General features: G+C 39.5%; 4 protein-coding genes and 1 non-coding gene across 5 annotated transcripts; 1 reads left to right on the forward strand and 4 right to left on the reverse strand.

Annotated features, from left to right (window-relative positions):
- Positions 1–24,096: 24,096 nt before the first annotated feature.
- On the forward strand, positions 24,097–34,711 carry LOC149830404 (enoyl-[acyl-carrier-protein] reductase [NADH] 1, chloroplastic-like). Its single transcript, XM_090016497.1, has 13 exons — positions 24,097–24,252; positions 25,500–25,814; positions 27,671–27,780; positions 27,871–27,926; positions 28,020–28,104; positions 28,238–28,285; positions 32,813–32,887; positions 32,968–33,079; positions 33,574–33,625; positions 33,716–33,767; positions 33,864–33,921; positions 34,093–34,191; positions 34,268–34,711. Exons 2-13 carry the CDS (start codon positions 25,541–25,543, stop codon positions 34,423–34,425), a joined length of 1,179 nt encoding a protein of 392 aa, XP_089872623.1. The 5' UTR covers positions 24,097–24,252; positions 25,500–25,540; the 3' UTR covers positions 34,426–34,711.
- A 3,153-nt stretch (positions 34,712–37,864) lies between these two features.
- LOC149830405 (Nse4, component of Smc5/6 DNA repair complex) lies at positions 37,865–88,893 on the reverse strand. The gene is made up of 8 exons (XM_090015806.1): positions 88,768–88,893; positions 46,921–47,077; positions 46,738–46,818; positions 45,385–45,631; positions 42,207–42,297; positions 41,205–41,421; positions 41,031–41,122; positions 37,865–38,412 (listed from the first exon to the last, which is right to left on the reverse strand). The coding sequence occupies exons 2-8, from the start codon at positions 47,063–47,065 to the stop codon at positions 38,224–38,226; spliced, it is 1,062 nt and encodes a 353-aa protein (XP_089871932.1). The 5' UTR covers positions 47,066–47,077; positions 88,768–88,893; the 3' UTR covers positions 37,865–38,223.
- Positions 55,541–57,442, reverse strand: LOC149830406 (uncharacterized). The gene has a single exon (XM_090015805.1). The coding sequence runs from the start codon at positions 56,864–56,866 to the stop codon at positions 55,541–55,543; it is 1,326 nt and encodes a 441-aa protein (XP_089871931.1). The 5' UTR covers positions 56,867–57,442.
- Positions 88,894–98,068: 9,175 nt separating the features above from the next.
- On the reverse strand, positions 98,069–98,190 carry LOC149830407 (small nucleolar RNA SNORD14). The gene has a single exon (XR_016433968.1). It is a non-coding gene; the product is annotated as a small nucleolar RNA SNORD14 (small nucleolar RNA).
- Positions 98,191–129,303: 31,113 nt separating this feature from the next.
- Positions 129,304–136,195, reverse strand: LOC149830408 (delta(12)-fatty-acid desaturase FAD2-like). The gene is made up of 2 exons (XM_090016498.1): positions 136,066–136,195; positions 129,304–130,670 (listed from the first exon to the last, which is right to left on the reverse strand). The coding sequence occupies exon 2, from the start codon at positions 130,625–130,627 to the stop codon at positions 129,494–129,496; it is 1,134 nt and encodes a 377-aa protein (XP_089872624.1). The 5' UTR covers positions 130,628–130,670; positions 136,066–136,195; the 3' UTR covers positions 129,304–129,493.
- Positions 136,196–144,179: the final 7,984 nt, after the last annotated feature.

Genomic DNA, 144,179 nt, shown 5'->3' on the forward strand with positions numbered 1-144,179 from the left:
TGGTTATCGATTCCATACAAAAGATTACGGTATAAACAAATCAACGTTGAATAGTGGCGTGTGTGTCAAGGGTAGCAGCTATGGTGAAAATGAACATGATTACTACGATGTTATAGAGGAAATAATAGAGTTGACTTACTTAGGCATAAATAACAGGGTAACTTTATTCAAGTGTCATTGGTTTGATCCAACTGTAACCAGACTCGACAAAGCTTCAGGCATTGTGGAGGTGAATCATAAATCCAGGTTTGGAACATATGAACTATTCATATTAGCCTCGCAAGCTCAACAAGTTTATTATACTTCATATCTGAGTATAAAAAAGTCAGATAGAAATGAATGGTGGGCAGTTTGCAAGGTGAAGTCCAAACTATACCATGAGTATGATCAGCTACAAGAAGATGAGTTAGCTGAAGACAGCGATTACTATCAATCAGATGATGTCTATGACTTCGCTTATGGTCACGATGTTGCGCATGATATGCTTGTCATATCTTTATTGGCCGATGAAACATTTATAGAGGAATGTGATCCAAATGATGTACCGAGTGGATGGGTAAACAATAAAGAAGAAGAAAAAGAAGAAGAAGAAGAAGAAGAAAAAGAAGAAGAAGAAAGTCAAACAAGTGACGAGGAAGAATTCTCAAGCTAGTGAGCAAAATCTTGTAATACAAACATCTATTTAAATGCATTGTAATACTTGATGTGAATGATTTGAATTATTTGAATGTATTGTAATACTTGATGCGAATGAATGAGTTGTATTGCAATACTTGATATGAATGATTAAAAATTTTATTTGAATGTATTGTAATACTTGATACGAATTATTTGAATGCATTGTAATACTTGATGTGAATGATTTGAATTATTTGAATGTATTGTAATACTTGATACGAATGATTTGAATGCATTGCAATACTTGATGTGAATGATTTGAATTATTTGAATGTATTGTAATTTATGCAACGAATGATTTGAATTATTGCAATACTTGATGTGAATGATTTGAATTATTTGAATGCATTGTAATACTTGATGCGAATGATTTGAATGCATTGCAATGCTTGATGTGAATGACTTGAATGCATTGCAGTACCTGATATGAATGATTTGAATGTATTGTAATACTTGTTGCGAATCATTTGAATGCATTGCAATACTTGATGTGAATGATTTGAATTATTGTAATACTTGATGCGAATGACTTGAATGTATTGTAATACTTGATGTGAATTATTTGAATGTATTGTATGACATATGTTATTTGTTAGAATATGGTTCATGGAGGTTACAGTGGTCGCTCATCCAGTAGTAGTCAGGCTCAACCTTCATCTTCACAGGCTCCTGTGATAGGTATATCATTTAACTAATTGGATGCTTGATTAGTTCAAATGCATATTATGAGAAAGTCTAACGTATTTTTTTACAAATGATGTTTCGCCTGTACACGACCCACCTACACCAGTTGATCACACAAGTCATGAGCCAACACAGGAAGCAGGGTCTTCTCAGTCTGGCACAAGAAGACTCATTCAAATAGTGTATATCGATAATCGACCGTAAGTATTTCGTTTTCAATTATCACTACAAGAAAATTGTGGATTAGCGATGAGCTCTATCCATCGCTAATCCGTCGCTAAACTGTTTAGCGACGGATTAGCGATGAATTAGCGATGGATAGAGGCCATCGCGAATTTTTGATCGCTAATTGGCGAAAAACTTATCTGTCGTTAATTCCGTCACAAATTTGCGACAGACATTATCCATCGCTAATCTGTCGCTAAATTTAAAAAAAAAATAAAAAAAAATGATCCCTGTCAAGCGGTATTCCGGCAGCAATAAGCCAGACTTATACCGCACCCGACAGGCATTGCACAGAACAATCGCTCTGCCTCGTCGCCGGACTTGTATCGTCCTCCGTGAACCGGTGCTCTCTGGCATCGCCGTCCTCCGTGAACCGGCATCGCCGTCCTCCAGCAATCGCTCAGCCTCGTCGCCATCCTCCGTGAAACTTCGTCTTCCAAAGTCGTCGTCGTCGTTGTCGCCGTCGCCGTCCTCCGGCGTCGCCATCCTCCGTGAAAATGCGTCCTCCGAAGTCATCGCCGTCCTCCGTGAAACTATGTCCTTCGAAGTCGTCACCGTCATTCATCGTCGTCGTCCTCCATCGTCGCCGTCCTCCATCGTCGCCGTCCTCCATGAAACTGCGTCATCCGAAGTCGTCGTCCGTCGGCATCGTCGTCCTCTGTGAAACTGCCTCGTCGCCATCATGCTCTCCAGCGCGCTCTTCGACGGGGAAGGGGCGGTTTAAATCGTGCGCGGTCGATTTAAATTTTGAACGGGGAGAGAGGGAAAATTTTGCGCTCGGTTTAAATCGAAAATTAGCGAGGGATTTAGCGAGGGAATTTTTTCGTCGCTAATCCGTTGCTAATTAGCGACCGATTAGCGATGGAAAAATTCTCTCGCTAAAATGGTTTTCTTGTATTGAGAATTAGCGACGAAAAATTGTTGTCGTTAATCTGCCACTAATTAGCGACAGATTAGCGATGAAACAACTTTCATCGCTAATCCATCGCTAATTAGCGACAGATTCATGAAGAAAGTTTTCTCTAGCTAATCTGTCGCTAATTTGCGACGGAAAAAATCCATCGCAAATTTTTGTCGTTAATTAACAATTTTCTTGTAGTGTATTGCATATCTTATAAGTATTTTATATTGATATTTACTGTGTAACAATTCATGTGCAGCACGAGGTTTGAGCCACAAGAAGTAGTACGAGAGATTAGGAATTCACTTCTTCAACATCTACCAGAACCGGTGGCTCAATAGAAAGAGTACCCAAAGGAGGTGTTAGACAGATTGTGGTCCTCATTCACGGTATACAGTTGTTCCTCATAGTTAATGTGTTTCATATTTAATTTATTTAAGTAATGTCTACTAACTTTCTGAAAATATTTATAGGCTTCGAATCGCTTCGCAACTACGGTGGAAGAAAATGATGTAAGGAAGGTGTGGCAGAAGGTGGCTGCCAATCGATTTGCAGACATGCTGCACAATATGAAGATTGCAGAAAAAAAAATATCTGGCGTAATAGATGATCCACTACAGTGGAAGGGCCATGACCCTATTACTATCAGAAGAGATTATTGGGATGAAATATGCGATAAGTGGGCGGGAGATGCATTTTGAAATCGCTCTGCAAAGGCTGCACAAAATCGAGCAAAAATGCCCAAAGCCTATCTACACACAGGTGGATCTAAGACATTTGGGAGCCACCTGAAGAAAATGGTAACTCATCAATATATAATATTAATTTTATAAGTATTATTGCAAACTTGTGAACTAAATCTTTTGTCCTTTAACTTCGCAGAAAGCAGAAAAAGGAGGCAATGTACCATATAAGGATGTGTTTGTTGAAACACATAAACGGAAGACCACGTGAGTCTTCGTATCAGAGAAGGCGAGAACGACAACGGTATGTATTTATTCTATTAATAATCATTGCAATATGCAAGTTATCATAATGTTATCATTAATTATTAATGCATACTTTAAACATTATTTTGTAGAAGACATATAAGCAACAGATGGTAGAGCGATATGGCGATGACGCTACTCAGCATCCATCATTTGATCCTGCAGCATGGGTGACTGCAGCAGGTGAACCCAAAAAAGGTCGTGTGTTCGGGTTTGGGAGTAATCTGAACACTTCATCAGTTATTGCTTCTTCCAGTTACGACTCACAGACTTCTTTTGCTGACATAAGCTCCAAGCAGCAACCTATTCTTTCCGGTGATGATGTACGCCAGATCATTAAGGACACAATTAATTACTACTTCCATAACACTATCGTCCCCTTTCTCCGAGATGAGATCAACAATCTTGTGCTGAACAGAGGATCTTCGATTGCAGGTCCCTCTCAGGTATAATCACATATTCAGTTTTTTGTCTGCCTTAGAACACATATGAGCATAATCGAATCACATATATAACTTTTTGCCTGCTTTAGAGCATATATGGGCATGATAAAATCACATATAGAGTTTTTTGTCTGCCTTAGAGCACATATGAGCATGCTATAATCACATATAAAGTTTTTTGCCTACCTTAGAGCACATATAAGCATGATAGAATCACATATAAAGTTTTTTTGACTGCCTTAGAACACATATGAGCATGCTATAATCACATATTCAGTTTTTTGACTGCTTGAGAACACATATGAGCATGTTATAATCACATATTCAGTTTTTTGACTGCTTGAGAACACATATGAGCATGCCAAAATCACATATAGAATTTTTTTACTGCCTTAGAACATATATCATTCGTGATATATTCACATATAAAGTTTTTTGCTTTGCCTGCCTTAGAGCACATATGAGCATGATAGAATCACATATAGAGTTTTTTTGTCTGCCTTAGAACACATATGAGCATGTTATAATCACATATTCAATTTTTTGACTGCCTTAGCACACATATGAGCATGATCGAATCACATATATAGTTTTTTGCTTGCCTTAGAGCACATATGAGCATGATAGAATCATATATAAAGTTTTTTATTGCCTTAGAACACATATGAGCACATGATAGAATCACATATAGTGTGTAATTTATTTCATTATATTTTGTTTATCAATACTGAGTGTTCTTTTCTTGTGTAGGCTGCTAGCGATAATCAGCGTAGCGGAGCTGAAGGGACTGATAAAGGCAATGAAGAAGAAGACACACAAAATCTTGGCGATGATTAGAGAACTGTGTTGAAGAAGTTCTATTTTTTTTGTTTCTTAAATGTAATTATTGAATTGTAGTTAATTGAACTTGTTAATTTTAAGGTAGAACGATTAATTGTTGTAGATTCCTTTTATATGAAATTTTTTGTGTGGTTTGTTTTTTATTTACAGGAAATATAAATTGTACCGTTCTCAGTATTTAATTTTCAAATAGTTTTTTTTTTATTTTTTTTCGTGTTTGCGACGGATTAGCGACAGAAACATCCGTCGCTATGCATATAAATCTAGCGACGGCTTAGCAACGGACGTAAATCCGTCGCCAAGCCGTGGTCGCCGTTTAGTACCGGCGGATTGGCGACGGAATATATCGCTCATTATTCCATCGCAATTAGCGACAGACCTGACGATGAATTTATTTCGTCGCTAGTTAGCGTCAAAAAATTCACAACGTAAGCATATCGTCGCCTCGTCGTCGCTAATTCATCGCTAAGCCTGTTAGCGACAGAATGTGGTCGTCGTTAATCCCTTGCTTTGTTGTGGTGACACCTGAATTGTTTTCAAAGCGATTCAAGAACAAGTGACAGAAACATATGACATGAAATGCAGTTTTTCCCCCTTTTCTATCAACAATCATTGTGACCATACGATCATGATTTTTATTTTTTCAAACAAATAAGAAAAGATGGAGAGGTGCTCATATATAGTAAAGGAAACAAGATTAATCAATGTTGTCAGTATCGGACCTGTATTGTTTGGCCAACGATTCAGGTGAATCGGCCGATCCTGATTAATTCTCAAGTGAATCGATTCTCAATCGGACAAAAAATAATTAAAAACTATTAAGGGTCAATCAGAACGTGACATGTGTTAAAGTCATTAAAATAATATTTAAAATAATAATTTTAAGCTATTTAACATTTATAAAAATAGCCTATTCATGTCAATATTGTATCGATTTAGGCCATTAAGCACTGATACTGACAACACTGAGATTAATAACCCATACATCATTTTGATGACGGAACTGCTACAACCATAGGTATATATATATATATATATATATATATATATATATATATATATATATATATATATATGTGTGTGTGTGTGTGTGGAGTAATGGGTCCGTGCTAAATGAGTTTTTCAAGTTTTTTCATTTTATTTTAAAATTCCGATCATACAGATGTCATCTATTTACCTGATTTTATAGGGTCCATCTCTTGAAGTGTTTGATTCCGACGCATGGGTGGGTTTTTATAACATTCCAAAAAATCAACAGTCTAAAATCTTTGTTAAATTTTTAGGCTCTAAATATCATTTTTTTCATGGAAAACACATGATTCAGGTGTGGATTCCTCATAAATCGACCATGCCAACACATTTATGGGGTGAAAACTGCAAAAAAAAAATATCGAAAGAGCAGAAAAAACCCATTTAACATGTTTCATTTAGCACGTACCCATTTCTCTATAATTTGCACAAAACATTTTTGACAGTTCTTTCATAAATCCAAATCACAGATCTGTTCTAAGGGTCTATATATTTGATTGACTGCATGTTAGATGGTATTTTTTAATAAAAAAACATGATTTTTTGAGCCTTAAATATTTACTGAAATTTTAAGACTTCTAGAGCCCTGAAAAAATCTATTCATGTGCCTTACTCGAGCAATTTACGATCTGCGCTAGCTGTTAAGTTTCCAAAAAGGAAAAAAAAAACATATACTAACCCAATTTAAAATATTTAAAAATGTGTACAAATTTTCTTATGTTTGTTTTATGGCTCGTTAAGATCTATATTTACAGCAAACCATTGATAAAGAAGGTTTAAAGCTAATGAGAGTTGGAGTAGTTGAGTATTGTCCATGGCTGTGAGAATAATATTGATATTAAATTATGTGCGTCAACGGGTCGTATTTGTTTCAGACCCAGGTAGAACCAGACCCAAATCTGATTTGAGATGCTGGTATTGGGTTCTGACCCAAGTCCAATCAAGCCCACCATAAGAGAAAGCATACACGGATCCTATAAAGATTACATGAACTAGAGCCACACCATACCCAATAAAATAATATAGGGTTTGGTACGGGTCGGGCCAAAACCTGACCCATTGACACCCCTACCTATCCTTACCCTTTGTTTTGTTGGTTAAAGAAAGAAATGACTCTTGCAAGATGGTTGGGAAAGAATTCAAGGGCAATGACCCATTCAGGGGCCCAAGGATCAAGTGCAATCACATTGCACACCAAAAGTGCATGTCTCGTGGCACTTAATCGCCATCCATCTCACTGTTGGGCCCCACAGCTGACAGGCTGTACCCAGAGATTGAAGGCCAGTCAGTAGGGATAGCAGTGGACCGGGGGAAAGCGGAGCTCCACCCTGCCTTACCCGGTTTGGTCCGGGGATGAAGGTTAAAATCCATCCCCGTGCGGGGATGGAGGTGGGGATGGACTTATGCTTTCCCCCTCCCCATCCCCGTCATGATCCCCGCCCCGCCCTGCCCCATCCCATCCCCAATCCTTCTAAAGGATGGCAATAGACCGAGGGGAAACGGGGCCCCACCCGCCTCATCCCCCTTTGGACCGGGGATGGAGGACAAGAAACGGGGATGGAGGTGGGGGTGGAGGTTAAAATCCATCCCCGTGCGGGGATGAAGGCAGGGGTGGAGGTTCGAATTTTGAGACGGGGCGGGGGTGGAGACCTTGTCCCCCGCCCCGGTCCATTGCCATCCCTAGCAGTCAGGTGTGGTTTGCAATGTGATTGCACCTATCTGACCTCTTTTTAGGGACCTCAACTATCCCTTAGCCAATCATCTTTTGTAAATGTAAAGCCTCTAGGTACCCCCACCCTTGCCAAACAAGAATGTCTCCCAACTAGTTCAATGTTACAGTGAGAGATGCATATTCTGAATATATGTCAAACTCGCAAATGTCCTTAAACTTGGAGCTCCTTAAGCCAACCGCCTATCTAGGTGTGTGTGGAGCCCTCATAGGCCTATCCCTACAAAAGTTATGCATAATTTGGAGTCATCCTTAAAGAGGTTCTTATGGTATGAGTAAGAATTGTCATGTCCATCTTCTTAACTGGATTTTGGTTGTAACCTAACGTAGGCCCAATGGAGGATCAAGTATTATAACTCTACACAGTGCTACCTAGTTTTCTATTGTGTGGGGGTCACAATATATAGTCTTACTAATAATTACACAAAAATGAAATGGATATAAGAAGCGATGCGTGAAGCTGAAACAAGAAATCCAGTGTTGAAAAGTAATGCAACATGAAAAGCGAGATGTAGTTGTCAAGCAATCATGCAAGCTTGTTATAAAAAATATAATTGTTTTTTAATATAAAAGTGAGGAGAAAGCCAGTGGGAAGTGACAAGAAGCGAGAGTGCAACTTTAAGCAAGCCAATAAGAATCAATTTAAGAAAGTAGGAGAAAGCAAGCTTCACACTGAAGGGAATCGAGTTTCTCATATTTTGAAAGCGGGTTTCCCAAAACTTCCCCTCATTTCACGGAAGCGAAGAGTTTCCTGCTTCCAAAGCAAGCTTCCCCTTGTAACAAGAAGCTTCGGATAACTATGGTCTTATCTTCATCTCACTAAAACCAAATATCTTCGATTTTGTTCACTTTGAGTTAGTTGCCAAACACGAAGAGGGTGTTTGGGCGAGCTTGGCTCATATAAGCGCCTTGAATTAACAGTGATAAATATATTTTGCATATACTTTATACCATAGAGTGTAAATGGTTAAAGTGTTTGACTTGCAAGTAATAAGCTTAGAGTTCAAATTCTGCGGCCTACAACTTTGAAATAGTGCAGTTATTTTGTAAATGAGCCAGTTCAAGTTTCGATCAATAGGTTTAGAGTCTAAATTGTATTATTTTAATTTTACAATGTATTTATTTTTAATTAAACGACCCAGCTCAAGCTCCGTTCATTTAACTCGGGCTTGCTGTGAGCTCGAGTTCAGCTCAACTCACCACAAAAATTGGGCCAAGCTTGAACACCCTTTGTTTGGTTTCTTGACTTATTTACCAGCCTTAGTCATGAGTCATTGGGGGTAGAAGAATCTTAAAGAAATAATGGATTACATCAAGGAAAGGGCTAAATGAGAAGGGCCTTTCTTTCCTTCTTAATCAAGCTGGGGTTAGGGAGACCTTACCAATACAATTAGACAACAAAGAGAATTTACAATTTTAGATTATAGAATTAAAGGAATAACTCAGGTGGTTTACCCTTCCAAAAGCCCGTAGCTTAGCCAACACCACTGAGTTAAGATGTTAATTGATCTCTTGTATTCTCGCCGGGTCCTGCCTCTTTCATAGGAAAGGACATGAAACGAACACCCCCTTAGAGTAGGCCAGATGGGAAACTATCTCTTGTGGGGGTAAGGGAGAGTACTCAGAGAGTTTTAGATCATGAATATCAACTTAGGTCCATGGTCAACATGACAGCTCTCAGCCCGTTACAGGAGATCCAAACCATGGCGGTGGTTTCTCCATGCTAAATGATGCAGGAGTGGTCCTCATGACATTCGGATTCAAGGGATCGGTTTGGATCCAACTTTAGTTTAGGTTTTTCTTCTTTAGATTTGGATTTTTTTTTTATGTAATGGACCTGTCTCAGATCCAATTTAGAATTAGTTTTTTTTTTCTATAAATACTTGTTATTTGGGGGTTGGAGAGATCGAGATCGAAGGTGCATCGCTAAATTAAAAAAAAAAAAAAAACATGCGTAAAAGAGATCTCATGTTTGCAGTGTCTAATCGACCTCTTGTATCAAAGACTAATTAAATTGGGAATTTGCCTTGTTGGGTCATGTATCCTTTTTGTAGACATGTGGAGGAGACCCTCTACCCATCCCCTTTTCACTTGCATGGTTAGTAAACAAATTTGAGAAAAAAATAACCAATCACTTTGGCAGATGGCAAAGTACTCACTTCAAAGCTAAGATTATCAATTGTTCTTGGATGGTATACTTAACGATTTATCATTGTAACAATATGGGATGTAATCCTAGTATGATATTTGGGAGGAGTCTATCAGCCAGTGAGATTGTTTCATTTTTCTTTTTCTTTTTGTTAGGCAAGCTAAGGGGATAACCTCCGTGAGGTTTAAACCAGAGTTATCGGAAGCTTCATAGGTGCGAAGCGTGATTCCCCGAAACTCGCTTTGTAAATGCAAAACTCCTCGCTTTTGAAACTTGATAGGAATCTTGATTTTTCAATGTTTCTTCTATGCTTTCAACATGTTTTTTCATTGCTTCCCTACATGATTCATATACACTTCTCTCTCGCTTTTTTTTATGTTTTCATGTGCTTTCTTCTCGCTCACTTCTCATGTACTTTCTTTAAATTGGCAACCATCATTTTTAGATTTTGAGAAGAAATTAATTATTTTTACACTAAGGAAACATAAAATTTAAGAACAATCATTTTTATTTTAACTTTTATTTATTTCTCCTTTGATTTATATTTTGCTTCTCATTTGATCTTATATCACTTCCTCTTTTAATCCTATTATGCTTTTAAATTGATTCCTCGCTTCTCGATTCTTATAAATTTTAAAATATCTTGCTTCCGTTTCTCGTTTTGTTTTCCGCTTTCGCCTTCACTTCCTAGTTTGGTAAACCTGGTTCAAAACCGAGACTCTTTGGTTATGATAGTGTGAGTTAACCATCCGGTTACCGCACTCAACCCCGACTAGTGTGATTGTTGCGAAATGCATCGATGTTATGCCAGAAAAGGTCTTGCATATAGCATAGACATGTTCAAACTGGTTTCATGCTGTTCAATGGACATCCTCTAGGGATGGTTGAACAAAAACTAAGAAACAGTGTATGCTTTTATAGATGGTAGGTTAATAACTTTATATATATGGGAAAATATATGGCGGTTCACTGAGCCATGATACCGTCCTGTCCCATGCGCTCTTGTTCGCATGCATCTAGCCACCAAGTGTTAGATCTAACCACACAGATGTGCTTTACATAAGTTATGGTGGTTCAGTACCATACTAGAAGCATCCTATGTATATAAGTTATGGTGGTTGAGATCAATAAGTTTGATCTGAGTAGGTAAACCTAGGCCCCACTGTGGTCAGGATCTATTATAGACAGTGCCTGGGTCCAGGTCCTGATTCAATGATGAAACACCCGAGAATCTAGATCGATTCTACCCTCATGTGCCTGGTCCACATTATTTGTGCAATACCCTTCTATCAAATGCATGTGCTTCTTAGCAAATCAGTTCCACTCATCCTCCATCTCATCCCTATCTTCATACCCATTCTTGGGATTTCATTGATGCAAGTAGTTTTGATCAAATCAGACTCCACAGATGTGATCTACTTCATTCATTTTAGTGAAGATCGGCATTTAAATCACCCAAATCCAAATTGTGTGCAAGATTTTTTGGTGATTCAAAAAAACAGTTGACAAAATATAAATTTTGTGATTTAAAAATTATATTTTTGCATTAAAAAAATACGATCCAAGGGTCGATTCTTGTTAAATCGAAAAACATTGAATCCATCTATAGTGTTAGATTCAGTCAAAACAACTTGCATTATAAGATTTAAGAGTATGAAGATGGAGGATGACACAGGGGATCAGTGGAACCTAACTGTATTGGCACTCTGGATGGAGCCCAAGAATGGATCAGAATTCAACACTGGGTCCCTTGTCCGAACTCAAGTCAGCTTGATTAGGTCTGGCTTGGGATGTGAACAGGCCAGATTTTGGATCGGATGTAGGCTTTACTGAACCCAAACTAATTGGATCCTACCTAATTGGATTCAAATTCGGATCGAAAAGGGTACTACTAATCAGATCCAAATAGGTTCCAATAGCTAATGGCTATACTTTTACACATAACACGATTTGGATTCGGTTGAGACTCTGAATGAAAATCAGATGTAAAATTGAACAGTGGATCTGAATCTGATTGTCAATTGGATGCACCTTTTTTTATCGAATTTGAATAAATGGATTAAGATTTGGTCTGGCCACCCTGAACCAAGTACGATGTAAACCCATATGGACCAAACTCACTGGACCAAACATGATTTATCCATTTTCATCGAACTAATTAAGTGGGAGAAGGATCGAACTCCAAACAGTTTCTGTACCTAAATCAGAATCCTAACTGCCATTGTCATGTGAATCAAAGAGGTCGTTGGGAAGTTGTTGATCTAAAACAAGAACATTAAATATTAAATTAGCTTAGCTAAAACATGTCTTCATATTTGCATTGAGAATTGATAAATAGCAACACATATAGTGTAGGGGTGGACATCAGGATGACCCAACCCTATCCAAGGTACCCCGCCTAGTCCCAGCTGACCCGTCAAACCTGGCTCAGTCCTTGTCGGGTTTGGGTTCAGGCTGGGTCTTATCAGTCTTGGTTAAAGATGGTAGGGTCAGGCCCTTCGTGAACAAGCCGGATGGATCAAGCTCCATTATAGGATGATCTTCCATTCATAACCAAGCTAAAACGACGAAAATGTGTTTTTCAGTTTAACAAAGAACATATTTAGGTGTTTTTTTATTACTATTCAAAAATCAAAACTTAGTTATATTTTTACTATCGGAAAAACTTTATATATGTTTTTAAAATTTTTCCTTTCGATAAGTACGGTCTGAGCTTTGAATGAAACCACACACACTTACGATAACACCGAATGTAATGTGGTTCGGTCTGAACGACCTACATCCATCCACGAATCCAAGATTTCTCTTCTCTCTTTCACTCTCATATGAGAGGAGAAGGTTCCCTTGAATGCTCAACTTGTTTACATTTTGATAACGATTTACATGTTAAGGGAATCTCATTTATATCGTTTACAAGGAGATTTGAAAGTCTTCCAAGTAGGGGTGGCAATTTCTGACACGACCCGCCAACCCGACCCGCCAACCCGCCTCTTAGGCGGGTTCGGGTTGGGCTTAAGCCAACCCGTTTAATAAACGGGTCGACCCGCGTAACCCGTTTATTAAACAGGTCGGGTTCGGGTTGGGGGTATGCCAACCCGCCAACCCGGCTGACCCGTTTAATAAACGGGTTAGGCGGGTGGGTCGACCCGCCAACCCGCCAACCCAACCCGCCAACCCGTCAACCCATCAACCCGACCCGCGAACCTGAGAACCCGTTTACCCGACCCAACCCATTTATTAAATGGGTTGGCGGGTCATGTCGGGTTACCCGTTTATTAAACGGGTCGGGTTCGTGTTTGCCACAGCCGACCCGTTTAATAAACGGGTCGGGTTCGGGTTGAGGTATGCTGACCCGCCAACCTGTCGGGTCGACCCGCCAACCCGACACGATTGCCACCCCTACTTCCAAGGTTATCTAATCTCAACCCTTTAGGTAACTTTTCCAAGTTACCTTGACCTTATCTCTTCTGGATGGATCTATAGTGTTGGATATCTCTTTATCCAAATGTGGATCCAAACATTGATCAGCTGGAGCCAATGACGTCTGATCCAGTGGATCCTTAACAGCACCCCTCAAGTTCAACAGTTTAGGAATAAGGTTGAGCTTGTCTCTTAAAGCATGAAACCAAGCTTTGGTGAAAATGCCAGCTAACTAGTCAATGGTAGAAATATATTGAACGAAAAAATGTTTCTTGGTAATGTGGTCACCTACAAAGTGACGTCAACCTCAATGTGCTTACTTCTGTTGTGGAAGACCAGGTTTGTTGACAGATATGTAGCACCCACATTATCACACCACAAGACGGGCAGAGAGGCCATCATAGAGACACCAAGTTCTTAATCGGAGAAGATAGAATATCCATAATGTTTCAGCAGCAGCAAAAGCAAGAGCTCGATATTCGGCCTCGTACTAAACTATACAACAGTAGGTTGCTTGCGAGTCGACCAGGAAATAAGAGAGGATCCAAGAAAGACAACAAAACCACCAGAGGACTTGCGATCATCAGGACAGCCAGCCCAGTCTACATATGAAAACGTGGTCACTTGGAATGACATTGTTTTGGAAATAACAAGACCATGAAAAATGGTATGTTTTAGATAATGAGGGATCATTTTGATTGTAGTCCAATGAGTAGTAGTGGGGTTATGCATGAACTAACATACTTTACTGACCGCAAAGGATAATATGAAGTGTTGTCAATGTAACATATTGCAAAGCCCCCACAACCTGACGATACTTGGCTAGATTTGGAAATGGGTCACCATCAGTGGCAGACAATTTAATCGTGGAGAAAAGTGTAGCAACAGGTTTGGCGCCATCCATATTTATGCATTGAAGCAGGTCACTTACATATTTGAATTGCGACAGGAAATAACCACCATGTGTGGGAGTGACCTCAATACTGAGAAAATAATTTAGGGGACCAAGATCTTTGAGAGCAAATTCCTGACTCAACTGAGAAATCAACCAATGAACATATTGAGGATTATTACTAGTAACCAATATATCATCAACATAAATCAAAGTATAAACTTGCAGAGAGGCATGTTGGAGAACCAAGCACTGGGCCTATTTAAGGCCATCAATGGCTCTATTGAGCTTGCAAACATGAGTAGAAAATCGAGAGTCGGTAAACCCTTGCGGTTGAGTCATGTACACCTCTTCTCCCAAATGCCAATGGAGAAAGACATTATAAATGTCTAATTGACGAACAAGCCAGTCTCTAGAGGCTGCAATGGTAAGCACAATACAGATAGTAGTAGGTTTTATAAGAGGGCTAAATGTTTCAGAATAGTCTACACCTTCTTCCTGAGTGTAGCCTTTGGCGACAAGGCGGGCCTTATATCTTTCAAGACTACCATCAGCCCGACTCTTAATTTTGTAAATTCATTTATAGGCCACCACATTGAGATTAGGCGAGGGGGTTACAAGTGTCCAGGTTCAATTTTGGAAAAGAGCATTGAAGTCAAGAGCCATAGCTTTATGCCATATGGGGTGTTTGTTGGCAGTGGATTTTAGGTCTTGTTGGAGTTCAACTAATATGGCTTGGGGAAGAGGATATTTGGTGGAAACAAAAGCTTTGGGTTTAAGAACGAGTGACCATATGATGCATACGAGCAACAAGGTTGGGGATGGGTAAAGAAGAAAAGGGATCAGACAACTCAAGAGTAGAGGATGAAGAGGTAATAAGAGGAGAAGGCAGTGATTGATCATCTTGTAACGAAAGAGAGTTGGAAGTAGGAATGGTTGGAATGATCAGAGGAGCCGGTATATAGAGTGGCTCGTAGAGCATTCTATTGATTAAATAAATAACCATAATAAAAGCAAAATTTGTGAGGCACACCCAATTGAGCCAGTAAGGTTAACTTAGTTTCCAAAATGTGCCTGTGTTTCCTTTCCACATATCCATTTTGCTCATGAGTGTGGACAAGAAACACAATGGGTCAATACCACACGACTTGAGATAATCACGGACAAGTCTGAACTCTCCTTCCCAATCAGTTTGGAGAGCTAGGGATATAAATGGATCATATATCTAAATTTAAAAGAATTGGTTTCCGGATTGGATTCAGACTCGGAGAGAAATAAGTTATACCAAATATGGATCTGACTAGGGTGTGTGTGCCTTAATCAAATATATGCTTACACGTAAACGGGTCGAATAACTTATCGAATCTAGGTTCAGATGTGAAAATACTAAAACAGAGGACAATTCCAATTACTAATTAGTTTTTATTATCTTTACCAAATTCGACTAAACATGCCAATTTTAGGTCATCTGCCTATACCTACATTTTACCTTGTCACACTCTATTGCGAAATATTTATTGATTAGTTTTGATTATCTCTACTACCACTCCATGATGATTCTCCACCATCACCCACATCTAGGAAAACCGTGTGGAAGAAGCTCCACCACCACCCTCCTCTACTCTCATTTTTTTAAAGATATTCCATTTTATTTTTCTCATGCTACCCAAACAAGTGAAAATTTTTCATTTTAAAAAAATTATCATATAAAAACTTCTCATAGCAATTTTTTTTTTCTAAGAGATTTTCTTGCTTTCAAATGTGTGAGTCAAGGAAGAAGTTGCCTCCCCTGCCACGACACCTTCTTCCGCGGAAAAGGTATCGGACAACCTTCCATGGGAATTGAATTCATGGAAAGGAGGGTCCAGCATGTAAAATGGGAGCTGCTTTCCGTGAGAAAAGCAGCTCATACATTTGTGTTGTATTGTGGGACCTGCAGAAATGGCATGGGCACCCATGCATCTGCTGAAAACTCCTCTTTTCCGCAACATACAAACGGGCCCTTAAGGCCCCAATTGTTTATAGGTAAAAGTTTGGAGAAAGGAGAAAGTACGTCTCAAATAGGCGGGATCCGTGCATTTTACCAATTGCAAAACAAACATGGGAAAGGTCTTCCCCTTAAAAAACTTGGATTTTTAGACAAGTTTTATTGACTTTTTGAGGAGAAAAGAAGTCTCACGTTTGGCTTTTTTTATCCAGTTATTCATATAAAGTTTATCCAACTTTGTGTTGCCGCCATCAAACGGGTATACATTTTTACCCTTTTAGCCTTATAACTAGGTATGTCAACGAGTTGGGTTTACCCGGACCTGACACAAACCAAACCCTATAGGGTCGGGGTATGGTGATAAATAATAAGACCCGATTAAGACCCGGGTCCGGACCTGAAGGTCCGATTAATACATAGACCCGGGTATAGTTTGTGAAATTTTATACCAGACCCAGACCCAACCCGAGTTCTGATTAAGACCCACAATTTTTTAATGTAAAAATGACAAAATTGAATATGGTTTTATCGGGTCTGGTTCATGTAGTTCTTATAAGGTATGGGTATGCTTTTCTTATAGTGGACCTTATTATACTTGGGTTCAGACCCAATACCATACCCGAAAATTGGGTCCAAGTCTGGCACCACCTGGGTCCAAACCAAACCCGACCCGTTGACACCCCTACTTATAATAACCTGATAAAAATTAAAAGTTAAAGAAACAGTTCTTTGTTAATTATTAGGTCAAGTTCGGTTAATATTTTGACCTGACCCACCTAATTTCATTATTTGGTGAGCCAAACCATCAGGGCCTATCTCCCGCCCGACCCGGCCAATGGCTTACAGGCCTAATGGGCGGGTTGTGGGCTGAGTATCTGCTAACGGGCCAGCCTGAACTGGGCCTAGGGCTGACCCATCAATTGATGGTTGTTTAGGCCAAGCCCAACCAGTCCAGTCCATAGCGAGATGGGCCGAGTGGGCCGTTGCCCACCACCCCTAGGCTTTGCTTTATTGTTTAACCTCATGCTACATGGAGCTAAACGTGATATATATGAATAACAAACTGTTTTTAAGTTCCAACGGCTCATGTTATGGGACCACATAGGTCGGACTTGGGTCAGATATAGTTGAATCTAAGATAATTGGTTTCAGAGTCGGATTTGGACTCTCATGAAGAGAAGCTATACTAAACATTTGATCTGATTAACGTGCATGTGTACCCTAATTAGATATATGTTTACATGTCAACTGATCAAATTCCATAAGACTTTGGGTCAGATTCGGATCTAGGTTTGAATGTAAATATACTAATGCCAAAAACATGATTGGCTTTATCAAATATGACTAAAGTGACTAAACAGACTCATATTGGATTTCATATCTGATCCAAATCTAAACTCTTTCTTTCCCTATATAAGGCGACTGTGTATACCCAGTCATTCCTCCTAGAATTGAGATAAGGTGAAATGTGATCCCACATTTTAGAGGTTTTTGATCAATTGAAGAAGTTTATGATTGCTTTTGTTTTATTTACTTGTTTAGTTATTTGATTGCAATCACGTCTCTTTTGTTGGATCTTGGTACTGGATCCAATGTGATCATAGGGTGTCACAAATGGAACCCCAAGAGCTACTAGAATGGTGGGCTCGTTAAGCCAAATTATGAAATATAATTATATATTTTTATAGGTTGTATGCAACCTAAAAAATGATTACTAAGGGGGTAATTGGGTTTTATAGAGCACTATCTCTAATTAGTGGTGGATTAAATACAATCCTCAAGGATGCCTATAAACGAAGACCATGGCCATGGAAGTTCACAATGTATGATAACCTCACGATGGGTCAAATATCATGATGGGATGATAACCTCATGATGAAACGAGCGGTTATGATTGTAGTGCTATTTAAGTTTGCAATGTATAATAGTCACCATGATAATTACATATAGTGGGAGCTTCTCATATCATGGTTTATGCATTCGCCTCATATGGCCAAGTGAGAGAAGTTTGTAAAGCCCCTAATTTATATCAAGAAAATTTAAAGATCTTTTTTTTTAAACAAGCGAAAGTACTATACAAGCCATATGCAAACCTAATTAAACTTGGGAAGGTTATAATCAAACTATAACACATACATGATTGAAATTTAGGTTTAATAAAAATCATTCATTAAATTTAAAATATTCAATAGTTAATTAAATTAGTTTTAACAAAATATTAATATTTAAAATATCTTGATTACTCAAGTGCCAAAAAACCAAGAGCCGTAGATTCAGGACTAGAGCTATGATGACCATCTTGGCACCACCTAGAGCATACCGCATCACCATCTTACTCATTGTCTGAAAAATGCTAGAATTAAAGGGTCAAATTGTGCCCTAGTAAGTAACACTCTACCATATAAACAAGAAAAAAAATTCAGGAACATAAAGCATGCAATTGATAAATTAAACAAGTATACATCACGGATCTCAATTATATTTAAATATGAATGAGCACACAGGTAAATACACAACATTAACTTACTCTTTAACATTATACATGCATTCAAACTCGTCAGTAATCAAGATCATGCACTCTTGCATATATTCATTTTATGACCTTTAATATGAAACATGCGAACATCATCTTTAATGCATTGTTTATCTTTTCTCACCATAAAGGGGTACACTGACAGGGACTTTAACTTCGATTCAACCAATCCAATGGGGTATTCATTATGCCACATGTTTTATTATCCCTAAGAACTTAGAAGAATCTTTAAACACCCACTGAGTTGGTCCACAACCGAAAGATACACCAGTGGTTCAGGGAATCAATTTTTACTCTATAGAGTCGTAGAGCTACCTACCTAGGCCTAAATAGGTAGTCCTAGTTCCCTATGCCAATGATGAAGAACCAGAAAGATACTTCGCTTTCCAAAATAATCATATATTTCCTCGATTGTATTTACCGCCTACCCTATTTAAGGTAGACAAATGGTTTAAACAGATTACTTAATATTGATTAATTAGACTCACCAGTCAACTCATACACCTCAGCACCATGGGCTCCCTAGCCCGAGCTTCCCTTAGGATGCTCTCCTAACAACACGAGATAAACCTTAACCTATCTAAACCAAGCTCTCGGTAACATATTCCCGCTCTGGGATACCCTCAAGCCCTAACACGTGGTAACATACTCTCTTTGGGGGTACCCTTGAGTCATATCTCAATTGAGGTTAAAGTATGTATGGACATGTGTTACAATCATTCAGATGCATATGATTATCGTAATGGTTCCACATAACCGAGGCTCACTCTTGAGCCATATACACATAGGGTCTTTCATGACCCACAACACATCAAACATGTTATACACATACCACTCAATACTATGCATGATGTCCATGTTCATAACATAAATCATTAATGTATCACTCATGCAATTTGTCATCACATATGATTTATCTCATTATGATACATTACATCAAGTAAGCATGACATTCATCATAACCATCATGCATAAATATTTATCATGCTATCACACATCAATTTCATATAATTTTTAGGTTGTACACTAATTCACAAATTAACACTACACATATAAGTATGATAGACATTAAATCACATAGGTTCACTATACATTGTTTACAAATAGTACATAGCAAGAATCACACTATTGTTACAAGCCCTGCCATATTTCACACAGAGCTTCAATTGATAAGCAAAAATTCTAGGTAACACCCACATGTGTTCCTTAACATCTCCAAATAACAGATTCGAAAAACCTTTATATTTTTACAGTAGAAATTTTGGGACCAAAACTGGTTTTTCAGCTAACTGACATAGGTGCAGAAATTTGCTTCTAGAAGAAGCAGTGATTTAACAACCTTCTCAAAGGCTTATCAATTTCTTCATTTTCTTGGAGATAGCTCTATATGTTAGACTTCAAAAGAAACTAATATTAGTGAATAACTCTATACCCTAATTTTTAAACATTATCTGGACCACACCCTTGTGAGAGACTGTCCTATTTTTTTTCATAAACCAAAACTTTATCAACTTGGACAAAGTCTTGGCACTTATGGACAAGAATTTTGGTTTTTCAATTATTTTTTATGGGTTCTACAAGTTGTCTAATAACACATATCCAAAAAATCTATAAAACTGATTTACTGAAGTTTTTGCAGCAACAACTACTAGATTTAGTTTTGTACACATGTCAGATTCCCTGGCTCCTATTATAGAAGCTGCAACCCTCAAATGAAGGACTTTTTGACCAAACCCTATTTACTCGCACACTGTGTATATGTTTACATGACCCACGTAAAAGAGTTTTGTCAAAAACCAAATCGTTTGAGTGGTATAATTTTTCTACCGACATCGTTTAGTTAAGAAAATACAAATAGCATGTAGCCAATTTCCAAATTTCATCCTCTACATGAAAACACATATACAAACACATCTATCATGAGTTTCTAAGCATGATACACACATAATTAAGCAAGCATGATGTTGTAACATGGAAAAGAAATCAATATATACATTAAATCACAACTCAATACATGTTTTTGCCAAGATCTCAAACTACGTCTTTAGAAAAACATATTTTTCATTCACAAACATGGGATTTAATATAACTAAATTTTCAGATCTATTGAACCCTCGTTTACATCATTTTCAACATCATTCATTCATCTAAACATGTACATAGATCGATAAATATACATATTCAAAATTATTTGTTATATAATCTATAAGACTACACGATTTTTCCAAAATCATTTTTGGTAAATCTCTGAAACAAATCTTGGTTTTCAAAGAAATCATATTTTTTTAAAACTCTTAGGTATGAGGCATGTCAATTACAAACATTTAGAACCTCTCTCATGCTGGTTCTATAGTTGATCAACCATGGATCACCATATAACTCGATATTGCTTTCTCTACATACCCGAAATCCCTTTTTGAGCTTATACAATAAAGGTACCTACCTTATTCGATGACCCATACTTTCACAAACCTTCTTCCACTCGTTCTTGCGAAGAGCAGCCTCTAGCTACTGATCCACCCTCCAAGGTGTGAAGAAGAGAGATTACAAGAAAGATAGAAAAGGGAATGAGAGAGAGGGAGAGAGAGAAAATAGAGATAATAAAAAAAAGAAATAAGAGGCCAAATAGGGGGGCGTGAACCCCTTTTCCATATATGTATTTTTTTTCTCAACCTCCCCAAGACCTTCCATATTCTCATCCCCATTCCAGCCCAAAACTTTATAAACCTTTTTTACCTATCTTTTTTAATCTTCCTTGTCTTTTATAAATGTTCACATATATGTATAGTAATTTTTTAATTTTTTTGTAGATTATTTCATATCATATAATGGCATGCCTCCTAAAGAGGTTTCATCCATGACAAGGGGGGGGGGGGGGCACTAGGGTGGAACATCCCACCCAATGAAGGCTTCTTGCCTAAATCCTTGACTAAGAAAATATCTAAGTCTATCAACAAAGTAAATTTGTTTTAGTTGTCAAATAAGAAAACTTTTGAATTTTATGAAGTTAGGTTTAAGAAAATTTTTCTAATAAAAAAATTCAGATCCTAATTCTCATTTGGGCAATGCAGAACACCCATTAGGTTGGGCACACATAAGGGGACGTCCAGCCTATTGGACTTCAACAATTTTATCAATCATAGTTTAGGTTTCACTTTCCATTCCATTTATTTACAAAAATAATTTCTTATATGGATTTTTTTTGTTTGGATTTCAAATCCAATTAGGGTCCAAACCCATTTAAGAAATCTAAATCAAAACTATGTCCAAAACAAAAGTGGATCTCATATGGATATGAGATCTTGAACTAAATACCATATCCAAATTGATTTGATTGGATCTGGATCCAAATTCTCATGAAATCTAAATTTCGATTTAGATCCAAATGCTAGTTTAATTTCACTGAAATTAACATGAACTATAAATGCAAATTTAATTGAAATTCATATTAAATCAATCCTAGTTAATTTACTTTAACATAAACTAATTTGTTTTTTATAATTATTAAAAAATTAACCTGATAAACTTAACAGATATTATAATGTTGGATCTTGATACTGGATCTAGTATGGCTATAGGGTCTCACATATGGAACCCCAAGAGCCATAAGATTGGTGGGCTCGTTAAGCCAAATTATAAAATATAATTATATATTTTTATGAAGTGTATATAACCTAAAGAATGGTTATGGAGAGGGTTATTAGATTTTATAAGACACTATCTCTAATTAGTTGTGAATCAAATGCAATCCCCATGAATGCCTATAAATGAAGACCATAGTTGTGGCAGTTAACAAGGTAGAACATTCTTTGTGCTCAACTAAAGGATTGTGAAAAGCCCCACAGATAACTCAATTGAGAGAGCATGTATTTTCAGGAAGGTGGAGGTTCGAGTCCTCCTTCTAGCACATGACCTGTTTGATTTAGTGACCCCATCTATATCGAACTTTTGGAACCATAGTGTTCCATCATCTTTTACAGTTTTGTTTGCACTCTTTCATTTGCTAGCTGTCTATATGTGAGGAACAAATTATTTTTATTTTTCTACTCATTGAACGGTTCATATCTGTATTTATGTTTCTTAGTCTTTTTTTTTAAAGTTAATTTCTTAATATATTGTTACATTAGACTAGATACTGTCTTGTTTTTAAATATCTTGTTCCATTGACATGCCAAGTTTTCATTTTTTCATTATATGTTTTTTCTAATAAATATTGTTTCATTATCTTATTACAATGGTAGCCTACCCTACTTACCGTATTGAATTAGTGGAGTTTTCAGTTTTGTTTATCTGTTGTAACCAATGTTGTCACAGAAAATCGATACTATACTAACCTTAATTGATTATTTTTAATAAATATAAAAAATGCCTAAAATTAATTTGTTAATATTATTTTAATGGTTTAAACACGTATCATCTTATGATTGACACCGAATGTTTTTTAGCCAATTCAAAACGATTCACTTGAGAATCGATATGAATCGTTGGCAAAACGATTCCACAGCCTATAAGATTTTGACAACATTTTATTTTTAAGTCTATCTGGGGTTAGGGCAGACCCCACCAGTTACACAACATACCTTTTGAACTTGCAACCTCCCAAACACATAGCGACGTGCAGTAACAGCTCCTACCAAACAAGCAGAGCTCCCGTTGATCGATTTTGACAACAATGGTGGTAACCGTTGGTGCTACTTGATTTTACATAAAGGCAACCTAGTAACTTTTGAACATAAATTAGCTCTTAACCCAAGGACAGGCGGTAAGTAATGAATGGAGAAATTTGATTAAGAGGGATCCATCTCTGGTTTTGATTTTAGCTTCTATCCTGGATCCATTCTCCGTTTCATATCCTTCATCCCGGTTCAAACGAGACGAGACAGGTTTCGTTTTCTCGATTTTTCCACCACTCCGTCGTTAAAAAAAAAGAGAGAAAAGAGAAAAGTAATGATATCCTTCATCCCGGTTCAAACAAGGCGAGACAGGGTTTAGTTTTCTCGATTTTTCCACCATTTTGTCGTTAAAAAAAAAAAGAGAGAGAGAAAAGAAAAGATAAATTGGAAAAAGAGTTTTATGTTAGGATTAAGAATATATATATATATATACATATATGATTTTATAATATTTATATGGGTATACTAATAAATTTTTTTTTAACGAAGATCGGGAATGGAATGGGATGGGGGTGAGGCAAGGCAGGGGCAAGAGTAAGTTTATCTGGGCCTCTATCCCTACACGGGTTTTGATTTTAATCTCCATCCCCGATCCATTTTTACTTTTATGTCCTCAATCCTCGATCCAAACAAAACAAAACCGAACGGATCTCCGGTTCTCCGATCCACTGCCGTCCCTACCCAAAAGACGTTTTTCCGCATCCCTTTTTATTTTTACATCCTCTGTTATCCTCTTTTTATTCTCTCACTGAGCTCCAGTTTTCCCTCTCTGTCCCTCTCACCTTCGTTTGAATCGCCCTAGTCCGGTTCTTCGCTCCCTGACCGTTGATTTAAGAGAACGCACGGCTCGGATACGGTTGAGTTGTTAAACGACGGGCTTCCCTTGGTTGCATCGACATACTCTTCGAGTGAGGGGAACACAGCGAGCTCTCCATAAAAAAAGTCGGAGTCTCGGCGATAGGAACGAGGTGGATCGAGCTCTCTGTAAAGGCAAACTCCTCTATTCTGGCCCTATCGCCTTTCAGCTCGGAGAATACCCAGAAGCGGCGAAAAAAAGGAGGGATTTCTTTTGCTAGTGAGGTAAAATTAGAGCAAATCGCCCGATCTCGACTTTCATTGGAGTAAAGTGGGGATTAATCCTCATTTTTCTCTCAGATTCGTATAAATATGGGCGAAATAGATGGAATTTGACCAGGATTTTGTGCGTTTGAAGTTTCTGTGATGCATTAGGATGGATTTTGCTTGAAGTGCTTCGATTTTTGTTTTTTCTTTTGTGCAAAATCGTGTTTATTTTATTTTTTCACTTTCCGTAGCTTTCATTAAGATTCTTACTTGAAATGATGCTCAGAAAGGTAAATATAGAGAAAAAACGGCCCGATCTCTATGCACGTTTGAATAAAGTAGGGATTAATTCCGGTTCTCGTCTCAGATTCGTATGAATGTAGGTGACTGGATTTCACTAGTTTGGAGTTTCTGTGATGCGTTAGGATGAATCTCAAACGAAGTGTTTAAATTTTTGGGTTTTTTTTTCTCTGATATTTGCGCAAAATCAAATTTTTTACTATCTGTGGGTTCCGGTAAGATTCTTGCTTGAAGATGATGCTCATATGGATGCCTAACTTTTTTTTTAAGTGTTAGCGGTAGATTTTGACAAAATATGGGGTTACTTGAAGATTATGTCATGCGGATTTTTACTTCTTCTTTTCTTATGTGTTAACGCCAGATTTTGACAAAATATGGGGCCTGCAATTGTTTGAAAAATCCATCTATTTGCTATTTACTAGGCTGCTGTTGAAAAATGCGACTAATTCTGCGACTAATATTCTGATCTGCTGATTATCTGCTTATCAATCGGAACCGTGCTGCAGCTAATTAATCTGTTTCCTTTTTCTTAATTCTCTTGTTCGTTTTCTTCGGAATCTTGAGCATGAATTGTAAAATTTGTTGTTTGCTCTTACACACTGTATTCGGCATGCTGTTCAAGTTTTGCGTTCCTTAATTGCCTAAGAAATTTTGTGCACTGTTTTGTATACATATATTGTATTTTGGCTTGTGATTTTGTAATTTCTCTGCTTTGGCAGTTTCAATCATGTTTTTGCTAACTTTGACTTGGCATCTGCTTAAACTTTCTCGACTACTTTTCTACTTTGAATCCATATTCTTCAATTTCTAAATGCTTCTGAACTTTCTATTCACAATTTCTACAGTTATAGGTCAAGCCATTTTTTCTGTGAATTGAAGAATTTTCTTTTCAATTGCATATTTTGATTCTGTATTGGAGTAAATCTGTCTGACCTAAAAAATGACTCCTTTTGATATTGTGACAGGTTTTTCTGTAGTTATTTAGGTTACTTTTGGTCAGTTGAGGATGGCTGCAGCAACAGCATCAAAGTTTCAAATGGCAATGGCCAGTCCTTGTGTTTCTTCCGGCAAGCTTAGGAAGCCACGGTTTGCATTGGTTAGAGCTGATTTGGGTGGAGATTACATGGCCAAGCTTTCAAGCTCTTCATTTATATCATCAGTGCGTCCACTGTGTCGGAGCTATGCGAATCAAGCCAGGAAGCACGATGAGGCTGTGACAAAGGCCATGTCTGGTGCAGATGGAAATTCAGCCACTTCTGGTTTACCTATTGATCTTAGAGGTTAGACGATACATCTGTCAGTTACTTTCCTCTACAAGTAATACAATTCTTTTGTCAAGGAAGTTATATCTATAATGACTGGTATGAGATGCATGAAAGAAGCCAAGCCAGGGTAACTTGCTATTTGTTTAGTATGATCCGTGCTGGGTTTAGTATAAAAAATTGGAGGAGCATTTTCTTTTCAAGCGACCTCAGCTGGACTTCTCCATCGTGTCAATTTTGTGTTTATTCAATCACTCCTATGGGATTTTTATGTAAAGATGTTTTGTTTTGTTTTTTTCTGAATATTTTGAGTCAAATCCAGTTATCAAAATTAAAAGAATAAACTGGAGAAGTTGCTAACAAGCTTCTCTTAACCAGTCTTAAATGGGAAGCACTTTGATTCTGAACAACATGACCTTTGACAGATAGACTGCTTGCTTGCATCTTAGTGTACTTTTGTTCGCCAGATGCCAAGGCTTGAGGGTGCTCTTTACTATGCTTGGTCACAACCTGTAATTGATGGTCAGACAATTGGAGCACCGATCTTCCTACTTAGGTACTGGATAAAGGGCAAAGTAAAGAACTGGGTCAACCAATATTGTACGTATCGTACGATACGTATCATTATTATTTAGAATATCGATACGATATGCACTCGTATCGTGATACTAGTGTGTATCGTAGTTGTATTGTATGTATCGTACAATACAAGGTGTATCGTACGATACAAGGCCAACACTCTTAAAAAATGGCCAAATCATAATTTTTCAGTTTTGGGTTTTAAGGGTGTATCATACGATACAAGGCCAACACTCTTTAAAAATGGCCAAAACATAATTTTTCGGTTTTGGATTTTAAAGACCTCTTGAGGGCTGACTGCCTCATTTGTGTGGAAGTCATTAGAAAGGTATCCGTGCACCCTAGGACTCGTGAGAGCGATTTGGTGGTCGATCTGTGTGTAAGGGAGAGGGTCTTTTGCGGTTTACTAAAGTAAAAGTGCATTTCTACCATTTTTCCACTCAAGGAAGTGAGTTAAGGTAAAAAAATATTATTATGAGTACAATTACAAAGCTACTCTCCAACAAAGATAGCATTAGATGATCCGGCATGACAATGAGACACTCAAGTAATGAGTGAAAACCAATTGAAAATCGAGTGCAACTATTGCCATAATATTTTTTTTATGTAATATGAAAGTATGAGTCTTGTAGCATGTTTTTAATTGCAAGATATTTAATATTTTGCATTGTTCTTGTGAGATATGCATGTAATATTATCTATGATTCTATATTAGTTGATGTTTGATGATGTTTTATTCAACTCATAGAGACATAAATGCTTCATATGTGATTTTATGGTTTTATTTTGTGCAATTCATCATTGTTTCATATGATATGAATTTTTTAGATTTTTTGCTATTTTTCTGTTTTTTTTTGTTTTTTTATTAAAAATTTACTATATTTTACAATACGATACTTACAACCTTGGGGTCAACCATTGGATGTCCTCATCATGTTATTTCTGGCTTAACCATAATCAACACTATTTCCGTGACAAGGCCTCTTAATTTCTTCAATTGATGTGTGGATTCAACGTGTACTACTTTTTCTATGGGATGACAACTTAGGTAAATGAGGATTAGCTTTGCTGGGGATGATTTTCTTGTAATTGAGGTTGTTATAACTAACTAGGATTCTTCTGCTTCTTAGGAGGCTGCTTATCACCTTTGCTTTGCGTTCTCTATACTTTCTTTATATTGTTCTTCTTAGGAGTCTATAAAGATGGCTAAATCCTATCCTCTTTGTTACCATCAAGAGTTCGGGAGAGTCCCTAGATTTTGTCTTTTTTGACTCCTAGTGTTTTGTAAATGTCAGGTAAAAGGGCATTTATTGCTGGAGTTGCTGACGACAATGGTTATGGTTGGGCAATAGCCAAAGCACTTGCTGCTGCCGGGGCTGAGATCCTGGTTGGAACTTGGGTACCTGTAAGTCAAATCGTTTTTTGTTTATATATGAGATGATCTATAATGTGAATAAAATCATTCCATGCCTAATTTCTTCTTGTATTTTCTCAGGCACTAAATATTTTTGAGACAAGTTTGAGACGTGGAAAATTTGATGAGTCACGTCTGTAAGGATTCATGTTCTTATTTTGGTTCTTTTTTCCTTTTCAATGAAAGACTGCATCTGTTGATCTTCATGTTTTTATGCTTTTATTTTGCAGATTGCCAAATGGTTCTCTGATGGAGATAGCGAAAGTTTATGCTTTGGATGCAGTTTATGATTCCCCTGAGGATGTTCCTGAAGATGTAGGACTCAAAACGTGGCTCTTTGTTTCTTGACATGTAGCATATGTGTATTCTCTTGTGTATTTTTTTTGCTACAATTAGAATTTGTTGCATGAATATGCTGAATTACTGGGTTGATAATATATGTCTCCAGGTTAAAACAAACAAGAGATATGCTGGGTCCTCAAATTGGACTGTTCAGGTGTGTGATTTCGCTTTGATCATTCAGTAGTATACTCTGCCTTTTATTGCTACTACTTGTCTTAGACCTTTTTGTTTTTTTACCTCAATTCTAGGCGGACACTGATTTTTCATGGTTAGATGCATAATGAACTTAAAGGGTAGGAGAGAGTAGAGATAGGCTTTTTCCAATTACCTCACGAGGATGTAGTTGAAAACTCCACTTTCATCACCCATTTTCTTTCACTTCCATCACTCCTCTCATCTCCTCTCCGACACCGGCTCCCAAACAGAGCCTTAAAACATATGAAATCCACTATATTGTTTGGCTATGTTGTTTTTACAAAGGATTGGTTTCCATGTGATGTCTGGTTGTTGTAGCAGATGTCATATTTTACTTTTTCTTGGATAACTTGAGTCATTTGGGTTAGTCCATGCATGAACCTTAGCCAAATTGATTGTTCTCCCTTGTTTTCCATAGTTTATTCCAAGTCTTTTACATTTTTTCTATTTTCTAGTGTAAAAGTCACTGACCAAGTCTGTATTCAGTTTGTACTGCATTGACATTGTCAATCTTAATCCTGTTGATTGTTCTCCTCTGTTTTCCTTAGTTTATTCCAAGTCTTTTGCATTTTTTCTATTTTCTAGTGTAAAAGTCACTTACCAAGTCTGTATTCAGTTTGTACTGCATTGACATTGTCAATCTTGATCCTGTTTATGCTTTTACGAGCCATAATCTGCCCTCAACTAAGTTACCGCAACACGGTGTTTGTGTTAAGATATAGTTTTTATATATATATATATAGCTTTGTAAACCGAAATACCCATTAGGGGTATTTTGGTCTTTTCACCAAATAGGCGTCAGTCCCTAATGGGCTGACATTTTATTTTCTCTTTTGTACTTTTACTCTCTTTTTTCCTTTTTCCTTTTGTCTTTTATGCAAAAGGAGCACCTTTTTTTTGTTTTTTTCCTTTTGTCATTTATGCAAAAGGAGCAGCTCATATGACTGTTGGAGCTGCCCCAACGGTCACAAATGTGGCCGGTGGGTGCAGCCCCAACAGTCACATGTTCTCCCCTGTTTTCCTTAGTTTATTTCAAGTCTTTTGCATTTTTTCTATTTTCTAGTGTAAAAGTCACTTACCAAGTCTGTATTCAGTTTGTACTGCATTGACATTGACAATCTTAATCCTGTTTATGCTTTTACGAGCCATAATCTGCCCTCAACTAAGTTACCGCAACACGGTGTTTGCACCGCCGTACCCGTGTCGACATGGGTATGGGTACCAGGCGAGTGTGGGTACGCCTGGTGTTAATATATATATATATATATATATATATATATATATATATATATATATATATATATATATATATATATATATACAACAACAACTACGCCTTCATCCCAAAACAATTGGGGTCGGCGATATGAACCAAAAAAGAAAATCATTCTGGGTCTTCCACATGAATCCTTCTCCTCCAATCATTTCTATCCAATGCCATGTCCTCGGTGAGGTTCAAAGCATTCATATCCTTTCCTATCATCTCCATCCAAGTCTTCCTAGGCCTACCCTGACCTCTTTTAACTAATATATTTTCCCATTTCTCCATCCTTCTAACTGGAGCATCATTAGGCCTTCGTCGAATATGTCCAAACCACCGTAAACGATTCTCTCTCATTTTATTTTCAATGGGTGCAACGCCTACCTTCTTACGTATCTCCTCGTTCCGAATCTTATCTTTTATTGTATTTCCACACATCCATCTAAGCATACGCATCTCAGCTACACTCATTTTTTGAATATGATGTCTCTTGGCAGCCCAACATTTCGTATCATATAGTAAAGCGGGCCTAATAGTCGTCCTATAAAACTTTCCCTTCAACCGCAATGGCATTCTACGATCACACAACACTCAAGTTGCACTTTTCCATTTCATCCACCCAACCTTTATCCTATGATTTACATCTTCATCAATTTCTCCATACTTTTGAATGATAGATCCCAAATATTTGAAACAATCATCCATCGGTATTTCTTGCTCACCAAGCTTCACTACACTTCCATCACTACTTTGTTGTTTACTAAACCGACATTCCATATATTTTGTCTTACTCTTACTCAACTTAAAATCTCTTGCTTCCAATGTCTGTCTCCATAATTCTAACTTAGCATTAACCCCAGCTCTAGACTCATCAATCAAAACAATATCTTCAGCAAACAACATATACCACGATACATTTTCTTGAATTGATCTCGTAAGCTCATCCATCACTATAGCAAATAGGAAAGGGCTTAAAGCAGATCCTTGATGTAACCCAACCGTTATAGGAAAATTGGTTGTCACCCCTCCACAAGTGCAGACATTGGTTACTACTCCTTCATACATATCTTTAATTATACTAATGTACTTGAGAGAAACACCTTTCTTCGTCATTGTCCACCAGAGAACGTCCCTAGGTACTCTATCGTATGCCTTCTCCAAATCAATAAAAACCATATGCAAATCTCTGTTCCTCTCTCTATATCTCTCAATAATTTGTCTAAGAAGATGTATAGTTTTCATAGTTGATCTTCCAAGCATAAAACCAAATTGATTCTCCGATATCATGACAACCTTCCTCAACCTAGACTCAATCACCCTCTCCCAAAGTTTCATAGTATGACTCATGAGTTTTATACCACGATAGTTTGTGCAATCTTGTATATCACCCTTATTCTTATACAGAGGCACAAAAGTACTCTTCCTCCACTCATTAAGCATCTTATTTGTCCGCCAATTCTTGTTAAAAAGATTTGTCAACCATTCTAAACCTTTTTCTCCCAAGCATTTTCAAGCCTCGATAGGTATACCATCTGGGCCAACTACCCTTCTTGATTTCATTTTTTTCAAAGCCTCTGCAATTTCTTTCTTTTAAATCTTGCGCATGAAGTCATGATTCATCTCATGAAAAGGAATGGAGAAGTCTCCAAGATCCTGAGAATGACTTCCATTAAAAAGCTTATCAAAATAATCTTTCCATCTCTCCTTAATCTCCTCATTTTTAACTAAAACCCTTTGTGTTTCATCTTTGATACATCTAACCATTCCCAGATCCCTCGATTTTCTATCTCTCATCTTTGCAAGCCTGTTAATATATATATATATATATATATATATATATATATCTGTTTTGTAATAGCTAATGCCCATTAGGGGTATTTTTTGTCTTTTCACATATGTAATAAATAACTGTTTCAGAGAACAATTATTTCTTTATTTTAATTTGTAAATCACATAATCCATTGGGGGCTCTATGGTCAATTGACCATAGAGACATTGGGGCTTCCAAACGGTCACAAATGTGACCGTAGGGAGCTCCCAACGTCTTTACGTGGGAGCCCCCAATGGCCTCTCTTTCTTCCCTTTTGAAGTGTATAAATAGGGGTGTTTCCCCCCTATTCCTTTAATGCCTTTTGCTAAAACATTTGCTCAATAAAGTGAATATATTTTTTATCCTCTTGTATTGCCCTTTGTTGGTTGTTGTATTGTCTCTTAGTGGACTTGTGCTTGTGATCTTGTAAGCCCTTAGTGTCATTGGTTCTATATTTTTCGCTATTTCATTATAGCTTGGTACCCGAAAAAAACAAAAAAATCGCCCCCAGCCCCCCCCCCCCCCCAAAAAAAAAATCCTCTTCTCTCTCTCTCTCTCTCTCTCTCTCTCTCTCTCTCTCTCTCAAGAGAGGGAGACAAAGGGAGAAGACAACAGAGAGAGAGTGGGGAAGAGCGAGACCAGAGAGAGGGGGCGTACCTCCTTCTTCTTCCTCCCGCAACAAACCGAGAGAGGAGAGAGAGAGAACACAAAAGGGGAAGGGCTAGGGCTACGCCCTTTCCCCTTTTATAAGGGTCAATGAAGTTAAAAAAAATTAATATAGATGCTTTTTAATATGGATAAAAAAGGATTTTTAAGATCATCTTTTTTTTTCATTTTTTTAACATAATCCAGACCCAAACTCTCTTTTTTTCTCTTTTTAAGATAAAAAAAAGAATTTTAATATGAATCCTAATATAGATTCATACATAATCCAGACCCAAACTCTCTTTCTCTCTCTCTCTGTATATAATATATATTTTAGATATAACATATATTTTTATATTATATTCAGTATATATATAGCCGTGTCCCCGTATCCACATTTTTTTGGAATTGCCGTGTCATACCCTCCATACCTGTACACGTACCCGTGCCCAGGTGACATAGGCCCTTAATAGTTGAGTGGTTATATGGTAGACTGCAGTTGCATGCCCTGGATGTTCCCAGTACACTGTGCACAGGTTATCTCTAGATGTAGATGCTTTGTGCCTTTAAAATAGGTCACATGATAGCTGGTCGTGACTGCATTGCTTCTTTGATATTAAAACTGCTGTTAACCTTAAAATCAAGCATTTGAATGATCTTTTTCTTTATTTTTTTGCTGACATGTTTTAAATATTGAAGCTTATTTAGGTGCCATATTCATGATTTAACCATATTTTTATGCGCCTTTGTCAAATATTGTTTCTTCTCAGGAAGCAGCTGAATGTGTTAAACATGACTATGGAACCATCGATATCCTCGTGCATTCTCTTGCTAATGGCCCAGAGGTACAGTTTGTCATTCATTTGTTCATGGTTTTTCTTCTTTTTTACCTATTCACCAGTTCTTAAACAGAACATTTAAATAGGTCAAGAAGCCATTGTTGGAAACCTCAAGGAAGGGATACCTGGCAGCAGTTTCTGCATCAAGCTATTCTTATGTTTCTCTGCTTAAGCATTTTCTTCCAATAATGAACTCAGGCATGTAATATCAGTCTGAATACTTTTTAACCTATTTTTATCTTATATATCATATTCCTGTTTTCTTGTGAACCTGAATCTCTCCCCAATATGGATGTCGTGCATGGGCATCCACGATCTTGCTTTTTGAGGGTTCAATTAGTTTCTCTTTCATAGCATCCTTTTCTTTGAGGATTGCCCTTTCAAGAAAATGTATTTTACGTTTGTCAGTTGCATATGCTGTGATCTGTTGGTTTATCATGCAAATCTGTCTGAGTTTTATTGACTGCTTCTCATTGCCAGTATGCACAGTTTCCTGCAAGAAGAAATATGTTTGCATCTATCATTTAAATAATTAAATGCACTTGCACAAGTTTATGTAAGCCATTATGGTGTGTGTGTGTGTGTGTATATATATATATATATATATATATATATATATATATGTATATATACAGACGTGTGTGTGTGTGTGTGTACAGAATTCACATGTTCATAGTGTTTACATTGTGCAGGTGGCTCTTCAATATCTCTTACATATATTGCATCTGAACGGATCATTCCAGGGTATTAATGGTTAAAACTTTTAACATGCTCTTATTTAATGAATGCTTGATGCATTGTTTTCTTACCATTTATTTCTTGTGGAACAATCAGATATGGTGGCGGCATGAGTTCAGCAAAGGCTGCCCTTGAGAGCGACACCAGAGTAAGCCACCCCAAACTCCAGCATCTTTTGTGGAGGCATGCTGCACCTGGATGCTTGACTTCTTCAGCTCATGGTTTTCTTTTCCTTGGTCTGCAGGTGCTTGCTTTTGAAGCAGGAAGGAAGCACAAAGTTAGAGTCAATACCATATCTGCTGGTAAATATTTTATTTCTGATATTTTGAGATGGCTCCTTATTCATAGGGCCTTGAAATCATCCATTACTGAAGAAAAGTTGTTTAATAATTGATTGTTGGTTATCTTCTGTTTCAATTGTCTATCTTGCACACAACTAGGATTAACATGGTTGTACTACGAATTTTTATTAGGCCCATTGGGAAGTCGTGCGGCGAAGGCCATTGGGTTCATTGATATGATGATCAACTACTCGTTAGCCAATGCACCACTGCAGAAAGAACTGTTTGCAGGTGCGTAGATCATGACAAGATAAACTTTTTCAGAGTTTTTATAATTGATATTTATTCTTCTTTGGAAATGTGGCAGATGAGGTTGGCAATGTAGCTGCATTCTTAGCGTCACCATTGGCTTCGGCTGTGACTGGAACCATCACTTATGTCGACAATGGGTTGCATGCCATGGGAGTGGGAGTGGACAGCCCAATTTTTACAGAGCTTGATATCCCTAAAAGCGAGGAAAACTAGCCATTGGTTTGAACTATGTTCAGCAACATTTTCTGCAAGAATGCCGTTTCCAGTTTATCATGTGAGTGTTCATTTTGTACTCACATCTTGCAATTTTATTGAGGAACATTTCTTTGGTAGCCCTTTCTTTTTCCACAATGAGTGAAACTGTGCATATTTTTCAGAACTTGTTTTCAGAAAGATTGAACCATGTTCTGAGAAAGAGAAAGCCGGTTCTTTCCTTCGGAATTCCTACTGTTAAATGTTCCATAGACTTCTTGGATCAACTGGGGTGTATTGAAGGAAATTTTTCAAAAATCTATAAATAATATAATAGGCAACGTGAACAAGGGAGTCCAGTTTGACCATAGGCCAAAACAAGTTGCATTTTGATATCTATCTCATAGTCGGCAAAACTCTGTTTAAAACATTCTCCTTTCAACAAAACTTTGAAAATGAAAAAAACAGCTGAAACTTCGTCTTTTTCAAAGTTCAGAAAAAAACGCACGTTCTTTCGAAAGAAGCGTTTAAAACATGAAAAAATACATTTAAACAAAATACTTTTCAAAAAAGCTCAATTATGAATAAGATCGGATTGGATCTTAGGTTTGGATCATAATGATTCTTGAATCTAAATCCCATTGTTCTTATATACTAACTTGTTTCTCATAGAAAAATCTCATACATATGTCTGTTTTATTACCCCATTTTACAGAAATAAAAAGTGAACTAAACCAGTGCGTATTGTTTGCCGATTTTTTAGCTCGCAGTTTTTCTCAGCTATCCTTTTCAACGTGAGACTTCTCAAATAACGGATCCAGTATTTAACGATTGTTGCTGATTCACGTATTGCTAACTATGATTTATCTAGCCCAATGGTATCGTTGTATAACTGGTAGGGGTCTGCCCAACCCTGGCTTGCCTTTCAAAAAAAAAACTAACATTATTCTTACTGGTAATACTTCATATCATGTTAACTTATGGAGAAAAAAGCATAAGCAACCTATATCAAGAGCTGCCGGATGCTTCAAACAAAAGGCAGGTTGCATAACATGGCTGTCGTTTCATGTTCTGTTGTCAAACATGTTTTTAGGTAAGGCTGTGAGAGGTGCCGCTTGGTGTTCATAGTCCTTCACAATTCTTCGGTAGGAACTGCTAAGATGTAGAAAATCCCCAAGACTTGACAGTTTTGGGCTGGGCCATGGCTGTTTGGGAGAATGTTGTTGAGGTAGTTTATGTATTTGGGAAAGGTGAGAGCGTCTCCCCTTTTGTATTTTGCATTAAAAGCCAGGTTTGGAACTACCACCTCCCAAATGTGGTGGTTGCCGGATCCAGGAATTGGCACCTGTGCTTTTCCAAACGCATGAACTCCCTCTGACTACCAGTTCCCAAGCAGAGCCTTATTAATGTAATCCAGAAAATCCTATTTAAGTTAAACACGTTCCTAGCAATAAGTGGTTTCATCCTTGTGGATCATAAACCACCACATGAAATGCAACTGCACAGACGGCGAAATTAACATTGGAAATTTTCACCACAATTATTCCAAGGCTTTTATGCATTTTTCTTCTTTAAACTAAACAATCTTTTTATAATGTTTCATCTTACTTAAAACAATGTTTTAATCTTTCATCTTGGATGCACAGGAAAGGATGAAAACTGATGGGATCCGGGTCAGCTAAATACATAAGAAAGTTGTATCCAAATCGGGTTGGAACAGCCAAAAGTCGTAAAAGTTCCATACTGGATCCAGTCCGTTTGCATCCCCAGGCAAGGGGTACCAGATATAGGACATGATGTTCAAGGTTGAATTTCATGGGGTACCTGGTCCAGGATGGGCTGGGTTTAGACTGGAAGTGTAACTGAAAACCGGTGTAGACCTGAATGTGGCTTGTCACATGTCTGGGTAAAACTCTCCAATACGACCAATCCCAGCCTCATTAGACCTAGAATACACGGACATATAGCCTCTGGTTTAGGGTCTTGGTCTGATGTGACCAAGCTCAATGAGGGCTGGGCTGAGCTGCTGCTAGTCGGGCCTTGTCAGGCTCTAATGAGCCTGACTTAGCCCAATCCACTGCCCACCCGCTACGTGCAGACATGTAACTTTGGATCTTGGGAACTAGTGTTAGGGAAGGATTTGGTTTGAGAAATCTGAAAAATGTCATAAGCTGGGAATATCTCCTCTTATATCCTGTAGGAAGTTCTTGAGAAAGTTGTGCCGCATTTTCCAAACTGGATACCGGATATGAAATCATTTTTCCAGCTTTGGCCAACTTTTTTTTTTATTTTTACTAGGAAAAACCACCCCAGGATCATAGACCTAGTTGTGCTTGATCTGCCTGCCGTACTTATGGTCGTTGTCCTGGCAATGTAAAACTCCAAGGGCTTACCCCTAACACTATTTGATGGAACTCAGAACGTTTAAGATATCAGTTTCCCAAGATCATTGGAGTGCCCTTCAATGGAACCCTTGCAAAATTGATCTTTTCTCCAATTTCGTAGGTGATCCCACTCGTTTCTACTTGTCTATTACCTTCTTTCATCGCTAGCAGATTCACATAGAATTCTTCTGGTGTTGATCCACCTGTTTGGCTATTGCCACCAAACACTGCAGTCACAGGGACGCGCCATTTTGGCATTGCGTCCCTGGTGACATGACGGGACAAGACCAGACACATGGATATGGATATTATTTTAATATTTTCAAATGTTTTTTATAATATTTCAATAAAACTATTTGTTTTTAAATATTAAAACATGAAAAATATTTTTATTGATTAAAAAAATTAAAACATACCATGTTCTGAAGTCCTATTTTTCAAAAACAAAAATCAAACTTGCACCTCGAACCCATGCCAGGCGTCGAGTCATACCCGTATCTTTGTGACATAGCTTTCATGAATAGAAAAGTCATCAGACGACTTAATTTCCGTCTTAAGCATGCAGGGGAATAACCCTCAGCAGGGTTTTAGAGATGCGACCATATAAACGATGTTCAAATTAGGGTTTTAGAGTTCCAGACATCACAATTAGTGTAACCATAAAAACGATGTTCAACACACCATACTGTATTCTCGTCAGATGATACACATAACACCAAATAATGAAAAAAAGGAGAAATGTGAACAATGTCGATAGCCAAATAGGGTTGAATACATAAGATGTCAACCATTTCCCTAGGATTGTGAAGCCCCATAAATACTGTGGACGAGGATAATAAGACTTAAGCAGATCTCTATTTGATGAAGCATGTGGGACAAAGAAGATATTAAATTGTAAGCAAACATAGAATCATGTCCTAAGAATCACTTGGCTTAAGCCGCTCTTCAAAGCAATGCAATATAAACTCATGCTTGAGATCCTATTTCAGAGTGGAGAATCACAAGAGGATACAAATGCCGGAAAAGGATGATATACGAGAATAAAATGATAGGAAATCAAAACCAAGACAAAAAGCAAAATATAGATCTTTCCAGTAGTTGGTGTCCAAGAATAGTAGTCTTGGTAGCAGAATACAGCAATCAGGTTTTTACACTATATACAACACAGGGCAACAATCACATCCTCTTGTTTTATCTTATAATATCTGCATGGATGCCAAAATTTCCCTTTTTAGCAAGAGTATATATTCAAAAAGCTCATAAGAGACTCCTGCTGTAGAACTGCTTAAAACAAATACTTTGACCAGGTGCACCCTTTGTTCATCAGCCAAAACCTCTGCTATTGTTCGTGCAGGTGCCAACTCTCACATTCCAGGAAAACAGTGGTTTTTTTATTAGACAACAGTTCCTTCGGTGGTCCAACTACGTTTTCTCATTATCTTTCTTCAATGGTCCGACCACGTTTTCTCATTATCCTTCCAATAGGGGTTGTAAGTATTGCCTGGGAATCACTTGTATCGACACTGTGAGATGCCTCTGGTGCAGAACTGCTGGCATATGCAACGCTTTCCCTACTTCTGCATGGCATCAACTCCTCCCCAACCCCTACTTCGTTCATCATTAGCTGAAAATAGAAAACCACCAAATCGGATCCTCTAAACATCAAATGAATAAATGCACGTTGTCAACCACATTGTTTTCTAAAACAGCATGGTGGAAGAGTAAAAAAACTGACAATTTTAATGAATCAAATGGAGTTGTGATGCTGTTGCAAATATCCACAGATGATTAGACCAGAGTTACCGGAAGTGCCTAGGGTAATGGGGAAGTGCGCTTCCCCGATACGCGCTTCGGAAGCGCGAAACGTCGCGCTTCCGAAATGTGTGGGGAAGCATCCCCCTTTTTTGGGAAGCGTGCTTCCCCTCGCTTCCCCATTTTTTTTCATTTTTTCGCTTCCCCCTCGCTTCCGGTTCACTTCCTACATCGCTTCCGAGACGGTTCGTAATTTTCTTCTAAGTGGTCCCACGCTTCCCCGCTTCCTACATTTTTGAAAGTGCCTCGCTTCCCGCTCCCGCTTCCCGTATCGCTTCCCGCTCCCGCTTCCTCTACTGGTAACTCTGGATTAGACAAACACTCAGCTGCTATAGCCATTTCACCCGATTGTATGAGCTATGACAAAGAACACTAACAAGAAATAGAACCATAAAAAGTATCTCAATTCTTTACCATATAAAACCCTTTAAAACTCCTAAACTTCAGAACTCCCAGATAAATTAGGTAGCTCTACCTTTTGATCTTACTAAATGGACATATACATTTGACATCGAGTTTACCTTTCTAATATGAACTTCCACCAAGTACCCTGAACACAAATTCCATCTATCTCATTACAAAGTGAATTTGACTAAGCAATTATGAAGTTTAAACTTCAACAGGATCACATTTTAAATGTGATGTTCTCATACATGTAAACTAGCATGACCCAGTCCAAACCAGGCAAACCCCAAACCTTTCTGTGTTAGTTTAGGCCCTATGTTTCTCAGGCCTAAGTATTTTTCATTCCAAGTGAACCAAGCAAATCATAGTTTGACACCAGGATGCCAGGCAGGGGAAATTGAAAAGAGAAGCAAAAATGAAAAACGAGGCCCTTTTCACACTCGTGAAACAGAAAGCAGGAAACCAGAGGTAAATGTCTTGTAAAAAAAAAAAATCGTAAAGCTTTTTTAAGGCGTTCGGAGAGCAAAAAATGGCTTTTGTTTTCATTAAACAATAATAGCATAAACTTGCAATGTTCTTGCTTGCTTTTCCTTACTCCTAATCAATATATCGTGTTATAGAAATAGAACACACACAGAAGTGATCTAAACACCTATATTTTTTGTCCATCCTCCACCTCCCAACTTCAATAAAATGAACACACAGATATGGCCGCCACAATCTAGTATATAACTTTAAAGATGCTTGCTAAAGTGGTATTAGATGAAATATTGTGACGATGTTCATTCTTTCTTCCTTATGGATCAGAACAAGCATGAATTTGTTCAACTTTTTTTTGAACTTCACTATACTTCATGACAGAGTTAAAAGGCAATTTATTGTTTAAAAGAGGAACAATAAATCTCTATAGCATTTACTAATTGATTCTTCCATGTGCAAGCCCATCGTGAAAGACTGGCATTGACTCCGCTTATTTTAGCCACCAGATCCTTGATCTTTATTTCCACTTAATTTTTGTCTTATCTACCAAACCGTGGATCTTTGAACAAGCTGCTTGGTTTCAACCACCAAGAAGTCCTATATGGGCAATGATTATTCATGACCAATGTTTTGTCATATTGGGGCAAGCTATTGGTAAAAAATTTATGTATTTCATTGGTCTTTACCTTCTTCCATTCTTTTAGCTTGGCCCTGAAGTTTTCTTTTCCTTATGAAATACAAGGGTGGTCATTGGTTATGAACTGGTTCCAACCACCAATCCTTAATCTTCTCGTCATCACCCTTATCCACCATTTTATGAAATGAAACATGATCTTTGCCTCTCCCCAGGCACAAATGTTCGATGATGATTATTAGACCATGGCAGAAGATGTCTGTACAGATAAAAAGTCTTATAACAGTAGGCATCCACCAGTACAAGGTAGCCTTAGTATCCAACTTTTCTAATCAAGGTTTCAACTTGTTAGACCACGTAAACCTACCATTTAGAATGAGAATCTCTGCCAAGACTAACCTATCAACAAACTCACAAAGTCAGGCATGTCTGAACTTAGTTATATGATGGTTTCACAGGAGAATCATGGTCCAACCAAGAGTATTGACAAGGATAGAGTTCAGAAATTGAGGGCTTTGGGGTTTTGTTTAGGGACAAAAACTTTAAGGGCCTATGGCTGGGTATATCCTTGGGCAATAACAGAGAAATAATTGGAGGATAGCATCGGGAACTTGGAGGGCCCGACAGTTACAAGGGAAATGCTTGAAAGGTATGAAGCATCTTCTTCTCTTCCTATTATTTAACGAAAGCATATTTACCTCATTCCAATTTCCTGGAATGCAGAACCTCCAAAGATGGTGAAGGATTTCAAAAATAAAGATGTAATGGTTTTCAAGTATTTGATATAAACCCTGGCATAATCAAATCTAACTTTCACATTTCATGGCCCAAAGATTCTTAGGAGTTAGGAACATGTTCCTCGTGAGTACAATAACCCCACAACTTTCTTCAGACAGATGAAGCAAACATACCTTCCAATCCTTGAAGTCGAACCTAAAGACAAAATGGCTGTACGAAACCTCTCCAGAGGTAACCATAATGGCAGCAGGAGCATTTCGTGGCACTGTAAATCATTAGAAATTAATACTGAAATATAAATTGAAAACAGCCTGCAACGAGTGGTATAGCATGGGTAAAAATCTTACAGACGAAATGATGATTATTGTCATCCAAGGTGATTTCAGCTCTACCATCTTTCACTAGAAATGACAGTGCAAATATGTTCTCCACTGTCTCAGAGAAGGAGTTTCTGTTCAGCACCAAGTTCTCAAGGGGGACACGCCTCTGCCTCTTCAAGATATCGAACATGGTCAACATGTTCTTATCAGTATCACTTTTCTGCTCTGCAACTGTCTCATCGACCTGTTCCAGTATATATTAAATTTTAAATTAGTAACTTCAGAATGTAATTTCATAAACTCATAAAGAACTATAACAGCCACATGACTCCGTTCTTCATTTTGCCATGTAGTTAAGAAAACAAAACTGCATAGAATAAATGATCTTGTAATAGAGATTCACCTGTAACATTCATAAATGTTAAAAACAACCTTAGTCTTTAAAAGAATTCATTGTACAGAAAGAAAATCATAAAGAGGCATTGATTTCATATCAGAAACATGAAGTCATCGTGATTTATAGTACATGTAGTTTATCTCATAAGACCAAGAACAAGACATCAAATCGTTCTCAGCTCACAAAATATAAGCTATATAAATACATTTAGAAGAACTCAGAATCAAGGTGGCAAAAGATAAAAAAAAATATAACATAACATCGACATAATAGAAGTATTTTCTTTGGCACCCTCCCTTTCAAAATTTCAAACCGATGAATTTTCTTGGCTTGTAAAGTGCAGCTCGTGATATATTTCTGATTTTTTGTTTCAGTTATCTTGCTCATTGATTGTTTTTTGCTTATATGGAAAAGAAAGTAAAAAAGGATATTTATGGATTTTTGTTGCAGAAGGGACCAACAATTCCTGCTACTATCATTTAAACTGTGCAGTGTACACAATTCTTTATGCCTTGAATATGCCCAAAGAATCAAATGGAGCTGCAGATATACAGAATCAAATATGCTTAGTCTTGTATTATGCTGATGATTCTCATATTCTGAAGTCTGCAAATCATATACAACCAACTAACCTCTTCAGGTCTTGTGCTTATTTCAGGCCTTGTTCTCTTCCTTTGGACTACAGCCTTTCGCTGCTTCGGTTCTGTGTCCATGGGACCAAGCCTATCAAAACCAAGAATCAGAAAGACATTCAATAACCACACTGATACTTGGTAGCATAAATTTCTAAAAGATGAAAGCACAATATGCAATATGTAACGGGCACGGAACAGAATTCGTATGACTTAAAGGTGCTTGTGATGGGTTCATATCTGACAAATCTGACCTGATCTAGACTCAGCATGTCCAGATCCATTGGTCATCAACCAATCTGGAGTTAAACAAGCGTCGTTTCTAAATCATATGTAAAGATGGCTTGGAACTTAGTTAGATATAGGGTTGGATCTGGATCTAGAATAAAAGCATCAAACTAGGCATCTCTAAATGACACTTGCCGACCAACCACCATGAGAATACAAGGTGATTGGTTGAACCTAATCTGATTCCTATCTGCTTGAAACCAGGTCAAGTCAGAAAAAAACTGATATGACAGCCTAGAGGAAATATGAAGCACGTGAACCAGGTTCACAGGCTGCAGGTGACCAGTACACATTCATAAGCATATACAATGGCCAAAATTCAGTAGAACATCATACCTATTGGATCTCAAACTCATGAATAAAGCATATACCCGTTCTATGTTTGACCTTTATATCAAATGTTGCACTCATTCTGTTATATGAGAATAAGATCACAGGTCCAAGACACCGACAAATATCTAACTACATAAACAGAGAATCTAAGAAAAAAATGCACGAGTTTCAGGATAGTGTTAAGGAAACCGGTTCTACTACCATAGAGAAAGCTCCTAAGAGAAAGGAAACTTCTAAGAATTCAAGTCTCATATATAATCAAGAAAGATTCTTGGCCAAAGTGACGTTTTTGAAGAGTTGGATTAGGAAACTCCTAACCACCTCTTTGTGTATAAATAAGAGTTGTCAGTCGGAGAAGCAGGAGCGGAAAGCGGAAGCGAGAAGCGAGACACTTTCAAAATTTTAGGAAACAGGAAGTGCAGGACGACTTATAAGCGAACCAGGAATCGTCTCGAAAGCGAACCGGAAGCGACCTAGGAAGTGAGGGGGAAGAAAAAAAAGAGAAAACAACAACAAAAAAGAGAAAAAAGAAAGAAAAATAAAAACACAAAAAAATGAAAAAAGAAGAGGAAGCGAGCTTCCTAATTTTTTTGGCACTTCCCAGCACGTTTCGGAAGAGCCACATTTTGCGCTTTCGAAACGCGCTTCCCCATGCCCTATGGTGCTTCCGACAATGCTGGTATAAATACATGTATTGAGACTTCGAAATTCAATAAGAACTCACAATTCTGTCTTCCCTCCTTTTCATCCCTCCTTTTTAGTTTAGGGCATTGGGGCATGTAGTGCCCTGGCTCATGACAGTGGTGGCAAATGACTTTCCTCTTGTCGAACTCACAATTCTGTCTTCCAAAGTGAAGCGGCCTATAAGTGCAAGTATGATTCCCAGGCCTAAATACTGCTAGGACGGAATCATCATTAGCTTTAGGGGTGCTTTTTCGGAGATGATTTTCTTCCATTGTTAATTCTTCAATAGTTTCCACAATAGTGGAAACTTTTCCACGGTGAAGGATGGCTGATTTGGTGGACTCAAATTTCGGCCTTAACCCAGTTATAAATTGGTAGAAATGTTCAGCATCGAGCTGTATTTGGCGAAGCTCGATATCCTCGGCACAGTGCCATTTTGGTTTCAAAAGAGATAGTTCTTCCCAGAGTTCGGATAGCCCATTGTAATATTCTCGAATTGATTTGTTGCCTTGGGTCATCATCCGAACCTTCTCTTGAAGATTGCACACATGTGCAATATCTTTAAGGGAATACATATTTTTAAGGTATTCTCATGCCTTATCGGCATGTTCAAACTTGGCAAGACTAGAACATTTTTTAATGTCAACACTATTGATAAGCCATGACATTATTTTTGCATGTCCCATTCTCCACTCTTTCCACTTTTTTTCATAGGAGGCTAAAACCTTGATTTTCTTTTCCTTTGATAATGGGACCTCCTTATCTCCCTCTTTCTTGGTAAGGGATAGTTTAGGTTCCGAATCGAAACCATCCACGATTCCCCATAAGCCTTTACCCCATATGAGGTGTTTCATGATTGAAGCCCATGTTACATAGTTTGTGTCACTTAATTTCATGGGGATGATGGTGACTTTATCATTGTCATCCATCGTTTACAAAGGGTGAAAAAAGGAAAGATAGAAGAAAAAAAAGTGTGAGGGAAAGAGATACAATACAATGATGTTGAAGCCCTTCAAATGATACGTTTTGTAGCCGATAATGAAGTGATGAAACACTTCTCTCCAAGTGACGAAACACTTTTGCAAGAACAAGGTGATAACACACCTTTTGCACAAGGGGCACGAAAATCGAGGCAGCCTTTCTCCAAGATCTAATAATCTCGCGGCTCTGACACCATGTAAGAAAGTGGTGGTGTTCCACCAAAGCACTTGAACCAACCAAGAAAGTGTCTAGAAAGACACTTCACACAAGACCCGTAAAAGGGTAAAAATGAAAAACACAAAAATAAAAAGGAAATTTTATTAAAATGTGAAATGCTTAAAAAGCATTTTCTACAAGCACTGTACAATGGGGAATGTACCCCTATTTATAATAGAGAGGAGAGGAGAGCTCATAAGGAGCTCTCCCTCTAGCCGTCGGAGCTAATCCAACGGCTAGATTTCTAGCCGTTGGACTAGCTCCAACGGCTAGAGTTTGGTCAAGTTCCAACCGGAACTTGACCAAAACCCTAACTATCTAGTTCCATTTGAACTTGATAGTCAAAATACAAAAAATAAATAAGAAAAATAAAAATACAAAATACAAAAAAAATATTTTACATTTTAACAAGTTGGACTAGGGAACTCCTAACCACCTCCTTATGTATAAATACATGTATTGAGACTTTGAAATTCAATAAGAAAGAAGAAGAGAGGTGAGAGTTTGGGAGCCGTGGATGTAGGTCCTTAAAGGAACCGAACCATGTTAAAATCGTGAGTCCATTGTATGTGTGTGAATCTATCAGATAGAACCCATCCAAGAAGAATCATTGGCCACAAATTAAGAAACAATAGCAGAATCAATATATAAGAATGTGTTCACAATCAACAAATACATGGTACACAATCCAGGAGCCTTCTTGAAGATGTGAGATACAGTGATACCAACTTCCTTCCATGATATGGAATTTTGAGCAATTTCACCATGTACTGCTCCATTTACTCTGAAGTCATTTAAAAGACTAGTGATGAGATCTGAGGGTGTGATTCCTTCATTGTTCTGAGACTTAACAGAGGTCACAAGAGTGTTTGCGATGTCAAGAAGAGCCTCTGCATCTGCAACTTGCTCTCTAGGCTTCTGCACTGAAACACAGAAAATAGATAATTCTTTGACAACCATTCATTAACAGAAAATGGAAAGACACACCATTGATGCAAGAAACAAGTAAAAGCTCCAAGTTTGCCTATTTAGATTATTCTAGATATTTATATTTATAAAGATAGTATTCTCCACTGAATCATTTTAAGAGGAGCAGAGGCTGAAGAACTTCTCACAATGATTAAACCCCTGGTAGAAAGTCAACCTGAAGGAAATATCTTGGAAACCAAGAAACGTATCAGGACAATGTCCAATTTTGAAATGCATAGAACCACATGCATAGTTGGCAAACTCGTGACTCGGAGTCGGATCGTCCAACCCTTGACTCGCGAGTCAGCGGGTTGACTCGGTAACTCGGATGAGTTAGGACTATGCATTTTCTAGTGTTAAGATATGGAAAAAATCAAAATTCATATTGTATAATCACTAAATTTAGCACATGACATCAATGACTAGCTATATAAGTATTCAACTATACATAATTGTTAGTATTTATGATTTAAAAACATATAATTCTTTATAACAAGTATTCTTTTATGGGAATTATGCATTAAAATCACAAAATGCATGAAAAAAACACATAAGAGGCATGTGGATCGGCAACCCTGAATCGGTGACCCAGTTGGGGTCCGATCCGGGTAGACTCGGGCGATTCCTGAGTGGACTCGCCGGGTTTGCCAACTATGACCACATGAAATGAAAAGAGCGAAGAATCAAGATCCTGAAAGTAGTAGCTTTTGGTTTGAAAATCAAAAGGCTTCAGAGGGCATTTCCTGAAGTATTTAACTTGAAATTTCCCCATTCGTATTCTTGGAAGAACGTCAATAAATAACTGAAGATGCCATGAAGAGGAGCAGAAATTTCATAACCCCTACCCCAGCCTATAAAAGAAAAACTGAACGGAGCGGTCCACAGATGTGTTTCAAATATGCCCCATGTAATAGAAAACACAAATTCTCCTTGCAAATAGAGAATATGAGCTCAGTCATGGATATCGTTATATTCCCACCCTCAAAATGGACATTTTATACACTGAGTGAAGAAAAACAATGCATTTTAAATTATTTATCGAAGTGGAAATTCTGCATACCAAACTGATGCAGGCTTTCAACTTCACTGATAATTGACTTAAATTTATCAGAATTTGCCTTAGATATCTCTTCCCTTTCATCTGCAAAGTTAAAATGAAAAAGATAATCATCAAAGGCATAGAGAGGAACAGATAATCCTTCTATTGAACAACATGAGTGCAATAGATCAAAGAAAATTGCACCATTGATCAAATTCTTGACAGCCAGATATCGTGACCGAAGAACCCGCCTGTCTGCATGACCCTGATTGTCAGAATCATCTGTTTCTGCTCCTTGGGTTTGCGATCCAATTCTGCTATTCGACCTCTGTTTTTCAACCTTCACCATTTCTTCTCAAATCTGAAAAATCACAAAAAAGACTTAAAATTCAGAAAAGAATATATTACACAGGAAAATCTTATACACAAGAAACTCACAGAAGCAGAAGCATAAAAAGCAAAAGCCAAGGTTTTCTTTTTATTGTTGGATTAAATTTTCTGAAGGGTGTTTATTTTGAAGGAATAAGGCTGTTAAACTAGACTCAACAAGTCATGCATGGATGAAACTGAACAAGAATCCTAAAAGCAAAATAGGAAAGATAGCAAAGAGGATTGATCTATGTTACAACCAACCCAGTATTATGAACTGAAAGGAACATGTTTGGCAAAGACCTTGGAAAATAAAAAATCCATAGATAAAAATTCCAATACCTTTACCGATAATCCACTAAAACCCACATATTTCTCCCAAAGATATTTTGGAAACAGAAACTGAAATTCTTATCAAAAGATCACCCTATTATGTGAGAAATAAGAGCTTTGAAAAAGGACTTGGCCTATCCAATTTGTTCAATCTTTTGTTTGTTTGAAATGGGCAGACTTGGCACATTCTCCTCATCTTTTCCAGATTGAACCCAAACCTAGAGGTTAATATTAAAGGAAAGTCAGGAAACCCACACCAACATGCACAAATAAAATATAACAAAATAAAATACAATGGTGGCCAAAATGGTAAAATAAAATCCTCTTGATCCATGTGTCACATACATGGCCTCTACACTCTCCAAGTATTGCATCATGAGATATCTCAAACCATGTATAACCACAGCCAAAGCTGTGTGTGGCAAATGGGACTAGGAAGCAATGTTATGCATGTATGTGTTGTATAATATGTAAACATTGTGTACAATGTGACATTGTGAACTTGTAAATTCATAGGTACATCAAATGCTATTTGGTTTCCTCTTGTAACCTAGGGATCCTCACCTAAAGTATTTTAGTTGAAATAAAGTGTAACAATCGCGATGGAATACCACTAAGGGCTACAAGAGATCACAAATGCACAAAGATCTCTATTGGGTCAAATACAATCTCACAAAGGAGACACACAAGATCACAATCTCATAAGAACGCAATATAAAAATAAATATTTTTATATCACCACACATATGCTTGTAAAAAGCATAAGAATACATGAAGAAGTGAGGCTCTATTTATAGAGCCTCACATGCAAGAGAGGGAGGCAGTCCAACGGTTATATTTATGACCATTAGGAGCAGTCCAACGACTCGTTGGTGATAATTTTGGTGACCCGAGTAGTTTCCTGCACACAAGAAGAAAGGAGAAAGAAAAAAAAGGGGAGAATAGGGCACGCCTCTTTTCTGATGGGACGTCCCTTTTATATTTGCATTAATGTGCATTAATTACAACAGTGCCTTTAATGAAAAATACAAGCACATTAGACCAAAATACCCCTAACATCAGTTCCAATACACCCCCTCAAACTGTACATGGGTCTTTATCTATCATGGACAGTTTGGATTTTAGAAGCCAGTATCTCATGATGGGTAAAAGTTTCGTGAATAAATCCGCAACTTGATATTCTCCGTTAACAAAAATTGGTTGTATTTCTTGTCTCAACCTTTTCTCGTACAAAATGTTGATCTATCTCAACATGTTTCATCTTGCCATGCTGAACGGGATTAGTAGCAATGGACACCGCATTGCAATTGTCACAGAAGAGAAGTGACCGTGAGACTTTATGATAAAGAGCAGTTAGTAAATGTCTCATCCAAAGAACCTTTGTTGTAACATATGCCATTGCTCTATACTTTGCCTTTGTACTTGATCTTGCCACAGTCTTTTGCTTTTGACTAGACCAAGACACCAAGTGTGTACCAAGAAAAAAATCATACCCTATTACTGATCTCCAGGTAGGAATATCACTTGCCCAATCTGCATATGAATATGCAACAACTACCAAGTTCAAATTCATCGACTTACCTAGATCATGCTTTTTGTATATAAGTTCATCTCTAATGGTACCTTTAATATATCTAAGAATTCTCTTGGCTGCCTCCATGTGATTGTCCTTTGGAGCATGCATAAACTGAAAAACCTGGTTGACTCCAAAGGTTAGATAAGGTCTTGTGAATGTAAGATATTGTAAGGCTCCAACTAGACTTCTCAATCTTTCAGGTTCTAGCAATAATTCATCTCCAGTAACATCATGAGATAACTTTATATTCATTGCCACATGGGTTTGTTTGCAATCAATCATGCCAAAATGAGTAAGCCAGTCAAAAGCATACTTACGTTGTGTCAAGACTAAAGAATTAGGCCGTTGGTCAACTACAACACCAAGAAAATATAATGAAGTATGCAGAAATGTAACCCAAGAATGCACAAGCATTCACAAAGTCCAATAATGAACAAGCACTAAGGCACACGAGGAATACAAGTAAGAAGTCTACATGGGACAATACAAAAGCCTAAAAAGGCTACACAAGCATGAAAAGAAATGAAATATTTATTAGAGAGAGCCTTGGTGTCACGGGCCTATTTCCTTCAATGGGCCAGTGCGGCGCAACGGTCCCTCCTCACCGCCGCAAGCCTACTTGTCAGCTCGCTTGCCGGTCGCGGAAGCTTGTAATCAGAGTGCAAGAGAGCAAGAGAGAATTGAGGGAGAGAAATTGCAATTACAAGAAGCAATCACAACGAGGGTGAACAAAAGAAAACTCAATGCATTTACTTCATTCACAATTTTGCCCGCAGGATATTACAGTGCAAGTATACGGGCTGCTCCTTCAGGGTATTGATTCACCTGAACCAGGCATCTTACATCAGACTCAACAAAAGCAAAACAAACTCTAAGCGCAACTGTACAATGTAAGTCACAAGAGAACATGCTCCCCCCTTCAAATCATACGCTGTCCTCAGCGCCATCTATTTTGTGGTAAGCCCTGACTTCAGTCGGGTAGCGGATGTTCATTCGAAATGCAGGCTCCCGCGTTAGTTCTATTGTTTCCTCCCACTGCACCAAGTATTTCTTCGTTTGCCCCAAGTAGTTGACCGTGTGGCGAAGGATCTGACTGAGGTGCTTCTCGGCCCGTTGTACTGTCGAGGCCCTCTGCATGATGGGAGCGCGTTGTGGCACACTGCGTTCTGGGTCTCCATCATCTGGATGAAATTGCTTGAGGTTGCACACGTGGAACACCGGGTGCACCTTGAAGTCTCGGGGCAACTCCAGCTTGTATGCCAGGTTGCCCACCTCCTTTGTGATGGTGAAGGGTCCCTCATACTTTCTGAGTAGTCTGCGATGCCGCCCGCGGAAGATGCCTGTGCGACCAGGATATACTTTCACCAACACTTGGTCCCCAACTTGGAACCCCGCGAGCCAACGATGCTTGTCCGACCACTTCTTCATTCTCTTTGCCGCTTGGTATAAGAATGCCTTCGCCAACTCATTCTGCTCGTGCCAGTCGCGAACAAACTGATAGGCGAAGGATGGCTTTCCCTTTTCTTGTACAACAAGAGTGTGCGGGGTCAGTGGCTGTTGCCCTGTGGCTATCTCAAACGAGTTGTGGCCTGAATACTCGCTCTTCTGCATATTGTAAAAAAATTGTCCAACATCAAGGAGCTTCACCCGATTTTTCTGACTAGCACTAACAAAGTGCCTAAGGTACTGCTCGAGTATCTCGTTGATGCGCTCTGTCTGCCCATCTGTCTGTGGATGGAAGCTTGTTGAAAACGGCAAATCAAAACCAAGTAGCCAAAATACTTCACGCCAGTACTTGCCCGTAAAGCGAACATCGCGATCACTCACAATGCTCTTTGGTATGCCCCAATGCTTCACCACATGCTTTACGAATAACTCTGCAGTCTTCTCTGCAGGGCACTCCTTGAAAGCTAGGATGAAGGTGGCATACCTTGAGAAACTATCCACCACAACCAAAATAGAACTGAGGCCCTCTACCTTTGGCAAACTAACAATAAAGTCCATGGAGATGTTATCCCAAGGACGTTCTGGAATTGGTAGAGGCTCAAGGAGACCGGCAGCCTTCTGGTTTGTCCCCTTATCTTTCTGGCAGATGAGGCATGTCCGCACATACCCCTCAACGCCGTCTCTCATCTGCGGCCAATAGTAGCCGCGCTCAAGGAGTGCTAAGGTCCGCTCTTGACCAAGATGACCCGAACCATAATGTATCATGGCACTCCTTAAGTAGTTTTCGTCGAAGGCTTCCCCATCGCGGCACGAAGATGTGTCCCCTTTTTGTTACGAGGAGGTCATCCTGTAGCCAAAATCGTCGAGTCTTCCTTGCCTGCGCCAGAGAAACAAGGTGTTGTGCAGTTGGATCCTTCTGCGTACCTTCGCAGATGCGGCTCAGCAATGCGCCCTCCAAGTGCACTTCAGAAGGCTCCGCGCGCGCAGCTGCCAGTTCAGCCCTACAGCTCAGGGCATCCGCCACAACATTGGCCTTTCCAACCTTGTACTCCAAGGCAAAGTCGAACTCAGCCAAAAACATCTGCCATCGAGCTTGTTTAGGCGTCAACTTCTTCTGCGTCTAAAAATAGCTCGTGGCCACATTGTCCGTCTTGACGACGAACTCAGCACCCAAGAGGTAGTGCCGCCAGGTCCTGAGGCAATACACAATGGCAGTCATCTCACGTTCATGCACTGTGTAACGCCTTTCTGCATCTTTCAGCTTGCGACTCTCATATGCGATCGGATGGCCATCTTGCATAATAACTCCGCCAATGGCAAAGTCTAAGGCATCCGTGTGGACTTCAAAGGGTCTCGAATGATCAGGCAGTCGCAACACTGGCTCCCTCACTAAGGCTTTCTTCAAGTCATCGAAGGCATCTTGGCACGCTCCTCTCTAGAGCCATACCCGATTCTTCTTTAACAAATCTGTGAGGGGGCATCAATGAGGGAATAGTCTTCGATGAAACACCGATAATAGTTTGTCAAACCGAAGAATAACCGCAATTCTGACACTTTCCTTAGCGGAACCCATTCCTGGATGGCCCTTATCTTCTGCCCATCCATACGCAGCACACCACGCCCCACAACGTGGCCAAGAAAGCTGATCTCCTCCTGCCCGAAGAGACACTTCTCTCGTTTGACACAGAGGTCATTCTCCTTTAGCACCTGAAACATTGTTCGCAAGTGCCCGACATATTCCTCTATGTTGTCGTTGTAAATCACGATATCATCCAGGTAGACTACCACGAACTTGTCTAAGTAAGGGTAGAAGATCTGGTTTATTAAAGTCGTGAACGTGGCTGGAGCATTTGTCAGCCCGAATGACATTACTAGGAATTCGTAAGCACCATAGCGGGTGACGCAAGTTGTTTTTGGCTCATCACCTTCAACAATCCTCACCTGCTGATGCAGCCTTCAAAGGGCTGTGATAAGAGCAGTGAAGACACGACATGTCGATGCGCACTCCAGTTCCCGCGTAACCTTAAGGCTGGGCAGGCACGACTGTGTATAGTCGAATGCTGAACAGGCTTAAAAGCAATAAATCTCACCCAAATGGTGAGTTGAAACTGATTTTATTAAATACTCAATGTCTCTGGCAGATTGCTGATAAACAAGTTGAATAAAGAATGTAAACAACGAACTGTAATGGAAAAAGAACGAATGAAAGGGAAAAGGAAAACAAGGCTGTTGAGAAAAGAAAGAATAAACTGTAGTGATTCTCCAAAAAACTCCTCACGCAGCCCTAAGTCGTGCTTTTTAAAGATGGTCACTGGATCCGGGTTCGAACCCAGACCCGAGAAGGCTTTCATTCGGGACTGGATCGGTGCTGAGTCGGGTCTTCCCTTTTCTGGAGTAGGTGTGCGTTATCTTCCTGCATCGAGTCAACTCACCTGGGGTCGGACCCTACTGCTGGGTCTGATCGTCCATTCCAACTGGTGGGTCAGGTCCTCTGGTCGTGCCAGAGTCACATGGTACTGGTACTGGTACCGCCTGCCCTGCATCATTCTCCACTGGTTGGGAAGAAGTCGGCTCCGACGACTTGTTGTCTCCACAGTAAGCATATAGATCAGACACATTGAAAATCGGGGAAATGTTCCAATCGGGAGGCAGTTCTATTAGGTAGGCATTTGAACCTAAACGTCGTAAGACCTGGAAGGGACCATATTTCTTACGACTCAATTTATTATAAGTGCCCACGAGAAAACGCTCAGGACGCAGGTAGACCCAAACAAGTTGATCGACTTAAAACTAAATGTCGCGACGATCTTGGTCAACGAAGGCTTTGTACGCTTCGTAACTCTCAATGAGTTTGGCCCAGACTTGCCTATGTATATCACGCATGTATTCAACGACATCAAAGGCGTCTGGGGCGGAGTCAGGGAGACTGGACACTGGAGCTAGATCGACGACATGAGTGGGCGACCGACCATAAACCACTTGAAAAGGAGACTTGCCTGTGGACCTATTGATGGAACTATTATACGCAAACTCGGCTTGAGGCAAGACTATATCCCAGGTTTTAACATTTTCCCCTACTAGGCTCCTTAACAAGTTTCCTAAGGTATGGTTCACAACTTCGGTTTGGCCATCGGTTTGGGGGTGGTACGCACTACTGAACTGAAGCTTGGTCTTCAATAAAGCCCATAACGATTTCCAAAAGTGACTCATAAAGCGCGTGTCACGATCAGAAGTGATTGTGTCGGGTAGACCATGGAAGCGAGCGACGTCCTTGAAATAATAGGACGCTACTAAAGAGGCATCGGTGGTTCGCTTACACGGGACAAAAATAGCCATTTTGGAGAACTGATCAACAACGACTAAAATTGAATCAAAACGACGTGGCGTTCTGGGGAGGCCCACGATAAAATCCATGGATACGTGCTCCCACGGTCGTTCAGGAATGGGTAACGGAGTATACAGACCACTGCTCTGACGATGACCCTTGGACACTTGACACACATGACACCCTTGGATGAACTTGACAACATCTTTGCGCATTTTAGGCCAAAAGTATCGTTCATTTAACAGAGCGAACGTCTTATCATGCCCGAAATGCCCTACTAACCCTCCTTCATGTAATTCAGAAATCAACTGAAGCCTAAGGGAGAAATCAGGCACACATAATTTGTTCCCACGGAAGAGGTAACCATTATGAATACTAAAATGGGGGTCGAGGGTGCGATCTGAAGAGATGCACCCCTCCCAGACTTGTTGAAAATCCGAGTCCGTGAGATATAATTCTTTGCATTGTTCGAACCCAATGACCTGCACTGACATAGTCATCAGGAGGTTGTTCTTCCTGCTAAGAGCGTCAGCCACCTTGTTGAGGGTACCAGATTGATGGCGAATTGAAAAGTTGTACTCTTGCAAGAAACTGACCCACTTAGCATGACGAGCACTCAACTTCTTTTGACTATTCAGATACTTCAATGCCTCATGGTCCGTATACAAGACAAATTCCTTATAAATGAGATAATGTCTCCAATAAGGAAGGGCTTGTACAACGGCATAAAACTCAACATCATACGTGGAATACTGACACCTGGCATGCGCCAGCTTCTCACTAAAGAAGGCAACAGGTCTGCGATTCTGACTCAAGACTGCGTCAATTCCCACCTTGGAGGTATCACACTCAACCTCGAAGACTGCACTAAAATCAGGAAGGGCTAAGACAGGGGCACTGGTCATTTTCTCTTTGATGATAGAAAAGGCTTTTTCCGCAACAGGCGTCCACTGAAAACTAGTACCCTTGAGACACTCCGTGATGGGGGCCATGAGGGTGCTGAAGTTTCTCACGAAACGTCGGTAAAAAGTGGCTAATCCGTGAAAACTACGGATCTCTCCAATAGTCTTTGGGACAGGCCAATCGACAATCGCACGAACTTTCGCGGGGTCTGCCTTAACTCCATCAGATGACACAATAAAGCCTAGGAAAACGACACTGGACGTCATGAACTCGCACTTCTTCGCATTGACATACAATTTTTCTCTCCTTAAAATTTCTAAGACCTGACGCAGGTGACTCAAATGGTCAGACAAAGATGAACTATAAATCAAAATATTATCGAAATATACCACGACAAACTTCCCTATACAAGGGCGTAGCACTTGGGTCATCATAATCATGAAAGTACTTGGGGCATTGGATAGCCCAAATGGCATGACTAACCACTCATACAACCCATCACGTGTCTTGAATGCCGTCTTCCACTCATCCCCCTCTCGGATACGAATCTGGTGATACCCACTTTTTAAATCGATTTTGGAGAAAATGGAAGCACCAGCCAACATATCAAACATATCATCCAAACGAGGGATGGGAAAACGGTATTTGACAGTTATGCGGTTTATGGCTCGACTATCCGCACACATGCGCATGGACCCATCTTTCTTAGGGGTGAGCAAGGCGGGTACCGCGCAAGGGCTCACACTTTCACGAATAAAGCCCTTTTGCAGTAACTCCTGGACCTGCCTTAACAACTCGGCATGCTCGGAGGGGTTCATACGATACGCGGGGAGATTGGGGAGACTCGACCCTGGCACAAAATCAATAGCATGCTACACGACACGCATGGAAGGAAGACCATCTGGAAGGTCATCCGGCATAATGTTGCTAAACTCTTCAATAAGGGGTTTGATGTCCGTAGGAACTGGTAACGACGTATTCACTGAGGGTTTAGCTACCACAGCATAACAATAACCATCCTCCTGACATTGGTTCAAGAAAGACCGGTAGGATAGTCCGGCCAGCCGGGGAACTCGCTCAGGCTTATCTACCGTGGGAAACCCCGTCTCCTTGATAGGGAGAAGGATTATCTTATGACCTTTAAAGATGAACGAGTACGTGTTCCTACGGCCATCATGAATGGTTTTGCGATCAAACTGCCAAGGACGTCCCAACAGGATGTGACACGCACTCATAGGGGCTACATCACACCACACCTCGTCGTGGTAGTGCTCCCCCATGGAGAATCGGACTAAACAACGCTGGGTGATGGGAACCTCGTTTCCTTTCTTGAACCACGCCATCTTGTAGGGGTGAGACAGTTTCTTGGTTCTCAGATTCAAGGTAGACACAACACTCTCGGACACCATGTTCTCACAAGCACCGGTGTCGATAATAACATCACATGTGTGACCCTCACAGTTGCATCGGGTTCTAAAGATGTTGTTCCGTAGCCATTCGGCAGGGGTCGACTCACGGGGTGCGGTCAAGACATGACGAATGGATAATAGATTGTCGACATTGCCGTCGAACTCTACGACTTCCCTCTCATCCTCACCCTCGACCAAAGACTCACTCTCACTCTCGGATGTTGACTCCACAATACCTTCGACGAGATGGGTGTTTTTGCCCACAGTGGGGCACCTAGACGCGACATGCCCTAGCCCCTGACACCTAAAACATCGGATGGTAGACTCACTAGGTTTGGTTTTAGACCGGGTATTGAATGCGGGTCCGAACGGATCAGGTTTGCTAAATTCTGCTCTAGGGGTAAATTTTGAGTCATCCTTCCTAGGGGAGCTCGCTCCCCTGGTTGGAAAACTCGACTTGGGTCGACTGGACTGTTCACTACGGGAGGTCCTATATTCCTGCCTCCGTTTCAACTTTTCCTCGACGTTCATGGCATAACTGTTGGCCTGATCTAATGTCTCAACCGTGATACAACTAAAGTCGTCAGAAATAACAGGACAGAGACCAGAGATGTACCTCGTGACCTGTTGGCGGGCAGTTTCCTCGATCTGCACCCGTAGAGAAAGACGATGGAACTCGGCAGTGTACTCCGCCACAGTACGAGTGCCCTGACGCAGGGTTAGATACTCCTTGTAGGCTCTCTCAGCGTGATCCGAAGGCACGAATTTTGATCGCATCAGTCTTTGCATCTCCTCCCACGACTATACACGTCCTAGCCCCTGCCGCTCCCTCGATCGTTGTAGCTCCACCCACCATGTCTGTGCTAACCCTCTCAACCGAGTAGACGCTAAAGAGACACGACGGTGCTCTGCTACGGTGTGGTAGTCAAAGAAAAATTGCACGGCATAGGACCAGTCGAAGAACTGCTCTGCGTCGAACCGTCCTGCAAACTCCGGAAGGTCCAGTTTCACTCCATAAGTGGAGGGATGCTCCACTGCTCTCTGTTGTCGAGCCTCCACCATTCCTGCAGGATACTCGCTCCAGAACGCGCCGTCGTCCCACGCTGCTTCATCGTCCTCTATGCGGTACTGCTCGCCTGGATGCTGGGGCTGACGGACTCCACCGAGGGGTGGTCGACGCTCAGGTCACGCCGCTCCCTGCTCAAATTGTCGCGACCGGGTTTGCCCGCGGGCGGGCGCCGCCGGTGGCTGTCGCTGTGGCACTGGTATGTAAGGGGGTCCTACTAAAGGTGGGGGGTTGGGTTGGGCCTCTTGCTCTAAGTGGGTAGGACAAGGATAGTAAGGGTTTGGGTTAGGATAAGGGTATAGGGTCGAGCGAGGTACTGGGTTTTGGATCGGGAAGGGGTTATTGGGTTGGTTAGAGTTCGGGTATCTAGTTGGGTTGGGGTAGGACTGGGATGGTTCGCCCGACTGGATATGGATCGGGCCTAATCCTAAACTACTCGTCGGACCCAGATTTGGGTAGGTCGAATCGGGGATCGAGTTGTGGGGATAAAAGGTTTTGTTCGAACTCGATCCACGGTCCATATGAGTATGGGTCTGGTTTTGACCCGACTCAAGATCAAGCTGGAGTTCCGTCCGGGTCCGATACAAGTTCGGGTCGGTATGGGATCCATTTTGGGGTTCAAACATCACGGGTTGGGTCGGATTCGGAGCGAACTGCGAACCAAACCCAACTGGGTAGGCTGGGTATGGGGCTGCCAGACCCGGACCCGCTCCTGAGAACCCAAAGGGTGGTCCTCGGTAATCGGGTCTGGATCCGAATAAAATAATCTCCTGACCGGTCCCTGAGGGTTCAGGTCCGGACCACAGGGGATCGGTCCCCTTAGCCTTCGCGCTGCCGGCAACCACAACCCCGCGCGAAGGTGCCAGGAGGGTTGACAGACCCCTCCCTGCACGAGCTGACGCTGGCACACCCACTGCCTGAGTCGGCGTCAAACCCGGGTTATGCAGGTCAGGTCCAGCCTGCATTCCCAGGTGCGTGGGTCGATGCCAGGCCTGCGGGTTTGCGCCAGTGAGGGGAGGATCTCCAAAAGGCACCGGGGTCGGCTGCATCGCAGTCGCACCAGAGTTCAGGGGGGGCGTACCTTGCCGATGCGCCTCTCGACAGACAGTCCGGCGCAGGCCTTCCCCAAAACCCTCCTGAGTTACCGCAGGCTGAGGACCCACTTGAGCTGGGTCGTTCATTGCAGCCGTGAGGATACCAGCGTCGCCCACAGTGGTATCCACTGGTTGGGTCGTCGTTGGGTTCAATCCTGCGGTCAATTCGATGGCAACGAGTCGACAGTCAATCCCATCCATCCTCTTTGTGATTCCAGCCATCTCTCTGTTCAGGCGCAGCATATTCTCCTGCACCTTTGTCATCATCTCCATCATGCGCATCATTGGGTTCTCGGTAACGACTTCTTCCCGTTCCTTGCCGCGTGCCGGGTCGTCCCTCGTCTCTTGAGCCATGCGGCTGCTGACGGAGGATGACTGGGCTCTGATACCAAGTTGATGCAGCCTTCAAAGGGTTGTGATAAGAGCAGTGAAGACACGGCTTGTCGATGCGCACTCCAGTTCCCGCGTAACCTTGATGAAGGCTGGGCAGGCACGACTGTGTATAGTCGGATGCTGAACAGGCTTAAAAGCAATAAATCTCACCCAAATGGTGAGTTGAAACTGATTTTATTAAATACTCAATGTCTCTGGCAGATTGCTGATAAACAAGTTGAATAAAGAATGTAAACAACGAACTGTAATGGAAAAAGAACGAATGAAAGGGAAAAGGAAAACAAGGCTGTTGAGAAAAGAAAGAATAAACTGTAGTGATTCTCCAAAAAACTCCTCACGCAGCCCTAAGTCGTGCTTTTTAAAGATGGTCACTGGATCCGGGTTCGAACCCAGACCCGGACCCAGACCCGAGAAGGCTTTCATTCGGGACTGGATCGGTGCTGAGTCGGGTCTTCCCTTTTCTGGAGTAGGTGTGCGTTATCTTCCTGCATCGAGTCAACTCACCTGGGGTCGGACCCTACTGCTGGGTCTGATCGTCCATTCCAACTGGTGGGTCAGGTCCTCTGGTCGTGCCAGGGTCACATGGTACTGGTACTGGTACTGGTACTGTCTGCCCTGCATCACCTGCCAATAACCTGATCGCAGGTCTAGCTTGGAAAAGATACGGGCACTGCCTAGCTGATCGAACAAGTCTGTTATCAGTGGCAATGGGTACTTCTTCTTCACCGTGACCTTGTTCAAAGCACGGTAATCTACACATAACCGTTTGGAGCCATCATGTTTCATCTGGAAAGAACTGGGGCACCAAATGGGGCTTTTGATGGACGAACAATGTCTGCGTCCAACATCTCGTCTAGCTGCCTGTGCAACTCCTTCAGCTCAGCTGGCCCCATACGGTATGGAACCATTGCGGGAGGCTTCGCTCCCGGGGTCAACTCAATCTTATGGTCGACCTCACATTTTGGCGGAAGACGCTTTGGCAATTCCGGAGGCATCACCCCCAGAAACTCCTCCAATAGTGGGGCTAGGGTCGGCGGCACTGTTGCTTCTACCTTCCCTTCTTCTGCGCGCACTGTCACTAAGAATGTTTGCTCCCCATGCTTGACACCCTTCTTCAGTTGCATTGTCGATAACACCGAAGACTTGCCTTTTTACGTAAGGCACTGCACTGTGTGGACAGGTTTGACCCCATGATCGTCAACGTGTTAAATTTTGGCAGCATCATAACATTTTGGCTTCGCAAAAACTCTATACCCAAAATCACCTTGAAATCGTCCAAGGGCACCACAGAGAAGTTGGCTTTGCCGACCCAACTCCCCACTTGAATAACCGCGTCTCTTGCTTCGCCAAGGATGAGCTTGGCCTCAGAGTTTACCGTCTTAATGGTCCTTTGCTTTGGCCCAGGCTTCAAGCCCAATCGTTCTGCCTCTTCCCGCGAGACAAAGTTATGTGTGGCCCTAGAGTCTATCATTGTTGAAGTAGACTTTTCATTCATAATGACTTCCAAGTACATAAGTTCCTCACTGACCTGCATGTTCTTAGTCGCGCAACTTCTAGCTGCGTTAATCGATCGCATGGCCCCCATCCTTGGTTGCATCGCTTCAGTGTCATTGCATTCAGTATCGCTGCATTCTTCCTATGCAGCATTGGCTTGCCTGTCGTCCTTTACGAGGCGCTTTGGGCACTGCCTGGCGATATGTCTATCGCCAAAGAACCAGCATGTCACAATCGACCCTTGTTGCTGTTGTTATGCTTTGTGAAGTTCTGTTTCTTTTCGGATTGATGGTGTGTCGACGCCTCACCTTTATCATCGCGTTGCTCATCCTTCTTGCCTCCGTAGTCAGGCTTCTTCTCGACTTTGGTTGATGGGGTGAAAGGCTTGCGCTGAGTGTCAACTAAGCGCTCGCCCGCTACATATGCATCTTTCAAAATACGGGAGTTGCACATTTCCACTTCAGACTGTGCCCATGGCTGAAGTCCCACAATGAACCAGTTGAGCATGTCGTCTTCTGGCATGTTAGGTATCTCCAGCATAAGCTTCTGGAACGTTCTAATATAGTTTTGCAACGAACCAGAGTGTTTGAGCTCACGAACCATCCGGTACACCTGTCTCTGGCATTTCTTGGCATGAATTAGTTGCGCAGCTCCATTTTGAAGTCATCAAAGGTGTCTATCACACATTGACCCCTCTCCATGTTACTGTGCTTCCGCCTCCACCAAGCGATAGCATCTCCATCAAGTAAGGCCGATGTAGCCTTAATCCTCAGATCTTCAAGGGTCACATTCTGGATATCCAAGTAGTCTTCTACTTGGAACAAGTTCTCAATGACCTTGTCGTCACGAGAACCATTGAATTTCGCGAGTCTTGGCACATCAATCATTGATGGCCTCTCACCATTTCTGTCATTTAGGGTCACTGTCCGCTGCAACATACGGTTCTTTAACTGAAGCTCTCCTACTTCAGTCTGCAAGTCGGCCACTGTAGTCGTCAACGAAGTGACCTGCCCCATTAATAAGTTTACCTGCTCTTGCAGGCTCGCCACCACATCATTCAGTCCACTGAATGATTCACATGCGCGTGAAATCACTTCCTCATGCGAAGTCACCTCTTCCACCAGCTTGTTAACAGTTGCAACCAACTTTTCTTGGCCCCGAGGTGAACCCATCTCCTCAGCTTCAACAATTGTCTTGCCTTTGGTGTTGCACAAGTTTTGATAAGGCGCCACGATGTCTTGCTCACAAATCGCAGCCTGTCGGCGTGTCTGTCGACACTGACTTCGAAGTCCCTTCCTCAGCACGAGAACGAGCTCTGGTACCACTTGTCACGGGCCTATTTTTTTCAATGGGCCAGTGCGGCGCGACGATCCCTCCTCACCGCCGCAAGCCTACTTGTCAGCTCGTTTGCCGGTCGCGGAAGCTTGTAATCAGAGTGCAAGAGAGCAAGAGAGAATTGAGGGAGAGAAATTGCAATCACAAGAAGCAATCACAACGAGGGTGAACAAAAGAAAGCTCAACGCATTTACTTCATTCACAATTTTGCCCGCAGGCTATTACAGTTCAAGTATACGAGCTGCCCCTTCGGGGTATTGATTCACCTGAACCGAGCAGCTTATATCAGACTCAACAAAAGCAAAACAGACTCTAAGCGCAACTGTACAATGTAAGTCGCAAGGGAACACTTGGAATACAATGTAAGTAGAAGGGGTGAAGTCCCCTATTTATACACAAAAAGGGAGAAGTGAGAGGCCATTGGGGGCTCCCACATGGAGTCGTTGGGAGCCCCCAATGGTCATATTTATGACCGTTGGGGGGCCCAACGACTCTATGTTGGGACCCCCAATGCATATTAAAAAAGGAAAAAGAAATAAAACAAAAAATACAAAAAGAATCTACCTAATTAAAATAGTTGTTTCTAGAAACGACTATGTAAAAAAACTAAAATACCCCTATTGAGTATAATAACTAAACTACCCTTATCGGGTATATTATACATATATATATATATATATAAGTACATATATTTTAACACCCTCCCTTAAACTTTATAGAGAGATAACTGAAAGTTTGTTAAGAAGAAAAATAAAACGAGGAGCAAGAAGAGTTTTAATGAAGAAATCCGCCAACTGGTACTCTGATGTGACATATGGCAATGTAATAGTTCCTCTCAGATATTTGTAACGTACGTAGTGACAGTTCATCTCAATATACTTAGTACGCTCGTGGAAGGTGTGGTTGTTTGCGATCTAAATTGCACTTTTGTTATCACAGCACATCTTCGAAGGTGTGAAGATGACTATGCCCATATCACTGAGAATACTTCGAAGTCACACGAGCTCCATGGTCATAGTGGCCATTGCACGATATTCGGTTTCAGTTGAGGATAGTGATACTTTGTGTTGCTTCTTGCATCTCCATGAGATCATTGAGTCACCTAAAAACACACAGAAACCTGTAGTTGAAACTCTCTCATTGGAATTTTCTCCCCAATCAGCATCAATATAAGCAAACAAATCAAGTGAAGAAGATGAGAAAAGAAAAACTCCCTTGGTTATAGTGTTCTTGATGTATATAATAATTCTTAAGACAGCACTCATGTGCATAGTAGTAGGAGCATGTTGAAATTAACTGACTCAATGAACTACATGAGCTATGTTTGGCCAAATGATGGACAAGTATGTAAGAGATCCAACAAGTTGACGGTAAGGAGTAGGATTTTCGAGTAGAGTCTTATCTTCCAGTATCAATTTGGCATTAATGATTTCAGGGGTCTCTATCTTCTTATCATCTGAAATACCAGACTTAGTACAAATGTCAACTGCACGTTTCATTTGAGAAAGAATGTACCCTCTGGGAGAGTACGCAACTTCTATACCTAAGAAGTATCTTAAGAATCCTAGATCAAACATATCAAAATTTTCTTTTAAGATTTTTTTAATGTCATTGATTCCTTGCTTATCACTTCCAGTGATAATCATATCATTTATATAAAGTAGAAGAATAACCACCATAGAACCTATACTTTTCACAAAAAGAGTAGTGTCAGTATAACACGAATGAAAACCCAGATGAGTCATCACATTACTAAATTTATCATGCCAAGTTTGTGGAGCTTGTTTTAGACCATATAAGGCTTTTTTTAAGTTTAAGAATTTTTTCGTTCTCAATGCAAACCCCCAACGGAGGATCCATGTAAACTTCTTTACTTCACCATTCAAAAAAGCATTTTTTACATCTAGTTGGTAAATGGGTCATTGTTTGATAGATGCAACAGCTACGAGGGTCCTAACACTAGTTATTCTGGCAACAAAGGCAAATGTTTCTTTATAGTCAATACCATATTCTTAAGAATATCCCTTATATTCTAAGGACTCATAACTCTTAGTCTTAACTTTGAAAATTCATCTACATCCTATAGATTTCTTTCCTATGGGTAACGAAGTTATCTCCCAAGTTTTAGCTTTTTCAAGAGCGCTAAGTTCTAAATTCATAGCTTCAACCCATTGAGAAAGATTTTTTGCTTCATTATAATGGGATGGTTTATTAAATGAATGTAATGCAATTAGGCATGACCTATATTTTGGTGTTAATGTGTTGTAGGATACGAACCTATTTGGGGGATTGGAGATACGACTAGATCTCCTAAGAGAAGTTTCCTCTAGGTTTGAACCTTGGGAATATTTTTCCAAAGCATTTATAGGATTTCTTTGATCACGCCGGATATAAGTTTGTATAGGTCTATCAACAATGTCGTCACTTATATGTATCCTTTCCTCAATATTTTCATTATCATTTTCATTGATATTTAAGGGAATATCCCCTTCGTCATTTAAAGAATTATCATTAGAGATTAATTCTTCTTGTAGTAAGAGATCAAATAAAAATGTATATTCAACTTCATTGTTGTCTTTGGTCTTCTCAAAACCATTTTTATTTTCTAAAAATGTTACATCTTTAGAAACATATAGTTTGTTATTTTTTTTATCAAAACATCTATATCCTTGTTGGTTTTCTCCATAACCTAAGAATATACATTCAATAGCTTTGGGAGACAATTTATCTCTTTTATGAAAAACCATAAAGCACTTACAACCAAAAAAATTTAATTTATTGAAATCGGGTATTCTTTCAAATAATTTTTCATAAGGAGATATATTTTGCAAAGATGATGAGGTCATTCTATTTATCAAATTGGTTGATGTTAAAGCGGCTTCTGCCCAAAATCTTTTTAAAATTTTCTTAGAGATAAGTAGTGTCTTAGTAGTTTTCAAGATGTGTTTATGTTTTCTTTCGGCTAATCCATTTTGTTGAGGAGTTGTAGGACATGATCCATGATGACAAATTTCATTTGTTTCTAAATAATTTTGAAACTCATTTGATAAATACTCATCACCCGAATCGGATCTAAGGATAGAGATGTTGCTTGAAAATTGATTTTTAACAATCATATGAAATTTTTTAAAGAATGAGAAGACATCGGATTTCAAACTAAGAAAGTGTATACATACATATCTAGTAAAATCATCAATAAATGTCACATAATATGAGTATCATCCTTTTGATATGACGGAAGAAGGATCCCAAACATCCGAATGAACTAATTCAAAAGGCTTCTTAGAAATAAAGGGTCTATTTAGAAAAAGGAGTGGATTTCATTTTTTCGAAAATATAATCCTTACAAGCAAAAACTTTTTCATTACAAAATTTCTTCCAAAGGAAAAATAATACATCTTAGAGAAGCTTGGATGTCCAAATCTTTTATGGCAAGTTTCAATATTTTTATCTTGGACATAATTACAAAAAGAGTTGGTAGGAAGGTTAATAGTTCATGTAGTAGAGAGCCCCCCTCCTATGGCCTTGCCCAATAAGCTTCCCAAACCGGAGATCCTACACGGAGTAACCCTTAGATGAGAAGGAGATTCCATATCTATGATCGGATATTTGAAAAACAAAAAGAAAATTTAGATTTAGTTATGGAACAACTCTAACATTTGGCACAAAAAAGGTTTTAGAAAAATTTAAAGTTCCAACACTTTTAATTTGTAAAGATGTTCCATCGGCACTTGAAACATAAGAGGTTTTTGAATTATAGCATAATTCGGATAAACCATTCTCAAGAGGTGTTATATGAAAGAAGCTCCCGAATCAAGGATCCAAAAAGGCATACCTGGAGGAGAGGAAGAGGCAATGGCGACACGATGTAGATGGAGATTTAAGTAGAATTTGTAGTGCCTCTGATAGTTGAGCAAGAGAAAAGGAATCCTTTCCTTTGGTTGGTTCTTCTTTTCTTGGTGTAGTTTCTTCGACGGAAGCAACTTTATTTTTAAGAGCTTCAATTAGCTTGGGACAATTTGGCCTTATATGTCCCGGTTCATGGCAAAGATGGCAAATGGCTTTCCTATAATTTCCATTATAGCCATTTTGCCTCCCAAAGTGTAGAGGCTTATAAGTTTTAACATGATTGCCAGGCTTGGACACGGCTAAGACTTCATCTTCTCCTTTTATCATGCCAAGACGAATTTCCTGTTAGCATATTTCGGCAATGACAACCTATAAGAGAAGAGGATTAGATCTATGGAGAAGAGAAGATCTAACTTGCTCATATTCGGGCCTAAGCCCGTGTAAAAATTTGAAAAAGTGCTTTTTTTCCATTTGTTGTCTTCTAAGTTTAACATCTTCACTAGCCACCCATTTGAGTTCTAGAAGAGATAATTCATCCCACAATGGACTAAGAGTGCTAAAATAGTCACAGACACCCATGTCCCCTTGCTTAATGGTGCAAAGAAAAAATTGTTTGGTGAGGTCTTTTTTAGCATACATACCTTTCATAAAGAACCATGCCTCATTTGCTTCGAGAAATTTGGCAATGTTGGTGCAAATCTTTAGCTCTACGTTGTTCATGAACCATGCAAGAATTTTTGCATGTTTACTTTCCCAATCCTCAATCTTGGATTGGTGATTTTCAATAGCTTTGATGCGCGTATTTTCTTCTAAAGCTTTTTCTCGTCCTCCTTCCATTTTGGTAAGTTAGAGTTGTGGTTTCGGAATGGTGCCCATCACATATCCCCAAAGTTTTTTGCCTTTGAGGTTGTTCTCCATGACGAATGCCCACATCATGTAGTTGGTGTCGTTTAGCTTGAAGGAGAGATCAATCTTGTGCTCACTCTCCATATTGACTTAGAGAGAGAATGAGCAAAAAGAGTAAAAGAGAATCCCGAAATACAAACTATAAATAGTTTTAACAAGAATCAAGAGCACAACCTTCATTGATATCATATAATGAAGTATGCGAAAATGTAACCCAATAATGCACAAGCATTCACAAAGTCCAATAATGGACAAGCACTAAGGCATAAGAGAAATACAAGTAAGAAGTCCACAAAGGATAATACAAAAGCCTAAAAAGGCTACACAAGCATGAAAAGAAATGAAATATTTATTAGAGAGAGCCTTGGAATACAATGTAAATACATGGGGTGAAGTCCCCTATTCATACACAAAAGGGGAGAAGTGAGAGGCCATTGAGGGCTCCCACATGGAGTCGTTGGGAGCCCCCAACGGTTCGCCTTGCCCACTATTTTCCCTTGTTCCTTGAATTTTGAAGTGGGGAGGTTTGTAGGTTCTCAAATTGTTTCCCGGTCTTGAAACGACATTAACACCTTCACCTTCTTCTTGGTTGGACGGTGTTGTAAGAACACTTGGGTTATTTTTGCTTATACCTATACGAGTCTCTTCCCCACTTAATTTAGTAATTACATATTTAAGAGAAGGGAAAGTAAAGGCAGATAGAAGAGAGGATTGTATTTGTTCAAATTCGGGTCTAAGCACATTTAGAAAGTTGAAAAAGCGATCATTTTCTAATTGTTTATGCCTAAGCTCAATGGCTTCACCACTCCATTTGGGCACAAGCATGGCAAACTCATCCCAAATAGAGGACAACTCCGCGAAATACTCTCTAATAGTCATTTCGCGTTGTTGGAGGGTCAAGGCTCTTTTTTTAAGATAGTACTTGTGGGACTAGTCTCTTGAAGTGTACATTTTTTCAAAATATTGCCATGTTTGAGAGGCTTTTTTGAATTTAATAATGTTGGCATTGATTCTTGTTTCAACGGATAAGAAGATCCAATATAGGATTTTAAAATTTCTCATCTCTCATTCCTCATGTTTCTTACTATAGTCTTCAAGCGCTTTGATTCTCTCTTCACCTTCAAGAATCTTTATTTCTCATCTTTCTATCAAAGTAATTATTGGTTCTGGTTCTGGTTCCGGCTCCAGTATTGAGCCTTGAACATATCCCTAAAGCCCTTTACCCTTAATATGGGCTTCCATATTACCGACCCAAACATGATAATTTGAGCCATTGAGTTTGAACCCAAGAGAGAAGTGAGAGTCTTTTTCCCCCATTTTGAGAAGAAAGGAATATAGAGTGAAGAAGATCGTCTTTAGAGCTTACTTGATATGGTATGATTCATTCGATATATATTGCAAGGAGTCTCCACGCCGAAGATCAAGAGAAAGGTAGGTGCACACTTTTCGAGGCACACAATCTTCTTCAATAATCACCTTTTTTCTTCAATAATAACCTCGCTCTGATACCATGTGAAAAATCCTTGCAAACAATGAAGTTTTCAAATAACTTGATACTTCAAATACTCAAGGCATAAAATAGCATTCAAATGCTTTACATCACAAAAGGAAAAAAATGCAGCAAATACACTGTGTTTATAAACCTAAGGAGACAAAACTCATCACTGTATTACTATTTTACAATGGGCTTACACAGCCGCTTACCAACTCTTAAAGAGTCGTTGGGCTATTCCCAACGGCTCTAATTAGAGCTGTTGGGAATCAGCCCAACATCTCTTATTTCAAACTTTGTACAACAATGTACACAGTCAACAGAAATAGTATATAAAAAAAGAACAAAAAATAAAAATAAAAAATTACAAAAATAAGAAAATTTAAAAAAGGAAGAATTACAATCATATTAAAAAACATGAATATGCATAAAATATAGAAATAACTAAAATACCCCTACAATTAATACAAGAAAGAAATATATATTTTATATATATAAGTAGATGGATACATGTACATATATATGAAATATATATGTATATGTATCTTTTTTTATACATATAAAATATATAGAGAAAATACATTGTCTTATGAATTACAATTTAACAACACGGACACTCCATGTTGCCCTTTGTACCCGTGTCGACACGTGTGTCCCCATGTCGACACACATCGACACCTAGACATGCCATTTTACCCTTAGTACATACAAGTTTGTATTCAATTTACAATTATAATTTTAGTTTATAACTTTATATTTTCAGTATATAATATATATTTTAGATATAACATATATATTTAGATTATATTCAATTTATTTTAAATTTATGTGATATTTAATATATATATAGTTGTGTCTCCATACCTGCATTTTTTGAAATTATCGTGGTGTACCCTCCGTACCCGTACCCATGTGACATAGGTTGACGGTGAAGACACACCAGCTATAGGTTATCTCTACGAGGCCATGGATAAGGCAAAAGAGACTATTAGAGATCATTTGAAGGAGAAGAAAAAAATATACATACCTATATGGAACATCATTGATCATAGGTGGACTGGGCAACTTCATCGACCTCTTCATGCTGAAACATATTATTTAAATCCTGCATTTAGATACTGTACCGACCTCAACTCAAACCTCTTGAAAATGCGAATTTTTTTTAACCGTTACGGAAATCTTCCCAGAAACCCAGGGCCTTTACAGTTCCACTCCCAATTGGATAACCAAACACACTACAAAAGAGCTTATACTTATCATCCACAAAACCAAACCATTATTCATTTATTTGAAAGAAAGAATGTTTAAGCAATAATTGTAAGAGACATATCAGAGTTATTTAAATGACATAAAAGTGAATAATGTAAAAATGAGCTACGTTGTCCTTCTGTGAACCGTCCAACAAGAAAGTGACACTCGTAACTCTCTCAGAAGCCAGTCGCTTTACTGATCACCTGCGGCTGCGAAAAACCATAGAAGTAGTGTGTCAGAACCAAAATTTTGAGCACAGGTACTTCTAATAAAACAAGTAAGCATAACGAATACAAATAAGATTTCATGCAATCATTTAAAGGAAAGCAATTATGATAACTTCATAATTTCAATTAAGCATTCATGCAACATGAAATATTTTCTAAGCATGAAGAATCATTAAGCAATAGCATGAATCACAATTTACGTAAGCAAGACATTTAACATGAATTAGAAACTAAATATCATGCATCCACCAACATGTAACAATTTAGGGAACAGGTAAAATATGCATGTTCTAATGCATAGCAGAATTATGCATGATTTATGTGCAATGCATGAGCACTTTCTTATCTTCCCTTAAAGTTTTTCTTTCTCCATATGCATGCTTTATTAAATGCATACAATTTAAATTTCTCTCTTTAATTACCGTTGCTCGCGGATACACCAAACGGGTAAAATCTCTGCAGTTAAGTTAGGTTCTCAGGATATCTTAACACACAAGTTGTATTTTATTACTGGGTTTCAAACTTAGCCCTCGACCGAATCACCTTCGAAACATTAGATCTCCACATCTAATGTCAGGGACACTAAGGACACTCCACGCCTACAAGTGTCACTTCCTTGGTATACCAAAACAACAGCTGTGTCGAACACACCACCCCCAGGTAAAGTGGCGGACTCTCCCTAAAACCGTAGCCAGAAGAAAGAACCTCAATATCGAGTTCAAGGGTCAAAGTAAAGCACACAGAGTTTTTGTATCCTCGTGGTCCCCAAAACCGAATCTCTAAGATCTTCATTCTTCCGATGAGAAATCCCAGAACGTATATTACATTGTTCTTATTCATTATCTTTTTATTAAAAGCTAATTATTGAGTTTTGCAATTCAGCATGCAAAAGCAAAGGCAAAAGCTTGCATCTACCTCTGCAAGAACTATCACGAGACTCTCGCCCGTGGAAACACATAGAACAGTGCAATATAGTGAAATCAAAATGAATGTGATTTTTGCGATGCATTTATAAATACGTAAAGAAAGAGCAAACCAAAGCTCGAGGCTTACCTGGCCCATGATAATTAATTTCGAACATCGATACATCGTATGCAAAAATCATAACAATAAGCAAGTTATGCAACGATACCAACATGATTTCAAATGCACATTCATTCATACCAATTTAACAATATACATGAACTACCACAGTCATATGCATGTGTTCACCTTCCATGTGAAATTACTTTCATGAAATCACTTAATACACATGCATTCGTTCATGATTCATAAGTACATGAGAACATTTATACAGGATTGTACATGCCAAACACACATCGATTTCATATATGCACATGCACTTGAAACCAATTCATAAATGCACGATAATTAAACATGTTCCATAAATGTAGGCACATGAAATTGTTCATTCATAACATATGTTAACATCTACACACATGAACATAACCCGGATCTAAAAATTGAATTTCAGGGCAGCACACATTCATAGCATTTATGCACCTGTACCAAAACAAATTTTGTCATAACATGTTAACAGGCATGCATTCATATCCAACATATCATATAGGAAATAAACCACATGTTTTCTAAATGCACAACCATATATGCAAACCTAAACCTTTATCGTGTGTATGATACAAAAATATTCGTTAGCATGTATTTACTTAATTCGTGTGCAACTATATCAAGTGCATGCTTTCATTTAACGCATTCACTCATATCGAATACATGTTTTCAATTCACATACTCACATCACATGCAAGCCTTCATTCATAAGTCTTTTTACGCATGTGACTACTTGTATAACTATATATATACAGCATGACCCAACAATTCATATTGATACATATTCACAAAATACCCATGTAGTAACTGTTGAAAATAGGTGGTTCTTTGCTTAAGTTATTTTATATTAGAGGGTTTTTGAATTTTTGTCCTCATAAGGACCTACATGTAATTTCTCCTTTTTGCCTCTCTCTATTTAATATAGAGAGAATCCCTAACTAATTGATGTAATCGAGTTCTATTCTCACAGCCGTCTCTCTCCTTCTCTCTCTCTCTCGTCTCTCTCTCTCTCTTCTTCTCCCTCTCTCTACCTAGGGTTCGGGTCATCCCTTCTCCTCTTCAACATGGTATCAAAGCTAGCGATCTCAGGAGCGTGATCGAGCTGATCTCAGGAGCGTGATCTACATCCTCGAACCAGGTGTCGATTAAAATTTTTTTTTAGATCTGATGACAGATCTGGCCTAGATCTGTTATCAGACCTAAAGAACAACATTGAGAACATCGTGGGAGTACTCAGGTCAGGCAGTCGTAAATTTTTTTTTCACATCTCGTGACGCCTGGGTGTGGCAGCTGATAGCAGATCCTATTGTCGTATGGCTATGTCTGCTGCCATGAGGTGTTTGTGGCTGTCGTGACTTACAGCATCTGCAAATATGATTTCAGTAATTGTGAGAAATCAGATGTGGGAGTCACCTTAGTATCGTAGCAAGAGATAGAGAGAGAGGTAAGAGGGAAGAGAGAAAAAAATGTTGGGCGGCAATGATGTCTTCTCCCCTTTCCATTGATATTTATATGTTGTACGAGTGGTACAATACAGTACAGTATGTTGTACAATACAGTACAATACAGTACAATAGTACAATACAGTACAGTATGCTGTACAATACAGTACAATATGTTGTACAAGTGGTACAATACAGTACAGAAATATATTCATTTACATATACATATTTAACAGCCTCCCTCAAGTTGAGGATGATCTTCAATCATGCTCAACTTGCCCTTAAGTAACCAAAATTGATGACTAACCAATCCTTTGGTGAAGATGTCTGCTACTTGGTCTTCTGATCTGACATACGAAGCCTCAATTTCTTCTGTTTCAATCTTTTGTCTAACAAAATGCTGATCAATCTCAATGTGCTTCGTGCGACAATGATGAATAGGGTTAAAAGAAATATTAATGGCACTTTGATTATCACATAAAAGCAGAGAGGAAGAGATAGGTTCATTCAACTCTTGAAGAAGATGTCGTACCCAAGTGACATCAGTTGTCCCTGCTGCCATTGCCCTGTACTCTGCCTCAGTGCTGGATTTAGCAATGGCCTTTTGTTTCTTACTACTCCAAGTGACAATATTTGGGCCAATAAAAACACAATATCCTGAAACCGACCTACGCTCATCAGGGTCCCCACCCCAATCTGCATCACAATATGTAAGTAAACGGTGTCCTGTAGTGAAGCTTTCATCTTTGTGATAGAGCAATCCATCTCCAATAGTCCCTTTCAGATATCTGAGAATACGCTTAATACATTCCATATGACAATCAGTGGGAGCATGCATAAACTGAGATGCTTGATTTACAGCATAAGCAATGTCAGGTCTTGTAAATGTAAGATATTGCAACATACCAACAATGCGGCGATATAAAGTGGAATCATGATATAATTGGCCTTCTTTTGCACTAAACTTATGATTTAAGACAGATGGGGTGCTGAGAGGTTTACAATTAATCATACCAGTGGTGTGAAGAATGTCAAGAGTATACTTGTGTTGACTTAGAGTGAGTCGATCATCTTGTCTATCGACTTCAACTCCCAAGAAGTATCGCAATGGGCCTAAGTCCTTCATCTTGAATTTGGCCATGAGTAAAGACTTGACCAAGGCAATATGTGCATCATCACTCCCAGTGATAATGATGTCATCAACATATATAAGAACCCAAGTAGTAACATGATCATTCTTATACATAAATAAAGAATGATCAAGTATACTCTTAGAAAAACCATGCTGCTGAATTTCCATGGAGAAACTCTCAAACCAAGACAGAGATGCTTGTTTTAAACCATAAAGAGACCTTCTCAAATTACAAACCCATGTAGCCTCATCATGTTCACTATATCCAGGAGGTTGCTCCATATACACCTCTTCCTTCAAGTCCCCATGTAGGAACGCATTCTTGACATCCAACTGGCTAAGAGACCAACCATGCTGAAGTGCCAAAGTGAGGATCACACGAATGGTGCCAATTTTGACAACAGGGCTAAAAGTTTCCTCATAATCTTGCCCATATTGTTGTGTGAATCCGCGTGCAACAAGGCGAGCTTTATATCTTTCAATGCTACCATCTGGTTTACGCTTGATCTTGTAAACCCATTTGGAACCAACAACATTTCTATCAACAGGTCGAGGAACAATATCCCATGTATGACATTCATGAAGTGCTGCCATTTCTTCGTTCATAGCTTCAACCCAAGCTCGAGAATGGGCTGCCTGATGGAAAGTAGACGGCTCTTTCTCTTTGGCCACATTGGTTAGAAACAACTGAAAGTCAAGAGAAAAATTGTTGTAACTAACCCAACGATGGATAGGATGCCTTTCACGTGTGGATCGTCGAAGAGGGGGAGCCTCGTGAGATAGAGTTGAAGGGGCTCCTCGACGGGCATAAACCAAACCTGAAAACCGTGAAGGTGCATCCTGGATGATGGAGTTGTCTGCTTCAAACTGAATTGGTTCATCAACCACAGGATCTCTGATAGAGTCATATAGCAAAGTATCACAAAGCCATGGATCATAAGTAGTTTGCTCATATACCTGAGAAGTATCACAAGTGCTGAAATGGTCATCATAAAAAACAACATTTCTAGACACCTTAATCTTACCCAAAATAGGATCATAACATCTATATCCTTTATACCCATCGGCATATCCCAGAAATCTGCACTGAACTGCTCTGTCCTGAAACTTGTTACGTAAAGAATGATCCACATGGACATAACAAATGCATCCGAAAGCATGCAAATCATCATAAGAAGGGTGAGAACCGTGAAGCAAATAATAAGGAGACTGATCTAATAATTCCATAGGCAACCTGTTAATGATATGCACTGCAGTGTGAAAGGCCTCAGTCCAAAGAGAGAAAGAAATATCAATATTGTGCATCATACTTAACGCGGTTTCAACAATATGCCGATGCTTACGTTCTGCTACTCCATTCTGTTGTGGAGTGTAAGGACAAGAGGAGTTACGTGTGATGCCATGGTCCTTTAAATATTCACTAAAATCATGAGATATGTATTCTCCACCACCATCACACTGGAAATAAGTGATATTTGAATTGAAAAGGTTCTGAACAAGAGCATGGAATTGTTTGAAAAGTTTGAACACTTCAGATTTAGATTTCATAAAGTAAATCCAAGTGTAACGAGTGAAAGAGTCAAGAAATAACACATAATAACGAGAGCCAGATAGAGATGAAACAGGAGCTGGGCCCCAAACATCAGAGTGAATAATTTCAAATGGCTTGGAAGCTCTTTTATTGATACTTTGAAAGGGAAGTACATGACTCTTGCAGACATTACAACTAGGACACTTATGATCTAATTTGACTTTGGGAATAAAACCCTGAGAAGACAATTTGTCAAGGAACCCTTGACTACAATGACCTAACCGACGATGCCAAGAAACTGGCTTATTACATTGCATAACAGAAGAAGACTGACTCAAATAAGCAGGAAAAGATGGAGACACGGTAGATGACGTCTTCAAAGTCCCGGAGGCTGCTTCGAAGACGTACATGTTTCCGCGTCGTTCACCCTTAGCGAGCATCTTCTTGGTTCGAAGGTCCTTAAGACAAACAGAAGACGGAGTAAATTCCATGGATGAATTTGTTTCATCAACCAATTTAGAAACAGATAAAATGTTTTTCTCAATGGCAGGAGTGAGTAAGACATTTTTCAATGGTAGTGTAGATTGTGACAAAGAGAGAGATGCATTTCCAGTATGAGAAATAGGGTGGTGGGAACCATCTCCCGTGACAATAGTGCCAGTGCCAATATAAGGAACCATGTTGGAAAGTTTACCTGCATCAGAAGTAACATGTGTGGCTGCTCCAGAATCAATATACCAAACTCCATCATCATTCTGACGCAAATTCATGTTGTTAAATGCAGTCATCAGAATTTGTTGCACATCATGTGGCAACCCTGCACTCTGCCCCTGATCAGTACCCTGATGTGCTCGAAAATTTCCCTGCGGCTGCCCCTGAAACTGTCTAACATTCATCTGTCCAGCTCTTGGTCCTGGCCTCCCTGCCTTGTTGCGATTCTGTGGGTTGTGCCAACAATCTGCTTTCACATGGCCACGCTTGTTGCAATGGAAGCAAGTAGGGACACGGGTACCTCTAGTGGCAGGTGGAGCAGTAGGAGTAGGAAGGAGTCCTCCACGGCCCATATGAGCAGCAGGTGGACGAAATGAGGTAGACCCAGATGTAAACATGGCAGGATGAGGATCATCAATAAGATGATCTTGAGTCAAACTAACTTCATACTGTAGGAGTTTGGCCTGTAAATCCTCAAAGCATGGAAGTGTAGAGGCAACCTGTAATGCAGTGCAAAACATACGATATTGGGGCCCAAGGCTTCCCAATACCTGCTGAATAACATCTCTGTCAGAAACAGGATATCCAATAGCGGCCAACTGATCAATGATAATTTTGATATCCCCTAGAAATTCAGTAATGGTCTTAGTTCCCTTTCGCATAGATTGGAACTGTCATTTCAGTTGAAGTGCACGTGATTCAGAAACCTGTGAATAAGAGTGAGCAAGATGTCTCCATAGTTCTGCAGCAGTAAAATGGTCAGAGATAGTTTGTAATATACGATCAGATAACGTGGCAGTCAAATAGGCAACCACAGATTGGTCCTTCTGAAACCAAACATCATACGCAGGATTTGGAATAGCAATGCAACTCACCTTCCCATCATTACCAGTTACCTCTTGCGTAATAGTCATAGGTGGGGCGGGTGATCCCCCATCCAGATGCCCGAAAAGACCATGACTTCGGATAAACGGCAGAATTTGGCGTTTCCAAAGTAAGTAGTTATCATGAGTTAATTTGTGAGAAACAAGTTGAGAAAGAAATCCGGGACTGATTTTAGAATCCATAAGGAAGAAGATCAAAGATGAATCAAACAGCACGACAGAAATTCGTAGGTTGTACGGACAGAACCGTACGGACAGAAATTTTTGAGTTTTGGAAATCACGATTTTTTTAGTTAATCGTGCAGAATGTACGATTTATCAACTATATTGCAAGAAATAGATAAGAAATCACAAGAAGTTTGAGAAAAGAGGCACTTTTGAGAAATGAGGGTTCCCAAATTTGGGGAAAACAGAAATTAGGGTTGATAAAATTGGGGATAACAGAATATGTAAGAAGGAAAAGATGCACGATATGAGGAAATGAAGAAACGACGTCGAAATATAGTGATTCAACGGAGAAACAACAGAGAAAAGATGGAAAAAAAAAAACACTTTCCTTGAGAACGTCAAAAAAACGCACGTCAAGGTCCTTAGGGGCCTTCCAGATAATCGTGATTACCACGCCCTTGGCTCTGATACCATGTGAGAAATCAGATGTGGGAGTCACCTTACTATCGTAGCAAGAGATAGAGAGAGAGGTAAGAGGGAAGAGAGAAAAAAATGTTGGGCGGCAATGATGTCTTCTCCCCTTTCCATTGATATTTATATGTTGTACGAGTGGTACAATACAGTACAATAGTACAATACAGTACAGTATGTTGTACAATACAGTACAATACAGTACAATAGTACAATACAGTACAGTATGCTGTATAATACAGTACAATACAGTACAGTATGCTGTACAAGTGGTACAATACAGTACAGAAATATATTCATTTACATATACATATTTAACAGTAATTGCTATCGTGACTTACAGCATCTGTCGTGATTTCAGCATCCACCGTGATCCTTCATGCTGTCGTTATTATTTTGTTTGTCGTGATTACATCTGTTGCCGTGACTTTAGCATCAAACCCACATTAGCCGTGATCCTTCATGATGTCGTGATTGTTTTTCCCATGCTGTCGTGATTAGTTTCAGCATCGGAAGCTCTGTAGTGGAAACAGCTATTTTTTTGTGTTGAAAATCATCATGTTTATGTGAAAGTTGTTTTTGGTCGTTGGTTCTAGCTGATGCGTGACTGTTATGTGTGTGGACTGTTGTTCAAGACTCATGTGTGTGGGCTGCTGTCCACTATTGTCGTGGAGATTGCAGGCTTAATTCCTGTGGTTATTTGGCTGCTGTTCACTATTGTCGTGGAGATTGCAGGCTTGATTCCTGTGGTGCTGGGGAATATTCTCCTCGTGTGACCTGCTGTTCCTTATTGTCGTGGTGTTTTTTTTTTTGTGAACAGCTGCTAGGTTGCTTGAAATCTGTCCAGATTTTTTTTTTTGAAACAGAAATATTTTGTTAGTATGGCTGAAACTTCAAAGTGTGATTCCAAATTGGAACACATTGGTGAATATAAAGCATTTGCCAACCCCTTCTCGTATGGCTCTTCCGTAAGGTTGAATGAAAACAACTATGCCAGATGGTCCAGAACTTTTATGATGTCGGTATCTGGACATCGTCGAAAACATATTTTGTTGGAAGGCGAACCCAATGAGAAATTGGGAAAATATGTGACTTGGGATGAAGATAATGACATAGTTATGTCATGGATCATGAATAGTGTCAAACCCCATATTGCAGATGGATTGATCTACTATAATACAGCCAAACTGATGTGGGTCAACCTTCGTGATACATATTCACAAGAAACGAATGTGAGTCGTATCCTGCAAGTCGAACAGGAAATATATAATTTGCAACAGGGAGATCAGACCTTGGCCCAGTACTATGCCTCGGTCAAAGCTGCGTTTGAAAGACTTAATGCTCACAGGCCCCTATGTTGCTCAAAGCAAAAAGATCATCGAGAACAAACCATGGTTGCTCGTTTCCTTACAGGTCTTTCTTCAGATTTTTCCGTTGCAAAAGTTCAAATGTTGACTGGATCAGATGTTCCCACTCTTGCCGATGCTTACAATCGCCTGAGTAGACTTGCGATCTCTCTGCCACAATCTCAGTCTGTGACTCAGTCATCTGCTCTTGTTGTCCCATCTAGTTATGGGCGTGGAAATGTTCAGAATATCAGAGGACGAGGACGTGGACGTGGTATGGGTGGTAGAGGAAAGCTTCAATGTACATTATGCGGAAAATCTGGACATTTAGAAGATCGTTGCTGGGATAAGCATGGTCGGCCAACCTCTTCTTCATTAAAGTCATATACTCCTAAAGCAAATGTGACTACTATCGAGGCTACAAATGTACAAAAGAATATTGCTGAAAATGAGAGTAGTATCACTCTTAGTCGTGCCGAATATGATGAGCTCATAGCTCTTCGACCTTTGAGTTCCACTCCTCCTGTAGCTGGTGTTGCATATTCAACCGGAAATCATCTTCATCCGACTGATAGTAAGTGGGTTATTAACTCTGGTGCATCCAGACATTTGTGTGGCAGTTCTCGTGTTTTTTCAGATCTAAAGGATATTAAGACTCAGATTGGAGTCTCCTTAGCCGATGGGAGCTCCTCCCCGGTTGTTGGTCAGGGAAATATTTCAATATCCTCCTCATTACAGTTGAAAAATGCTCTTCATGCTCCAAATTTTCCTCAAAGTTTACTTTCTGTTAGTTGTCTTATAAAAGAACAAAACTGTAGAGTAATATTTGATCCAATGGGTTGTCATTTTCAGGATTTGCTGACGGGGAAGAAGATTGGTGGAGGCTATGAAGAAAATGGAATTTACTACCTACATCATCCAATGGGTACTGTCCATGCTGCAGTGGAACATTCATTCAATCCTGTTCAGTGGCATCGTCGTCTTGGTCATCCTTCTTTGTCAAAGCTTCGGTCGGTCTTTCCTCAGATTCCTTCCACCACATCATTTCAGTGTGAGGCATGTCAGTTGGGCAAACATCATAGAAGTTCGTTTCCTTCGAGTCAGAGTCAGTTTAGTAATAAAGTTTTTGAACTTCTTCATGAAGATGTATGGGGTCCTAGTAAGATTCCTACTAGGACTCAGTGTCGTTACTTTCTTGTTATTGTTGATGATTTCTCTAAGTTGTCATGGGTATTTTTAATAAAAGGAAGATCTGAAGTTCCAAGTATTATCAAATCTCTAATTCTTGAAATAAAAACTCAGTTTGAATCTATTGTCAAGATTGTTCGCACTGATAATGCTCTCGAGTTCAAATCAAAAGGTCTGTTACAATTTTACCAAGATCATGGCATCCAACCTCAAACTTCCTGTGCCTATTCATCTCAACAAAATGGGGTGGCTGAGCGAAAACATCGACACCTCCTTGATGTTGCCAGGACCATTATGATTTAATCCAATGTTCCTACGTCATACTGGGGTGATGCGATTACCACTGCTTGCTATCTGATCAACCGCATGCCTTCGTCTTCTGTGGGTGATCAAATTCCATTACATATCCTAAAACCTAATGCTCCTCTTTTCCCTTTATCACCAAAAATATTTGGATGTGTTTGTTTTGTACACAAACTTGGCCCTGACCGTGATAAATTAGCCTCTCAAGCTACAAAATGCATATTTATCGGTTATCCAAAAAATCAAAAGGGCTATCGATGTTATGATCCTATTTCTCGCCGAGAGTATGTCAGTGCGGATGTATCTTTCTTGGAATCCTCTCTATATTACTCTATTTCTAGTTCCTCGCTGCAGGTTTGTCCAGTTGAGTCTTTTCCATTACCTATACCTCCTTTTCCTTTGGAATCTGTGCCCCCATTACCGAATCAAACTTCATCCACTTCCAGATTTAATAATCCTCCATTGGTATATGTGCGTAGAGCTCCACTTCCGCAAGAGCCTTCATCTTCTTCTTCTCCTGAGGTAAGTTCTACTGACAATAGTGATCTCCAGGATGATGATAACAGGCCTATTGCTCTACGTAAGGGGACAAGACAATGTACCTTATATCCCATATCTCATTTTGTCTCTCATGCCAGAATTGGACAACAGTTGAAGTCATTTGTTTCAGCCCTGTCTGCTGAAACTATTCCTCTGAATTATCAACAGGCAGCACTTGATAATCGCTGGAAGCTGGCTATGCAAGAAGAAATGACAGCTTTAGTATCTCAACATACCTGGGATCTCGTTGATTCCCCAGCAGATGCTGACATTGTTGGATGTAAATGGGTATATACAATAAAGTACAAATCTGATGGGTCTATTGAAAGGTACAAGGCCAGATTAGTCGCGAAAGGGTATACTCAGACATATAGAATTGACTTCTTTGAAACTTTTTCTCCTGTTGCACGGATGGGTACCATCCGTCTTGTTCTTTCAGTAGTTGTTCAGCATGGTTGGAGCTTATGCCAATTAGATGTGAAAAATGCATTTCTCTATGGGGATCTATCTGAGACCGTTTACATGCAACAACCTCCAGGCTTTGAGGTTGAGGGGGAGTGTCAGAAAGTGTGTAGATTGCGAAAGGCGATTTATGGCTTGAAACAAAGTCCTCGTGCATGGTTTCAAAAGTTATTTGAAGTAATGTCAAGCTTTGGCTTTAATAGATCAGCAGCAGATCATACTCTTTTTATAAAGAAAACTAGCTCTGGCATAGTTGTTATGGTGGTATATGTGGATGACATTATTCTTACAGGAAATGATGTGAAAGCTATTGAAGCCACAAAGGCTCATCTTCAAAAACACTTTGTTACAAAAGATCTTGGTTCACTCAGGTATTTTCTGGGTATAGAAGTTGCTAGGAGCCGAGAAGGGATGGTGTTGTCTCAACGGAAGTATGTTCTTGACTTATTAAAGGAAACGGGCATGTTGGGAGCTAAACCAGCAAATATTCCCATGGACCATAAAGTTCAGTTGTTTGAAGAAGGGTCAAAACCTGTTGATAGCAAAAGCTATCGCTCCCTAGTAGGGAAGTTATTATATGTAACTGTGACCAGGCCGGATATTGCTTTAGCAGTAAGCAAAGTTAGCCAATTTATGGACAAACCAACTGAAGTACACTGGAATGCAGCCATAATGATTCTCAGATATCTAAAATCATCCCCTGGAAAAGGGTTATGGTTCAGGAAAGGTGGAACTCTGGAGATAGTAGCCTATTCAGATGCTGACTATGCTGGATCTGTAGTAGATAGAAAATCTACTACAGGATTCTGTGTGTTTTGGGGAGAAAACTTGATTTCATGGAGAAGTAAGAAACAAACTGTGGTTTCCAGGTCAAGTGTTGAATCGGAATATCGGGCTATGGCCCAAACAGCTGCTGAATTGATGTGGGTTTGCACTGTTCTTCATGACCTCCAGGTGAAGGTTCTCTCTCCAATGACCATGATGTGCGATAACAAAGCGGCAACATATATAGCAAACAATCATGTCTTTCATGAGAGAACAAAGCACATTGAGGTTGATTGCCACTATGTAAGAGATATGATTCAAGCTGGTCATATTACTACCAAATACCTAAAGTCGGAAGACCAAGTTGCAGATATGTTTACAAAGCCCCTTGCTAGGCCAAATTTTTCAAAGTGTTGTGACAAGCTAAGCATGATTGATATCTATGCTCCAGCTTGAGGGGGAGTGTTGAAAATAGGTGGTTCTTTGCTTAAGTTATTTTATATTAGAGGGTTTTTGAATTTTTGTCCTCATAAGGACCTACATGTAATTTCTCCTTTTTGCCTCTCTCTATTTAATATAAAGAGAAGCCCTAACTAATTGATGTAATCGAGTTCTATTCTCACAGCCGTCTCTCTCCTTCTCTCTCTCTCTCTCTTCTCTCTCTCTTCTCTCTCTCTCTCTCTCTTCTTCTCCCTCTCTCTACCTAGGGTTCGGGTCATCCCTTCTCCTCTTCAACAGTAACATTGCCTTAGAATATCGATCATGTGAAATGTGTTAATCATATGCAGGTAAAAATCTGGAATCTACAATGGGTAGCACACAATACAAATGATATATGTATGTTTTTTTCTAAAGAAATTTGCACCCAACACATTTTGGAAATTAATATGCACAACCTATTATGAGCAAAAGTTTTCAATCTAAATAAGATTATAGCTAATTCATCAATTTCTTTTTTTCTGATTTCTGATGTTTCTCTACTTCTCTATATAACTAGGAAACATTAATCTTAGTTAAAACTATACATAATCAGTTATTTTGTTTAGTACTGCATCAGTGCATAGGACATTATCAAGTAGTCGGGTTTCATATATATATTTTTTATTTCTTCTCTTTTTTTATTGCAATACCTCGCTAGCACCCAGCCGACTCAATCGGTTGGGTCTGTTGCGACCATGCCAATGCTTGGCAGTCAGCAGCCGGCCAACAGAAAAGCAAATAGTTATATTATTTTCTTCTCTCCTTTTTTTTTTAAACGTAGCCTTGAATCAAATCCCAACAGGGTGAGCAAAACATATCACGCCCCATAAGAAAAGATTGGATTGTACAAACATGTGAATCTACTTGTTCTCCTTGGATTTCCATCTAAATCAAGCATGGAAACCCACTCATACTCGATTTCTCACATAGATCAAAAGAAGACCCGTACCTCTAAACTGATGCTTTGGAGGGGAAGCCCAGGGATGCCGACAGCGAGGAATGGCTCAAGCAAGGGTCATCGGGGATGTCTACCGAACATAGGGATTTGAAATTCTTTAGCTCAGAGTTTTTTTTTAAGGTAAGCTAGGGTTAGCGACCCCTACCAGTTATACAACTATACCATTTAGTTTTGAACCTCAAACGTTCCAACACAAAGTGATGTGCACTAGCTGGTCTTGTCAGACAAGAAGAGCCCCCTTTGGTCACACCAAAAAAGGGGGGAAATCATGCAGGGGGCATCACCCCTACCTGTCGGCCGGAAAAGAGAGGCGGCAGGGACGTGCCCCTACCTACTGAAATTACAGAAGCGACAGGGGGCAAGCCCCTGCCTGTCTGAAAACTGAGAGGCGGCAGGGGCATCGCCCCTGCCTACCGAAAAAGCAAGAGGTGGCAGGGGCATTGCCCCTGCCTGTCGGAATCCCATAGGCGGCAGGGGGCGAGCCCCTGCCTGCCGAAATCCGAGAGGCGGCAGGGGACGAACCCCTGCTTGCCGACAACAGAAAGGGAGGGAGCAGAGAGGGGCTCGGCCCCTCCCTGTCAACAAGGAGCACAGGGAGAGAGGGGAGGCACAACAGGGGGCTTCGACCTCCTGTCGGCCTCCCAGCGAACGCAAAGAAAGAGGGGAGGCGCGGCAGGGGGCCGTCGGCCTCCTGCTGGCCTCCCGGCGAACACAGAAGAAAGGGGGAAGAAGGGGAAAGCACGGCAGGGGGTTGTCGGCCTCCTGTCGGCCCTCCGACAACCTGAAGAAGAAGAAGAAGAAGAAGAAGATGTACTGGGAGAGGGGGCAGGGGCGACTGTCGTGCGAGGTTGCCGATGGCATCGAGCAGTCGTCGAGGTGCGTCGGACGGGAGGAAGCGAGGGAAAGGCGAGTGTCTGGCTCGCTGGGGGTTGCAGAGGGGAGGTCACCAGGAGTGGGAACAGGGAGGGTGCAACCAAGAGGGAGACGAGAGAGGAGGAGCGCAGGGGTGAGGTTTTCCCCTCACCCTTGCATGCTTATAACGGCACAGGAGGGGTGCGCGATCCGGGAAACCCCAAAGGGGTTTCCTTTTTCTGTCAAGGGGAAAAGGGAGGAGAGCGACGTGGGGGAGGAAGAGGGTTTTAAAAGACCCTCGCCCCCTGCGTATCACGTTATAACCCTAATGGGTTAACGGGTCTAGGTCGGGCCCGAGTCGGGCCCAGGTCCGAAAAAGACTTTTTTTTTACTGCTCGTTACATTGGGCGCGGCCCGGGTCCGAAACACGGGATCCAACCAAGTGTTGGATCTGTGCCTCACTAGCAATGTGGATCCACAGGTTGGATCCAAATGGATCCAATTGTGGATCCCTGTACTAAATTCTCATTTCATTTTTTTTTTTCGAAAAACATAGGTTTTAGAGATACTCTCCTACGTTTAAAATGGACAGGAAAGTCAACAAGAGGCTTTTGGATTGCATCGAAAGGTTGAACCCAAATTATAGCATTCAAGATCAAATTCATAAGGAAATAGAAACTTATGATAATGTATTGTGAGACCTACAACAATGTCAAACCATGCCACAATACGTCCAGGTAGATAATGAAGAGCCCATGTATCTTGAAGACGATGTGGATGTCAAAGGAGGAGAAGAAGAAGATAATGATGATGAATAAAATGATTATGATTATTAAAGTTTTATATAATATATATTAAAAACACTTCGTTATTTAACACTTAACTGTTCATAAACTTGGTTATTTTGTTTTCTTTTTTGTAATATGAAAGCATGAGTCTTGTGCTATATTCTTAATTGCAAGATATTTAATATTTTGCATTGTTCTTGTGAGATATGCATGCAATATTATCTATGGTTCTATTTTAGTTGATATTTGATGATGTCTTACGCGGCTCATAGAGACATAAATGCTTCATATTTGATTTTTATGGTTGTATTTTGTGCAATTCATCATTGTTTTCTCTGATATGGTTTTTTTAGAATTTTTGCTAATTTTTTTTCTTGATTTTTTAGATTTTTAAAAAAAAAATAATAAAAATTTACGATATGTTTACAATACGATACGTGGTGTAACTATGGGCCCGACCGATACGGGTTACAATACGATACATACAACCTTGGCTCAAATACAGCATTATCAAACCAGTTGTGCAAGATAGACCCCAAAAACTCCTTACTGCCAGCTAGCACACCCTCTAAATCACTACAAAACTCATTAAAAACCCCAAATTTCTTCACCCAACCAGTTTCCACACACTTCTTAATAAAAAATAACCTAAGTCATACCAATTTTCCAAGCAAAACTCCAAAACCTGATCAGATTTGAGAAATTTCTTGAATCTGATCAAGAACTTCCATGAAACTCAAAATCTTTGAAAAATCCCCAAAAATCCAAAAATCCACCAAATCAACCAAGATTTGATTCATAAATCCTCTAAATTCATATGCTAGTGAATCCCCAATTTAAACCACACAAAATTGATCTTGTTGTACCAACTCATCACCTCCAACAATGATGTCAAGATGACATCAGCACAGGTGCTGTTAACTGTTGCCGAATGGAGTCTTCTCCTCACCATCACATTCAGTCTCCTCTCAAAGTTGCAGACATGGCTCTGATACCATGTTCAGCAAAGAAGAGAAGAGAGGAGATATGCAAAGGAGAGGAAACTTCATTGTTTTCTATAAGGGCTGGAATACAAAGCATATAAAAGGGTCGACCCCCTTCCATATGAACTAGACGCGTCCTTCTTTTTATCACCAGAATGCATGGGAAAATCCACTTACCGGCCGGTGGGTGATTCTGGTTCTATCTCCGCTTGGTCCCAGTTTCCATTCCCCCTTCCTTTCTTAATAAGGAGGTGAGGTCCGGGGTCGGAGGGACGGGGCGGAGCGCTCCGTTGTTCACCGCGTCTTTCTAGTACAAGTCTATCTTTTTACAACTCCTGGACTTGCAAAAAAACAGTAATACAACAAAACTTTAAGAACTAACAACTGAACAGAAATAGCCATCACTATTTTGACCTATTATAAATGCAAACAACAACTTCATATTACACATACCTTTAACAGACTACAATTTTAATAGTCCCATACTGATGGATGATGATGACAAACCCTCCAATGTCTACGCAAAAGGGAGAATGCCCTTTCTCTATCAAAAGCATGAGCTGGTTGTGCTATCTTTACTAAAGATAGTAGCCTCAAAAGGTTACTTTTATATTAAACTAGTTTGTTTAAAAAAATATAAGTAAAAATGTTATGTAGCCTGCAGTTAAATGACTATCACTTAATAATGAATTTATCAGAAAACAGCTGTAAAATTGTGATAAATATATAATTTTGATGATAAACTTAATTTATTATGTCTTTTCATTTATATTGGCTTTTGAATTCATCCACAAAAGATCATGATAAATTCAAAATATGAGCCATATTTGTGATGATGATGTTTGTTAAATTTTATATATATATGTTAGAAGGAGAGTCAAACTAGGTTTGACTGTGCCCAACGGCTAGAAATTCTAGCCGTTGGGAGCTTGGCTCCCTCTCTCTTTTGAGCCTCTCTTTTCTCTATCCTCTTGTATATATAGGGATGTTCTCCCCTTTGATTTGTAATCCTTTTGACACACTTCTTTGTTGAATAGATTATATTTTTATTCCCTTTATATGGGTTTGTGAGTGTGTTCTTTTAGAACACTTTGTGGTTCACTTTGTGAGTGTTGTAAATGGATTCTTTGAGGGAACACTTTGGTTCATGGATTGCAGTCTTGTTGTTTATTTACAATGTTTACATTATCATCTTTGCTTTCTTCATGCATATGGCATTGTCAAAGTGTGAGTGTGCCCCCCCCCCCCCTAATGCCTCACTGGACACTTGCTCACCACATAACTGCCTAGCACCAGAACTTCAGCCATAACACATGAAATGCCATCATTTTCAAGCATTTAATCAAGCATTAGACATTCCACTTCACATTCCCCATAATCCAATTAAATACTCACAGCAATTCGACTATTGGCCTACAATTTACAAGAGCCATGAGCAAATCTTAATAAAAGAAAAAGCAAGGAGAGAGAGAGAGAAAACTTGATTTAGGATAGTGAAACCAAAGCAAGACAACCAAGGTAGAAGGCACACCACTGGGTGAGAGGGAATCACCATGGTGTTCTAGGAAAATCTTGAACACTTTCTCAGTTCTTGACTTCTTGTCTCAAACTATTGGTTGGAATTAAATTTCATGGGTTTCTACAGTTATCCTATCCCATTTTACAAACCAAAATATTTTCAAACTAAATCTGGAGATGGAGAAGATGTGAGATAGACTCTACGCCCAAATCAGATGCTAGATGATGGAGTTGGAGAAGTTGAACTATTTCAAGTCAATGGAATTAGAGAATTGCCAAAGACATTTTTTAAGGTTGTTTAAGTCTACTTATATTCTCAGTAACTTGGACTAATATGATAAAAGAACTCGACAAAGAACCCAAAAATAAGGGTGTGATTGGAGGATGCATTGAAAAACCCAGTTTTTTTTAAAACCTGGTTTTCTGAAACCCTGAAAACCTGGTCTTGCTGTTTGGATGACAATTTGTTAACTTGTAGGTAACCTGGTTATCTAAATTTACTGAAAATAATAAAAATATGGGTGATGTTACATATTGACTTAGCAGTTAGCACTTTCTTTTATTGTATTCATTCTTTTAACACATGAATATCTTAGTCAATTATATTCAAGGATTCACATGATCAAACTTCAAGAGCATTCTTTTCTTCTTTATACATAAATGTTTACTCCCCTCTCTTCATCTTACAAAGTTACCAATTTTTGCATGCCCATCAATATTCTAAACTTCATGATTATCTTGACCTAGTAGCAACACGAATTTGTGCCATTTTTACAAGCCCATCATCGTTTTAAACTTCATGAACATCTTCACCTAGTAGAAACAAAAATATGTGTCATTTGATTCTCAACTGCCGAAGCATGAACCAAGAAGAAAACTAAGACCACCATTCTTTTGTTTTTACATACAAGACCCTTACCATTGTGTTAAACAATGTCATCCATAATTTGAAAGGATGCTTGTGGTAGGATAACTAAAAGTGGGGAGGGAACATTGGACTGGGCACATGGATGGAACTGTTTTCAGAGCATGGAAGTATTAGTCACTTTTGTTTCGATCGATCATCTATCACAGGTCAGACTTGGGGATTCTCAGCAAAGGAATGCATTGAGATATTCGTGAAATATCTTAACAAATCTGAGACAAACTAAAAGGAAAAACACGGAGAAAATGTGTTTCAGGTTCTATGAAGAAGTGCACAAAGCTAAGAACCATTGGACGATGTTGTCCGACTAGGCCTCTAACCTTGCACTAATATTTTCAAGAGCAACTTTAATTTTTTCTCATCTCTCCCATTCATTGCAGATGAAATTATCCCTGTATTCCAGGATACTGAGTCTCGAACAGCCATTGCATCAAACAAACAGCATTAAAGACCAACCAATAAAACATTGCACCGGTTTTAACGATCAACCCATGAATCGGCTCACCAAATTTGATCCCCTGCATCAGTTGACGTACACTAACAACCACCCACAAACGAAACATCTGGTGGATGCACATCCACCCTCCGTAGCAATTCACAAAACAGTACTGCTGCATCCACTGAAAACCCAAGCTCATCAAAGCACAAAATCATCGTTTTCCATGTCACTACGTTTGTTCGAGGAATTTTATCAAGCAATTTTAGGACATCATGTAGACAACCATCTTTCGCTAACGCATCCAGAAATGTGATGCCGACGTAAACTTCCTCGGCAAGGCCAGTCTTTACCATCAACCCATAGAACACAAGGCCACACACACACACGCATACGGACGCACAGAGAGATAGAGCAAAACCGGCCGGGAAAAAAGTCCGGGGACCCTTTTGTGACCAGAAAAGTAAAAGGGGCAGAGAGAGAGAGAGAGACGCACCATTATGACGAATTCATCGATTGAGCCCAAGAAATTGAATCCAGGAGAACCCCAACAAAATCCCATTCTTACCAAAATTCATGATTGAACAAAACACCATAAACCAAGATGGGGAGAATCGACAGAAAAAAAATACCTCTTTGAATAGCAGCTTTCCTCAAACAAAAGAAAAAACTCGACAACAAGAGATTGGCGGGCCACACTATCGTTAACAGAGAGTGCTCTAGAGATTCAACAGTCACACGAAATTCTACAATGAGAGAGAGAGGTTGGAGGGAAATTTTTTTTTTTTTGATGCTGTTGCTTCAGCAGAAGCAGCTCTTTTTTCGGGGGACTGGGAACGGGTTGGTCTCCAGATGGACCCAGATGGGTCGGTTTAATTACGGGTCTGGGATATTTGGATCTGGGGCGTCCTGAGGCGCAAGTCTGTGTCAGGTCATCGGGTTGGATATGGGTGAGTATGGCAATGGAGCTCGGGCCTACCCAGCCCGATAGCGGTAGGGTTTGAAACTTTGAAGTAGGGGTGTTAACGGGTCGGGTTTTGTTTGGATCCTGGTGGAATCAGACTTGGACCAGTTTTTTGGGTATGGTATCGGGTCTGGAGTTGGATTTTATCGGGTCCACTATAAGAAAAAACATACCGGACCCGATAAAACCATATTTTTTATTATTTTTACATTGAAAATTTGTGGGTCTTAATCCGAACTCAGGTCGGGTCCGCGTCTGGTATAAAATTTCACAAACTATACACAGGTCCGTGTATTAATCGGATCTTCGGGTCCAGACCCGAGTCTTAATGGGGTCTTCTTATCTGTCACCATAACCTGACCCTAAAGGGTTTGGTTTGGGTCGGGTCTGGGTAAACCAGGCCCGTTGACACCCCTAGTTTGAAGGGCTCAACATGAACTTGAGAATAGATGTGGAGTTCAGGTTTCCAGGCAAATCGGGTCTGGGGTTGGGTCTGTTGGGCCCTAAGAGGCACCGGATCAGATAGGAGTGTAACAGAGTCATTCGGGTTGGGTTTGGTTAAACCCATTTAAAAATGGATCCAAATATCGGGCTCAGGCCTGACCTAATCTGATTGGGGCTCGGGTCTGTGTCTCAGTATAACTGAAATTGTAGACCTGTATGGGTTAAAGGGTTTCAGTAAACCAGGTCATATGCGAAGTGGTTGGGTTTTAAATAGACTCATTTCTTTATTATGTCTTAAATTGGAATAGAACCCGTTCTAGATAGATTCATCTTCGAGTTTGGGCTTGGGTGTACTAACCCATATGAGTTAATGACTTCAGGCATATTTTAGGTCAGGTAGAAATGATCCTGTTTTAAATAAACCCGTTTTCTTAATCGAGTGGGATGTTATCCGTTTATGGGATCATCTATTAACGAACTCTACAATAAACATTTGTAAATTGAAAAGCTTAATAAAAATCGTTATTCGATGAGGTCGATTCAGGTCCCCGTCAGCTACGAAATGGATTTGGGTACAAGTTGTAATTGGGTTCGGCTTGCTTGAGCTCAAATTGCATTAAACATTTGAATGAGACATTAAAAAAAAAGATCGTACACAAAAATGACATCTTTTTTGAAAAAACTTATAATTTTAGAAAAACTGCCCAATGTCCAAAATAGCAAATGCTTTGCTTTAAAAGTACCATTTTAACCTTCGTATAATGGACCTCCTGAGGTTCGCGTAATGTATCGGTACATGCCCTAGGTATCACACCCTTTCACTAAAAGGTAGATTCACGTGAATTTTTTGCGGACCTCACAAAGTTCGCATAACCATATTTGTGAACCTCATATTAAATTAAAACCTCGAAATATGGCAAATATTCTACTAAATTCGCATACATAGTATGAAGTTCGCATAACCGTACATGTAAACTTCCAATAACTAAAATCTAAAGAAACTTCACAAATATTTCACTAAATTTGCATATATAGTTTGAAATTTCATAACCATGTTTGTGATTTCCTTCGTAGTTGAAACTTAGCATACATAGTGTGAAGTTCTTACAACCTAATTTGCAATACACAAATTAACTTTGTATACATAGTGTGAGTTCACACAACCTAATATAAAAGCTTCATGTAACTGAAACCTCTCAAAACTTGGTACTGATCAGGTCATTCAACGATATGCACGGCCATTTGTATGTTGGCGAGCATCATAAAGGGTTAATGGCGTTAACCTTATTTCGTAAAAAAAAAAAAACATGTCTGAACCTCCTCTCTTACCGCTCGAGCACCTCATTTGCCCTCGCATCCACCCTGCTGCCCCATCACTCTCCACCACCTCCTCATCATTGATGTCAGAGAATCCTATTTTGTCACCATTGATGAGCTCTTCGCCCTCTTCACTCTAGAGGCCTTCTTCCTCACCCCCGCTACTGCACTCAATGATTACCCTTTCTCCTCCTCCTCCTCCTTGCACGATCAGCAGAACGTCAGGATCACGACATTGAAGAATTGATCGTTAGAAGGTTCTCGGTATGAGTACTAAACTGGTTGTCGAAGGTGTCAGGCAATGAGGAAGCTAACGTCATGGAATCTTGCACCATAGGACCATGAGAGGAAGGTGCATTCTGGGAGGCAAAACACCATGGCCTCGCTAGAAAGCCTCGTCTATCGCTAGAGTCGTCAGAAAATCAAGTTCCACGATTGTGGCAATTTCGATAAATCGGAGAGCAATTTCCCAACCAATTTTTTTTGGATTAGGGATTTTCCCTCCAACCACTGCACAACCCATCCAGACAGAGCTCAACGATAGCCTCATCATCCGAACATCCAGCACCCACCTCGCTGACTCACAGTAGCTCGCTATTGTGGCCGACACCTGCAGGGTGAAAGGTAATTTTTTTTAACCAAATAGGATTAACGACATGATTTACATTGTTAACCCTTTCTGATGCTTGCCACATAGCGAGCATCAGAACATACAAATTGATGGTCGTATTCATCGAATGACCTAATCTGTACTTCTTGAAACTTGCAAGATTCGCATGAAAATAACGTCCATACAACTTCATTTCAGTCATTAAAAAATTAACATACTCATACATATATTCATTTCATCATTAAAAAATAAAGATGCTCTTATAATCACTTATTCAAAAATGAATCGTCTTATACAATCATTCATTCTCAGTAGAAATTTTAATACAAACTTCATGAAAATCATCATCAACTGACTCAAGTTTTGGCATTTACAAAGTCGAAGAGTTGGAATGTTGCACATACCCACTAGGAGGCATATATTTGTTCTTGTGTGGACTCTTTATGCAATTGAACGATGTGCATTATGAATTTTGAAATGCCCTGTTTAAATGAATTCAATGTATGATCAAGTTTATTTTTCGAATGAATAGAATGAATGCAATGTATGAACATGTTTATTTTTTGAATGAATGAAATAAATACAATTGTATGAGAAGGTTCATTTTTAAATAAATAGAATGAATGCAATGTATGAGTATGTTCATTTTTTAATGAATGGAATAAATACAATATATGAGCAATTTTATTTTTTAATGAATGAAATAAATGCAATGAATGAACAAACTTATTTTTAAATGAATGAAATGAATGCAATGTATGAGCAAGTTCAGTTTTTGGATGAATGCAATTGTATGAGCATGTTCATTTTTTAATAAATAAAATGAATGCAACATACAAGCAAGTTTATTTTTTGAATGTGTGGATATTATGCAATATATGAGTAAGTTAAGTTGTTGAATGAATGCAATTGTATGACCATGTTCATTTTTTAATAAATGCAATGTATGAGAAAGTTTAATTTTTTAATTAATAAAATGAATGCAATGTATGAGCAAGTTTTATTTTTAAATGAATAAAATGAATGTAATGCATGAGTAAATTTATTTTTGTATGAATACAATATATGAGTATGTTTATTTTTAAATAAATAGAATGAATGCAATATATAAGCAACTTCATTTCTTAATGAATGTAATGTATGAGCAAGTTTATTTTTAAATAAATGAAATGAATGCATTGTACGAACAAGTTTAATTTTTAATTAATAAAATGAACACAATGTATGAGCAATTTTTATTTGTAAATAAATAAAATAAATGTAATGTATGAGAAAATTCATTTTTGAATGAATACAATGCATAAACATATTCATTTTTAAATAAATGGAATAAATGCAATGTATGAGCAAGTTTATTTTTTAATGAATGTAATGTATGAGCATGTTCATTTTTTAATGAATGAAATAATGAAATACATAAGCAAGTTCATATTTTGAATGAATGTAATGTATGAGCCAGTTCAATTTTAAATAAATGAAATGAGTGCAATTATATGAACACGTTTATTTTTTAATGAATGCAATTGTATGAGCATATTCATTTTTGAATGAATAAAATAAATGTAATATATGAGAAAGTTCATGTTTTGAATATGTAGATATTATACAATGTATGAGTAAGTTAAGTTTTTGAATGAATTAAACGATTGCAATTGTATGAGAAAGTTTATCTTTTAATAAATGAAATAAATACAATATATGAACAAGTTTATTTTTTAAAATAATGGAATGAATGCAATGTATAAGCATGTTCTTTTTTCGAATGAATACAATGAATGCAATGTATGAGTATATTCATTTTTTAATGAATGAAATGAATGCAATGTATAAGCATGCTCATTTTTGAATGAATGAAATGAATACAATGTATGAGTATGTTCATTTTTTAATAAATGAAATGAATGCAATGTATGAGCAAATTCATTTTTTGAATGAATGAAATGAATGTAATGTATGAGCTAGTTCAATTTTGAATGAATGAAATGAGTACAATTGCATGAACATGTTCATTTTTTAATGAATGAAATTATGAGCAAAACATATTTTTGTGAATATCCATTTTAGTATTAAAATACGATGCTTACACATCTTAAGTATTATGAAATTAAACATACAAAATATACAGAATATTAAAACTAAAATGAATATTTAAAGTACATTTAAAGAATAATTTTAGTAAGGTTTACATATAATCTTTTGGCAATTTTGTTAAATTTACATACAATCTTTTAGCAATTCACTTAAATTTCTATCCAATATTTTATAATATTGTGAAGTTCAATTTTGTGTAAAGTAGGATCTTCAATGGGTGTAACAATCAAAGCCAAACCACCTTGTAAAACAATGAACCACTTAATAAATAAGATATTTGAGCAGTTCATTAAAAAATAATAGATAAATATAAAAAAACATTTTTTTGAACAACTCTTAATAAATAGATTACATAAGATATTATAATAGTTCATTAAAAATATATATAAATACTACAAAACAATTCATTAAATAACTCTTAACAAATACACAGTTTGCAAAGCATAGGTAAACAAACATATTGTTATTCATGTTTCTGCTTGTTGTGGCCAACTTCACCACATACATTATATGATACAACATCATTATGTTATGTTCATCATCTTTTCACCTTAGGTCATTCAGATTTAAGAACAACTTTTGATAGATAGATATAAATAATATTTGATTGAGCGATATGTGAGACATTATCTACCATTAGAATGAATGAAAAATGTATGATATGCAATTTGATATGATTCAAGTGTAAAGAACTTATTGTGGTGATCATCTAATTGCTTGCCTTCATACAAAATGCATGTTATCACATGTTCACATGAAAACTTGCTAACCTGCCACCTTTCACAAGAGCTACTAGAAATGTTTAAAGTTTTTTGTTAAGCAACTCGCCATACAACTGAGATGCCTTCGCTTTGATGATTTTCAATTGCTTTTCATTGTAAAATAATTCATTGAATGAGAACATGTTCAACCATGTCTTATTATAGTAGTGTAAAAAGCATAAAACAATTATACTGCCCAACAAATGCTCGTATAACTTATACGATCATATCAAGGGTTATACTTTTCAATTGTCATTTGTACAATGTTTTTAATCGTCATTATTTGTCAATCCTCTATAGGATGTTCATATATCTCAGGTACCATCAATCAAACTCAGTCCTTTGGTAAACATCTAACTGTCTCAAACAATGAACGATATCGATATCCCAAAGTCCTTTGGTAAACATCTAACTGTCTCAAACAATAAACGATATCGATATCCCAAATATTGAGCTTAGGCACACAAAGGGCATGTAGTTGGTTGAACCGATTAGGCATATAGATTATAGATGTACAGACAATGAAGAACTTGCACGAATAATTGATGATGTCAAAGCTAGGTACAAGTTATTAGACTTTGTAATTTATGCTTGAGATGTAGGTGTGATGATGAATATTATATTTTTATGGTTAATCTTGAAAGTTGAAAATGTGAAAATGTTGAATGCATGAAAGCAAATAAAATGATAGATACGATGATTTTTTATTTAGTTCGTGAGATAAAACAATTAATTAGTGGTAGTAATGATGACATAAACAATGAATAATCGAATGATATCAATGATAAAACGATAGAAGATGACCAAGACATTGAGCAATATGCATGTATAGTAAAAATAAATTTTGAAGTTAATTAAGCAACATCATGATACTCCAAAGATGTTTGGCACAATGAGACGAAACCTAGGTAGCTAGGCAGGTGGCCTAAGTTCAAATCTCACTGAGTGTTATCCCTTGCACAAGCCAAAGCATGAATACTTCTCGAGGGAAAGAGGTAAAACCCACAGAGTTTTACACTACCAGAACAGTAGAGCAGGCAAAGCCAGCTTGGCTAGGTCTATGATTCTAAGGACGGTTTCTCTCTGTGTAAATATATAAAAAAAAAGCAACATCAAACTTGAATCTTTTTAACGTTCTCTCCATCTATGGTTAGGCTATATTTTTTAAGGAATTAAGAGGGTTAGTTGTCAAAAACATAAATACGTTTTGATTTACGTGATAAGCAAGTTGGGGAAAGCCTCCTATCAAATTTGCATTCAAGAACAGAGAAATTAAATTAAATACATTAAGATTCAAGTTTAGTTTGGTCACAGCTGTGATTCCTTAGCCTGTGATTGTCCGCGATCACATATATGTTCACACGTGTGACCAACTTTCACAGGTTAAAAAGTCCCAAGTTTCATAGTTAAGAGTTCGAACTAACAAGCTGCACATTCCCATGTTTGTGTAACTAGTGATTCTTCGAGTCATGTGACTTTGATAGCTGATAAAGTTCAAGAATCACATAGAGCAAAGAAAAACTTGTCTTAAGAGTAATACGAAAGAGACTTCCAATTCAGCCGGAGGTTGATGTTTCCAAAAAGTTTGAAATAACAAAGGGGCATGTGTCTTGTTTCTTCATTTCTCCTTTTCAATCTCTTATTTAATTTTTATTTAATCAGTTTTTTAATTTTTCAAAAAGACCAGAGAATGAAACCACTGAACAACTCGATCAAGTCGAATCAAAACATTCTTACCGTACAAATCACCAAACAAAGGAAAGCGCCATAACCACATCGTTCCATTATTATTATTATCATCATCATCAAAACCCAATTACATAATCAAAGACCACAGTAGAAAAGCCGAGACAAGACACTACAACAGAAGTCACGATGTAATGACACCAACATTTTTTTTTTTAAAGGCAAGCTGGGGTTAGGCAGACCCCTACAAGATATCTCCCTCCTCAATGTGACGGAGGGATTCGAACGTGGGCCTTCAGCTTATCACAGGACCCGTTTACCACATGGGATACCACCTCGGTGGTGGTAAGGACACCAACATGAACCAAATGAACCATCAACCAACAAATAATAACAACAAAGGCCATCATCTCTAGTGCTCGCCCGTACCATGTCCAGGAAAGGCCGATCCCGTACCGCCCCCGAGCTCAGTGGGGTGCCCGGTTCCCGATTTAACGCGGGTGTGCTCCTTCTCCGCTGCATTCAGAGTGCGCGCTTCCCGCTTATTGTGCTCCGCCTCGCTGATCCTTTCCTCCTTCTTGATCGTCGCCGCCTCCTTCTCGAGCTGGTCGTGTGCGGTCATCTTCTCCACCTGATCAACAAAATAAACAATGCGTTACGTCACTCATTCAAGACCGATTTAGCTGTTTAACCTAATGAGACTGAGACTGTAAATCACACACGAGACAGAGACAGAGACAGAGAGACAGAGACAGAGAGAGAAACAAGCACCTTCTCTTGCACGGAAGCCTTAGTCTTGTCCATGCCAGCTTTGGCAGATGCTGCAACGTTCTGTGCAGCTTCCTTGGCGGAAGCAGCAGCATTCTTCGCCGACTGCATGCTTTCTCAACGCTACTACCGCACCCACAAATACACACAAGAACCAAAACACATGAGATAAGCGATGTCCTCAGTAACCAACCAAGACCTTCACCGGCCGAGAGACGCACAGACGTATGGCTCTTTATGTATCAGGACCCGCACTGTTTTATTTTGTTGGGCACGTATGAGATTTTGAGGGGTTTACGTGTTGATTGGAGAAGGATGAAGCACGAGGTTAGTTGGCACGTCGTTCGGAGCAAGCAGCTGCGTGTAAGAGCGTCACGCGCGCCACCGCCGGAGCCGCCGCCGCCCCGCTTTGACCTGTCAATGTTTCGAGATGGAGGGTCGGTGGAATGTCATTGCACATTTTCTGTGTGCTGCTGCACCTCATCACTCTGCATGTATCCCAAAGATGGAGGGTGATCATGGTGCAGCAGCACATTAAAAGCGTGCAATCACATTGCACTTGATCATCCTCCCTCACGGTTCAGACCAATGTTGCCAGTATCGGCCTGTACGATAGAAAATCGATACGCTTTATACCTGAATCGGTTATTTTTTTAATAAATATAAAAAATACTTAAAATTATTTTAATGGCTTTAACACATGTTACGTTTTGATACTGGCAAGTTTGGTCCAGACTCGCTAACCTGCCATGCCATCATATGTAGGACGGTAACAACAAGGACGGCAGATCAGATCAGGTGCTTTACACCTAAATTTTAGTTTTACTGACGCAGATTTTGTGGCAGTAAAAATTTTTACTGATGGTTTGGAGTTGTCATCATTGACATATATAAATGAATATGATTTGAGGACCAAACAACAAAACGCCTAGATGATAATATACAACTGATCGTTTGGAGTTATCATCATTTACATCAATAAATATCCAACAGATGATAAACAAGAAGAATAGAATCAAAAGTACATAAGGACAGAAGGCATCTCCTCTAAATAAAACACCTCAAAAGAAAATGCAGAAGAATGAAAGAAACAAAAAAATTGACAAAAGCCCACAAATAACAAAAGTGGAGTGACATGCCATTGCACTGCTTATAGAGTTATCTGAAAAACATCCAGTTAGGAAATCCTTTTCAGCATCCACAGCAAGCGATCATAGAGAAACTAATTCATCATTACAATTTATGGCACATGTGGAAGTCTACAAGTATGAGCATACACACTAATCACTACATGTCTCAGTTATCCAAGGAAGAATTAGCATTCCCAGCTCTCAAGCCTGTCAAAGGCAAAAGCTCTTAGGCAGCCACTGCCAATGTTTTCAGAAACAAGCCTTTGGAATTATCATCATTGACATAAAAGTGAACTCACAAAGAAACCGATTAGCTTTCATAAATCTCAACCATCAGGGTAGTTATTCAGAATTAGTCATGCCTACGTCAATTTGATAAACTAAAGAAACCACAGAAAAACAAAAATAGAATGAAAACAAATAAATATATTAGTTAAGAAGAAACAAAATTAGCCTTAAAAAAGATATGAATAACAATATGGAAGATATTTGAGGAAAAAAATTAAAATAAATGTGGACTCTTCTTCTTCTTCTTCAAAAAAAAAGCAGACGCTAACTTGCCTGTGTTATTGTTGTTGCATCTGCAATGACAAAGGGCACATTTACAAATCTGGCCAATGTTTTTTGCCAGCAATGTCTTCCCTGTCCTCAAAACAAATATGACAGCATGTAAGACAAGCCAAATAGAATTAACATCAACAAAAGTAAATAAACAATTAATCCACAATGAAAAGAATCAGCGTCAAGAAACATTCAAGCAAATGTAACATGGATTGTCACAAGAAATTAAGTAAAAACATTTCCCTCATCCAGTACAACAAAATAAGATTTGGTATCTATGCCAAGTGTTCTTAGTGTACTTAGTCTTGACAACGGAAGAAGAGAAGAAAGGAAGGGATGGTCACCTCAATCAGTCTCTTAGAGTTGCCAACCACGCTGCCGACTTTGATCCCATCCATGCCCAGTTGGGTACTGATGGACGCTGTCCTTTTTTCAGTGAAGTTGACAATTGCCTCTGCGTCAAACCCATCAAAGGCCTTCCCGCAATTCCTTCACATTTCAGTTCACAAAAAAAAAAAAATACTACCCAATAAACCAAAATGATCATAAATTCTAATATCGTGAGTGGCCAATGAACAAAATGGAGTAAATTATTTTGAAACCTTTAATCCTGTAATCAAAGCTACTTTTGTCAGAATGGTTTTCTCCATTGTTGTAAATTTTGGGTGGCAAATACATCAATTAGATGTGAACAATGCCTTGATTCACGGTTCTCTAAAAGAGGAGGTCTTCATGATGCAACCCTAAGGGTTTGAGGATAGGCATCATCCTAATATGTGTGTAAGCTTAGTCGTGCCTTATACGGGTTGAAACAAGCCTCACATGCATGGTTTGAGCGATTGAAAGTATACTTAGAGAAGCTAAATTTTGTAGAATCCCGAGCTGACTCGTCCATATTCATTTGGCATGATAATGAAATAAAAACTTCCATCTTGATATATGTTGATGACATTATTGTTACAAAGAGCTCCTATCAAGAAGTCAAAAATATTATTCAAGCTTTTCAACAAGAGTTTTTGATTAAAGATTGGGTAAATTGCATTATTTTTTGAGCATTAAAGTTATTCAATAGTCATCAAGAATTGTTTTGACTTAAGGGAAGTATATTAGAGACCTTCTCATTAAGTTAGGTATGGTTGATTGTAAATTTGTTGTCACTCCGACTACAACAAATGTTTTGCTTTCAAAATATTCTAGGCAACCAATGGATAATGCTACATAATAAGAAGTATTGTGGGTGCTTTGCAATATACCACGTTTACTTGACCTGATATTACCTACTTAGTCAACAAGGCATGCCGGTTTATGCATGATCCCATGATGGACCACTAGAGTCATGTCAAACATATATTGAGATATCTTAAAAGGACTCTCCATTTTGGCTTGCATATTAAATATTCTAACAGTCATAGAGTTTCATGATTCTCTTATGACGATTGGGCTGGATGTCTAGATGATCGAAAGTCTACCAATGGGCATCTTACCTTTTTTGGGCCAAATTTGCTCTATTAGAGTTCATCAAAGCAACATACTACTGCTCGCTCAATCACAAAAGTTGAGTACAAGGCTATAGCAGGTACAATTTTTGAGCTAGTGTGGCTTAAACAACTTCTGAGAGACCTAGGGTGTGGCATACCTAAAGTCCTTATACTTTGGTGTGATAGATTAAGGGCTACTTACCTAGCCATCAATATGGTATTTTATGCCAGAACAAAGCACATAGAAGTTGCTCTGTTAGAGAGAAGGTTGCTCACCAAGAAATTGAAGTCTGGTTCATTCATTTCAAAGATCAGATAGTTGATATTCTTACCAAAGCTCAACCTGACCTAAAATTCCAGTATTTCAAAGATAAGTTTAATCTTGGAGAGAATAATTAACTTGAGGAGGGCATGTAAAGATGAGTTCAACTCCAGATCGAGTGAACCTATGTCTAAATCCAAAAAAAGATACTCATCAACTTGGTCTACACGTTAAAGTGGACTCTCACCATGATGCCTCACACATTGGACTAAAGCGTCTCTACTCTATTGGACATCCACATCAGGGAAAACTACTTTATAAGAAGACCAAGAAGAAAAAAAGGAAGAGTCCCACCAAAATTATATTAAATCAAGTTTGTAATTAGGAGTCCAAACAAGATATTAACTCCTTGTATTTGAGAAACCCTAAACATCATGTAACTATTCAAAGCATATATAAAAAGGGAGGAGGCCTCCTCACTGTCGAGTGAGAGAGAGAGTCACCCAAAAGTGAACGTAGGTCACGTTTGGACTAAACCACTATAAAATATGGTTTCTGTGTGTAAGTGCTCATTTTCCTAGAGTGCTTAGAGTTCTTACTGGAAATTCAATGGAGACAACATGTGAGCTTAAAGCAGAGGACTTAAATACAAAATGTTTTAATAGCTATGCCTCAGAAAGAAGACATAATCACATTACCTCCATGCATGGAAAATCCAAAGAAGGACAGTGGACGTAGCTGAGAGTAGGGTGCCACATGCATAGTTCTAAAAAACCAATGTCGAAAAGATGATTACAAAGAAACTGACATTCATAAATACGGGTAAAGTGTGCATGAGCATAAAAGGGTATCAATATCTTTTTTGCATCCAGATTATTGCTATGGCGAGGAGGATAAAAGGGTGTCATTGTCTGTTTGTCGAGCATTCTGTAACACCCCAATCTGAAACCTCAAGAGCCCGAGTTTGGTTGATATTACTTTCCATAGGGAAAGAGTATAAAGTTTACACAGAAAATATGGCTATTTTTTTTTATTCTCATAAATCAACTCTTACTTACAATTGTTCACCATTCATAACAAAAGAAAGCGAATACATCTTATTCAATGACAAGGAAAGTAAAATATACCAAATGCTCTGTTGAAGAAGAAAAAGCTACTCACGACCTAACTGTGCTAATACTTGGAACCTATAGTTGTAATTAACAAAAATGGGGGTGAGTCTACAACCCAGTAAGAAATAATTATAAGTAAATAACAATTAACTTACAACTGTAGTGGGCTTTAAGCCCCTAATTTTAGTTTAGTTCTCGACACACCATACATGTTTGTATATTTTAATTACCCTCATTATCATTCTCAAATACTCTCTTTCACACAACTATCACTAGGTTGGCTATACCGGTCATAACCGTCTATGGGCATAGCAACCCCGTAGGACACCCCAATTCTACATGTTGGCTAGACAATGAACCATACACTCTCAGTGATCCCAGGACCACCAGACACTGCAGTGAACCACCACGGGAACCCCATCGGTAACTAGCTGGGAGGTCAAGCTCTCAATCTTGGTATGGTTCATGCTACATTCTAACTATGATAGTTATCAACCACCCATGGTCCTCCAGAGTCTCAAACCAGTGTGAGTGTAATCCTAAGTCAAAACTAAGTTCACACATTGAACGACATTCTCAAACTCATAATTCACTCATTCTCACATGAGTGATATCACGACTGATCACAACAAATCTCATTCTTAAGCTCATGATGACATTAGGACTAACACCTCGCTCATTTAACACGCATTGATATAATGTCTCTACATCATTAAATCACTGGTGACCCACTCTCCATGGTGGCTGCACTCTGGCCGCGAACCAGGTAGCCCTTGCCACATGTCGCCACTTTCGAGATTTAAGGGGTCATGCATGCTGATCTCAAAATATTTATTCATACAACATAAATAAACTAAATAGGACTATAATCTAAACATAGTCTCATCACAATGCATGGTATTAATGATCATATAAACATGCAATCATAAATACAATCTCTTTCTATCATGCATGACATATCACAACTAACATGCATCTCACAACAAACATATATATAAATCAACTCATAATGTCAAGCATGGAAGTTTATGCATGTTATGGTCTCACTGAAAAACTATCATGCTAATCAGTTATAACATTACAATAACATGCAACGTGAAAATGTTTATTCACATCTAAAATTACTTATAACATCCCTTACCTCAAGTGCGAATATCGTGCTTTCATCAAAATTGAGTCTCAAGATGCTCTAACAGTGTGATCTGGTTGTTACATAACATGTTCATAGTAATGTACAAAACTTTACATTATTACTAAATTACCAAAATACCCTTTATCAAATTTATTCATGATCTCTCAATTTTTACAACACTAATTGGACTGAATTTTATGGACTAGCAGATGTCCCTTTACAATATGAGTCCAACACACTAAACTTCACTTGATTTTGAGTTTCGGGTGCAAAGTTATGTCCATTTTACCAAAATGGATCTCGGGTATCCAAATGGGTATTTTGGTCATTTTGGATTTTGGTACGACTCTAGAATTATCCAATCCAGATCTATCTGTGATATAAATTCAATATAATTTAGCTTGATCTAGATTCATTACTCATCTGGGTTCAAAACTGTCTGACTGGATCTAGAACATTCTGACTGGATCCAAAATAGTTAAAATGAATCCAGACCTACTTGACTGGATCCAGGATAGTCTGACTAGATCCAGGACAGTCTGATTGGATCCAGACCTATCTGACAGGGTCTAGACCTGAGAATGATCCAATCAGATCTAGAACAGGTCTGGTTCAGTTCAGCTGGATTTGAACCGAGAACCCTGATCTAATCAGACCAAACCGATTCAATCAGACCTGGTTTGGATCAAACCAGTTCAGCTCAAACCTGAGTCGGTCTCAACCAATTCCCGTGAACTGGTTTGGCCAAAACCCAGGTTGGTCTGAACCGGTTCAATTCAGACCAGTTCGATCTGAACCGACCCACCTAACCTGGTTCGGCTAGAACCGGTTCACCCTAAACCGGTCCACACATTTTTTTCTATCTCAGTTCGGTCAAGGTGCGACCCAGACCGATCTGGTTCTGTCTGGGTCGCACCCAGGCCGAACTGACTTTTTTTTTTCCTTCAGTTGGCTTGGTCTGGGCACGACCCAGACCGACCCAGTTCGGTCTGGGTCGCACCCGAACCGACCCGGTCCCCCGATAAAAGCCCTAATAGGGGGGCGAAAAGGGGCATCACCCCCCTTCTTCTTACACAGAGAGGGGTCGGCCGTCGGAGCCGACTCTCTCTGTCCTTCTCATTGACAGAGGGGGGTCAGCCACCAACATCAGTCGGCTGGCCGGCCCCCTCCTCCTCTCTCTCTTTGTATCTTTTTTTTGTTTATTTACAGAAACTCGCCGACAGCCATGGCTGTCAACCCTCTTTGCTTTGACGGAAAAGAAACGAAGAAGAAGAAGATAAAGAAGGAGAAGGGGAGGAGGTACTCACCTCGCCGTCGTCGTCGTCGCCAGTAAGTCTCCTCCCTCTCTCTCTCTCTCTCTCTCTCTCTCTCTCTCTCTCTCTCTCTCGATGTAAGGTGCGGAAGGAGGGCCTGCGTGAGGGTTTTTATAGCCCTCACGCAGAGTGAGGGGGTTGAGGATAAACGTTGCCCCCTCTCGCGTTTTTTGGGGGTGTGGTTTATCCTCACCCCTTCTCGAATCCTCGAAGACGTTTTTTCCAAATGGGAAATGTTTTTTTTTATCCCCTTTGACCTTTCCGTCGGAGGTTTTTTTTACAATTCTACCCCACTTAAAAGAAGATTCATCCTGAATCTTACCTGGAAACAATTGTGGAAATTACTCACAAATATCAGATTCACGCTCCCAAGTAGCCTCCTTATTGTTGTGATGGCTCCATCTGACCAATACCAATGGTAACTCCTTATTTCTTAGTTTCTGTACCTTTGCGTTCAAAATCTCATTGGGCTTTTCTCTTATGCTTAAGTCATCTTGTATATCCATCACATACTCAATTATATCCAATATGTAGGAAGGATCAGGCATAAATTTCTGCAACATAAAAACATGAAACACATTGTGAATTCGAGATAAGGAAGGTGGCAAAGTCAATCTATATGTTGTCTGACCAACTCTCGTGAGTATCTCAAAGAGTCCAATATATCTGGGATTCAACTTTCCTCTTCGACCAAAATATGTCACTCCCTTAAATGAAGATATCTTAAAAAATACATGTTCACCTTGCTCAAATTATCGCTCGCATCGTCTTTAGTCTACATAACTCTTCTGTTGACTTTGCGCTATAAGAAGGCACTCTCGAATGAATCTCACCTGGTGTGTCATCCGCTGCACCATCTCAGGCCCTAACAATCTACTTTCTCCGACTTCATCCCAACACAAGGAAGTTTGACATCATCGACCATACAATGCCTCAAATGGAGCCATGCTTACACTTGCTTGAAAGTTGTTGTTGTAGGCAAACTCTATCAATGGTAGAATATCATTCCACGAGTCGTTATACTCCAAACTATATGCCCAAAGCATGTCCTCTAGGGTCAAAATGGTTCGTTCTGACTGCTCATCTGACTGCGGGTGAAAGGTTGTACTCATTTTTAATTATGTCCTCATTGCTTCTTGAAAACTTTGCCAAAATCGCGATGTGAATTTGGAGTTTTTATCTGAAATAATCGAATAAGATACTCAATGGAGTCTAACAATTTCTCTGATAAATAATTGAGGCAATTAGTCGCAAGATAGAGTTGTCTTATAGGTCAAAAAGTGAGCTGACTTAGTTAGCTTGTCAATAATCACCCACACTGAATCCATCTCATTTTTTGTCCTTGAAAGCTCTAAAACGAAGTCCATCGAGATATCTGTCCATTTTCACTCAGGTATGAAAAGTGTTTGCAAAAGACCACCTGGTTGTTGGTGCTCAATTTTCACCTGCTAACATACTATACACTTGCTAACAAACTCAGCAATGTCTCTCTTCATACCACTCCACCAAAATGTATCCTTCAGATCTTAATACATTTTAGTGTTGTCAGGATGGATGACATATCTAGAATGGTGTGCATCCTCCAATAATTGATTTCTAAGCTGGTCATCCTTAGGAATGCACACTCTTTGATGAAATTTAAGGAGTCATTGACCATCAACTTTGAATTCTGATTCCTTATTTTCCGAAACCTTCTTTCTTATTTGGGCTAATTCTGGGTCTAAGGGTTGCTTTTCTTTAATTTGCTCCTACAATTCTGATCTCATGGTGGTTTGCACGAATAGCAACCGACCTAGTAAGCAATGAGCTTTTGTCTTTTGATGAGCCATCGAATAAAATAACTCCCAATCTGCGAGTCTGGCTAATGCTCTTGACTTTCTGCTAAAGGCGTCAACGACTACATTCACCTTTTCTGGATGATATTTCAGCTCGAAATCATAATCTTTTAGAAATTTCAACCATCTCCTTTGCCTCAAGTTCAAATCTCAATGCAAAAAAAAATACTTAAGGCTTTGATGGTCAGTAAAGACCTCAAATTGCTCGCCATAGAGGTAGTGTCTCTATATCTTGACAGTGAACACCACCGTTGCTAGCTCCAAATCATGCGTCGGATAATTGACTTCATGAGTTTTGAGTTGGCGAGATGCATAAGCTATCACTTTACTATATTGCATCAGAACACAAGCCAATCCTTTGTGAAAGACATCACTATAGATAGTAAAACCTCCGGATCCATAAGCTAAGACCAATATTGGGGCAGTGTTCAAATGCTTCTTTATCTCCTGAAAACTCTGCTCACATTTATTGTTTCATTCAGACTTTACGTCCTTCTTTGTGAGCTTTGTCATGGGAGCCTTCAATAAAGAAAATCTTTCTACGAATCATCGCTAGTACCCAGCTAATCCCAAGAAATTGCGAATCTCAGTAGGATTCCTGGGTCTAGACCAATTGGTCACTGCTTCAATCTTTGCAGGGTCTACCATAATTCTATCTTTAGAAATAATATGTCCAAAAAAGGACACATGTTCCAACCAAAATGCACACATAGAGAATTTGACATAGAGCTGATGTTCTCTAAGTGTCTGCAGAACTATTCTCAGATGCTCTTCATGTTGCTCTCTTGTAGTAGAGTATATGAGGATGTAATCGATAAATAACACCACAAACTTATCCAAATAGGGTTGAAAGACCCTATTCATCATATCCATGAAGGCAGCTGGTGCGTTAGTCAGACCAAAAGGCATAACCAATAATTCATAATGGACATATCTTGATCTGAATGTCGTCTTAGCCACATCTTCTTTCTTGATCCTCAGCTGATGATAACCCGATCTCAAATTCAACTTCGAGAAGCATGCAACTCCTTGCAGTTAATAAAATAAATCATCAATTCTCGACAATGGATATTTATTCTTGATGGTCACTGTGTTCAGTTGACGATAGTCTACACACATCCGCAGTGATCCATCCTTTTTTTTTGATGAACAAATATGGATCACCCCAAGGAGATACTGACGGGCGAATAAAACCTTTCTCTAATAATTCTTGCAGTTGCTCCTTTAGCTCCTTAAGTTCTGCAGGTTCCATTCGATAGGGAGCTTTCGAAATGGGCGTTGTTCCCGGAACTAGATCGATTTGAAATTCAATCTCACGATCAAGAGGGAGGCCTGGTAGATCTTTAGGAAAAACATCAGCATACTCACAAACTATGTCTACATCTGATATTGTGAGGTCTTTTCTCTCTTCAGTTTTCATATAAGCTAGAAATCCCATGCATCCATTTTTAATATATTTATTGGCCTTTAGACAAGATATGATAGCTTCCTTGGGTAACTTCCTAATACCAAGATATATAAAAGTGGAGGTATGTGGTATTTGAAAGCTGACATACTTTCTTCTACAATCAATAGTGGCATGATGGTCCGACAACCAATTCATGCCCAGAACAACTTCTATATCTTTGAAATCGAGTTGTAGTAAGTTCACAGACAACTCATGATTTTTTATTTTCATTATACAATCATTATATACTGTGTCTATTACAGTAGACTCGCCTACAGGTGTTTCTATCAAGTAAGAAACACTCAATCGTGAAGGTGCAACAAGCAACTGTTTATCAAAAGTTAAGGTAGTAAAACTATGTGTAGCTATAGAGTCAAACAACCCATGTGCTATATTAAAAATTATCTTGTAATAGGCTTATCATTATTTGATTCATTTATACCCGTATAAAATTCTATCACATGTTAGCGATTACGATACTCATTTACTCAAATTATCTTATTTTATTTTATTAGTCACCTCAGTACACATAAATAAAATATTACTAAACAAACATGAAGAAAACAAAGCAAAACAAGGAATAATCAAACTAAACTAAATAAAGCTAAGTATTCCTAAATACATCGTCATGTTACTCTTTGATTAATCCACAACTTGGTTCTTTCCTTAAACTAATTCGCGTCTGCTAAGAGTGGATCATAGGAGAAGCATTCAAGTCGTATAGGAGTAAAGTAGGATAAATCATAGGATCCTCAGGCATAGGTAGAATACTCATATTATATAAGAGTTAAATGTGAGTGTAGGTAGGTGAGGCGAGATCAACAATAGGATCTTTATCCTTGCCTCTCTCTCATGAATTTTTCGATGTTGCTCGTTCTTGAACTAGTCCAGAACTGCTTTCATTCGCTTATGCAGCAAGTCATACTGTCTCTACGACCTAAATTATTGCTCTCCTAGTTTATTCAACCAGCAACCCCTTGATCGGATTTAAAACTCCTCGATTAACTGAACTTATGGCAGTCACCTAGATGCCTCGAAACATATATTGTCCCCTTGCATTATTCATACGAGACCCACTCTGAGACACAAGGTTTGCGCTAGGGGTTGTTCTTTTTGCGACTCTTCCTTGAGCTGCCATCTAATTTCTCCTCATTCGGGCATGTACTGATTGTGCTATTTGACAGTGGGACTGCGGAGTCCCTTATTCGTAAGACTATGTATACTGCTCTCGAATAGTATCGGGGTAGTTTGCTGGTAAGCATCTCTCTTTCCGGCTATGATACAAAACAGTGAAGGTCGTGGTGCCAAATCTCTAACTATTTAAACCATGCTTACCATGACTCCAGTTGTCATCGCCATTGCAGCGATAAACTCATCTCTTTCTCCGACGGGAGGCTCAGCAGGTTCTTGAGCCCTTGAGACTTCATTGTTTTCCCGTTCGCTAGTCATTTCTAATCACGCAATCTGTGCAAACCTGACTCTGATAGCAATTTGTAACACCCCGATCTGGAACCTCAACAGTCTGAGTTCGGTTGATATTACTTCCCAGAGGCAAAGAGTACAAAGTTTACACAAAGAAAATATGGCTAATTTTTTTTCATTTTATTCTCATAAATCAACTCTTACTTATAATTGTTCACCATTCATAACAAAAGAAAGCAAATATATCTTATTCAATGACAAGAAAAGTAAAATATACCAAATGCTCTACTGAAGAAGAAAAAGCTGCTCACGACCTGACTGTGCTAATGCCTGGAACCTACAGTTGTAATTAACAAAAATGGGGGTGAGTCTATAATCTAGTAAGAAATAATTATAAGTAAATAACAATTAACTTACAACTGTAGTGGGCTTTAAGTCCATAATCTTAGTTTAATTCTCGATACACCATACATGTTTGTATATTTTAATTACCCCCATTATCATTCTCAAATACTCTCTCTCACACAACTATCACTAGGTTGGTTATACCGATCATAACCGTCTATGGGCGTAGCAACCCCGTAGGACACCCCAATTCTACATGTTGGCTAGACAATGAACCATATACTCTCAGTGATCCCAGGACCACCAGACACTGCAGTGAACCACCACGGGAACCCCATCGATAACTAGCTGGGAGGTCAAGCTCTCAATCTCGGTATGGTTCATACTACATTCTAACTATGATAGTTATCAACCATCCATGGTCCTCCAGAGTCTCAAACCAGTGTGAGTGTAATCCTAAGTCAAAACTAAGTTCACACATTGAACGACATTCTCAATCTCATAATTCACTCGTTCTCACACGAGTGATATCGCGACTGATCACAATAAATCTCATTCTTAAGCTCATGATGACATTAGGACTAACACCTCTCTCACTTAACACACAATAATATAGTGTCTCTACATCATTTAATCACTGGTGGCCCACTCTCCATGGTGGCTACACTCTGACCGCGAACCAGGTAGCCCTTGCCACAGGTCGCCACTTTCGAGATTTAAGGGGTCATGCATGCTGATCTCAAAATATTCATTCATATAACATAAATAAACTAAATAGGACTCTAATCTAAATATAGTCTCATCATAATGTATGGTATTAATGATCATATAGACATGCAATCACAAATACAATATCTTTCTATCATGCATGACATATCACAACTAACATGCATCTCACAATAAACATATATATAAATCAACTCATAATGTCAAGCATGGAAGTTTATGCATGTTATGGTCTCACTAGAAAACTATCATGCTAATCATTTATAACATTACAATAACATGCAACGTGAAAATGTTTATTCACATCTAAAATTACTTATAACATCCATTACCTCAAGTGCGAACACCATGCTTTCATCGAAATCGAGTCTCAAGATGCTCTAACAATGTGATCTGGTTGTTATTAATGCACAAAACTTCACATATTATTACTAAATTACCAAAATACCCTTTCTTAAATTTATTCATAAACTCTCAATTTTTATAACACTAATTCAACTAAATTTTATAAATTAGTAGATTTCCCTCTACGATATGAGTTCAACGCACCAAACCTCACTCGATTCTGAATTCAGAGTGCAAAGTTTTATTTATTTTATCGAAATGGATCTCGGGTATCCAAATAAGTATTCTGGTCATTTTAGATTTCAGTATAACTCCAGATATATCCAATCCAGATCTATCTGCGATCTGGATCCAATACAGTTCAACTTGATCTAGATACATTACTCATCTGGGTCCAGAACTGTCTGACTGAGTCCAGAACTGTCTGACTGGATCCGGACTTGCATGTCTAGATCCAGAACATTCTGACTGGATCCCAAATAGTCAAAATAGATTTAGACCTGCCTGATTGGATCCAGGATAGTCTGACTGGATCCAGACTTGTCTGACTGGATCCAGACCTGTCTGACTGATCCAATCGGATCTAGAACAAGTCTGGTTCAGTTCAGCTAGATCTAAACCAAGAACCCTGATCCAGTCATACCAAACCGATTCAATCAGACCCGGTTTAGATCAAACTGGTTCAGCTCAAACTCGAGTCGGTCTGAACCAATTCTTGTGAACCAGTTTGGCCAGAACCCAGGTTGGTCCGAACCGGTTAAGTTCAGACTGGTTCGGTCTGAACCGACCCACCTAACCCGGTTCGACTAGAACCGCTCCACACATTTTTTTTCTATCTCGGTTTGGTCAAGGTGCGACCCAGACCGACCCGGTTCGGTCTGGGTCGCACCCAGGCCAAACCGACTTTTTTTTCTCTTCGGTTGGCTCGATTTGGGCATGACCCAGACTGTCGGGTTTGGTCTGGGTCGCACCCGGACTGACCCGGTTCGGTCCAGGTTGCACCCGGACCGACCCGGACCCCCCGATAAGAGCCCTAACAGGGGGCGTAAAGGGGCATCACCCCCCTTCTTACACAAAGAGGGGCTGGCCGCTGAAGCTGGCCCTCTCTGTCCTTCTCATTGGCAGAGGAGGGTCGACAACTGACATCGGTCGGCCGACCGCCCCCCTCCTCCTCTCTCTCTCTCTTTCTCTGTATCTTTTTTTTTGTTTATTTACAGAAACTCGCCGGCAGCCATGGCTGTTGTCCCTCTTTGCTTTAACGGAAAAGAAACAAAGAAGAAGAAGATGAAGAAGGAGAAGGGGAGGAGGTACTCATCTCACCGTCGTCGTTGCCGTCGCCGGTAAGTCTCCTCCCTCTCTCTCTCTGTCTCTCTTTCGATGTAAGGTGCGGAAGGAGGGCCTGCGTGAGGGTTACAGGGTGAGGGGGTTGAGGATAAACCTCAACCCCTCCCACGGATTTTTGGGGTGAGATTTATCCTCACCCTTTCTCGAATCCATGAGGACGGTTTTCCCAAATGAGAAACCGTTTTTTTTATTTATCCCCTTCGACCTTTCGGTCGGAAGGGGGTTTTACACATTGTCTAATGTAGGTGTTTTCTTCTACAACTACCTTCTGCATTTTATACCAATCCATTTCGACATATGCAAATTCTGTAAAAAAATTTAAATCACAAGCCAGCGCTCCCTTGGACGTACAATTAATACAGTTCACTCCCACCGCGTGTGCAGGTGCCTTTAATTGGTGGTCTCGGTAAGGGCTTGGGTTTCGGTCACCCAATCCAGGATTTACCTCGCAAGAAGACGGGCCCATTAAGTGACCGGTTTGTGGTCAGGGTTCTTCGTCATAAAAAAACAAACCAGATATATTATTGATATCAATTAAATAAGAAAATGGTATTGTATACATGACTTGGAATAATTTGGCTAATTGTTTTGCCTAATCAAGGTTTATTTGCTTTATAATGCAAATAGAATGCAAAGGTGTTCTGGCCATTATAATTGATCCTCATCCACCATGCATGTGTAAACACTAGTAAGAGAACTGACATTTTTTGCTCTCTCTCTCTCATAAATAGAATTTCTACGGATCTGAATATTAATTGCAAGGAACTTTCTTTAAGCATTTTGAAAGATATAGACTTCTTTTCATTTTGGTACGTGCAGTTGTTGCAAAAGGATGGTATAGTGAACTGCATCAATAGTGAAAATAATGCAAAGTTTGTTATATGAAAATAAATGTGATGGAGACTGCTAGCAGAATGCATGTCGAATAATAAAAATTGACTATACCTAACTTTGTTAGGTTATTAACTGGAATACTATGTTTAGACTTTGGACATACAGCAACTATGATAAACTTTATTCGGAAATGTGAGACATCACCACGTGATGATTACTAGGCTCTATGATTGCTTCCCTTCCATGTGTTGAAAAGCTTTACGTGTGACTTCATTGGAAGTGTGCACTTACTCCACCAGTTTGAAACCCTGTGAATCCATGGTACACTTTGTACTTATGTACCTAATTAGTCAGAAATATCAATAATACTGTGAGCATATCATAATTTCTTGATAAACAAATATTTTTATAAAACAATGACATTCATGTTGCTTTTTAAAATACCACACATTTATCACAATTTTATTTTTATGATTTTATTCTATTTTTGTCTTTTGATTTATAACTTTTAGATTACCAAGATTTTCTCAAAAGCGAATATTTATTTATCACAAGGTTTTCTCTTGTATTAACAAGATCTTGACAGTGTTATGTAAAACCCCACAAGGTGTTCATCCTTGTGGCAAGCCAATGTGTGTGTGGTGGTGGTGGTGGGGCTATTAAAAAAGCTCGATATGTTTTGGTAGTCATTTTTTCCCTCTTACAATGCAGCATTTGAAGTATTTTTCTTTTTTAAAGCATTTTAACCAGATTGATAAGTTGGACATGGTTTAGCCTGCGTATTAGCTAACTTAGAGTAGTGAGTACACTTCTATTCTAGTCAATGTAGTGATACCATGGATATGTGCTCACAGTTGCGGTTCACATGCATAATCAATCTCAATCTTTGGTCATTATATATGATGAATAACTACCACCGTGGGGGTAGCTCGCATGGTCAGCTGGGTGGTTGTGAAGGTGCTGAGATAAAGGCACCAGAACAAACTTCACTGATGCACGGGTGTGTCCATAGCTTCAGAAGCGGGTCACGTAAAGCAGGGTGGTCGTGGGGGCTCCAGCCAGGATTTTTCTCGCTTTAGCGAGGGTTCCTTAGATAAACTCATATGGGTTTGTAGAAGGACAGACCCGGGGTCTTGGGCGTGCACTGTTACACAGTAAATCTCTACATACTTGTTCTTTTGATCACAACAGCTTTGCCTTTCAGTGATTTTCTTTCCCCAAAAAATTGATAACCCAAGTATAAATCAGTGATTTTGTATATCTGTAAACAAATCATTACATGCACACTCTTTATGCTTTTCTAGCCCCATACGGCCTCTACTTTAGTCCCTGAAAGTGGGTTGCAATGAGACATGCCCAATGTTAAAATGTTCCTTTATATTAATTATCTTTGTTTATGTTTATTAATTATTTAAATATATTAACTATTACATGTCCAAATGGCCCAGTCGTTGGGAGTGTACAACCGTTGGGGGTGACCCTCCCAATGGCTATCTTATGGTCAGATAACCTTACATCTTCAACTTGACCATAAGTGACATCCTATGTTACTAAGCTTGTCCACAATATGGACTTTGCATTGGCACACACTCTTGAGTTGTATATTATTCACACAATCTATGTGGACTTATATACTTACCACTTAGACATACTTGAGACCGATTTGACTTACATGTCTAGTGAAACTTATTCGATAATTGCCTTGATTAATGGATCTGCCATTATGTCACCTGAATAAATATAATCAACTATTATTTCATTTTCATAAGCAAATTATGTACATATTGATATTTGATTTTTATGTGCTTACTCTTAGAACTATCGGTTCATATACGAATTAGTTGTATAACAACTTTATTATCATAATATATTTGAACTGGACCTCTTAGAATATCGAATTTCAAATAATTTAAGAAGCAATTTATCCAGAGACCAAAGGCGTCTGCTATATTATTGGATATATATTTAGATTCATGGGTATATTGTGTTACACACATTTGCTTCTTGTACAATCATGCAATTGCCTCATCTCTTAATATAAATACATAACCAAAGGTGAATTTTGCTTTATCTCTATCACCAACAAAATCTGCATTAGAATAACCCACAAGCCTTAACATATCTATAACACTTGCAATTTTGTTTTAGTTTTCACTTTTAAATTTGGGTTAAAACTAATTTTATATTCAGAAGAATTTGAGAGTAAGTTGATCGAGTTGTTGGACTCAAACAAGGTTCTATGAGAGGCTCAGAGGGGTCACTCCCAGCCCAGTGGAGATACCAGGTATAGTCATTGCGGCCTACAGGGGTTCAGGGGTGATTCGGAGTTTTGGATCTTGAATGAGTTAGGTTCAGATTCAAACTTGAATTTAGATTCAATGTGGATTTAGATCTTATGTTTAGATATGAATGTTTAAATGGATTTTTAATTTGTATTTCTTTGTTTAGTTCTTAGATCCAGCCCAAATGGGGATTGGATTTGGATCAAAATTTTACATCCGGATCATTTTCAATCTGGACCCAAGTGAAATCCACTTCAGGCTCTAGAAACCGCATTAAGAGAGCCTTTAAAACCCTAGAGGACTCTAGAGAGGGTGAGACACACCTTCTAGTGGACCCCATAACTAATTAGGTTAATTAGTTAGTTAATTAAGATGAAATAGTAGTTAATTAAATTAATTCATGATTTAATTGAGTAGTTAGTTAGAGAAATTCTTGAATAGGTCTCTTAAGGATGAGATTATGTTAGAATATCAAGTAAAGTAGGACGCCAAGGAGGGGATGACCCTCTTGGTGAAATTTTAATAAAAAAAAAAGAGAGAAGTCTCTCTTATCATCTTCTTTTTCTTCTTCCTTAAAGCTTTTCCATCAAACATTAAAGCTGCTCCAAGGTGCTAGAACAGGAGACAAAGGTGATGGTGGTTCCGAAAACACATTTCAGGTAGGATTCATCCTACTCATAGCATATATCGGATGCAAACACATAAACTGTGCGTCTTAATGATTCTACAGGTTGATCCATAGTGAATCAGATCTGAAATAGGTTTGAAAAAGGTTCTAAAAGTGTTTTAATTTGATATTATGCTTTTTGATTGATAATTTTTGTCAAACCCACATAAGAAGTCTATATTTCTTCTATGTTTTTGAGTTAATTCATGAAACAACTCATAAAATTTTGACATACATGACGAGATGACCACATATGTACTTGTAATTTGGTACTCCTTCTATGTATATATATATATATAAAAAGAAAGTATTCCTTCCATCAAATAGCTAAGTGAAACATTTGCTTAACCTCCTTTGTCATTTCTTGCTTTTTTTTTTGTTCCTTTTATGTACCTTTTTTGAAGTGCATGTATTCTAACATACCACCTTCAACTTTTCTGCTTAACTTGTCACCTCCCATTGGAAAGGTTTATGTTGATACAAAGAAGCTTTTATCTCATTTGAATTCGTTTTCATCTTCTTCTATTGGTGCTTTATAGGTTGTATCAATTTTGACCAGATGTAAGGTTTCTAATGAATGGCATGCATATCTCACAAGATAATATGTTACTATAGTTGTTGTTATAGTTATATCCTTTGCAACTTTAAGTGGCAAATCATAGGATTCTTTGTTTTACTCAACTTTTCTGATAATGACTTTTTTGGGGTGATGTCTGTGAAAACATTGAACAAAGGAATGAATATTGTTATTGATAGTGCTGGTTCTTCATTTCTATCAAGTATGTTAGTTGTTAATAGTTGACTGTTTGTTCCTTTTTTTAGGCCAAAGATACAGGTTTCCCACAACTTATCAACTTTTTCATTAAGATGTCAGTTTAGTGCTCCATTTGTCATGCACTTGCAAAATATCTACATATGCATTTCATTCTTAAATGGAAGTCACCTATATATGTACAATCAAGGGTGTTGATATTTGATACTATCATACTAGCATTGTATTTTAGAGGTGTTAGATGTTTTGTTGAGATGGAAAGGTCATGCAACTTCTTAGTGGGAGTTCACTTTTTGGAGGTGTTATATGTTAGGTGTGAGCTTTTCATTGAGCAACTGATAAACTGCTGGACATTACATTACTGTATGTTCCAGGAGAAATATTAATTTTCTTAACATGTTATTGCTTTTTGAATTTCTATTTGTTTCTGTGAATTTTTCTATAAAAGCCCAAAAGCATGTTTAGACTATTACTTATTATGTAATATGTTATATATTTATATATATATGTATCAATGTGTGTTTTTGTGAGCTGATGAATTCATATTTTGTGTTTATGTTAATTGTTGCTTACTTGCTTACTTCTTTTAATTTAGCAAATTTACATGTTTTTTTAATTCTTATCATTTTTTAGAACAATGATGAAATAAGCTTCTTTTGCAAGTGCTAGCAGGTCCACTCCAAGCTCGACATTAAATATTTGGATGATATGCAGAACTTCAAGCGAAAATTAGGTGATCCAGTATGAGAGTGAGCCTATATTAAAGATAAACAAGATCCGAATTCTGTGATATGCCTTAAATGCAGATCAACTTATAAATAATGCATATACAAGATAAAGCAAAATCTACTTGGAATTGCAAGAAACGTGAAGGCTTGTGATAAAACAACAACAAAAATCAAGCAAGTACTTTCTAAGTACATGGAGGAATCGAAAAAGAAGAGAGATAAAAAAATAAGAGAGAGTCAGTTAATATATATGAAAGAAGTGAAAGTTTATTCTCAGCTTTCGATTCTGGCGAAGGACATGACGTGCTTCGATTGGTTGATGGCAACAATGAAAAACCTGCTATGGGTTACATCTACGAGAAAATAGATCGTGCAAAGGAACAAATGAAGGTATAAGTTAATTTTTTATATTCTACTAACAGTAAATTTTATTTTTAAATTTTAACTTGGCTTTTATAATGATTATTTTTAATTATTTTACTTAATAGGTAAATTTGCATGATGATGGAGAAATATATAGCCCGATTTGAGAGATAATCGATAAAAGATAAAGCAATCAATTACACAAACCTTTGCATACAGCAAGCTTATATTTGAATTCAGTCATATATTATGAGTATGAAAATATCAAGTCCAATAAAGAGATAAAGAATGGCGTATATGATTGCATGAACCATCTTGTTCGAAGCAAAGCGAATCGAGTTGCACTAATAGACCAACTCATAAGATATAGAACTGCTAGTGGGTCTTTCAGGATGGCCTTAGCAAAGAAGAAGAGAAAAATGCAAATGACAGGTAAGATGATTAAATTTTATATAACTCGCTTTACATTATTTTTATAACTTATATATTTTATTTACATCTAATTTGATTTTTTTAGTGGATTGGTGGATTTCTTTTTTCATTGGTCGTCCTCAACTCCAGACCTTTGTTGCACTACAAGAAAAATGTCAATTAGCGATGAAAATTTGTGACGAAAATAATCCATCACAATTTTGCGATGGATTAGCGAGAGAAAATGAGCCGTCCCTAAAATTTGATTTAGTTGCGGAATTTGTGATGGAACAATTCCGTCGCCAAATCCGTCGCTAATTAGGGACATAATTACATCCATCGTAAACTATGTCGCAACTTAGCGATGGATTAGCGACGACTTTTTCCCGTCGCTACTTCGTCGCTAATTAGCGATGGTGTTTGTGATAGAATATTTCCGTCGTGAATCCGTCACTTAGTAGCGTTAGTATTGGCAACATCATTGTTTCGTCGTGAATCTGTCGCTAAGTTTCGATGTAAAACACCCATTTAGGGCACGAAATTAACTCTGCTCTCTCTCTCTCACCCACGTTGCTCGCTCCGATCACCTACCGCTCTCCGACGATCGCTCTGGCCACCTCCTCCTCCCTGTGTCTGGTAGACACCCTGACGACCCCGAGAACCCCGCTCTCTGTGTCTCCTCTCGTTTCCTCAGTGGCCACCGACGACTAGAGCCGTCAGTGACTGCACCAATGATCTCCCTGTTGTCGTCCCTCTCTGACCTTGCTCTCCAGGAGCCTCCCTCGGTCGACGACCTCTTTTTCTCAATGACACCTCCCTTAAACCCTCCTGGTTGTTGTTGACATAACCTCGAGCCCCATCCGACTGCCAACCGTCACCCTCGTTGCTCCGGTGAGCATCACCATGCCTCTCATTCCGTTCCTCTCCTCAGGTAACTCCTTCCCCCTTTTTTCTTCGGCCTTCTTCTCCTTCGTCTTCTTCCTCCGGCAGGCGGCAGGGTTGCCGCATGCGTTGGGTTGAATGGCCCTTGCTGCCCCCTCTCTTTTCCGTTGGCAGGGGCCTCGGCCCCTGCCTCCATTTTCTTCGTCCAGCTTGAGGAAGGGCTCCTGAGGGGCCCTTGTGTTTTGATTGGCAGGGTGGCAACCCCCCCCTGCCTGCCTCTGGTTGGTAGGCTGGCGGGGGCAAAGCCCTTGCCGCCTCCCCTTCTTTTTCTCGGCATGTGGGCAGGGGTCGAGCCCTGTCGCCCCCCTGTCTCCTTTTATTTTTCTCGGCAGGGGACGAGCCCCCTGCCTTCAGTTTTGTCTTCCGGCCCTTGCCTTCGTGTGTCTTCCGGCAGGGGGCGGAGCTCCCCCTGCTCCTTTTGTTTTTTCCGGCAGAGGGCAAAGCCCCCTCCCTATTTTTTTTCTCCAAAGAGGGACCGAGCCCCCTCCCTATCTTACGGGATGCGCGGGAGGGGCTCGACCCCCTCCCTTATTTTTTTTTGCCAGGGAGGGGCCGAGCCCCCTCCCTATTTTTTTTTTCGACAGGGTGGGCCGAGCCCACTCCCTATCTTACGGGATGCGAGGGAGGGACTCTGACCCCTCTCTGTTTCCTTTTTTGCCAGGAGGGGTCAGACCTCCTTCTTCTATTATTTTGTATATTTGTGCTTCACAGGTACATTGCTGAGCTAATTGCGCGATGCTTAGTGCTAAGCATCGCACACGGCTAAAAATGCAATGCAAAAAGAAATAAGAAAAAACTGCAAAGGCAAAAGCAATGTAAATCTGGTAAATACCCAAGGTGAGTAAGTGATGCATGCACATCACATGTTATTTAATTTCTTGGATGTAATAGTTTTCTGTTCACACACTCACTTAGTTGTCGATATCTATGACTGCTTTGATGTAGTTTGGAGATCATGCTAAGCATGATTTTAATGTATCAAAATAGAAGTGTTCTTATTTTTGGAGTTCGGATTTCATGGTAGGCATGGTAGTAGTTAGCGGGATATTGAAGTGTGTTTGCTACAGGTACATGTTTGACATTGTTTTGATATGAACGATTTGAATGTATTGCAATGTTTGATGTGTTTGTATCCATGCTTGCATGAAGTCATTTGATTATGCCTTTCATGTGAAATTGTATTATGAAAACATGCTTCAAATGAATATATCATTTTATGGAATGCGATTTCATATTTCTAAATATCTTCGTAATGTATATAAATATGATGTGATGGTGTTATACACAAAAATATTGAATTATCAATGCATGCATAATAGTTCATGGAATTGCATTTTATGTTTAACATGTTTGTGGTATAGAGAAGAAGAAAATTTACGCATTAACTGAAACAAAAAATTTACTCACAAATAATCACCAAACAAGAATTAATAGATTAATTAGATATTTTTTTTATCATAGCATTATTATGATTCTCTTTTAACTGGTAATGATAATATCCGTAACATTATAGGACAAAATGGCTGCAAATCGTAAATGGATGTACTGTAGGATAGTTGATAATGAGGTGTCGCATGAATATATGGATGATGTTGACAGTTTTATTGAATTCACAATGACAAATGTCAGTACAGTGGATCCCACCGGTCGGATCAGATGCCCCTGCATGATGTGTAAGAATAATCAATTTGTAGAACCTCATGGCATTAGACATCACCTATACAGGAAGAGTTTTGTTAGTGGTTATCAGAATTGGATGCTTCATGGTGAAGAATTTTGAAACAATTTTGACGCATGGGTGAATGTGGTGCACAATAATCCATATGTGGATTTGATATTTGATGCCGCATAACCAGAAATAGGTTCTGCTATGGGACCTAGTGATGTACCAACTGGGGTAGAAGAAGAAACAACAAACGATGCAACTAGTAGATTTTATGACTTACTTAGAGATGCTGATGAGCCACTGTAAAATAGTTGCGAGAGTCACACTATCTTATTCAACTACTGAATTTAAAGTCAGAGTATAATTTGAGCCAATCATGTTTTGACCGTCTATGCTCTATTGTGAAGAGTATGTTGCCCAAAGAAGAGAAATTGTCAGAAAATCTCTACCGTACGAAGGTTATGGTCTACGCTCTAGGTATGAGCATCAAAAGATAGATGTTTGTCCAAATCACTGCATGTTGTATTTCAAAGATCAAGAAAATAGCAGATCATGTCTGTCATGTAAGCATCCTCAGTTCAAGCTAAAGACAAGGGGAAATGGTATCACGAGGTCAAAAGAAGTGTCATACAAGTCACTCTGCTACTTCCCTCTCACCCCTAGATTGCAACGACTGTATATGTCTTTGAGGATAGCTAAACACATGATATGACATGCAAATAAAGTTTGACATGATGAAGACAAGATCATATATCGTGTTGACGAGGAAGCTTGGAGGCAACTTGATTGTACTTATTAGAACTTTGCAATGAAAGTGAGAAATGTTAGGCTCAGTTTATGTGCAGATGAATTGAATCTATTTGGGGGTAGATCAACTCCGTATTCATGTTGGCCGGTATTTGTTACCCCATACAACCTTTCTTCAAGCTTGTGTATGAAGCGTCAAAATCTTTTCTTGTCTCTATTGATCCCTGGTCCGACTTCTCCGGGCCAAAATCTTGATGTATATTTAAGACCATTGATTAATGAACTGAAAATACTGTGAGATGACGGTGTTCTCACGTACGATGCCCACAAAAAACAAAACTTTAATATGAAGGCTGTTGTTCTATGGACAATTTGTGACTTCCCTGCATATGGTATGTTATCTGGTTGGAGTACACATGGGAGGTTGGCATGTCCGTACTGCATGGAGGATACAAAATCTTTTAGATTGACGCATGGAAGGAAGTCGTGTTGTTTTGATTGTCACTGTTAATTTTTACCCAGTGATCATGTGTTTCAACGACAAAGGAATGTGTTTCGAGCAGGCACAGTTGAAATAGAAGGTCCACCTGCACGATTGTCGAGCATAGAGATTTTAAGACGATTGCGATACTTTTCATATGGACTGACAGATGCCCATAGTGCGAGGCCCTTCATTGGATTTGAGAAGGATCATAATTGGACAAAAAACTCTATATTTTGGGAACTATCATATTGGCCGACCTTATTGATAAAGATGTGATGCATGTGAAGAAAAATGTGTTTGATAATATATTCAATACGATAATAAATGTCAAAGGAAAAATGAAGGATAATCCGAAGGCCCGTATGGATTTAAAAGTAATATGTAAAAGACCAGAATTGAAACTCCAAGAGTACAATGACCAATTATTGAAACAAAAAACAAGGTACGTACTTGGACCAGATCAAGTAAAGCAAATATGCCAGTGGTTGAGACAGTTGAGATTTTCGGATGGATACGCCTCTAACATTGCTCGAGCTGTGAAGATAGATGAGGGCCAATTGTATGGGTTGAAGAGCCATGATTGTCATGTTATCATGCACCAGTTGATTCTCCAAGCATTTCATGATTCGTTAGACAAACCTATATGGGGGGTATTATCCGAGTTGAGTCAATTTTTTAGAACATTGTGTGCATTGAAAGTTGTTGTAGCTGAGGTAAAGAATCTCGAGGATTCTGTCGTCACTACTATTTGTCAGATAGAGATGATATTTCCTCCAGCATTTTTCGATGTTATGGAACATGTAATCATACACTTGCCATATAAACTTAGGGTTGGTGGTCCTGTGCAATATCGGTGGATGTAACCATTTGAAAGGTAAATTTTATTTTATATTTTTCTCCCTAACGCTATTGGGAATTTATTGTATTACGAGATGTATATTGTTGGCAGATGCATATTTGATCTAAAAAAAAGATTTGAAATAAAGCAAGAGTGGAGGGTTCAATTTGTGAGGCATACACTTTAGAAGAGATTTCAAATTTCTCATCTATGTACTTTGAGCCTCGCATTCTAACATGTTACACTTGCTCACCTCGTAATGATGATGGAGAACAAGTTATTGTGACTGACAAACTATCGATATTTAAACCACTTGGGAAGGCCTTTGGCAGTTGCCGATCAAGACTCTTAGAAGATCGAGAGCAAGACGCATCACAAATCTATATCCTTTTTATTTGCTCAGAGATTGACCCCTACATCGAGTAAGTATACATAATATGTTACACTTAGTTCTCTACGTATATGTTTTTGTAATATAATTATTTGTTAAATGCAGATGATTTGATTTGGAGTTGAGAAGGGAACTTTCTCATCTAACTGATTCAGAATTATAAAAAGAACGTGAAAATAAGTTTGTGACATGGATGAAAGAGTTGGTAAGGATGATGACATGCATTCTTTCTGTGTGAACAACAATATGTTACTTAATTGGTCGTGTTTACAGTCATTGTTTATGCTTGTAGGTTCGCCATGGTGGTGTTAATGACCAAAGAATATGTGATTTACAAAATGGTTCGACCAAAGTTGTGCAATTTTACAACGGATACATCATAAATGGTTATCAATTCCATACAAAAGACTATGGTACAAACAAGTCAATGATGAATAGTGGCGTGTGTGTCCAGGGTAACAGTTACGGTGAAAATGAACTTGACTACTACGATGTTATAGAAGAAATAATGGAGTTCACTTACTTAGGCATAAATAATAGGTTAACTTTATTCAAGTGTCATTGATTTGATCCCACAGCAACAAGAGTCGACAAAGCCTCAAGCATTGTGAAGGTGAATCATAAATCAAAGTTTGGAACATATAAACCATTCATATTAGTCTCGCAAGCTCAACACATTTACTATACTTCATATTCGAGTACAAGAAAGTCAGATAGAAATGAATGATATTTTTCAGCAGGGGGCAGAGCCCCCCTGTACTTATTTAAGCAACAGCGACAGGCACCGCCGTTGTGTTTGCTCGACCGATAGGGGGATCCGCCTAGGCCGGCAGGGGGCTCCGCCTAGGCCGGCAGGGGGCTCCGCCCCCTATAGGTGGATCCTCCTGCCATTGAAAAATAGCAGCGATAGGGGGGCTCCCGCCCCTGCCGACCGAGCAAACAGAACGACAGGGAGGGGGGGATTCCCCTGCTGCCTTGCTTAAATAAGGGCAGGGGAGCTTCGCCCTTCTGCCGAAAAATACCAGCAGCAGGGGGGGTGGATCCCCTGCCTCCCTTGCTTAAACAACGGTAGAGGGCGGCCCTCCTGTTGGAAAATACCAGCGGCAGGGGGGCAGATCCTCTGCTGCCCTTGCTTAAACAAGGGCAGGGGGTCCGCCCCTCTGCCAAAAAATAACAGCGGCAGGGGAGGCGGATCCCCTACCGCCCTTGCTTAAACAAGAGCATAGAGGTCCCCCCCCCTCCCCGCCAAAAAATAACAGTGACAGGGGGATCCGGTCCCCTACCGGAAAATACCAGCGACAGGGGGGCGAGTCCCCTGCCGACAAGTTAGAAAGAGGGATAGAGGGGAGGCACGGGTATGGGAGGCGAGCTCACCGACGTACTTTCCTGTCGGTGGGTCGTCGAAGAGCGGGGGCGATCGACGGAAGAGCGGGGGTGGTTGACGGAAGAGCAGCACGGGGACGGTCAGCGGAAGAGTAGGTGCGAAGATCGTCGGGGCAGTCGGCGGATAGTGGGAGGTGGCCGAGGCGGTCACCGGATAGCGGGAGGTGGTCGGGACGGTCGTTAGAGAGTGTTAGGTGGCCGGGGCGAGCAACACGGGGGCGAGCAGTGGAAGAGCGGGTGCAAAGAGGGCCGGGGCGGTCGTCGAAGAAAGGGAGGTGGCCGGGGCGGTCGCCGAAGAGCGGGAGGTGACCGGGGTGGTCGCCAGAGAGCGGGAGGTGGCCGAGGCGGTCATCAGAGAGCAGTAGGTGGCTGGGGCGAGCAACGCGGATGAGAGAGAGAGAGAGAGCAAACACAATTTCGTGCCCTAGATGGGTGTTTTACATCGAAAATTAGCGACGGATTCGCGATGGAACAATTCTGTCGTCAACACCGACGCTAATTAATGATGGAATAATATCTATCGCTAATCTATCGCTAAGTTTTGACATATTTTGCTACGGAATAATATCCGTCGCTAATCTGTCGCAAATCCCGCAACTAATTCTAATTTTAAGAACGACTCATTTTCTCTCGCTAATCCGTCACAAAATTGCGACGAATTATTTCTGTCATAATTTTTTTTTTCTAATTGACATTTTACTTGTAGTGCAAATCTTTGTTTTCAACATGATTAGATGTATATTTGCTTTCTTTCTTATGTTTATACTATGAATCTTGTTCTTGCAAATTTATTTTATTAGTTTCATGACGTTTTTGCATGCTAACATCTTAACATAGTTATTATGTGTAAAAATTTGGATTTATCTTGATAGTTTAGATTCCACAAATAACGATTTCTATTCACTGTTTGTCAACACAAAAATAAAAAACGACTAAGCTGGTTTCGATTAAAATTCCTATTTGTTTTGATGTGGTTGAATTTATGCACACGTGTTCACTGCCACATGAGGGAACTGCCTCACTCTGATACCACTTATAGATGCGTATGCATTTGCCAAAGGGCAGACCCCTCTTGGGCGTACGCTGTTATGCGGTAAATCTCCACTGCCTTATTCTTTTGATTACAAGCTCTTTGCCTTTCAGTGATTTTCTTTCTCTAAAAAGTCGATAACCCAAGTAGGTAAATCTGTATACAAATCACCACATGCACACTACTCTTGTATGCTCCTCTGGCCTCGTATAGCCTTACTTGTAGTCCTTGAAAGTTATTAATCAATCTACCACTGGGGTTTGAACCTGCAACGTCCCAACAAGGAGACAGCTCTTACCAACCACAGGAAGCCCCATTGGTGCCATCATCCATCTTTATTCAAAGATGGACGGCACTTAAGGAAAGACATGATAGGTGTGGATCTCAATGGTTGGCAGCCTTTGTGGGCCATCTGTCGTGGCAACCAACACTGATAGACAAAGCCTTAAAAGAACATAACTCAAACAAGAAAGCCCCCACCTAAACCCTTTAATTTTGACAAAAAAAAATATTTGATATTTGACTAAAAAATATTTGATACCAATACTAATAAAGTGCACCTATTTTGGAGCTCCACATGATCCGAACCTGAATCGGCTGATTCACCTCAATTGTTTTCAAAACGATTCAAGACCCGATACCATATTGACAGCATTCCCTAAAACACTTGAGGTCCCCCTACCCCACCAAGAAGTATAAGTATTGTACCAACAGGAGCTTTGGGTGGTTGGTAGGAGCTGTCAGTGCACGAATCCTTGTGGTAGGACGTCGCAGGTTCAAAACCCAGTGATACATTTGAATAATAACTGGTGGCCCAAGCTTGCCTTAAAAAAAAAAACAACACTGGATGCAAGATTTATTAAGGCTGTCAATTGAAAACAATGTATCTATGGTCCATTGGTTAAGCCCACAGCTTGGGAAAAATGGTTTAGCACATTAGGATTCCTTATTCAATATTGTGGCGTCCACTGTCCTTTTTTCTATGGTCCAGACAGCTTTCACAGTACAACTTGCCTCTTTTTAGAAAAGAATAAAAAATGCACATGATAAGATAGGTCACAGGGACACGACATTTAGATGGCGTGTCTCACCTGACACGATTGAATACTGACACCGACACATACAGACAATATCTTAATAGTATTTTAATATTTTTTAATGTTTTAAGGTATCATTATAATAGAAAATTCATTTTTAATATTTAAAATATCAAAAAATAGTTTCTATTGATTAAAATTTAAAAAAAAATCCATGACCTCGTGTCCTATTTTTTTTTTAAAAAATTGAATTTTCACGTCAAATCCCCATCATGTGTCCTCGTGTCCACATGTCTTTGTGACATAAATGATAAGTTGGTCTTATATGGCTCCACATACGAGGGAATGCTACCCGTTTGAGGAAAGTATATTTTCTCCCCCATCAAGAACCACATATTGGCTGGCCTCTGGTTGCTAAAGCCCTTGAGGTCGCCTCTATCCAATGGACAGTACACCTAGCTTCGACCTTGTGGCAAACATGTAGGTTTTGAACTTGTGATGTTCCATCAATTTAATTACATTCACAAGTGGCCCCTACAAGATGACCATATTCAACTGCGCAGGTTTAAAATCTGCAACCAATGATGAACACACGGCTCTTCTTCTGTAATGTTTGAGTGTTTCATCAATCAAATCTTATATATTTATTTTTTATAATTTATTTAGTAGAGATTTTACATGATCTAAGCATGTTTTTTAAAATGTTAAAAATCAAATGCATTTAAAATTTTACGACACAAATCATTGCGATCATTGATTTTTAGTGCTTTAAAAAACACATCTAAATGTCAAAAATTCAGTGTAAAACATGTTGGTTACTATTTAATACATGCTTAATACATTGTATCGAATTTTTGAACCATGAATCGAATCAAGGGTTAAAAAAATCAGAGTATAATGTATCAAAATTTTTAATGCATATTCCTTGATATCAAATTCAGTTACAGTGACCTCACTCATAAGTTTCAACTATGTGGTTTAAGAGGGTTTTGTAACCCAAGAGTAGTCTCTCTCTCTCTCTCTCTCTCTCTCTCTATATATATATATATATATATATATATATATATATATATATATATATATTCATGTGTCCACAGGTACACGGAAGCGCACACGGATTGTCTTGCACGTGATGCTTCATGTGCCACATTCCTGACATGCATGCAAGCCTATTGCTGAGAGTGGATCCTGTCAAAGGCTGGGTGAGATTAGCACGTTTACAACCACAAACCCCACTCGTCTTTAATGTATCTCAGGACAAGTGGGACTCACAATAAGACAAGTGGGGTTTGTGGTTGCAAACAGTGGGTGAGATTGTGTTTGACCTGATCCACTCTCCTATTGCTTGTATCTTGTCTATTTTTGTGCACATGCAAACATCAAGTGGCAGTTAGGGCTCTACAACAGCACGACTGTACAAGTATCTGTCAATATTGTAAAAAAACTACAATTTAATGGACTCATGTTGGGTTTGGCCTTATAGTCATAAAACCATTGAACAGGTGAACAAAACTGTGGTCGGGGCATCGCCACAAAAGTTTCCGGGGGCGTTTGATTCGTGGATAGGGGAGGACAAAGACAGTGTGTCCTGTCCTGTTCTGTTCTTGCTTATCCCTCACAGCCGGAGACACATGGTTCAACATGTGTCCATACTGTCATGTCTTCCCTATTTCAAGGGTGGATGAAACAGCGTGGGGCATCAAATTGCCTCCTGCGGGTATGCAGGAGACGTGCTGTCCCGCCTGTCAGCGTATCCTGCATTTGCGTGGGTGCCCGGGTGCGCATCCTGCGGCAGGGTAGGACACCGATTCAAACGCCTCCAATGGCAGCCAATTTCTCTTTAAAAATTTGAATTTCATAATGTTCTTGTATGATTATTGGTTGAAATATCGTAAAAATGAATAAGTGATGAATTAAAAATATATACAAAAATAAAAAATATAAAGAATAAAATAGTATTTTTTTGAAGAATAAATATCAAAATAAAATTATGACATTTCATTTAAATGGTCAAAATATCACGATAACACGACCCTATTGGTTGGTGCTGCAGGCAGGTTGTGAGAGTGCTGAGATGAAGGCACCAAATCAAACCCTATTGGCACGGGTGCGTCCGTAGCTTTAAGAGGTAGGTGCAGTTAAGGCAGGGTGGTCGTGGGGCCTTTTTCAGAATTTTTCTCACTTGGACGAGGGTTCCTCATCATAAAAAAAAGAAAAAAAGAAAAAAGAAAAATCATTATCTACATGCAATCATTCAAGATATCCCTATGATTGCAAGTTGCCCCCCTCACGTCCAAGCAAAATGGTTGATCATAATCCGATGTGAAACAACATCCACCTCATGATCAGATCTGATATCTAACCTGGTAGTGATCATGGGGATGTAAATGAGTCGGGTTCAAGTTTAGATGTGAGTGAAAACAAATCTGACTAATCAAATTTCATTTAAAGAGATTCAAGTTGTGAGTCACAATCGAATATAAAATCACCCTTTTGGTGCAAATATAAAAAGGAGAGTACGAAAGACAGCTTAGCTTCATCTCACAGATGCATAAACTCCCATCCCAACAACCAGTTTCCAAACACCCACCACCAAGGTAGTTTGACCATGTCGCTACCAAATGCATAAACTCCCATCTCAGCTCTCAGTTTCCAAACAGAGCCTACAACTAAATCTCATCATGTGATACTGAATCCGACCGGTTATGTACTCGTCTACCAAACCCCGATTAAACATATTTGGTTTGGTCAGATGTCCAACACTGACCTGTGTAGTTGATATCTCTAATTAGAGACCTCCTACCATTGGTTCATTTTATATGACCTGACTTTTTACCATGAGGGGTGCATTTGGATACTTCTTCAAATGAGAATTCTCACTTCGTTGTAAGAAACTAAAAACAATGAAGACAACCAAAACAATTTTTTTTTTGGAGAGAGAATAAGAATCTTGGGAGCTAGTAATCACGTGAGCTCATATGTTTTTTTATTTTCTAGCAACCTTTTCTCAATATCACTCATATCAAACACCGAATTTTCCCAATCAACCATTCAAAAAAATGTTATCCAGAAAAGCCCTCAAATAAAAAAGCCCATAAAAAAAACAGGAGAAAATTTCCGGCTTTACATTTTCAGTCTATATGGAGACCATGAAACCCACGAGCTAGCATAACTCGAGCACCAATTCTTTGGGGCTAAACCCTCAAAACCTGTCACAGAGATACTCCAATTTATTCTTGTGTCGTGTCCCTACACATGCCATTCATAATGGAAAATTATACAAAAATAGTCTGTCACGTGTCCTTTTTAGGTGTGTCCATCCATGTGACAACTCAATACATGAGTGAGTTTCCCTATGAAGAGATGATACTCCATAATGCCTGCCTAACACACATTCAACAAAAGAGTTGGCAAACAGGATGAGGAATGAAAGAATCCAAGAGGAACCACATATTTGTGGTTTAGGTACTCCACCACAACCAACAAAATACCACAATCAATGACAAAGGGAAAGGTACTGATTTTTTAAATTACTGAGAAAAGGTACTGAAATTCTAAATTAGTGATCTCACTAAGACCAACTATAGAATCAGTACACTGCAATCCCAAACACTGCCCACTAAACAAAAAAGAAATAAAAAACAAGAGACCAAATTAAAGCACCCAAACTCTTGATATCTCACTAGCAGCTCACAGTTTATTCTTGTACCAAAACACACCCCCACCAGACTTGTTATCAGCCTCCACATACACGCACTCCCTGGCCTCTCTATACATGGCCTTGTAGATGGGGGTGCCATCAAAATGGAAGTACTCTCCAAGTATGGGCCTGATGGCCTTGGTGGCCTCCATTGCATGGTAATGCGGCATCGTCGAGAAGAGATGGTGAGTCACATGTGTGTCTGTAATGTGGTGGAACACTGTGTTGAGGATGCCGTAGTCGCGGTCCACCGTGGCCAAGGCGCCCCTGAGCCAATCCCACTCGGAGCCATCGTAGTGAGGCAATGCCGGGTGCGTGTGCTGCAGGAATGTGATCAGCACCAAGAAGCCATTGACTATCAGCAGCGGCACCCCATACACACAAACCAGCCACCAAAAGCCATAGGCCTTGGATAGCGAGTACAACCCATAGCACGCAGCCATGACCCCCAAGTCGCTAACCACAATCTGCACCCTCTCTCGGTCAGAGAAGATCGGGCCGGAAGGGTCATAGTGGCAGGCAAACCGCTCATAGGTGCGGCCAGAGACGTTGAAGGCGAGGTAAAGTGGCCAGCCGAGCAGGAGAGATACAGCAAGGGTTAAGACGCGACCAGGCGGGTTGTTGAGGTACTTGGAGTACCAGGCGAGTGAAGATTTAGGTTTTGGCACAAACACCTCATCGCGCTCGAGGCTGCCAGTGTTCGAGTGGTGGCGCCGGTGGCTGTACTTCCATGAGAAGTAGGGGACTAGAAGGCAAGAGTGAAGGATCAAGCCCACGGTGTCATCAAGCGCGGAGTAGTCAGAGAAGGCATGGTGGCCACATTCATGGGCAAGGACCCAGACCCCAGTGAGCACACAGCCTTGGCAGACCCAGTAGAGGACCCAGAGGATGGGGTTAGCCAGGGGAGGCAGGAGGTGGAAGAACTGGGTGGAGTAGTATAGGATGGCCACAATGGTGAGGTCCGTGATCACGTAGGAGAACGAGCGCGGGATGGAGCGTTTGAAGCAGTGTGGGGGAATTGCCTTCTTGATCTGTCCAATGGTGAACGGTGGCCTGTCCGTTGGTACGCGTTCCAGGGGGTTGGGTTTCTGAATGGGTACGCTCATCCTGCCACCACCGCCCATGGTGGATGCTAAGGGACGTCAAGTTGGTGAGCTCGGTTGGTTCCTGCAAGAACAGAGACTTTGAGAGACCAACATATATAGTTGTAAATGCTTATGCATTAATACCAAGTTAAGGAGGTTAGTAGGCTTTGGAAAACAAGGTTTGGCACAAATTTAGACGATTTGAGAGGTTAGGCAAACCAAAATAGCAGAATAAAACAGGCAAAAACAATATACAGGTCTCCTCTTTGAGAGCGATTTATGAACTGTCCCTTTTCCAATAAAGTAACAAAAGCCAACATATTTTTCAGTGCCATAACTCCTTCCCAAACAATACCACAAAAGAGAGAGCTTTCTTCTGCTGACCCAAATTTCTAGAAAAAGTAAACTGTTAACCAAAAGCTTTTTATGGTAGCAAACATAATGTAATCAATGACATTGAAAAAAAAAAGAGGCAACAAAAAATTAGAAGATCAGATGAAGTTAGATGAACGTAAGAACTACGTCACAAGGATACTTAAATTTATGCCCGTATCGTGTCCCTTTATATTCGAATGGAAAACATAACAAAATGACATCCTTTTTTGGGCATCCACAAGACATAAGGATATATAGTATTGATCATGTCCAACATAGGTTTGATTTAATGCATATCCAAACGCACCGTCTGCATGACTTTTTTATCAACACCAAGGAGCCACCAGCCTCGGCTTATGTAAGGGGCATAACGCCCATGAGAATCGAACCCCGACTCCCCATACGACACCTGAGGCTTGTTCCAACTACGCACAAGCTCTTCTGGTGGGGCCCTCTTTTATTGCCTGGCTCAACCTGACCCTGTCAAATATGATGTACGGGAATTGCAGTTTCTTCTTTTGTTACCTAAAACAATCAATGACCCTGTCTACAAGAGAAGGCGTTGGAGAGATTATGCACCTATGTACGACACCATCAACCCATTAATGAAAAGATGCATGCATCACTACATGACCCATGGAAAACCATACCCAATCGAAAGGAATAATCCAACCAAACGGCATCTTAAGAAATGCTAAAGAAATGCTTGGTCAGGAAAGAGGGGCAATAAAAAAAGAGAGGAGTTTCTTGCTTGTCTGCTACGCAAAAGATGAGGCGAAGAGGAATTTGTTATTCGTGGTCTTGGTTGGTATTGATAAACTCATGGGATTCGATCTCCTCACGCATCTTACTGCCAAAGAGACAAGAGAGAGAGAGAGAGACGCCTTTTTTTAACAACCACCCCCAAGAGAGACAAAAAGTATGATCTTAAAGAAAAGAGAGTTCAACCTCCCCCAAAATCAGATAGACCTAGCCGTAGTCACTGTCGCTGTCCTGGTAGTGTCAAACTCTGTGGGCTTACCCCCTTGCCATCGGGAAGCTGCCACGTTTCGGCTCACTCAAAGGGTGACACTCATGCGATTTGAACCTAGACCACCTGCCTAGCAGCCTAGGTCCCATCCCATTACACCAAACCCCCTTGGGGTGAAAAGTTTCATTTGAAACAAGAAACCATAACAAGAGCAGGGAAGATAATCTGCCAAATCATGAGGACCTGTTCCGTTGTTGGGCCACCGTCCATTTTGGAGTTCAACGGCCAGCAAAGCTGACCACAATAACATCATCATCAGCACTTTTTGTTGAGCCCACAACTTGCACAAGGGTGAATAGACGGTGGGGTTGTAAAGAGCATGTGATTTGAAAGATCACAACGGTTAGGTTGGAGGTTCATCCATGAGATGGGCGGCAACCAAAAGACCAACGATTTTCCTTCCTTGGTTTTCGGCCATTCATTTTTTGTGTTTTGGATGTCATTCATTTATCTACTGTGTTTTGGATGTCATTCATTCATCAACAAGATGAACGACTCTTAAAATTTTTGTAGCACCTGTCAAAGGCAAACTATCCAAACATGGTGTTTGGCGTTTGGATTGTCCTTTATGCAGCATCCAAGGCCCAAGTTTGCTCGTCCCAAAACCCAGGAATATTATGGATCTCACACCGGGAAAATGATTGTTTTTTTAACCGACCATATGTAATACTTTCCTCAGAAAGAAATGGCTCGCCTGCAAATGTAAAACATGAAAGCTTTTTTGCTTGAAAGATCACACACCCCCAAATCAAAACAACACCCTAGAACAGTTCAAGTATATGAAACAGTTGGTTGGGTTGCCAAGACAGGGAATACACACTAAAATGCATGGTAGACCACAAACTTGAATGGGCCTAACCATCAGGCCGGGTCAAATCAAAGAAGCAATCAAGAACAACTCGAGCCCACCACATGACCTAGTTTGAAAAACCACCACAAGTTGTCGACAGTGTAAAACCCTATGAGTACTCTCCATAGGAAATCGTTTTTCATTAGTTTCGACCTTGCAGCAAGAGGGCACAAACTTCGGGCATCAAAGTGATATCCTTCAACTTGAATGCCTTAAGCTGACCAACCAAAGTAAATGGCAGAGCCCATGTAGGCAAACAGCCGAACTTGCACAAGCAATCCATGGTTCAACCCTTTTTTTTTTTTTATGTATAACCTGAAAAAATCGAATCCTACACAAAAAACCTGATAGCACTGGCCCAACTTGCCATACTTTCGATTATCATGCTGACAGCATAGAACTCCAAGGCTAGGACCCCCTGCCATCAAAGCCTATGTTGGACATGCAAAGAGTGACAACAATGGGAATTGAACCTTGACCACCCATCTTGCAGCCAAGGCTCCATCACACTAGGCCAACCCTCCTTATAGGCATAAAAGGTTCGACCTGAAGCCAAAGCAATCACTGGGTAAAAAAAGACTGGGTTCAGTTGCTCCAAGTCAAGGCCTACCCATATGTAGGGGTGGGCAACGGGCCAAGCCAAAAGCCCGGTTTGAGCCGGCCCATTGGAAAAACACCAGCCCACGGCCTGCCCATTCAGCCTGTGGGCTTAATCGAGCTGATATATATATATATATATATATATATATATATATATATATATATATATATATATATATATCCGAGCCAGGTCGGGCGATAGGGCCAATTGCCCACCTCTACCCATATGGCTCCAATTTTAGGGTGTTCAGAAAACTAAGAAAAACAGGAAGACAGAGCATGTGAAGGAGACCAAAGCATCCAAGAAAAAAGGTCCATCTCAATGTCAGAGGCTCACGAGCAGAGCTTTTTGAGCAAAGCATCACCACTCAATAAATATGTTCCCCACATAAAAAAAAATTAAAAGAGAAATTTTCCAAAAGGCCCATCTCTTAATCTCAAAATACAGTTTCACTTTTGCCTTTGTGAGAAAAAAACCAAGTATAAGCTCAAGCTTTTGGGGAAACAGTCCAAACCCTAATCACAAATTCTACCCTTAAACTTTAGGATACGTTTGGTTCCATCACATGATATTTAGAGAGTGAATCATTTGCTTTTTTTTCTTTTTTTTTTTTGCAAAAGCACCCAAAAGTAAAAAGTACCCTACGAAAAAGTGAAGCTCAAACTAGAGTTGCTTTAGAAAGTGAATCTCATTTGTGTGAGAAGTAGAATTTCTCATGAGATTTAGAAAGTGAATCTCATTTGCACCCCCACAAGCAACCAAAAGGCATTATTTTTATGTCATGTCTCTAACCAAAGAAAGTATCTCAGTCATTTCATATTTTCACCCATGTTTAACTTTTGAGTTAAATGGACCAAAGTCACAGTATATGTCTTCTTGAAGACTTAATTCATAAATGTTGGGTCTGAACTTTTGAGTTTTAGAAGGCTGGGTCTCCCACGAGGGTAGGGACTAGTTGTGTTTGTTCACAAAGGTTCCATTTGTTTGGTGGGAGCCACTTATGAATGCCACCATGTCGACGAGACATCACAAGTTCCAAACCCATGGACATGACATTTATACTCCAGAAACTGAGGTGGTTTTCCTTGGTCATCAAGAAAAAAAGAAAAGAAAAGAATAGGTTTGTGTTAAGAAAATTTAAAACAAAATATGCATGAGTGCTTATATAAGAAAATAAAAAACAAATATTACACAAAGAGGGAAATTACCAACATGAAAATGGTAAGGTTAGTATGGTCATTCGGTGCTTATGCTTTTATAATAATAATAATAATAATAATAATAATAATACTATTATTATTATTATTATTATTAGAGTTCCATTTTTAACTGGTTTTCAGAAGAAGAAACCAACGAATAATCAGACTTTTTGCTTTATATAGGGACAACGACTAAAGTGGCCATATGTATTCTATAAAAGTAAGAAGAAAATCAACAAACGAAATGACGTACATGATAGGGCCAGGAAATTAAGAGAAAATTGAGGGAGCCAAACAAGATCTGTAACCAAAGAAAACATGAACACGCAGAGAAAAAAAAAAGGAAAATAGCTGCAAATTTCTAATTAAAGAGTATGAAAATTTTGGCATTTTTTCGCAAGAGGCACATTAACTGAAAATTCCAACAACAAATCAACAGAGAAAATGGCAACTCCAGAGATTTTACCATATCATCGAAAAAAAAAAGGAACAAATGGGTCTGAGGTCGCCATTGCAAAACAGAGGGAGGGTCTATTCTCCAACCCTATTTGTATTCACCCACTTATCCAGAAAACAGAGATAAGTTGGGATATCGCATTACGGGAATCTCGACTTATCCCAGTTTTCCGGATAAGTGAGTCCATAAAAAAAAACCTAAAAATGCGTCTGAAAATAGCGAAAAGGAAACCGAAACCTCAACAATGAAACCACCGATAAGTAGATCTAACATCACAGTAACCCAAAACCATTTAATTATTTTACAAAATTTTCCAAAAAATGAGTTTTTTTTGGGTAGGCAGCAACTAAGAGCAAATTTACCATAGGATAAAAAATATGTTGGTATATTAAATCTCCTTAAAACGACAAGAAAATGGTGAAGATGTATAGCTCTTGGAAAGATGTAACAACCAAATTGCAGGAAATACAAAAAGGAAAATAATAAAAATATTATAAAAGAATTATATACCCACCAGATATCCGAAGCATCTTTCATGCAGCACAGAGAGAAGAGAGAGATCTTCGTGTAACAACAATGGGGTCTTCCGAAAGCACCCATTTATCCAGAAAATCGGGATAAGTTGGGACATTTGCAAATCGCATTGCACTCCATAATACCGAACCCCAACTCCTCCACACTTTTCTGGAAAAAGTTTGTTGATTGATTCCAACCACACCCACATGGGAATGATGTCACCTATATCTAACAAAAAAGCTCACCTCTGCTCCCCCAAAGAAGGATAAAAACAAAGTGGGAAAAGATGGGAAATTGCGTGACGGACAACAATCCATTTCTCCATCTTATCCCACCTTTTCCAGATAAACGGGTGCATTACCCAACACCCACTCAGAAAATGAACCCAAAAAACAGAGATCTTCAGAGAGAGAGAAGTGATTAGATTTTGTCAAGGATGGGATTCGTACCTGAAACCTGTCGACCCTTGTGGAGAGTAAACAAGGAAGAGAGAGAGAGAGAGTCCCTGACCAAGCCAAGGGGGGTCACACCTTTCCCTCTCTCTACTTCCCTTCGCCCTCCCCTGCCCACAAACCCTAGTATTTAAAACCGATTCTCATCCCCCCTCTTGTACGACCCGTGGGACCCATCTGGGGTTTCAACTTGTCCTCCTCTGCGAGTTAAATTACTGATTTAGGTGACACGTGTTTCATTCCCATTTGCTAGCTCCTGCACGTACACGTACGCGTAATCTCTAACGATTAACCCTAGGCCACCAGCCGCGAAGAACAAGATCTAGCCGTCCGATCAAGAACCGACCATCTCGGCCGTTGTTCGCACGGTCAACAGCACCGTGTGTGGGGGGCTCCGAAGGCATGGGTTTTTGAGTCATAAAATTAAACCCTTAATTAGTTGGCATTTTCAAATATACTTGCTGCGAGCTAGCGGAGGTTTCGAGGTGTTTTTTTGCTAATCTGACTTGGCAGATTTGCTAAGAGACGATACTTGGATCGTGTTTTTTCCACAAAAAAAATATGAATTTTTAGTTTGAATACAACAACAACTACGCCTTCATACCAAAACAATTGGGGTCGTCGATGTGAACCAACAAAGAAAATCATTATGAGTCTTCCACATGAATCCTTCTCCTCCATTCATTTTTATCCAATGTCATGTCCTCTCGGTGAGGTTCAAAGCATTCATATCTTTTTTTATTACCGTCATCCATGTCTTTCTAGGCCTACCCCGACTTCTTTTAACTAATATATTTTTTCATTTTTTCATCCTTCTAACTGGAGCATTAGGCCTTCGTCGAATATGTCTAAACCATCGTAAACGATTCTCTCTCATCTTATTTTCAATGAGTGCAACGCCTACCTTCTTACGTATTTCCTCGAAACAAAAAGTTCATTTTTTTTAATGTGACTGCCACTCCCAACACCATCCTATTGTCTTTCTCCAATGATAATGGGCCGATTCAACGAATGATAAATGGTTAAGATAAAAGTAAAAAAAGAGACCGATTCAAAGTCTATTCAGCCCGAATCTACTAAATTGTTACATATTGAATCGGCCGGCCAGGCCCACAAGTGAATCGATTTGGGCCCAATTTAGATTCGGTTATGACAGCATTGTTCAAAATAATTAATAATTTAATATTTTGAAAATATCTGCCTTTGAAAGTATCGTGTTAAAATTGGATGTTTGTATATTGTGACATAGGCTACATATTATATAACAACTTTAGGCATACGAAAGAACCGTACAGCTGCCTAACTTTGGGGTGGTTGTGACCAAGTTAACCACAAACTCTATCCATCATCTAGTGGGTCTGTTCAGAAATCACGACCGTCCATCTTGGAGATGGACAGCAAGTACGCATCTTGAATTGGTCACCTTTTTTTAACCATTTTGTGTGGAGATCTGGGCCCTGTTGAATAAGCTACCGACAATGGGGCCATGGATGGGTTGGACATGACCCAAGTTCTGTTTCCTTTGTATCAGGAGGCATCGGACACTATGAGTTGGAAATGGATTCGTCCTGTTCGAAGCGAACTTGACCCGGGTCCACGTTGGGCTTTACAGACTGATGTCTGGATCACATATTTTTTTGCATGTAAAAAATGTAAAGTGCATGTGGTTTGATCCTCAGAGTCAAATCAAGCACGCCACATTGGTGGACTGTTGGATCCAGACTGAGACCCATACACATCTAAAATCCTTCCACTGCAACTGCGTCTTTAACTGGAAGCAGAGTGGTAAACTAAGTCCCCTTAAATGGGACCATGCCGATTATAGAGAATGGTGAAAGCATGGCTTGATGTTGGCCGTCCATCTTAAAGATGGATGACAGTGAAAATGAGATGTGGCCCAACGCCGATGCCCCCCTGGCTGAGAGAGAGAGAGAGAGAGTCGGGGGGACCCACAAAAATAAAACCTTTTAAAGATGCGGTAGACACTCCGAGCATCCACCGCATCCAACACCATCTCCCGCATTCATTTCGTTCTATTTCGAGTGCTTTTGATTGCTCGATCTCAAAAGTGAAGATTCTATTCGTGGTAGGCCCAAGCTCGGAGCTGGGCCAATCAAACATACATTTGCTTAACCCCAAATGAGAATCGTTCCCTCACAATGGTAAGAATATGATTCTCATGTACCACCTTTCTCACACAAACAAATGAGAGAAATGAGGTGAGATTTTGAAATATTGACCATAGGAGCCTAAAGGATAAGGGTCAAGTTAGTAAGGCACCCAATGATACTGTCATCATGCCAAAGCAGTGATGGAAAGTGATCAGGTGCAGCAGCACACTAAAAAGTATCCAATTAAGTTGCACCAGATACCAGGGCGGAGAGGGTGGTGTATGTTCGCCCTCGATGATTCACTGAATCCCACGTCTGTGTTCGAGGGGTCGAATGAGCACCACGTATTCATGCACATGAGGCTCGTATGCCCGTGTATGTTGACATAACTTTGCATCGGACTCTGGTGTTGTTGCAAAGACTTAATCACCCTTACTTGCTTTTCTTGCCCTGAAATGACGGCTTGAGAAAATAACAAAAATATCCTTCATTCAAAAGTTGTGAAACGACCATTCGAGAAAAGGACAGAAAAGGACAAAAAAGTCCTCCATCCAGAAAGTTCGAGGAAATGACAAAAATATCCTCCATTCAAGAGTTCTGAAACTCCGATTCGAGAAACGGACAAAAAAGTCCTCCATCCAGAAAGTTTGATGTTAACTATTTAAAGTGGAGACGTTCCCTATTCATTAAACTCCTGCGCCATCTGCTGTAATAGTAGCTCCCATTATCAACCCAAACTTTGCCTTCGCCTCCAGTCGAGTTTTTCGCCTTGTTTTTTATCCTGTTTTACAACACATTGTCGCCTTCTCGTGCCTGCCTTGTGTTACAAAACATTCATGTGTCTTCTCTTCATTTTTGCTGTCGTTAGGCATCATGGAAGAAAACAATGATGCACAAACATTCCAACCAGTGTCATTAAGGCAGCGTGAGTAGCTTTTCATCTCATCATGCTATCGATGAAGAAGGCATGTCGTCTGGTGTGCCATTAAGGCATTGTTTGGATATTGCAGGTAGATCATGTTCTTACGATGGTTGGAAACTTATCGATATTTGTAAGACGCTGGGACCTATTGACAAGAATGCTTGTTTACAAATGCTAGAAAGAGCCTCTATCCCATCAAGTATCCTACATTAACTCATTATATGCATTGTATCGATTTGTTTGCTATTATGCCCAATTTCTTTCTTATCGATTTGTAATTTATTGTTCGATATATTTATCGACCTTTTAGATAGTATGGTTTTGTATTGTCGAGTTGTAAGTTATTATGCTGAACTGCCGTATCGATTTTCAATATCTTACAAATCAATATGTATATCGATTTGTAAGATATTATATGTTATGTAATATGTATTTCTAAGATATTTTTACACAGACTTTGAAAACGTGTGCGTGCAAAAACACATCTATTTTCGATTAAAATTTATTTATTTACGAGATCCACAGACGAAACGTGTATGTTACATGTAATAATAAAGAATTAAACAATAAAAGAATGTCAAGTTACGATAATTAATTATACAATTACAACAAATAGCTATCATGATAAAAAAGAATGCCCAGGGTTTATTACTAGACACTTAACGAATCAGATGAAATATCATACACTTGTCTCTCTGTTTTTATTGGTAGACCCTCTATCCTGGGTGGCCTCTGGGTTGCGTCCATCTTACTAAAAAAGTTGGTCATCATCTCTACAACTGAGTTCAATTGTATCCCCATATTGCTAACTTCTGTCATTAATTTCTTATTCTCCCTCTCCATAAGATCGAACCTTGCGGCAGAGACAATGTGCTCTTTTGTAGCAATTGTTTGCTCCTCATCGTGCTTTGTTACTGAGGAAATCATTGTTGTAATAGAAGAGAGACGACGTTTTGGTTATAGAGGCTGAGCTGTAACATGAGAGGGGGCAGTTGGGATGCATGGGTTCCCAATTTTATCAATCGACAGATTTCAACGCATTGGTTCTCAATAGCTTTCAAAATAGAAGGGATCAAATTGTCGTCCGTTAGAATCATACGATACGGCAGGGACACCACCTGAGTTCCAAATGTATAATTCGTCCATGTAGTGTTCACACCAATTCACGTTCCCGCACCCACCACTATTCATCTTCCTTCTCACTTCCAAAGGCATATTTGGGATGGACTGTCCTAAGCCAAATTGTAGGAGAACTCGACTACCATGCTGCAACTCGGCTTCATAATTGCAAAAAAGCCACAAATCTTGATCATCGGCCTCCCCATCTCCATAAGGTCTCCACAAAACCTGTACATTGGTAATTCTTTTTAATAACGAGTGACAAATATATTATAATTTACTTAAGCATGATATGACGACAATGATATGTACTACGGAAGACATTCCTGGAACGATGATTACTTAAGAATGCTAAACATTACAACGATTTATAATACTCAATGATAAGTAAACAATTTTAGAACGTTTACCTAATTCAGTTCCAGCCCATCTAAAATGGACTTAGCATTATGCACAGTGACATTTATTCTAGCCCAGCGACTGATCATTGGAAAACCACTCCTCGCAGGGGCACCACGTAGACGCAATGGGATAATATGTTCCCACGCCTAAGCCTAACAAAAACAATATTATTAGTAACACTACAACCTTCAATGAAATTAGTCTACAATTACTAACTATGCAATCAACAAATACCTGAACAAATGGCCAAAATCCCCCAACTGTTTTCGTACCATTACTCGCACGGTAGAGTTGACTGTACAAGTGTGCGAGCATAGCGGCACCCCAGGCATAGTTGTCGACTTCGTCTAAGTCTGTCAGGTACTGCAGCCACATGTAACTTATTCTCGAACCAGAATAATCGGAAAATAATGTAAGACCAAAAAAATAAAGAAGGAAGCCGCGCAACTCTTGGTCAGCTGTTTCAGATGCACAAGTAGCGGAGCGACCTTCCCATTTATTATGGAAAAATGAAACTTTCATTGATGTGGACTTCATTCCACCAGAAATACATTGACTCCATTCGTCCATCAATATTCCTAAAAGGGCTGTGCATTCTTCCCTTGCATTATAATTTGAATGCCGTAATAGGACAGCACTGCCATCGCACTTAAGGCCATTGATCATCGCCACATCTTCTAGAGTCATGGTCATCTCAAAAGAATCAAACTGGAATATGTTAGTCTTATCATTCCACTTATTTACCAGGTGGGTCATGGTATTCCAGCAAGTTTCAAAATATTGCTGGTCCAAAAGGGCACCGAAGTGCATATTTCGTAATCGGTCCTTCTGATATGCACTCAGCTGACCATACCATGACAGAACTACAAGCCATTGACACCGGCCTCCGAGCTTTTCACCTGGTGCTCTACTTCTCCTGTGACCTCCCTGTAACACAAAATAACATATTATTCATACCAATTGTCAATTAGTTTCATTTGTACTTATAAATACTATTCTACTAACCGCTATAAATAATATTGGTTGGACACAGACTATCACAGTAATCGCTATACATATTAATATCTAACACAGTAATCACTGTACCAAAATTGCTAAACATATTATTAAATCTTCAAAGACAGGTTGAATTTATTTACCTTGGTCGCTCTTTTCTCCTGTTCTCCCTCCAACCTAGGCCTTTCTGGTGGGTCCACTGCCTCCAACTGCCTTTCCCTTTCCTTCACTACCGGCTCCACCATCGCCTTCCTTTCTCTCTCCTTCTTTTTCTCATCCTCCTTCTCCTTCCTTAATCTCTCCTTTCTTTTCTCGAGCTTCTTTTCCTTCCTTTCCTCGTCCTCCTTCTTCTTCCTTATTCTCTCCTTCCTTTTCTCATGCTCCTTCTCCTTCCTTTCTCTCTCCTTCCTTTCCTCGTCCTCCATCTCCTTTCTTTCTCTCTGCTTTTGCCCCTCCTCTCTCTCCTTTCTTTCTCTCTGCTTTCTCTCCTCCTCCTTCTCCTTTCTTTCTCTCGCCTTTTTCGCCTCCTCCTTCTCCTTCCTTTCTCTCTCTTTCCTTTCATCGTCCTCCTTCCTTTCTCTCTCCTTCTGCGCCTTCTTCTTTTTCGCCTCCTCCTTCCTTTCTCTCTCCTTTTTCTCGTCCTCCTCCTTTCATTGCCTTTCTTTCTCTTCCAAATATTGTTTTCTTCTTTCCAACACTTCCTCCTCCTGCTTCTTCCTTTCTCTTTCATTTTCTTTCTCCTCCTCCTTCTCCTTCCGCCGCCTTTCTTCTTCCTCCTCCTTCTCCTTCTGCCGCCTTTCTTCCTCCTGCTTCTTCCTTTCTCTTTCCTTTTCTTCCTCCTCCTCCTTCTCCTTCCGCCGCCTTTCTTCTTCCTGCTTCTTCCTTTCTCTTTCATTTTCTTTCTCCTCCTCCTTCTCCTTCCGCCGCCTTTCTTCCTCTTCCAAGTCTTGTTTCCTTCTTTCCTGCACTTCCTCCTCCTGCTTCTTCATTTCTCTTTCCTTTAGTTCCTCCTCCTCCTTCTCCTTCCGTTGCCTTTCCTTCTTCTCCTCATCCTCCTTCTCCTGCCTTTGCATTTCCTTACCTTCCTCAAACTCCTTCTCCCTCCTTCGCCTTTCCTTTTCTTCGTCATCTTGAGTCTTATTCCGTTCTTCGTCCTCCTTATTCATTTGCCTTTGCCTCTCCTCTGCCTCATTCAGTAGCTTTGCCTTGTTTCACATTGCTTTATTCTCCAAGATCCAGTTATCCATTTCTGCCCTTGACTCCATCATTACCTTGTTAAAATACCTTTGTCAATCCTCCTAATTCTTTTTTTGCCTTTCCCTCTGCTCTGCCATCTTCCTCCGCCTTCTCTTTTCATTCTCCTCCGTATTTCTTTGCTTTGCCTTCTCTTCGTCATCCTTCTTCTGCATCTTTCGTTCTTCAACATTCTTCCTTTGGTCCGCAGCCTCGATATCTGATGGATAATCCTTCGCATAATATAATTCCAACGCTTTTTCTCTGTCTTTATCGTTCTCAATCTTAAGTATATTTTGGTATCTTTCAAAAACCTTAGATAGATGGGACTGACGGATCACTTCTCTAATACACAAACCATAGAATGATGAGGCATCTCTTCTCTGATGAGGCACATACATTGCTAACCTGCACAACACATTAAACGATCATCATGATTACAAATCGTCACAATATTTGGCTTCATAAGTACACATCTTTGTAAGATTTCTCAAACTTACAAGTCGTTGTATAAGAAGAAACCTACAAATTGAATAACAAAACCTTACACGAAACTCACCGAAACGATAAGATTTTGGATATTCCAACTGTAGAGTAAGCAACAGTAACAACTAATACGCAACAGAAGGTGGCAACGATGCTGCGACTGCGCGTAAGACGGAAACGGATGCTCTGGAACAAAGGAAAGGATGCTCCGTTGTACACATATGAAAGCAAAGTATGCTCCGGTAGAGTTTTCTGCTTAGGGCGAGAATGGATTGTTTTGAATTATTTAAATCCTACAACATACAACTTGCTGCATACGCAAACTTTGCAGGACGTTTTGGCGCGATAACGATGAAGGGCATTTTTATCCTTTTCACGAACCGCCAATTTAGTTTTCTAGATAGAGGGCATTTATGTCCGTTCGAGGAAGATGAAGACAATGGCGGTAAAGGGTACTTAAGTCTTTGCGATGGCACCACATTACGATGTAATATGATGCGGACACACATGGGGATACATGCCGGTCTGCATCTTATACGTGGCGCTCTTTGGGAACACCCAAACATGAGATGGAGTAGCGGACCTCTTTGATATCTGAAGACCTCAAATGAAAAAAAAATATAACGCTTATATTTCACATGCTAAGGCCCTTCAATAAAACATGGCAGGCCTCCAAATAAAAAAAAATAGAGAAATATGTGCCTCAAATGAAAAAAAATAAAACGCTTATATTTCACATACTGAGGGCCTCCAATAAAAAAAAATTGGAGAAAATATGGGCCTCAACTTCTTGTGAGCCGCCCCTGCAAGATAATCGTTCACGTGACTTAGACTTTAAGTGT

This window comes from Nuphar pumila, chromosome 8 (assembly GCF_984573655.1).
Source record: "Nuphar pumila chromosome 8, dmNupPumi1.hap1.1, whole genome shotgun sequence".
NCBI lineage: Eukaryota > Viridiplantae > Streptophyta > Magnoliopsida > Nymphaeales > Nymphaeaceae > Nuphar > Nuphar pumila.

Coding starts and splice junctions, on each gene's coding strand:
- LOC149830406 (XM_090015805.1), bottom strand. CDS start 56,866: ATGCAAAGACTGATGCGATCAAAATTCGTGCCTTCGGATCACGCTGAG.
- LOC149830408 (XM_090016498.1), bottom strand. CDS start 130,627: ATGGGCGGTGGTGGCAGGATGAGCGTACCCATTCAGAAACCCAACCCC.
- LOC149830404 (XM_090016497.1), top strand. CDS start 25,541: ATGGCTGCAGCAACAGCATCAAAGTTTCAAATGGCAATGGCCAGTCCT. Junction 33,626..33,715: donor TCTGAACGGATCATTCCAGG/GTATTAATGGTT, acceptor TGGAACAATCAG/ATATGGTGGCGGCATGAGTT. Junction 33,922..34,092: donor AGTCAATACCATATCTGCTG/GTAAATATTTTA, acceptor AATTTTTATTAG/GCCCATTGGGAAGTCGTGCG.
- LOC149830405 (XM_090015806.1), bottom strand. CDS start 47,065: ATGGTGAAGGTTGAAAAACAGAGGTCGAATAGCAGAATTGGATCGCAA. Junction 45,632..46,737: donor TGAAAGCCTGCATCAGTTTG/GTATGCAGAATT, acceptor TCTGTGTTTCAG/TGCAGAAGCCTAGAGAGCAA. Junction 38,413..41,030: donor TCGACTTCAAGGATTGGAAG/GTATGTTTGCTT, acceptor TTCTATTTTCAG/CTAATGATGAACGAAGTAGG.